A 142286-nucleotide genomic window follows, 5' to 3' on the forward strand; every position below is an offset into this window, starting at 1 on the left:
AAGTCACAAATTAGCTTGTGGGAAAATCTACTGGTCATGTACTTGGAATTTTTTTTCCCACCCAAGTACCTCTCATTAACATGGAGGTGGTGAGGTTGATGAGGTGTTTACTGCAACCAACCACCAGGGGGTGTTTAGTACAATGTACCCATCTTTAACACAGTCCAAATGCCAAGGGAGTCAAACTCATTTTAGTTCAGGGACCACATACAGAATAATATGATCTCAAATGGGTTGGACCAGTAAAATAATAACAGTGAAAGAAATAAAATTACATTATGAAGATGTTTACTCTGCAAACTATCCTTTGAAAAAATGTGAAGAACCTGGAATTTCTTAAGAAAAATAAGTGAAATTTTAGCAATATTATGCCTCAGTTTATTATTTACACATGTTCATTACAACTTGTAGATCACATTGGATCTATAAATGTACAGAATATTTAGTAACAGGCAGAATATTGGTAAAATTGCACTCATTTCATTTAAGACATTTCATGTTTATATTTGTTCAGATTATTCATATTTTTTTATGAAAGGATAGTTTGTAAATGTTTACATTTTCTTGTAATTGTATTTTTTTTTTTTTTTACACAAAAACAAAGAGAAAAATTTGGAATTGTCATCATTTATATGTTGCTATGATAGTATTTTACTGGTCTGACCCACTTGAGACTAAAATAGGGCTTTGTGTGGCCTCTGAACTAAAATGATTGATTGTACAAATTCATCCCAGGGACCAGATTTGACCCTTTTGCAGGCCGGTTTTGGCCCGCAGGTCGTATGGTTGACACCCCTGCTGTATGCTGATTTACTGGAAGAGTTTAAACCTGAATTAACTACAAACACATCAGTTCCCAAATGGTAGAAACATCTACTATGACCAGCCCTACTGAATCTTCTGAATGTCCTGTTTGTGCACAAATGTTGCAGTTTATGCATTACAGAAAAGTCATGAAGTTGTCAGATTAAGTTTGATGTTTTCTACCTACATGATGCCATCAGTGTCAGAACAGCCTTTGGCTTCACCATAAAGTACTGTCTCTATCATGGTGGTGATGTTTTCTCCTTCTGAACAGTTAGATGACTTTCTGCTCATGTGCTTTTTGTATTTGTGTAAATTTTAAATATACCACAAACAATTTTTGTTCTTAACCCATAAAGACCCAGTGTTACTTTTATGGCAGTTCCCAAATAATTTTTTTTCCCATGTTTAACCTTTCTTAAGTGATTTATCACTATTTATTATAATATTATCCTCTTTAGTTTGACCTTTTTTGTGTAAATCGTGTATTTTCCTATATTTAATTCACTAATTATGTAGATGTTCATAAAAGCTCAGAGTAAACTCAAAGGCTATTAAATCAGAAGAAAATGGGACTCTTTTAGTAAAATCTCTCATTAACTGAACATAAACCAAGTGTTTCCATCCAGTCATTGATTAAACTCCATGGGTTTTACTGGTGAATAAATATTGTTGATGATGGTGTTTCCATGGTAACTACGGAGCCTCTGAACGTCCAAATGGGTCATATCTGATGACCATGAAAAGATGACAAACTGCATTTTACACCAATTATTTACATGTCTTAATAGGATTAGTAGATCAACAGGTATTAAACAGTTTAGATCTGTAGATGGTTTCGTCAGTGGTGGACGTTTGGGTCTTTATGGGTTAAATTAGTGTGTTAACCTGTGGGGGTCCACGGGTTCTAGATGTGGTGGTTTTTATGCTGCGGTGTATTCATACATGCTGTACTGCATTTGTCCAGCAGTCACCGCCAAAGCATTCCGGCCATAGCAACGTGATTGTAAGGCTATTGTACTCCAAAATTACTAATATCTCCCAAAATATTGGTCCTATCAACTTACTGTTTTCTCTAGTGTCTTCCTTAACTAAAAATACATTAGTATGCCAAACTGCAGCAGTCAGCCCTGTCTGGATTATGTGTGAATCCCCAGACACACATATGTGCACAGAGGCCACTTGGCTTTTATAAGATAGCTGTTCTCAGCAGGGGGGCTGTGGCCCACTAGGGGGCCTCAGAGAGCTGCTGGGGGGCCTTCAGATGGCTATGATTGTCTCTAATCCAGAAAACCACTCTGCTTCACCATGTCTTCAATATTTTGAATTTTCTCTCAAGTGCTGAACACTTTTTGTGGCCTTTTCTAAGTATGCAATTAATTTACTGTCATGTAACTAATGTTTTTCCACTGAATGATTGTCTGTCATTATTTTAAAGCAATTTGGGGTTTGACCACCTCGTAAAACTCATAATGAGTCTTCACTCTGTTTGACTCATCTGGTGACACAGATGACATTCATTGTGATTATGCTTTCTGAAAGTACAAGAATTTGCCAAATCTATTTAAAATGGTAAAAGAAACCACAAATACATATCATTCGCCTCATGGTGTCATTACTTAAGTTCTACACTATATGGACAAAAGTATTGGGACATGTTGAATTCAGGTGTTTCTTTTCTAACAAGGGTCTGGGATACAAAACAATAACAAATATAGGTTTATATTGGGATAAATATTGCATTTGTTAGTTTGTTTTTTAAATTGTTATCTTTGCTGCAGGGTTTTTACCTAATTTCTCTCATCACTGATTTTGTTTTTGTTTTTTATCCATGACTATGATTTTAATTGTTCTAAATTTCTAAGATATTTTTCATGCTTTGACTGTAAATAATAATTTTCTACAACTAACCACCTACTTTCTTCACATTTCACTTAGGAAGAAAAATCTCCCTTTAAACTTTAAGGAAATATTGATGTTTATAAACTATATGGACAAAAATATTGAGACACATTATGGCTACAGCTGTAAGATGTCCTGTCCATGCTAATTTGACATATAAACATCAATATTAATAATCAATATGATATTTATCATGATATAAAACTATAGTATGACATTTGTTATTATTGTTTTGTATCCCAGACCCCTGTTAGAAAAGAAACACCTGAATTCAGTGTGTCCCAATACTTTTGTCCATGTAATGTGTGACTTTGGCAGTTATGCTAGGAGGCTAAAGAAATACAGAAATGCTCTTATATGAGGCTCACTGTTTGGACAGATGAATATGGTAACTTAGACATTTTCATAAATTTCCAGATGACGAACCAGGTTTTCCCATGATGCCAAACAGGAGGAGACAGAGTCTGAAATACAGCGACTCTCCAAATTACTCCAATGATTCGCTGAACTTTACAAGTTTCAACGGTCCTGACCCCAGTTTTCAAATGAAAAATGAAAAACTGACTGAGAAGAACAAGTGAACCTGCACATTTTTATGATAATATAACCTAGAAATTTAAAAAAAAATCACTATTATTCTGAAATATATTCATTTATTATTGATTCATGGTTTATTTGATAGGGACAGGTACATTGTATACAATTGATTTGAAAACTGAACAGAAGTCTGGCGTATTTTACATCATCAGTGTAAAGTGGAAGATTTCACAGTACCTATATAGTAGTTCAGGTTAGGGCTCATTTTTTAAATGTGTGCAGGAAAACTCTATTGGTCTCTCTGTTATTTGATCAGCACATAGTTTTCTCAGGTGGACCTTAGATGTCAGAACAGTGGACACAGCTGCTAGAATATCCATGATACAAATGCAGTACTTTGAAGTCCAAGTCTGAAACCCATTTAGTTAAAGAGTGTTTGTTTAGGAACACTGCCTAACTGTGTTGTTACGCCATGTGGTTCCTATTTACAGAACTGAACAAAAAGGTCTCAACTAGTTGTACTTGACCTTTGAAAAGAGCAAATACAGAAAGTTATGCACATTTTATTGAGATTTCAGCATCTTATTATGATTTTGAACCCATAAAAACCTAGTGCTACTTTTGTGGCTGTTCCTAAAGGAATTTTTCCTCTATGTTTAATCTGCCTTCAATTATTTATCACTTTTTTTTTTCTTTTTTTTTTTTTTTTACAATGTTCTGTATTTTGTGTTTTGCAGCAAAAATCAGGTATTTTCTGAAATGTAATTAACTGATCATGCAAATGTTCGTAAAAGCTCAGATTAAACTTGAGGGTTATATAAAAAAAAAAGAGAGAAAACTGAATAAATAGTGACTTTTCTCAACAAAATATATCATTAACTGAAGAGAAATCAAGCATCTCCATCCACTGTCATTGATCCAACTCCATTGGTTTTACTGGTGAATCAATGTTGTAGAAGATGATAGTGTTTCCACAATAACTACGGAGCCTCTGAACGTCCAAATGGGTCATATTTGATGACCATGAAAAGATGACAAACTGTATTTTACACCAATTATTTACATGTATTAATAGGATTAGTGGATCAACAGGTATTAAACATTTCATATCAGTAGATGAAAATAGTTTCCAGTGGCTGTTTGGGTCTTTATGGGTTAAAGGGGTGGTGAAAATATAGACATGGGAAGGTCTAGATCAGCTGTGTATTTCTCACAAGAAGAATTTAAAATATTTAATTTTGAACAAATACAAGGAATTTAATAATATAATTTAATATACTATAATTTAATCATATCTGATGACCATGAAAAGTTTAGTTTCCAGTGGCTGTCTGGGTCTTTATGGGTTAAAAAGCAGATGTTGCCGTAATGAGGCATGAATAAAGCATGCATCCTGTGTTCTGCTGTTCAGCTTCTAACCAAGTGTTACAAGATAGGAAGGCAAATTATCTTTAAATTTTAATACAATATTTTAATATAATGTTTAAATGTAATTTTCTGTAAGAACAGTAATATGAGAAAGAAGATGAGGGCACAGTGCAGCTTTCCATTTCAGCAGCCGGTGCAGGCGACAGATTCACAGATCTCACAGGCATCAGAACGCACAGCCACAAATGCTGAAAAAGAAACACATCACACACAATGTCAGCTGAAACTGTTAGTGGTAGTGGGACATTTTCTCCACTCTGTATGATGTAAATGTGACTATAACGTCCATGTTACTACTATGTTTACCCACTTTTTTGTGTACCAACCTACAGAAGGAACCTGTGTCCAATCAATGGTTTATACTGAGTTTATCAAAGTAACCAAATAGAGAGGATGAACTAAAATGAATACATACAAAACAGAAAGTAACGCTTCACTACAGTACATCAAACAATGACATGCATACAGGCTATAAGGCATGAGTTTTGAACCAAGGTTAAAATCGTTAACGAAAACTAATGAAATGACGAAAACTGGAATTGTAGAAACATTTTCGTTAACTGAAATAAATAAAAACTATAGTTAAAAAAAAAAAAAAAACGATAACTAACTGAAACTGTATTGTGTGTTTACAAAACAAACTAAAACGTATAAAAATTCTGAATAAAATTCCCTTCGTTTTCGTCTTTGTCAATGTCGAACTGATATAAAATCGATTTATTTCCCTCAAGCAATTTTATCTGCTGGCACCATATGATATTTAACGGTCCATCACTTCTTGTCACTTGTCGTTTAGAGTCGTCTTCTGGTCCCCATTCTACCTGGAAACATGGAGACTAAAGTTGGGAGAAAGCAGCAGAGTCCTGTCTGGGATTTATTTGAATATGACAACGAAGAAGAGAAAAGATATAAAGAAACTAAAACTAAACTCAAACTAAGCATTTAGAAAAAAACGAAAACTAATAAAAACTAGCAAACCTGCCCTAAAAACTAATTACAACTAACTGAATTAGAGAAAAAAAAAGTCAAAACTAAATAAAACTAAACTATAATGAAAAATCCAAAACTATTATAACCTTGTTTTGAACATGATTGTTTGGAGAGCTACAGTATATACTCAATATGTGTAAAGGGGTGTTGTTTGTCATGTTACTTGTTTGTGGGTCACTTTTATGATGCATAATTCTCTGCCCATCTGCATTTTTTCAGTCAACAAAACAGGCGTATAAATGCACTACACTGTAAAAGTACTGAATTTTCTAAAACAAATAATTTATTACATGAAGTGTGCAACTATCTGTACTCACTGCAAAAATCAAAATCTTACCAAGTGTATTTTTCTCATTTCTATTCAAAAAATCTCATCACACTTAAAATAAGACATAATTACATAAAGAGTAACTTTTCAGTCAGATATAAGAACTTATTTTTAGACAATAGATCTTGAAAATCTTGTTTCAAGGAATCTTACCAAGATAATTTTCACTTGTTCCATTGGCAGATTTTTTTTTTTTTTTTTTTTTTTTGCTTAATTCAAGATTTTTTTGCTTAATTCAAGCAAAAAAAATCTGCCAACGAAACAAGCAAAAATTATCTTGGTAAGATTCCTTGAAATAAGATTTTCAAGATCTATTGTCTAAAAATAAGTTCTTATATCTCACTGAAAAGTTACTCTTTAGGTGATTATGTCTTATTTTAAGTGTGATGAGATATTTTGACTAGAAATGAGAAAAATGACAAAATGAACACCCAGCTCTTCAGAGAGCAACTACTGTCCTAGCACTTTCAAACATTCCATTTTAAATGTATTATCATGTCTATTCTGTTGTTTTTACTTGGTATTTTTCTTTCACTGTTTTTAAGTGTACAGCTGCTTTTATGTCTTTTTAATCTATTCTTGCATTTTAGTCTGTTATTTTGCTGTTTATTCTTCTGTACAACACTGTTTTTAATTGTACGGCTGTTTTATGTTTTTAATCTATTCTTGTATTTTTCTTTCATTTTTGGTTTTTCCCATGTAAATCGCTTTGGAAAAAAGCGTCTGCCAAATGCAAAAATATAAATGTAAAAATACATTTGGTAAGATTTAGATTTTTGCAGTGTGCTACTTTTGTGGCAGTTCCCACATTAATTTTTCTCTCTATTTAACCTTTCTTAAGTGATTTATCACCATTTATCATAATATTATCCTCTGTATTTTGCTTTTTTTCAGTGAAAATCAGGTATTTTCCAATATTTAATTACTGATCATGTACTTTAATCATCATGCTGAGATTACATTTGAGGGTTATTATACCAAAAACTGGGAAAACATAAAAAAAAAAGTGACTTTTTCAGTAAAACATATCATTAACTGAACATAAACCAAGTGTCTCCATCAACTTTCATTGATTAAACTCCATGGGTTTTACTGGTGAATCAATGTTGTAGAAGATGATGGTGTTTCCATGGTAACTACAGAGCCTCTGAATGTCCAAATGGGTCATATCTGATGACCATGAAAAGATAACAAACTGTATTTTGCACTAATTATTTGTATGTATTGATAGGATTAGTGGATCAACAGGAACTAAACCTTTTAGATCAGTAGGTGGTTTTGGTCACTGGTGGATGTTTGGGTCTTTATGGGTTAAGAGAGAAGACACTGAAAAGCTCATTGTGAGTGATGATGGACGAAATGGATGGAAATCAACTTGTAATCCTCCAGAATGATCTTCAACACAGCACCTTTGATTCTGTGTCTATCTGTGTTGTTCCTTACCAAGCCGAGCCAGGGCCGTCCCAGCATCTCTCCTCTGACACAGGGGTTTGAAGACCTGGGGCAGAGCTGGATGGAAACACACTGCTGCCACTTTGGCCTCTAGCCGCTGGAGCTCGTGTACTGCTGATGCATCATCTTCAGAAATCAGAGTCCCCAGTTCTTTCACTGCCTCCAGAGAGAAATTATAATCTCCCTCCTACGAAATATGTAATGAGTTACACATTAATTGATTTTCTCCTTTTTCTCCTTGGCTTTTGAAACCATGTGAGAGGTTTGAAGGTATTATTTTATTCTATCATATTTATTTAGTAGTGGTTTATTACCTCCGCCAAGGAGGTTATGTTTTTGCCAGGGTTTGTTTGTCTGTCTGTCTGTCTGTTTGTTTGTCTGTCCGTTAGTGTCAACATAACTCAAAAACTTATGGACAGATTTTGATGAAATTTTCAGGGTTTGTTGGAAATGGGATAAGGAAGAAATTATTAAATTTTGGTGGTGATTGGGGGTGGGGGGCCCACGGGGGAGGCCACTGATCAGCCTTGGCGGAGGTCTGCGCTCTCCGAGGGCTTCTAGTTGTTCTTCTTTTTGTTGTTTTTAACTCTTTCATGCATAGTGGTCACTACAGTGGACAGTTGTTCAAAGCTGTTCTCTTGTATATTCATGGATTTTGTTGTTTTAGTTCTTTATCAGCCAACACAGTGGACACTAATGAAAAATCCCAAACACTGCAAACCATACCATTACTGTAACTGTGCTGTTCTTGATAAACCTGATCTACAGTCACATGTTTTAGTGTAAATCAACTGCTGATTGTTACTAGACTGTAATTAACAGGTTTTTTTTGTTTTTTTTTTATGAGCTCAGCTGGCTGACAGGCAGCTGTCTGTACCGATAAGGCAGCAGCCGACACCAACTGTACTCTCAGTCATCATTGCCCATTTTTCTGACACCATTGCTTGTGTATCCTCTTTTATTTGGACGTTTTACCAGGGAGTATCTCACACAACTTGTTTTTTTTTTTTTTTTTTTTTTTTTTCTACTTGTCTTGTCTAGCGTCCTAATAGCAAAATGGTAGTCTGGTTCCTTTTGGTGCTGAACAAATTTGCTTTGCCAAGGGTAACTTCATAAAGTATATGAAGCGCCCTTTGATATTCTACTGTTTATTATGAGTTTTGTTGAACCACATTTCGATGCCGGACCTGACATGGGGGGTGGGGGGGTTGGGGGTAGAATTTATTTATTTTTTTTTTTTTTTAACAAAAAGGTATTAGAATATGTTAAAATGCGACAAAACATCAGATTAGCAGCGTTAAAAATGTTTTTATTCCATTGTTTTCATATAACTTCCTGATACTAGGTTTTAAATGCATGTTTCTTTGCTTCAAAAATTAAATCCATGGTGTAGCTGAGTGGACATTTTTGTAACTTAATGAAAAAAAAAAATTGATCACATTTTTTTTCCTGCCTAAGGAGGAAAAAAACACTCGAGAAAAAATCTTGACCAAGGTTCTCATAATTCAGGCATGAAAGGGTTAATTGTATGTTTTTTTTGTTTTTTTTAAAATGTTTTTTAATCTATTCTTGTATTTTATTCTTTTAGTTTGGTTTTAATTATTCTTCTGTACAGCACTTTGGTCCACTGCAGTTGTTTTAAAGTGCTTTACAAATAAAATTGGATTGGATTGGATTCAAAACTAACTGTTGTAGACCAGTACAGCCACGAGTGGAAACACAGGAACCTTTACTTTATTACAAACTGTTAGCCTCATAGTATAATTGTCATATTTTTTGCCAAATTATGATATCTGCATAAAATGAAACAGCAGTGTTAGAAGAGTAAAACTATGCAGATTTCAAAATTTAGCCAAAAATATGACTTCAGGATCAGGATAAACTTCATTGTCTCACACAGGAAATTGCTACACATTGCTAACTTTGCATTTGGACACATATAATAAACAAAACATACTCAGTCTCAAGGTTTTGGAATCAGCTTAATCACAGTTATGTGATACACCTGAACTACATACTGCACCTTCATCTCCAAAGTAAAATAAATACAATAAAATGAGTTAATTTAAATAGATGAGAGTAATTGCATTCTGTAAAGAACTATTCTTCCACTTTCAGTGTCAAGGACAAAAAGTTACATAAGATCAATTTGCAGTGTAATCAATCCATGATAGAAGCAATAGGAATAAAAGTAAGATCGAATTAAGCATTAATGATAAGAAAATGAGTAGTACAACATGAGTAGTGGTACTTTATTATGCTATGAGGCTAAAGATATGTTGCTTTTTTATGTTTCTGGTTGACTTCAGCACCACAAAAGCATTAACATGGTCCCACAACATGGACCCAGTCAGTAAAAATGCCCCTGGGGATATCTGGGGTAAATCTGAAGCCTTGAAACAGCAGTTCACAAACAACCACCATGAATGAGGGACGTCTAGAGGCTGGGTCCTCATACACAAGTGCTGCTTTTGTTGGTGTTACTGGAGATGGAAACTAACAACAGCTAAAATCTCCTTACATGAATCATCAGTTACTACAGCTTGTTTGTTACAGGTACAAGTTATACTGTGCAGGTCTGTATAACAGTGAAGGGGTTTCGTTTTCAATACCAACTGGCTTGGTGTACGTCACAGGTGTCAAACATACAGGCCACAGGCCAAAACTGACCCGCCAAAGGGTCCAATCTGGCCTGTAGGGTGAATTTGTGAAATGCAAAAATTACACTTAGATATTAACAATCAAGGATGTTAAAATTAGAGCTGCAACCAATTAATCGATTCAAAGTGATTAAAAAAAAATAAAAATCATTCAACCACAATTCTCCTGATTCAGAGCTTTGTTTCCTTCCTTTCTCTGCTGTTAAACATTGGTTCCACTGTTGTGTTTCACATGGATACTTATTGTGATGCACAAAGAAGCTTTAATTCAGAAAAACTGCAATAGAATATTTCCCTTCAATCAATTCGAGTTGATTAATCCAATTGTGACTTTTTGCATTCACTTCAAGCACCAAATCGATTAATCGGTTGAAGCTCTAGTTAAAATCATTTTAGTTCACATACAGACCAGTTCAATCTAAAGTGGGTCAGACCAATATAACGTAACATAACATAACATAACATAACATAACATAACATAACATAACATAACATAACATAACATAACATAATAACCGATAAATAATGACAACAGCAAATTTTTCTTTGTTTAGTGAAAGAGTAAAATTACATGAAAATATTTACATTTCCAAACTATTCTTTCACAAAAATTGTGAATAACCTGAACAAATATGAACAACCTGAAATATCTAAAGAGAAAGACATGCAATTTTACCAATATTCTGCCTGTTACTTAATGATTTATGTATTTGTAGATCCACTGTGATCTATGAGTTGTAATGTACACGGGTAAATAATAAACCGAGGCATAATAATGTAAAAATTACAGTTATTTTTCTTAAGACATTTCAAGTTGTTCATGTTATTCAGATCTTTCAGGATGTAAACATTTTCATAATGATTTTTTCCTTTTTTGACTGTTATTATGTTACTGGTCCGGTCCACTTCAGTTCATATTGGGTTGGATGTGACCCCTGAACTAAAATGGGTTTGACTCCCCTGGTCTACATTATCCCACTTCAGCTGTTTGGTAAAGAAATCTAATTTTTTTATTTTTTATTTTTAAGTTCAGGTAAATGCTGGTTTTCAGATTTCAGATGCTCTTACCGTGACAATCACAGAGCTGGACAGCTGCAACAAAGCAACAAGGAAAATACAGACTGCAGTCTTCATGGTGCTGCTTCTGGGGTCTGTTAGTTTTAGTGTGTTTTGCTGGTCCTTTTCAGTTGTGATTTGCACAACATGACTCTTCAGTCTATTTAAAGAGCTTGTACACAACATGGGTGGGTCTTGAAGGTTAGTTAATGATAAACAGTGGGCTATGTTTATGATCCCATAAATGCTATCTGACATGGAGGGAAAATGGGAAGAAAAATGACAGATACTGAGTTTAGTTCTATTTTGTGTTACTGATTAGAATGTGTACAGTTCTCAGCACATGATAAATTTGCTTCAAATCACTGAGCGCTAATACTTCCTCATCCCTCTGCTGTTTATATCATAACTACTCTTCGGGCAGCTGTCAGCCTTTTTGTTATTTATGTCAACTTTAGGGCAGACAAACATTGAACCGACACATTTTTCTAGGAGACATTTATAGGTTCAACTGACATAAACATGGACACAATAAATAATATTACTGAGGTTTGTTTTCTTTGTACCTGGTTTAATATATGGCACTGCAATAAAATGTGATATTCAGTTGGATTCATTAGAAAATTAGATTGTATTTCACTGTTTTACACTTTGTCTTCTAGTTAGGTGATGGCATTAGGTGGTTGGGTCATTTCTGCTGTTAACTTGTTCACCAGCAGGAATCACTGAAGACAACACATGATTAATGAAATAACTGTGGGTCATAACATCATAACATACTCATAATGTTAATCACATTACATTAACCCTTAGAGCTCCAAGGGTATTTTTACATACTTTCTTAAATTCACCTTTTAAGGTACTTGCACATTTTTAGCCTCATAGCATAACTGCCTCACTCATACACAAATGGACAAAAGTATTGGGACATGTTGAATTCAGGTGTTTCTTTTCTAACAGGGGTCTGGGATATAAAACAATAAAGATAAATGTCATAATATAGTTTTATATTGTGATAAATATCATTGCATTGGTTAGTTTGCTTTAAATTGTTGTCTTTGCCTCCAAAATGCCTCAGAAATAGTTTTTTACCGAATTTCTCTCAACATTGCTTTTTTTATCCATGACTATAATTTTGAATGTTCTACCTCGAAATTTCTAAAATATTTTTCTCTGACTAAATAATTTTTTTGTTTTTATATATTCATATATATATATATATATATATATATATATATATATATATATATATATATATATATATACATATATATATATATACAGTTGTCCTCAAAATTATTCATACCCCTGCCATTTTTTTGTAACTTTTTGTTTTTGTGATGAAATGAATGAGTTTTGTCAAGTTTGTTTGTGACTTATATGTGATACACAAGTGAGGAAATAAGAACAAATGATACTTGGAGAAATACTTTATTTCAGGAGTATTTTATTTATTTATTTATACTCAAAAAGTTATGGACAGATTTTGATGAAATTTTCAGGGTTTGTTGGAAATGGGATAAGGAAGAAATTTTGGTGGTGATCGGGGGTGGGGGGGCCCATTTCCAACAAACCCTGAAAATTTCATCAAAATCTGTCCATAATTTTTTGAGTTATGTTGCACACTAACGGACAGACAAACAGACAGACAAACAAACAAACAAACCCTGGCAAAAACATAACCTCCTTGGCGTGGGGGGGGGGCCACGGGGGGGGCCACTGATCAGCCTTGGCGGAGGTCTGTGCTCTCCGAGTGCTTCTAGTTTGTTTGTTTGTCTGTCTGTCTGTCTGTTTATTTGTTTGTCTGTCCATTAGTGTGCAACATAACTCAAAAAGTTATGGACAGATTTTGATGAAATTATCAGGGTTTGTTGGAAATGGGATAAGGAAGAAATGATTAAATTTTGGTGGTGATCGGGGGTGGGGGGGGCCCACGGGAGGGCCCATTTCCAACAAACCCTGAAAATTTCATCAAAATCTGTCCATAACTTTTTGAGTTATGTTGCACAGTAATGGACAGACAGACAGACAAACAAACAAACAAACCCTGGCAAAAACATAACCTCCTTGGCGTGGGGGGCCCACGGGGGGGGGGCACTGATCAGCCTTGACGGAGGTCTGCGCTCTCTGAGTGCTTTTCGAGTTCATGTTTAGAATCTAGGTGGATGTTGTTACATCTGCCAGGGGGGTTGGGTGAGGGTCTCTTGTCATGGTTGTGTTTCTTTAGTTACAGTTCAACTGTTGGCTAACAGTTAGCTAGCTAACGTTATCATCTGTGACTCTGTCCTGTGTTGTAGTACATAGCTAATAAGGGGTTTATGGCCAGTTATCCTGGTGCAGAAAATATTCCATTTTACCTGAGTGTTTTACTTTGTATTGGATGTCAGGGTTCAGTCAGTGTCTGCACAGTGCCATGGACTTTAGGTTTAAGATATTAAAACTGTCTGATCCTTTCAACTTAAGAATTTAAGTCTCAGAGGCATGAGGGAAAATCTTTAATCATTGCCAGTTGACATTTGAAATGTGAGTGTAACTAAAATTTATATCATCATATTCAAATGTTTTCTGCCTGTACAGCAGTTCACATGAGACTGAAACTGAGAAACCTGTGTTTGAACAGTACCTTAAACCACTGTTCTAAGACTAAGCCATTGACAGACTAAACAAGTGTTATGGCTCAACTCTCTGTTGGCACAATAGTGTTCTACTGATTTTTATTCTTTATTATCCTCGAACAACAGCCAGATATGTGCACAAACAGCAGAATGGTTTTTCAGCCTACAGACAGAACAGACAGGTGATGAGGAAGATATTTTGTAAATTTCACCAAAAGTGTACCAGATTAGAATGCTTAGTCCACTTTTAACACTCTATGGTACACAATATGGTGCCAATTAGGAAAACAAATGTTTGTTGTGTTTTTAAGTTTTAAAAGAGAGTAAATAAACATAATCTATTTGCCACAAGAAAATTTACATAATAGAAAATGTTTTTATTCTATGTGTCCTCCTTCTTTCTCAATAACTGCCTTCACACGCTTCCTGAAACTTGCGCAAGTGTTCCTCAAATATTCGGGTGACAACTTCTCCCATTCTTCTTTAATAGTATCTTCCAGACTTTCTCATAATAGTTTTGCTCATAGTCATTCTCTTCTTTCCATTATAAACAGTCTTTATGGACACTCCAACTATTTTTGAAATCTCCTTTGGTGTGACGAGTGCATTCAGCAAATCACACACTCTTTGACGTTTGCTTTCCTGATTACTCATATGGGCAAAAGTTTCTGAAAAGGTATGGATAATAGTGTTAGGTATGATTATGACATCAATATATGTTTGGTTTCAAAACAATTGACGTAGTGCCTGCTGAGAAAAAACAACTAAATGTTCATTGTAAATTTTGCTTCCCCACCCTGTAAGTTTATGGGGTTCTTTACCTGTAGGAAACATTGTACCATAAGGGTGCATAAGTGAAAAAAATCTTCTTCTTTTTTTCAGTTTGAACATCATTTATTTCATAAACATGTATAAAATATTCAATAGCTTCAACAGGTTATAATACATGTCATTTTAAATGTGAAAGCATTATAAAAGGAACTCTTTCTGAAGACAACATTGTACCATTATGGAACAACCCAACAAAAATGAAGTCTTAAAGGGTTTCATTGAAATGGTTTGAACTTTACTTTATCTTATACTGTACTAGAAATACCTCTCTCTGTACTTTCACTGCCCTCATCCTCATCTTCATCCTGATTCTCACGCTCATCCGCATCATCAGTCTCACTTTTTTCAAGTATTCTTGCAGCTCGCCATCCTCATTACTACTTAATTCTATCCATCTTCACTATACATGACAAAGTTTGCTAAAAAGGGTTTCATTGTGGCTTCCTGAAAGTCATGTGACAAATTAAAGTTTCGCTATTGGTTCCATATGGTCTTCCCTTTTAACATATGGCATCATTCAAAAGGATGCATTGTGGAGATGTGACAAGCCAAAAAAGGTTTTTGCATGAGGGTAACACAGTACCATAAAGGGTTAATACATATTAAACCTTTATATCTAATATGGTCTGTATTTACTATAGTTACATTGTAACTGTATAACGACTACAGCGTCACTGGTGGATACAGATCTGGGAAATCTGACATTTCAGTCACTAGTTTTTCTCTTTCACACTATAGGCACTTTGAACATCGCAAAAAACAAACACTTCCACACTGTCCTTTGTCCTTTAAACACAGAAACATTTATATTGTTCAGTAGTAACAGTATTTTCATGAGATTCTTTTGACGTTTTGACTCTGTAATAAAATGGTTTTTGAAGCAGAATATCAAATGGATTATGATAAACACATTTAGTACTGTACTTCAAGTACTAGAATGCATTTTTACATAATGACTGACAGCACATAAAACACAACCCTGTATTTTGAACATCATGATTCCCAGTGCATTTGTCCTTGACACAGGACCCCAGTGCCAATGGCAAACAGGTGAAACTGCTTTATGAAGTAAAGTAAGGCCTGCTGGGTATTCTCACTACCTTATAAGTGTTCAGTCCTGGAGAATCAAATCCTGGTGACACCCCTTTCTTGTTGAAAACATAAAAGTTAAAGAGTTGTCTGTCCTGTGTCTCCAGGGAGACTGAGGCACTGTTGACCTTCATCTTGCAGGGGTACGGACTTTCAAACACAACCCTGAACACTCTGTCCTGGAGGTAATCCAGACGAATTGTTCGGTACTTAGACGGCACAGATGCGTTCACCTGTGGTCCAAACTGTTGCATGACCAGAACTCCAGCTGAATCCGCCTTAATCTCATAAAACGTCATATTCCTGTAGGTGAAAAAGCCCATATATGGGAATGGGTCAGGAGGCGGTCTCAGAATTTGTTGAGCTTCCCTGAAAGCACTCTCCACGGCAGGAATGAGGTATTTGTAGGCCTCTCTCACAAGGTCCAGGTCTGCTGGCCTCACTCCCGCCATGAGGATCACCAGTCCCAGCTTGAGCCTTGGCACGAGCGACAGAGTGGCAGCGTAGCCATCTAAGTCCCCATCCTTTCTCACAACATCGTAGCCAAATTGCTCATTAATCTCCCATGGCGTACCGGTGGAGTTGGCAAAATAGCTACTGTGGCAGCGGAACACCGGGGTCAGCATCGTGTTCAAGGTGTCCTGACGGAGAATTGACCCACCATACGCACCCAGAAGAGCCATCATGAGCTTGGCCATGTCAGCTGTGGTGGAATACATCTGACCCGCAGGTCGATACCAGCCGAGGTTGTAGAGCGGAGCTGGCTGACCGTTACTGTACACACCCACGGCCATCTGTCTTTTAATGGTTGGTGTTATGTTGAACCCAGTGTCTACCATGTGGAGCCGCTCCAGTATGTTCTCCGACACCCAGCTCTCAAAGTCTGTGCCTGTCACCTTCTGGGCCAAGATATTGGCCAGTAAGGAAAAGGCAACATTGCTGTAGTGACACCTGAGGAGAGAAAAACAGAGGTTAAAGTGACGGTGATGTGAGTCTCAGGACACAGGTTCTTTATAATGTACAGGGTGTCCCATAAGTCTCCATACATAGGAGACATAATACATTCCATACATACATGGTTCTAACATGTATTTCTTTATATTTCTTCTTTATAGTTCTTCAGCAGTGGAGGACACGCATTGAAATGTGTTCCCGACAAAATGGCAGTCATATAGAGCATATTATATAAATAAAAATGATTTATGTCAAGAAACGTTTATTTTTCCTATGTATGGAGACTTATGGGACACCCTGTACAAGTAAATCTAAAAGGTATGTTAATCCTGATTTTAAAGCTGACCATAAATCTTCTGTTCTTGGATTTGTCTGTATCTCCTCACAACTGCTAGTTTGTAAGACACCTGTGTCCTTCGAAACACGAACGTTTACGCTCAGTCAGCTTCTCGATTCTGCATATTGTAAGCTACTTTATCTCTAAAGATAGCACAAGGTACAGTTTGAACTTTTAGCCCATAGCAGAGCATGAGCTCTCAGTTCTGGAATTCAACAACAAAGAGTAACTCTTCAAACTTCCCAGAATGACTCCTAGGTCTTACATTCTGTCCTGTGTCCATCTGATATTCTTTCTTCTGCTTAGCGACAGGATCGTACGTCATATTTTATATTAACCAATCCCATCTAAGCTTAGCGCAGGCCTCTATAAGTTAGACTGATTTTCTGTATTAGGTAGAACTGACTCTTGAGAGAGGGCGAAGCTTCGTCTGTCAGTTTTCTCATTTGTGCACAAATAAACGGATCGCCTGATTGAAGCAAATCCATTCTCCATGAAGTCTTTGTCGTTTTCCAACCATCACAGCTAAAATCAATCAGGCAAATTTTATTTATATAGCATCAAATTATAAAGGTTATCTCATGACACTTTACATTCAGAGCTGGTCTAAGCCAGACCTTTAATCAGCAAATTCACGGACACTAGCAAAATCGTCCAAACACTTGGTGACAGTGGTGAAGAAAAACATCCTTTTAACAGCAGAAACCAGACACATGGAAGATGGAGGAGGGTCATCTGCCTTGACCAGTAGGGGATAAAAAGTGAGAGAATATGGATAAAAACCTTTGGACCCACTCCATCTTTCATATTTGTATCATCTGTATGTTTCAGGAACATTATGAAACTAGAAGCACTCGGAGAGCGCAGACCTCCGCCAAGGCTGATCAGTGGCCCCCCCCGTGGGCCCCCCCACGCCAAGGAGGTTATGTTTTTGCCAGGGTTTGTTTGTCTGTCTGTTTGTCTGTCCGTTAGTGTGCAACATAACTCAAAAAGTTATGGACAGATTTTGATGAAATTTTCAGGGTTTGTTGGAAATGGGCCCCTCCGTGGGCCCCCCCACCCCCGATCACCACCAAAATTTAATCATTTCTTCCTTATCCCATTTCCAACAAACCCTGAAAATTTCATCAAAATCTGTCCATAACTTTTTGAGTTATGTTGCACACTAACGGACAGACAAACAGACAAACAAACAAACAAACAAACAAACAAACAAACAAACAAACCCTGGCAAAAACATAACCTCCTTGGTGGAGGTAATGAAATCATGTTTTGGAGGTGAAAAAATATTATACATTAACCCATGAAGACCCAGTGCTACTTTAGTGTCAGTTCCCAAATGGATTTTTCTCTCTGTTTAACCTTTCTTAAGTGACTTATCACCATTTATCATAAAATTACCCTCAGTATTTTGCATTTTGCTGTATAAATCATGTATTTTCTTCTTCCTCTTTTAATTTCCCATATTTAATTTAGATGTTCATGGAAACTTAGTAAATTCAGGTTATTATATCAAAACAGAAACCTGAAGAAAAAGTTACTTTTTTCAGCAAATATACAATAGCTAAACATAAACCAAGCGTCTCCATCAACTTTCATTGATTAAACTCCATGGGTTTTACTGGTGAATCAATGTTGTAGAAGATGACGGTGTTTCCATGGTAACTACAGAGCCTCTGAACGTCCAAATGGGTCATATCTGATGACCATGAAAAGAAGAAAAACTGTATTTTACATCAATTATTTACATGTATTGATAGGATTAGTGGCTCAACATGGATTAGACAGTTTAGATCAGTAGATACTTGTGGTCACTGGTGGATGTTTGGGTCTTTATGAGTTAATATTTTCAGGTCTTCAGGCGTTCTAATAATTTTGTATATATAAAATTTTTACTTATACACAAACCTGTTCTTTCCATTTTGAATAATGACCGCCACACATTAGGCCACATTTTTTATTTACTGAAGATGCACAGTGTAATGTTAGGACTGTACAGGTGTGTGCAGGTGGCCTAATTTTATACAGTCGCTGAAAAAAATTATTAGACCACCCTTATTTTCTTCAATTTCTTGGTCATTTTAATGGCTGGTACAACTAAAGGTACATTTGTTTGGACAAATATAATGATAACAACAAAAATTGTTCATAAGAGTTCATTTCAGAGCTGATATCTATCCATTTTCCATGTTTTCTTGATGATATCCAAAATCACTTCAGTTCTTACATCAATATCTATGGCATTGTACTGACAAAAACAGTGCTTTAAGGCATTCCATGTTTTCTTTTCTGTCTGTTTTAGTCACATGATACACACAGGAGTTAGTACTTGATTGCATAACCATTGTTTTTGATGACTTTTGATGGTCTAATAACTTTTTCCACGTCTGTATGTATTTGTTAGATCTAACCTTTCAGAGCACAGATTTTGCTGAATATTGTTGATACTATTCAATGATCAAAAACACTGAATAGTTTGAAATGAGTAAACGAAGGTGATATGAATGTGTGAATCCATAGTTGCTCATGGATGTTCCTCTTAACTCCTCTTTTTCATGTTTCAACTGTTGAAAACGACCGTTATTTAAATATCCTGGCTCCATCTGTGTAAATACATGTGTGCATTAGTCTGTGCTTTTCTGAAAGCTTCATTTCTCAGGTGAATGGAGGGCTGTTTAGACCCGCTGCAGCAAATAGGTTTAGCACACATTAGCAGTGAGGTGGTTTCCCCTGGTGGGAGGTAAAAATACAGCACAGGAAGTGAACAGAGTCTTACTTGGTGCCTGGATCTGCCACAAGAACATCATCCTGGAGTAAATTAAGAGCCTCCTGTGTGTCTCCACTCCAAAGGAGATTAGTTGACCTTAATCTTCGGGGTAAACCTGTAATAATTACAACAGAAAAACCTTGTTGAGTAACACTGGGGAATACATCCATTTAGTTGTCTGTTTATGATGTCCTCAGGAACATTCATGTAACCACTACTCGTTAATGCGTGGACATTAGACATCATAAGCATTAATTAGTGAATGATATTTGAGTTGATTTCCTCATTTCAAGTTAAATAGATTTCATCAATTTCATCACTTGCAATTCATGTGGTGAAAAGATTAAATTAACAAGATAATTAACAGGTGAAACATCAAACCATCAATAAATTGTTAAAAACTGATTAATAAAACAATTATAAATAGATAAATTTAAATTGTGGTATTTATAAGTGGTGGATTTTGAACCTTAGTTTGAGAATTATAGTCACAGTCCTTCATAGTTTCTTTCTGTCTATAAACAAACCCCCATAATTACTTTTCATCATATGATATTCGAGTAGTCTAATTGGAGTCAATCGACCCCCTTTTTGAGCTTTAGAAAATCTACCCATGACAGGAGGTTTTGGCTGTTCATAGATGTTTTCATACATGTAGGGGTTAAGTATGTGCTTGGCAACTATAGTTATTGATTGCTTTAATGCGCAACAATGTATTATCATCTATTATTATATTTAGTCTTATATTTTGGACTGAGAATAGAGAGCTGCAGAGGGAATGTGTGTATTTTCAAATTGAAGCATTTTTTCCCCCTTATTTTGGCTCGGCAGCATAAACATTATGTTTTGGTAAAATTAAATTAGTAAATAAATAAAGTAACTGTATAAGGAGACAGAGGTTCCTACTGAAATATACGATTTAAAATATGTATGTGAATGAATCTAGTTTATTAATTCAGTTGTTTCTCTTTTAAATGTGACTTTTCCAGTCGATTATGATCTTTCACATAAGAGCTGTAAGTATGAGAATGTTTTAACCACTGAAGTGTTTTCCTCCATCCCCTCCTGTATTGGGTTTGTGTCGTGGTTTGAGTGTATGTCCTTAAACAGAGTGCAGGGTTACCATTCATGTCATTCTAACAGCGACAAGCTGATTAGCTCTATCTCTAGTCACATCTTAGTGCATCTTAATCTTATGTGCAGGTAGCTCATAGGTCATTAGCCACTGACCCCCGACCACTGACCCCTGACCACTGACCACTGCATGTGCAAGCATGTGATTGTAGAGTCAGTTATGTCACAAAAATTAACAATAGAATCATCATTTTCACAAAGTACCCTTTCAATGTCTTTACTCTAGTAAAAGTGGAAAAGTCCAGGTTCTGAGATCCTCAAAGTATTAAAGTCGGCCTTTGAAAAATACACCGCATTGTTGTATTTGCACACACATATATATATATATATATATATATATATATATATATATATACACAGGGTGGGGAAGCAAAATTTACAATGAACATTTAGTTGTTTTTTCTCAGCAGGCACTACGTCAATTGTTTTGAAACCAAACATATATTGATGTCATAATCATACCTAACACTATTATCCATACCTTTTCAGAAACTTTTGCCCATATGAGTAATCAGGAAAGCAAACGTCAAAGAGTGTGTGATTTGCTGAATGCACTCGTCACACCAAAGGAGATTTCAAAAATAGTTGGAGTGTCCATAAAGACTGTTTATAATGGAAAGAAGAGAATGACTATGAGCAAAACTATTACGAGAAAGTCTGGAAGATACTATTAAAGAAGAATGGGAGAAGTTGTCACCCCAATATTTGAGGAACACTTGCGCAAGTTTCAGGACGCGTGTTAACTGCATTAACTGTGACAATTAAGTTTATCATACTACTGCTGTTCTAATGTTTTATATAACTGTTCCTTTTGTTATTTGTGAAGCACATTAGAGAATTTAAGTTCATATATTTTAATCTCAGTTAAACAGACACTAGTGTTTTTTCTTTTTCTGTTCTTTTCTGTTCTGTTCATCTGCCTCTGTCCTTAGATTCAAATGAACGTTGATCATCATCCTACCTGACAGCTGACTGGCCATCCGACGTAAGGTGAGTGCAGGTAAGCGGCTTCTGAAACTCCCGTTTGTGAGTGGCATTCCACTCTTTCCCAGAGGGTTCTTGATGGTGAAGTTTTCCACATACTTGTCCAGAGGGTCATCCAGGGAGTCTAATAGGTTGTCCTCGGAAAGTTTGTACAGCATCAGTGTTGGGAAGATCTTAGAGAGGCTTGCAATTCTGCAAACACATTGATTAAAATGAGAAATACGCATATAATATACATGTAATACACAGTTGGTCAGGTGATCATGTCACTTTCACAGGGATGAATTTCACAGTTAAAGTTCAAAATTGAATATTAATGCATTAAAGGCTGAATATTGTAGATTCACATGGGAATGTGTGATAGACAGCCATAATTTACTATTCCTGTTTAGATTCCATCAGATGTGACTCTGTTCTACTCTGTGGCTGACAGAAGCTTGGAAAAGTGGCTGCACTTTTTGACAGAGGCATGAAATGGCCTCCAAATGAGTGTCAGAATGCTTTGTAAAAACATAAATAAATAAATTGGTGAGGTATTTTAGAGAGAGGTTGAGTGTAAGTCTATAGGAGCCAGGCTGCATCTATTGGCCATCAGCAGTATTACACATTAACATACGTTTGTATTGGCTTCACTTTAAAGCTATAAGTTTGATGAGATCCTGAACTGACTGCATTTCCAAGCTCACAGTAGTTTCATCTGCAGGTCTACAGAGGCAGGAGAGAAACATTAAGGAATTCAGGAGCAAGTACAAGGAAGTGTGCAGAGAAAATGACAATGAACTGTTTTATGACTGCTATCATAGATTATTGGCAACTATTATTGTTAGTTTAGTGATGAGTCTGGTAATCTGAAGAAACAAAACACCATGCATTATAAAGCTAAGCACATCGGAATTTTCTACATTGAAACTCTGAGTGGATCAACTTTTAATTCCAACAACATACTTCTGTCAGTCATATTAATTTTTCAGTGTAAATATAACTTAACCAACATTTCATATACTGCTATAGCCCAATGCATTCCTGTTTCCTCCAATTTCTTGTTATTTTTGTTGTTGTTGATAGTTTAATTTTTTGAAGGTCTCTCAGTGCTACTAGTGTAGGGATGTTACTACTACAACTAAAAAAAAAATTACTTATACATGTACAATACATCCGTTTGCCTCATAGCATAATACACCACATGGACAAAAGTATTGGGACACATTGAATTCAGGTGTTTCTTTTCTGACAGGGATCTGGGATACAAACAATAATGACAAATGTCATAATATAGTTTTACATTGTGATAAATATCATATTGATAATTAATACTGATGTTTATATGTCAAATCATCATGAACAGGACATCTTACAGCTGTAGCCATGATGTGTCCCAATATTTTTGTCCATGTACTTTATAAACATCAGTATTTCTTTAAAGTTTAATGGGAAATTTTTCTTCCTCAATGAGATGTGAAGAAAGCAGAAGGTTAGTTGTGGTAGTAGTAGTAGTAGTCAGAGCATGAAAATATCTTAGAAATTTAGAGTTAGAGCAATTAAAATTATAGTCATGGATTAAAAAACAAAACAAAATCAATGTTGAGAGAAATTAACTAAAAACCATCTCCAAGGCATTTTAGAAACAAAGATGAAACCAAACTAACCAATGTAGTGATATTTATCCCAAAATAAAACTATATGATGACATTTGTTATTATTGTTTTGTATCCCAGACCCCTGTTAGAAAAACAAACACCTGAATTCAACGTGTCCCAATACTTTTGTCCATGTAGTGTATGACTGAGACAATGATGCTATGAGGATAACAATAAGTAGAATGAGTCATTTTAGGACTGATAACATTAATAATGTAAATGTAAATCTTTCAGCCCTGTTCCAGTGTAATCTGTGCTCCACAGATGGATATAAACTGGACATACCTGTACACTGTGTACTCATTGGGTGCAGAGGAGGAGGGGTCGCTTATGTTCCTCTTCCCAAAATTTCCATTCCACAGCACAGAGTCATTTAGAACTGCAATAGCTGATATGGCTGGTAGTTTAACACGGTGAACACTGGACCTTAAGAGCACATCAACCTGTTAAAAAAGAAACAAGCAAATGTTGAATATACACAGAACTTCTGCTAAATATGGGGAATTTAAAAAAAGATTCTACAGGAAAATAATCCTAGACGTTCACCTTTTCTAGTGCCATCCTCAGTGATGGGATGGGATGTTTCAGGGGCCCAGGCTCAGGGAAGTGGGGACACATCTCTTCCATTTCCTGGCCTTTTACAAGCAGTTCTGCAGAGAAGAACATGAGAAAGACGATGGTGGGGGGAAACAAAGTACAAACACTGTGGTTGTTTTCATGATGTTTTCAGGTATCTGTACTTGACTTCATTTACACAACTTTTACCGTCAACTTCCATTATTTTAACACAAATACCAGTACTTTCTACTCCTCACATTCAGAACAGGCTTGCTATAGAATAGAATAGAATAGAATAGAATAGAATAGAATAGAATAGAATAGAATAGAATAGAATCAGGAAAATTTATCCAAACCCTATTTGGGATTTTTGTTGAAACACCTTTTTTCCATCTCCCAAAGTAACTTTCTTGCTTTTATGACCATTCTTGTGAAAAGGTTAATTATCTTGAAATGGAAGTCCCCACAGTCTCCTTCCTTTACACACTGGCTTAGAGATGTCCTGCATTTCCTCTAACTGGAAAAAATTAAAATGACACTTCATGCCTCTGCTCATAAATCCACACAAATTTGTAATCCTTTGTTCAAACAAATTAACTTCCCCTTTGTTCCAGATGAACCTTGATGTTCATTTTTCCACCAGGTCCTCTTTTCTTTTTGGCAATTTACCCTGTGTAATGCATAATGCATCTTTATTTTAAATGTAAACCTTTTAAGCCCTTTGTGTGTTCATGGAGAAGGTTGGTTTCGCTGTTCTGTTTGTTTGCTTCTTTTGTATACATGTAAAAAAAAAAAAAGAAAAAAAAAGAAAAAAGAAAGAAATTGCGCAACAACTCATTTTCAATTGTTACATATGACACAATGTTTGTATTGCTCAATTTCTGCAAAACTCCAAATAAAGTTTGAAAAAATGAATAGAATAGAATAGAATAGAATAGAATAGAATAGAATAGAATAGAATAGAATAGAATAGAACAGACAATTGCATGTAATCCATATAATGAACTGTTCCATACACATCAAACACACATTCACACACTGTGCAGTGAAAAACAGAATGATTATTTTTTTGAGGGCTCTTGGCTGCTGCGTTTATGCGCCATCATCTTGTTTTAATATACAGTATATCAAAAGACTTATCTGTTATTTTTATTTTGCATCATTGCATGTCTTTATTACATCATTTAAACCTGAATAGAAATAAACACATGAAAGACAATCCCTTGGTATATCACACAAATGTAAATGCAAATCACATAAAAGATCAAATAAGATGTTAAAGAGCAAAATGAAACAAAAATCAAGTAGACGGCGAAAAATATGAAAAGGACACTGTGACGATTGGCCAAGTGGAGGAGGAAACACACCAGGAGGCTGGAATGATCTTCACTATAGTATAATTTCTTTACAGTGTTTTTCCAAGTAACAGAGCCATTAGAGCTGTGTTAGTGAAAAACAAACAAACAAACAAAAAAAAACCAAACAAGAAAAGAAAAGGACTCGGAGAGCGCAGACCTCCGCCAAGACAGATCTGCCTCCCGTGCATGTTTGTTTGTTTGTTAGCAAGATAACGCAAAAAGTTCTGGACGGATTTTCATGAAATTTTCAGGAAATGTTGATGCTGGCACAAGGAAGAAATGATTCAATTTTGGTGGTGATTGGGCCTAGGGGGGTGGGGGGGCAGGCCACCAAAATTTAATCATTTCTTCCTTGTGCCAGCATCAACATTTCCTGAAAATTTCATGAAAATCCGTCCAGAACTTTTTGAGTTATCTTGCTAACAAACAAACAAACAAACAAACACGCACGCACACATGCAAACACACAAAGCAAAGTGATCACAATATCTCCTGGCCGAGGTAAAAACAAAAAAAAAAGACACAATCAAAGACTGTGCACATTCACGTTCATTCATTCACAGCAGTTTGCAAAATGCATGTTTGAGAGTTCAACTGGACAGTTTTTTTCTTTTTGAGACTGATGAGGTGAGTAAGGAAATGTTTTCAACAACAAAACCAGTCCAGTTGAACTCTGAAAACCACCTAAGGATGTTTGTTATAGTAGTCATCTGGTTATACATGTTCGACCAAATAAAGTCTTTTTTTATTGTCATTTAATCGAAGTGCTTTTTGTAGGGATTTATTTTTTCCCACAGATTAAATTCCAGCATCATAATATTAGTCCTATAAATATTCTGTCGTCCATCAATCAGTTCTATAAATATGTCAGCCTATGTTCATTTTCCCACAAGTCCCTTTGAAGGAACTTGAGTCCTCTGTGTGTGACACAAGCAGACAGCAGGACTAATAATCTGCTTTAGCGGTCTGGCTAATCCCACTGCTACTATTTCCATCTTTGTTTAATCCTGTTGAAGCTCCTGTAAATGAGCATTTACAGCAAAGAGACTAAGAAGGATCCTCCGTTACTGCACTTCAGAAGAGTTTTCAGGTGTCGGTGCTTTACTTGTATTTATTTTTGTGATGACTTTTCCATTTTGGTCTCTATATTTTAAAACAAATATCTGCTCCTTATGTTTTCAAAACTTACCTGTTACTTTCTTTTTAATGCATTGGTGGGGAATTATTACATAAAAAAGATGAACCAAGGTGTAACAACATTCACATGTGTAATACTTTGAGTTCTGTTGATAGAACTGGAAAATGTTTTGCTCAGTGGACTGAAGTTCATATTGAGTTAGATTGGTTTAAATAATGAACACCTGCAGTTTTTTTCCCACATTTTTTACATTTGAATCACTACTTCTACTTCTACCACCGTCTTTCTTTACACAAGCATCTGTTAGACTTTCATCACCTCTTAGTTGTTCTAGGTTTTACCGTTCACTCTAGCTCATTCTGCACGTCTTCAGAGGTTTTTTTTTAGTTACCTGTCTCCATTTTCGGCATCCTGTACTGCCAAATGAAACAAATAGTCATGACCACCGAGAGCAGGAAGAAGACAACCAAGCCCACCACGGTCCAGCTCACCTTCATCTTGCTGAGTGATTATAAATGGTCACCTAGAACATTTAAGAAACAGTGTTAGTAAAAATGTTGAATGGACCTCAACATAAAGCATATCATTAGCCTTATGGCATATTTTTGGCTAAATTGCGATATCTGCATAAAAAGAAAGGTAAGTTACATAGATATCACAATTTGGCCAAAAAATTATGACAATCATGCTATGAGGCTAACGATATGTTCACATGATACCATTTCTATGGTCTGTTTCTATTGACATGCAAAATAGTAGTTTTGCTAGAAAAACAAATGAAAATTCCAATGCTTCTCTTACCAAAACAAACCTGGGATTCTCTTCACCTTTGCGTCATCCTTGATTTTCTGAACCACCAAATCCACAAGACAGGTGTAATGTCCTGAAGGTCCCCAGACAGATGCCAGCAGGACTACATGTGTTCAGGTCTGCTGCCCCTGACCACAGACCACTACCTACATGCACTTAATCATGGCTGTGATCCCTTGGTCCAGATGAAGGGCTGATTCCATTCCCACTCCGCAGTGACATCATAATCTGCAGGGAGATTCAGCCACGGGTCCAAAAGCAAAGAAGGCTGTCCAATGGAAACCTGCTAAACACTCATCCTCAGCAATCAAATCATCTCACAACCATCAGGGGTTAATTCCATGCATGCACTTCTGCTGGATGCTCATCACCACTGTATCATCTGACTGATAGTATGATTAATAACTGTGTTCTGGGGATCATCATTTTATTGATAGCAGCCACAAGCTCTTTAACTGATTTTTTGCCCAGTTTCAACAGTTTCAACAATAAATATCAAACAGACTATTTAAACATGTATGTGGAACTCAGAACATAATACAATCTTCCTCATAAAATGTATGTTCGTCAATTGAAATTTTTAAAAAATTATTTATATATTTTAATTTTATTTTTTGTTTTTATTTTTAATTTTTTTTAACTTTTTTTTTTTTCAAAAATATTTTAATTTTCTTAAATTGTTTGAAATTTTTTTAAAGATTTTTTTTTTATTCTGTAAAATGTTATTTATTTATTTACTTTTTTTTTTGCCAATTGAAAATTAACCCTTTCATGCATAATGTTCACTACAGTGGACAGTTATTCTACAGCTGTTCTCTTGTATATTCATGGGTTTTGTTATTTTAGTTCCACATCAGCCAACACAGTGGACGCTTATGCATCATCCCCTACACTGTAATTCATACAATTACTGTAACTTTGCTGTTCTTGACAAACCTGATCTGCAGTAACATTGTTTCAGAGTAAATCAATTATTTGTTAGAAAAAAAAAGTTTTTTTTTTTTGCATATTATCTCCATGAAAAGAGTAATTACATTACATTACATCACATTACAATATGTTAAAATGTGAGAAAACATCAGATTTTATTTCATTATTTTAATATAAATTTCTGATATTGGGTTTTAAACACGTTTCTTTACTTCAAAAATTAAATGCATGGACATTTTTGTAACTCCATGAAAAAAAACCCAACTTGATCACATTGTTTTTTTCATGCCTATGGAGGAATAAAAACACTCAAGAAAAAAATCTTATCTAAGGTTCTCATAATTAATGCATGAAAGGGTTAAATTGCATAGCTTGACATTCTAAAACCACTCTGTAAATGAGAATTGAGCAAATTCATATGGCAGCATTTTTCTCTGATGTCACGTTCAGAGTGCAAAGCAAATTAAAACGAAATAATGCTTGTTTTCAGGTTTTCTAAACTCAAGGTATTGACAAACTCAAAAAAAAAAAATTTTCTCAAGTTTTCTCTGATTCTGGTTTGATAACCCCCAAATGTAATTTCAGCATGATGATTAAAGTACATGATCACTAAACTAAATATCTGATTTTCACTGAAAAAACACAAAATAGAGAGAACAATATTATGATAAATGGTGATAAATCACTTAAAAAAGTTAAATAGAGAGAAAAATTTATTTAAGACCTACCTCAAAAGTAGCACTGGGTCTTTATGGGCTAAACGCTACATCTTTAATCAGTGACTAAAAGTTTATTTTTCAAACTAAAAGAACAGCTGCTGACTGTTTCTAACCATTAGACAACTATTTTTTTAAATAATTTCATTGCTGTTATTATATTTTGATAGTGTTGCATTAAATATGACCTATTGTCCACCTTGTGTATTTTTTTTTTTACTTCCATTGTCTTTTCAGTTCATTCTGTATTTAGGCCTATACTACTACTACTACTAATACACTTCACTGTATTAAATGAATTGTTGCATCATGTAAAAGCCACCCATGGTGATCACATGTATCTAGGCCAAACTGATCAAAATAAGCAGATTTTGTTAATTTTGTCAGCCATCTGTGAGGCTGATGCTCAGTTGGACCTTGATGGTAGTGAAATCTCCCACTCAGAATTATAAGTGATGAGGGTTCAACAGGAGTGGGACGTCATGCCCACTCATTTTTCTAAGTAAGAAATAAGGCCTCACATGAAGTTGCTTATTCTTTTTTTTTTTTAGAAAATATTAACACTGCAAGAAACATTGATATCATTATCTCATGGCTTCTACTCAGCACATCATCTGCACAGAACCTTTTTTTTGTTTGGTTGTCCAATTATTTTAATTTGTATTTTGGTGCACAGTATTGTCAGCAGCAGTTTTCATCATCATGCCAGTCTGTTATATTTAAAGGAGAAGTCAGAGCAGTTGGTATATAATCTGAGTCATCAATGTTTTTTTTTTTTTTTTTTTTTTTTTTTTTTTATTGAAGACAATTGCTACAAAATGCAGTTGTGTTTTCTTTTCTCTTGACTTATTGTTTCTAGTATTTTTGTTTATTTTATTTTTATTTTTTACAAAATAAACCAGTAACAGTATTACAAATGTTTAAACCACACATCATTCACAGGTATACCATTAAATATACATTTATACAGAAAAACTACAAATAAAAAACAAAACCCTACTGAGATCACAGTGCTAAGGGCAGAGTAGACAAGTGTGTTCAGGCTCAGGATGTTTGGATGTGGGGAATTCTCTACAAACACATACCTGTGTTCCATGTGCTTTGGACCAAAAAAGGTCCAGGTAGTATACAAGTAAATGTCTCTGGGGCCATCCTGGGGTCAGGTATGAAGGAAAACTGTGCAGTAAAGGGAAAAGATACAGTGTAAAGCTGAAGTACTGGGTTCTGGGAGGTCAGTGTTTGTTCTGTGGCGTATAGGAGACAGGAAACAAGGGCACAAACTGATTAATAACACTAGAAACTGCAGCAGGGATATTTTTCTGTTCTAGGTGGTTGCCTTCACACCACTCTAAGTCTTTACTCTGTATTTTTCCTGGGCTTTTATTGCTATTTCTCATCAATTTTTACATTTTTTGAATGCCTTGAATTCCAAATTTTGATTTGCTGGTGCCCTGCAATGAACTGGCGACTTGTCCAGGGTGTACTCCGCCTTTGCCCCTATGTAGCTGGGGTAGGCTCCAAGCAACCCCCGTGACCCTAGTGAGGATAAAGCGGGTTCAGAAAATGAATGAATGAATGAATGATTTGCTGGTTTTGCTCTGTTCTCAGTTTTATAAGTGATGAATATCATTTTATCATTCATTCATTTTACATGTGCGTTAGGTACAGTTGTGGAAAAAACTATTAGACCACCCTTGTTTTCTTGAATTTCTTGTTCATTTTAATGCCTGGTACAACTAAAGGTACATTTGTTTGGACAAATATAATAATAAAAAAAAATAGCTCATAAGAGTTTAATTTCAGAGCTGATATCTATCCATTTTCCATGTTTTCTTGGTAATAACCAAAATCACTTCAGTTCTTACATCAATAGCTATGGCATTGCACTGACAAAAACAGTGCTTTTAGGCATTCCATGTTTTCTTTTCTGTCTGTTTTAGTCACATGATACACACAGGAGTTAGTATTTGATTACATATCCATTGTTTTTGATGACTTTTGATGGTCTAACAATTTTTTGCGCCACTGTACATTAAGTCAATAGGGCCATGTCCAATGCAATGCCTCTAAACAAAAGGACAAATTATTTGTATTTTGTTACTCTTACAACAAAGGTATTGTCTTTAGCATGTCCTGTTGTCCCATTCATGCAGACTGAAAATGATCTTGGTTATGAAGACACATAAGAAACGACAAACTTTTGGCTGAAATATTGATTGTGCCTGCTGTTTGCTGTAGATTTGCTGTTATACCTTGGGCTGACTAAAATCTTTTGACTATGAGGGAGAGGAGAATTAACTTAACTCTCTTCAACCACGAAGTATGTGTTTGAGTAAATAAGACATCATATGCTAATCAGGTTTACGGGTGCTGGTGCGACATGGTTGGGAAGATAAGGGATTAAGATTTCCAGTTGGCCTAAAGCAGGGGTGTCAAACACGCAGCCCATGGTCCAAAACCAACAAGCCAAAGGTTTCAATCTGGCCCACGGGATGAACATGCAAAATGCAAAATATTACACTGAAGATATTAACAGTCAAGGGTGTTTTAGTTCAGGGGTCATATACAGACCAATGTGATTTCAAGATAAATAATAGCATAATAACCTATAAATAACCTATAATAACCCACACAATAACGACGACTACACATTTTCTTTGTGGTTTAATGGAAAAAAAAATAACATTACACTATGAAAATATTTTAATTTACAAACTATCCTTTAGCAATAAAATGTGAATAACCTGAACAAATATGAACAACCTGAAATATCTAAAGAAAATGAAGTGTGTTTTTATATTATGAGTCATATTATGTGTAATCCACATGTACAAATGATAAATTGAGGCATAATCTTGTTAAAATGTACATATTTTTCTTCAGGTTATTCTCATGTTTTTGTGAAAGGATACTTATCTCTGCTATGTTTTTGTCGGCATTGGTTTGTCTGTCTGTCTGTCTGTGTGCAAGATAACTCAAAAAATTATGGATGGATTTGGATGAAAATTTCAGGAAATGTTGATCCTGGCACAAGGAACAAATGATTAAAATTTGGTAGTGATCGGGGGTGGGGGGGCCACTGATCTGCCTTGGCGGAGGTCTGCACTCTTCGAGTGCTTCTAGTTTGTAAATGTAAATATTTTCAGAATTTAATATTTTTTATTGCATTAAAACAAAAAGAAAAACTTGGAGTTGTCATTATTTATAGGCTATTATGTTATTATTTTACTGGTTTGGCCCACTAGAGATCAAATTAGGCTGGATGCGGCCCCTAAAAGAAAATGAGTTTGACACCCCCGGTCTAGAGTTAGTATCAGAGAGAACGCCGCTGCCAGAACCCAGAACAGTTCAGGTGTATGTGTGTATCTGAGAAACTGCTAACAGCGGAGATCAGCATATGAACACATGCAAACAACTGCATAAAAAATATTAAAAAAGTGTTTGTTAAGATGTACATATTCAAGTGAGGTCACACTGGGAGCATCATGTCTCTGGTCCCCTTTACACCTGGGAACCTCTAATGTGATCTGTATCTGGATACGTTTTCCAGATCAGTTAAACCATAGTATAAACATTCTATCATATATTAACATTATAAACACAGTAATCGGTTCATCATTGGATCTGCTTGACTATATTTGAGGGGTATGGTATTCAGACTTATGGGAGGTGTACCACATATCCTCTCTAACCTCTGGCCCATGAATATCTCTGAGCACTTATAGGAACATTCACCTCCCTGGAGACTCACAAATGTCCGATGCTTAACAGCTTAATGTGGAGACAGCGTTGTCCAAACCAAACTGGACAGCAGCTACAGAAACACATGCATTTACAAAAACACTTCAAAACAAATGTTGGAGCAGATTGTCAGCAGACTTGTCTGCAACACCCAGATGAAGCAGAGCAAGGGTGTCAAACCCATTTTAGATCAGGGGCCACATTCAGCCCAATATGTTCTGAAGTGGACTGGACCAGTAAAAAAAGAACAGTGTTTACGGAATAAACAAGTGGTGCCAGGCACAACAAACCCCGCCCCTCGCACGTATTGTAGCTTATTTTGGCATCGATCCAGCTGATGTCATCATGTCTATGCATGTGCTGATGTCAGCATATCAACTGCCTCTATATATGTGCCAAGTTTGAAGTAAATTGAAACAAAATTGATGTTTTTGTAGACATTTGAAATTTCATCCATTGTAAGTTAATGGGAAAAAAAAAGATTTTGAAAATTTATGAAAAATTTGAACTTTGACCTACTTTTTCCAAAAATGTAACCACATCTGCTCTGCAATCTATAAACCCAGTTTGGTATGAATTCAACCAATAGTTTTACTGCTACAGACATTTTCAATTTCATCCATTAGAAGTAAATGGGGAAAAAAAAAAGATTTTAAAATTCATAAAAAATTTGAACTTTGACGTACTTTTCCCAAAATGTAATCAGTTCTGTTCTAAGTCACTAGCAATCTATAAACTCAATTTGTTATGAATTCAACCAATATTTTTTCTGCTAGAGTGTTAACAAACAAAGAAACAAAGAAACAAACTGAACCAAAAACAGCTCCCCTTGCCTCCCCTCCAGGGGGGGAGTAAAAATTACATGATGAAAATGTTTACATTACAAAGTTTCCTCAAAAATCTGAATAACAGGATCAACCTGAAATGTCTTAAGAAAAATAAGTGCAATTTTAACACTATTATGCTTCAGTTTATCATCTACACATGTACATTACAACTTACAGATCACAGTGGATCTACAAATACACAAAACATTTAATAACAGACAGAATATTGTTAAAATTGCACTTATTTTTCTTAAGACATTTCAGGTTCATATTTGTTCAGGTTTTTCACATTTTTGGTAAAAGAATAGTTTGTAAATATAAATATTTTCATATAATTTTACCATTTCACACTATAACAAAGAGAAAAATTTGCACTTGTCATTATTTATAGATTGTTATTATTTTACTGGTTTTACCCACTTTAGATCATATTCATCTGCATGTGGCTCCTGAACTAAAGTGCTTTTGACATCCTTGACTGTTAATATCTACAGTGTAATTTTTGCATTTGACAAATTCATCCCACGAGCCGGACTGGACCCTCTGATGAGCCAGTTTTGGCACCTGTGAAGTAGAACATCTAAAGGTGCCTTATCATGAAGTAAAACGTTTAGAAGTGACTCATCCTGACATAAATCATCTATCATTGACTCCTAAAGTAAACCATCATCATCATAAAGTCAAACATCTAATGCTGGCTCATCATAAAGTAAAATGCTCAAGGGTGACTTATCATAATGCTAAAAGTAATAGAGATCAAGAGTACCTTGTCCCTGTTTTGAGGCGTTGGATCAGATACTATCTGACTGCGCAACATTAAACACTGGACTGGAACCAGACACCGACAGAAATGAATGAAGGTGAATAATCCTATTAATGCTAATGCTAAAATGACATTTTATTACAATATGTAACATCATGTAATTATTTACCTCAGCTTTAAATGACGCATTCATGTTTTGCTCTAGAGGAAAGTGATGGAATCAGTGACAAAGGCAAGACTGGATTGTTTATAACCTGGATAACGTGTCAGGATACAGGTCATATTTTCAGTACCTGGTGTAAATAGCGTCTCTGTGTCAGACACACACTCGAGACAGGCAGTGATCATTTAAGAAACTGCATTCAGCGTTAATTTGCACGGTCATTTCAGAAGACAGATACAAACACTAAGTGGAAGTGTGTCATTTCAAAGCATTGCACAGGATTTGTTTTTTAATATTCATGAAGTGAAATATATTGTGATGTTAACTTAAAGATTTATGATAGACATTCACCCAAAATAAAATTAAATAAAAAAGAATTACATATGACAACTGTCAATGAGAACTTCATTAAGAATCTGACTTAAGTTTAATTTTTTTCAGGATTTTCTTTCTCCCCCATTTTCATTTCTCTGACAAAATAAGGAACGTAGTGTGCAAATTTGTCTATTTTGTGTCTCATTTATAGAAAAGATTATTTTACAGGACAACTTTCAAAAATAACATTGATTCAACTCCTGTACAACAGTGTCAAATAATTAAAAATGAATTTAATAACTGAAAAATATGGGAACATAAGAATGTATTTACAGTATACAGAGGTTTCCAATTTTCTATTGCGTGTATGCATCTGCTTTTATTCCATCCAGCCTTCATTTATTATCTAATTTTCCCTCAGTTTCACTTTGCAAAGCATTACATTAATATTAAACCTGAAAACTGAAAATGGATGCTTTGGACACAAACTATGTTGAGAAAAAAAAAAAAAAAAGTTGAAGTTTGATCAACTGACCAACAAGGTATCAGGACAGGTCCCACTGTGTGCAGTAACAATAACTGGATTTGGATAATAACAGACAGTACAACCACACTGTATTTAAATCTGAAGCAATGATGTGAAAAGATTGTTTTGCCCTGAAAAAGCCATCAGAAATGTTACAGAAAAGCACACAAAAATCGCACAGACTGAGCTGAGCCGTAAGCACTGACTAAACCCAGCAGGTTAACACAAACTATACAATATATACAGTATGTGTCTTTGTGCATCGGTTAAACGTAGGATCATTGTCACACATAGTATGACAGCACAGTGTAAACTGGTATTGAAAACTGTGAGAAGGAAGATGTGAAAAAAGCTTTAAACTCAGACCCATGGAAGCACCTTCTGCAAAATAGTTGGAGAAACGTTTGAAAAGCATCGAGATGAAGCAGCTTCAGGAAGACACACACTAACAGTTAACAATGTGTTAAGTGTTCTGTGTGTTATTCTTACAATGAGATCATGTGAAATTCACCAACCATATAAAATATGTAGCACAAACATGTACCAAGAAATATTGTACAAGTAAAGCTCAGTGCATATCATTAACCCCCCACTAATGACCCGTGGGCCTGTTCAGACCCCCATGGGCAGACCAGTTCCAGGGGTTTAACCTTCTGAATGTGTGAGATGAACTAAATGCATACTCAAACGTCCCCCTGCATTTACAGCAACAGTTTGTTCTTGTTATTGTGTCTCAAATCAGTGATTTGAGTGAAGAAGGGAAGGACCCAGGCCATGACCACACCAATATGTTTTTGTTTACATATTCATTTTGGCTACATGAAATGGAAATTGGAAACTGCAGACCCTTTTTTGTTTTTGTGTTGTGAAGCCATTAGACAAAAAAGTGACACACCTACACCCTCACTTCCTGATTGGCTCTTCTCCTTAATTACACATCCTTCGCTGATTCATTGACCCATTCCACAAGAACAGAACAGCATCATTGACTGTTAACTGTGCATTAAATTTGTACTTTCTATTCTTGTTACTAATAGCAGCTGTTGGGCCTTGTATCATGATACAACTGCCTACATTCACAGCAGGAAAGCAGTTACCTGTTTAGAAATATTACAACAATGCCCTTATCCAATGGCATCATCAGCTTCCTGTGATATGCATTTCATGTGTATTATTTTTTAAACTTTGCTGAAACACTTGTGGACAGATTTTATTTTTAGTTTTTTTTTTTTTTTTAAATCCATTTTAAAATAAAAACACATTAGTGTGGACGTAGCTCAAGTGCCCTCTGATTCTGAAAGAACAATCGCTTCCATCAAACAAACACTTATCTGGAAGGTGCAGGAATGTGATGAAATCAGAGGTGGTACGCCTCAAAGGAAGTAAGGAACTTCTGACCATTTACAAACAAGCGTGATGGCTGCCAGGGTTAGTGCAGACTCTTGTCATGTACAAGTACTAACAGTGCTTTGTGTTAGTACAATAGAAGGAAGAGGTAAAATATCATAAATGTCCTGAAACCCAAAATTAGACTTAAGATAACTCACTACACATCATCAAAGGTGAAAATTCACTTTTCCATACTGGTAAGTATAAATTATTGTCATAACCGCATAGCATTATAAAAACACAGTTTTATCAAAATTCACATTTTTTTTTTTATAAACAAAAAGTCAGCAAAGTGTACCGTTTCTCAAAAAGTCATGTTCCCTTTAAAATCACTAGGTGTGGTTGTTGAGATGGCCTTAATAGTGCAACACCCAGCGTCTCACCTCAGCAGGTCCTAAAGGGAATGTGCAAAAGGACGTAATTTTGACATGGACAGATTATGACATAAGGGGCCCAGTGGTAGGACATGGACACTTTTGGTTTGGTTTAAGCTGTTCCCACAGGTTTCCACATACTTTCAAATCCCTCTGTAATTATGCATTTGTCCATCAGCCAATTCACAGACACCTCAGACCTTTGGCCTGTATTCTTCTGCTTGGTACACCTGTTCATGCATGAATTCATCAAAAACACTCCATGAATAGTTCCCTTATTAAACTTTGTGACATGTTCAAAGAAACTAAATTCAGTTTTGGGCAAACATGAAGAAGGTCTATTATAAAACCGGCCTTCTTCTAATCTTAGAACCCTGACTGCAATTATTAACCCATAAAGACCCAGTGCTATTTTTATGGCAGAAAATGATTTTTCTCTACATTTAACCTATACTTAAGTGGTTTATCATCATTTATTATAATATCATTCTCTATATTTTGCATTTTTCCTGTGAAAATCAGGTATTTTCCTATATTTAATTTACAGATCATGTGGATGTTCATAAAAAGGTCAGATTAAAGTTGATGGTTATTATATTAGAAACAGTGAAAACTGAAGAAAAAGTAACTTTTTCGGCAAATATATCATTAACTGAAAGTAAAAACAAGTGTCTCCAACCACTGTCATTTATTAAACTCCATGGGTTTTACTGGTGAATAAATGTTGTAGAAGATGACGGTGTTTCCATGGTAACTACAGAACCTCTGAACGTCCAAATGGGTCATATCTGATGACCATGAAAAGACGACAAACTATATTCTACACCAATTATTTACATGTATTGATAGGATTAGTGGAGCAACAGATATTAAACATTTTACATCACTAGATGAATATAATTTCCAGTGGCAGTTTGGGTCTTTATGGGTTAAATTTACTGTCAGGGGGAGAGCTGTTAACTTTCTTTCAAAATGTAATGGGAGCACCATCACACCCATAGTCTCCAATCACTGCTGACCATTCTATTAATTTTAGATGTTTACTCTACCAGACTGTATTTCTCTAATTAAATAACATGTTTTGTGTTTGTAAGTTTGAGAAGCTTTAAGGTAAGAGCTTTGTTGGATTAACAGTGACAGCATTGTTAAGCTGTGGTGAATTTTTTTGTAACTTTCTGACACAGCAAACAACACATTTTACAGTAGGATGTTTGGATGTATGAATATAAACAGGTTGTTTTTTTTGTTTTTTTTTTTACTTTTTCATGTGTAGGCTGTAAACACCTTTGAGAAGACTTGCCTGAAATTATGTGCTGCTTATGCCCAATTTACTCAATATATGCTATTAAAGCTACAAAAACAAAAAGATGCAAGAAAAAGATGTGTGGGGGAGGGGCCAGCAGCTAACAGGGGTCCGTGCACATGGTGACGCTACATGTCGTGGCCTAGTTTATCTGAATCATACCAAGGACATCTAAACATGTGAAGCGCTCTTGTAGGGGTACTTAGCCAAAACCTATCAAACAAACATGTTCACTGACAAACAATTTGGTTTGTAATACAAAATATGATACAAAATATGGGAGATATGAAAGATATGAGATCGCTCATACATGATACATCAGAGACAAATACAGCAAACAAATATAAAAAAGACAAAAAAAAACAAACATATCCTTTGGCAGTCTTTCCACAGTGTTTGTGCTGATCACAAATTATTCTAAGTAATAAAATCAGATGGCATACAATGTTAATGTGATTTCTGCTTATATTTAATTCACAGTGTGTTATCTGGATTATCCTGTTACTATCCAACTGTATTTGTTCTATGCATGTGTCAAAATACTACCTCCTATCAATTCATTTAGGGCAGGGGATTAAAAGACAATGGATGCAAATGGATTATGTTTGATTTTAGTGTTTATAATAAAAAACATTCATTTGATTCCGTCATTTTTCTTTTTTTTTTTTTTTTTTTTTTTTTAAATCTTAGATATTTGGATTGTTTCCCCAAAAAATCAAAAGTCATATCAGCTAACACAGGGGTTCCCAAAGTGGAGGTTGCGAGATGATTTTCAGAATCATCTTGATGTGATCCCTAAGGTGGTTACGAATGATTTAAGGGCAGTATCGTTGCACCTTTACTTTGAGGAAAAGATACTGATGTTGTGAGTTTCAAGGTGCATAGGAAGTACTTTTAATTTAAAGGGCAATAGTGTCATTAATACAGCACAAAAAACAGATTAACAGCGACACAGATAAGACGGTGTTGGACCTACAGGTTTGACTAATGGTGTCACATTAATAAAAAATAAAAAAATAAACATAAAAAGGCCAATAAACGTTGTAAAACAGACACATTAACCTAAACTCCCCCTTAAACCCCTGCACATAAAACCGAGCACAATGAGTAAAATGTCAACTACCCACAATGCAATGCGGCAAATATGCCACAGTATCATTGCGTGACTGCTGTGCGCATGTTTTTTTAATGTTTCAGTCACTTTGGGGATAGTGGGGGTCGCCAGTCTCTGGCACTGTTATTTTGGGGGTTGTGAGTTTAAAAGTTTGGGAACCCCTAAGCCAACACAACAGGGTCAAACCTTAGGTAGCAGGCTAAGCACAGTTCAGACATTATTAGACTTTTTAATGTTCTTCTTATTCTAGTACATGTATTCCTTTGCTGGTTACTTATACACTTGTTCAAGAGGCCACATAACAGTGCTCTAGGATACATGTTTTTACATTTTTGTTTAAATGTCTTGATAATTCTCCTCAATTCAAGTGGATTGTTTTAGCTCTTTTAAAAAGAGCTTTCCTCCTGACATTAATAAAATATTCTGATTCTGATATTATAAAGTATATGGACCATGATCTACATGCTCTCTGCTCTTGTAAATAATATGAAAGAATTTGGAACACTTTTTTTCCTTTAATACTAGTGGCTACTACTGGTGAAGTAATATATGAACACATGCAAAGAACAAAATGCCTATTTATTTGATAGTTATGTTTTGTATTTCCAAACCAAACTGATCCAAACACTTTTTACTGATCATGTAAAAACATATTTTGTTTGTTTGTTAAGATTTGGCAGGACATTAGCTCTATGCACTCATTACCAACTAGTTCAAAATTTAATTTCTTTGTGCCGCTATAAAATATAGACACAATATGCCTTATTTTTAAGCAAATGCTGGTTTAAGTGTTGATTACTTTGCTTAATTTTACAAATAAAGCAGAACCAAACCTTATGTCTGGAGCAGTAGTCGCCACAAAAATGTTCTTATTAAGTGTCATTTACAGAATATAAATTCATTACCTGATCTTTGCTTTCCATGAATAGTATAAAAATGTAGTGCTGGCTCATTCAGCAAATGCTCGTTTAATGACTGAGACCAAGAACCATTTCCAGGTTCAATGGTTTCATGAGTTTCATGAGTGTAGATACTATCGTTACCTGAAAGAGCTACAACATGTGCCCTGTTGGTTTATAGTCCAAATACCAGAAACAGAACTAGCAGCTAAAGAACTTGTAATTTACCCTGATCTATCCCATAACAATGACGCCTGTAAGTGAGTGGGATATATTAGTCAGAGAACATCTGACTATTAAAGTTGTAGTGACGATAGCAGCAAAATGGGCCAGGCTGAGGACTAGAGCGATGTTGACAGAGGCCAAAATGTAATGGGTCAGTGCATCTCCATATCCTCCTGAGACCTAGTAATGCATTTTGTCCTATGTAGGGGACAAGAACTTTACAGCTTTACTTTAAAAAAGGCCATTAGTTAATGTAAAAAAAGCCAAAACCTTTACTTTCCTTGGTCTCAGTAGGTTATTGTTAGCCTCATAGCATAACTGTCTAAGTCATACACTATGTGGACAGAAGTACTGGGACACGTTGAATTCAGGTGTTTCTTTTCTAACAGGGGTCTGGGATACAAAACAATAATGACAAATATAATAGTATAGTTTTATATTGTGATAAATATTATATTGATTATTAATATTGCTGTTTATATGTCAAATCAGCATGAACAGGAGATCTTACAGCTGTAGATATGATGTGTCACAATATTTTTGTCCATATAATTAATAAACATCAATATGTCCTTAAAGTGTAATGGTAGATTTTTCTTTCTAAGTGAGTTGTGAAGAAAGTAGATGGTTTGTTTATTATTTACAATAAGAGTATGAAAAGTATTTTAGACATTTAAAGTTACAACATTTAAAATCATAGTCATGTTGAGAGAAATTGCTGTACTTTCCAGACTATTGGTCGCACCTGACTATAAGCCGCACCCACCCCGTCTCCAACATCACACCATCAATTCATTGATGCCAAGCTTGTGTACAGCAGCTCTATTTCCTTCTTCGAAAGCTGGATTGATCATTATCTCGGAAAACATAAATTAGCCGCATTATTTTTGAGCTGCAGGTTCACAGGGTGTGGAAAAAAGTAGCAGCTTATACACCGGAAGTTATGTTAAGTAAAAACCATCTCTGAAGCATTTTGGAGGCAAAGATAACAATTGAAACTAAACTAACCAATGAAATGCAATGTCCACATACTTTTGTCCATATAGTGTATGAGTTTATACTATAAGGCTGCTGACAGACAACTGTTAATAGGCTGACTAAGGCGGGATCTCAGCCCATTTAAGTATCTGTAGGATGTATGGGACAAATGAGTCCGATCCATGGACGTCCCACCTACAGAACTCTGAGGATCTGCTGTGAACATCTCAGTGCAGATACCACAATACAAGTTCTCAGGTCAGAGCTGGATTGCTGCCTAATACATCCCACCCACTGACAGGTACATGATTGCCACTTGTCAGGTATCAGAATGTTATGGCACATAAATCGATTCATTCATTTGACCTGCTCCTAACGCTGGTAATACTTATCATAGACTTGGACTGTATTCAGGTCTGTGGTGTCAGTCTGCTGCTGGTATGTTAAGTTCAGTTCAGTATTAAAATACCGGGTGTCCATAAAGTCTCTACAAATTAACACCTTTATCACAAAAGCAAATGAAGAGAAAAATCTGTGGAAATAATTACAAAAGAAAAAGTGGATATTGAAGTTTCTTTTGCCTTGATGATTTGTTTCCATGTTGGCTGTATCGCAGCCTCATGAATGGTGTCAATGACATCAGTGATCTTTTACTTCAGGTCATTGATGTCCTGTATCTTTGATCGATACACGATATCTTTTACATAACCCCACAGAGAGAAATCCAGGGCAGTGATATCTGGAACGAGGTGTCCAGGGAATTGAACCATCCCTTCCAATCCACAGGTCAACATGCAGTCCCCAATGTGGTGGTGCACCATCTACCTGGACAATGATGGTTGGTTGAAGGTCATCCAGTTGTGGTGACACATATTCAATCGAAAGGTCAAAGTTCAACATTTACAATAACTGATCTGTCGTTGATGAAAAATGGATCAATGATTCGATTGCACATGATCCACAATTTGATTAAAAATAGGACCAATGGCCCTGTAGCTTACCGGCCAAATTAAAAGCTTTGGGAAATGTATCCAGATGCCATTTATTATCGCCCAGTTGTGTGTATTTATTCTATTACAGAAATAGCCCATGTTTTGGTCATATTCCAATCATATCTGTAAAAAATTCAAATTCCAACTTGATATCATTGATACTTACTGATTCAATCCACTTCCTATTTCTTATAATGGGAACATTTTTCAAAGTCGCACTGAATCCAGAATCAGATCTGGATCAAAATAATTTCAGTACCTTGTGTTGACATCATCATACAGAAGCTGTATACCAAGTTTGAAGTCAATCAGAACTGTAGTTTCAGAGAAGAAGACAATTGAATTTTTTTCCCCATAAGAGCCCATATTAAATTTTCGGTAAGTTCCCAGATCCAGAAGAAGATCCTGATCAGCATGTGGCCATTATGTTTTGGTCATCTCCTCATCAGGGCTGGACTGTAGAAATTTACACTGGATATCATTTATATTTATTGAGTTATTGCATTGATCCACTTCCTATCTCTTATAATGGGGACATTTTTCAAAGTCACACCAAATCCAGAATCAGATCCGGATCCAAATAATTTCACTAACTTTTGTTGACATCATCATAAAGAAGCTGTATACCAAGTTTGAAGTCAATCGGAATTGTAGTTTCGGAGAAGAAGACGATTGAAATTTTGTAATGGATGACGGACGACAGATGACAACGACAGACGAGTACATAGAACAAACCTGATGATCAATTGCTTTTGTAATATATTTTTTAAATTGTAAAGAGACTTTACGGACACCCTGTAAGTGGATTCAACAGTGTTTATGAGGTTATAATGCATGATTATATCTTTAATTATTTGTGTGGAGTTTGTTGTAGGCTCAGTTATACCAGTGATCTTAGTCAGCAGTAAGAATCTCCACCAGTTAAAGTGACTGGTTTTGTCAGTGATAATTATGTCTGTGTGAAATGTGTTATCACATGTACGGAACGCTGCATCGAGCAATAAGCACCTGCTGTCTGTTAGCACCCGAGGCAGACTTTAGGTTGTGTCTAACAACAGTGGGTATTATGGGATTTGAGCCAGTGGTCTTTGTGTTGTCAATTCCAGAAAGTACAGGATTCAGTAAAATGACTTCAAATACCAAAATATTCTTTTTTAAGAAAAATGGGCGGGGCAGATTGAGCACTGAGGCAGGATTGTGGTTATGTCCAACTGCAACACCAAACCTCATCATCACCTGGACACATAGCAGTTACTACAAATACGACCAAAGAGCCACAGTCTCACACAACCTTTTAGAAGGAGTTCAGAGGAGGGGGGGTGGAAGGTGAAGCTGAGGTCGGATCGGAGTCGGTCATTGTTCAGGTACTCAGTCCTCCACGTAGGATCCAGGAGAGTGCTGGAGTGATGGCTGCTGGGCTTTATTCAGTATGCAGAGCCAGTGTTCAGCTCCTGGTTCCTGAACTCACACCTCCACTGATGTGATCTGGTTCATCTGGGCCCTCATGGACTGAATACTGTTGAGGATCTTCTTCTGGTGACCAGCCAGTGTCACTCCAACTCTGAGTATGTCCCTAAGGAAAAAAGATTTGTCAGTCCCACTTTCTTTACAAGACTTTATATTATATTATTATTAAACAAAATTACACCTAAAATGCATGTTACTCCAGTAGTTTTATTTTTGTTTGTTTTTTAATGAGCTTTTAAACAGATTTTAGACATTTGAAACAGATTTTTAACTTTATACACACATCACTTTTTTATATTTATATTTGAGATTTTATATTTGACAACTGTATTTATATTCTATTGTCTTGTTGATCGTCATGCAACAAAATTTCATTCTAGTCCACTGGGTCTTTTGCAAGTGTCCTGGAATGACAATAAAGTTATCTATCTATCAGTAAATGTGAAAAAGTACAAACTCCGAAATATCAATTTTCTCAATTCCTCTTTTACTGAGTCTCCCTTTACCATCTGTTTTATCATCTTTACTTCCTTAAATCACGTTTTTATTTTTTACACATTTACATTTACACTTCTTAACATGTCTTTTACACAAAAGTCTTTTACTAATCATTTAAAACCTCAAACCACTTCTCTTAAACTTCTACATAGGACAAAATATTAACCTTTAAATTGTTAGTCAATAAAAGAAATAGTGATGTATCATTTATTGTGATATTTATAGATATCAACTGATAGAGGAATTTTCATTACGATAATATTTTTGACTACATCATCCTGCTTTACATTTTACTCCAACAATTTAAATAGAAATAGCATTTAATTTTTGTTGTTGTTTTTTTATTTTAGTGGGCCAGAACATGACAGTGAAAAAGTAAAATTACATTATGAAACTGTTTTAAATCTACAAATACTAATATGAACAACCTGAACGACCTGGAATGTCTTAAGAAATGTAGGTGCAATATAAACAATATTATGCCTCAGTTTATCATTTACAACTTATAGATCACAGTGGATCTACAAATACACAAAACATTTATTAACAGGCAGAATATTGGTAAAATTACACCCACTTTTCTTAAGACATTCTCAGGTTGTTCATAGTTATTCAAGTTATTCACATTTTTTGTGAAAGGATAGTAACTAAATGCAAACATGTTCATGTAATTTAACTTTTTTATACTGAAAGAGAAAAATTTGGAGTTGTCATTTTTATAGATTATTACGCCCCCTCCTGAAGGGGAGGCAAGAGATATGGTTTTTGGTTCGGTTTGTTTGTTTGTTAACACTCTAGCAGCAAAACTATTGGTTGAATTCATACCAAATTGGGTTTATACATTGCCAGTGATCCAGAATAGATGCGATTACAATTTGGGAACAGTAGGTCAAAGTAAATTTTTTTTATGAATTTTTTAAATCTTTTTTCCCCCATTTACTTATAATGGTTGAAATGCGTCTATGCTGTCTATGTCTATGCTGACATCAGCACACACATAGACATGATGACATCAGCTGGATCGATGCCAAAATAAGCTACAATACATGCGAGGGACAAGGTTTGGTGTGCCTGGCACCACTTGTTATGTTAGTATTTTACTGGTCTAATGCACTTGATTTCATTTTGATCTGTATGTGGAACCTGAACTAAAATGTTTTTGACACCTTTGACTGTGGATATCTTCAGTGTACTTTTTGCATTTCACAGATTCATCCCACGGGCTGGATTAGACCCTTTGGCAGGCTAGTTTTAGAGTGTGGGCTGTATGTTTGACACCTGTGCTATATATTGTCTTCATTATGGATGAATTAAAAACATGTGACATACTCCATGGTCATTTGAGACACCACATCAAAGGTGTTGAAGCCTTCACTGGCGAAGTTCTCCTTGTACTGGCCCATCTTAATGGCATCCAGCCACTCATCCACTGTACTGAAAGAGGAGAAGTCTGGAGTGCTGCGGTCAAGTAGAGGTAGGTGAACACTGGAGGACAAAGCAGATAACAGAAAAACACATGTCAGAAATGGAATATATCAAGGTTAAGGTCAAGTTTATTTATATAACACATTTAAAACAACGCAAAGTGCCCAAAGGATATAAGTAAAAATACAATGATGAATGATGAATAATATGATATACATGATTATCCTCCACACTGAGTCGATTACATGACCATAAAAGTCCGATAACTGGGAGTAATCAGATTATTGTAATAATCAGATCAGATGCATTTACATGCACTTAAGAAATATGACAATAAAGAAACCCTGGTTTAGACGCTCCAGTCCATCATCGGATTTCTTACGGAGGTCAAAAGATAAGATGATAGACTCAAACTTCCTGTTGTCTACCACGTAACTTCTGTTCTCTATGATTTTAATTGTGTTAGGCATGCACAGACGTAAAAGAACTAAATAAATCAGATTAACCTGTATACATGCAGGAAGACATAGCAGTATTGGGGAGAAACCCAGGTGTGTTAATCTGATTTCTCATAATCAGATTACTGCTGTTATCTGATAAAACATATCAGATTATACTGTTTACATGGTCACTTGAATAATCTGAAAATTGGATAATGCTTCGTAGGCCTATTGGTGTGTAAATGAACAGGCTCAGTGTTGCTCAAGCTGAATCTCACCTCGATGACAGTGGTGTCATGGCCTTGAGGCTGTTGGGGTTACGGATCATCTTGTCCAAGGTGCTCACAATCTGGGTAAATTTGGGCCTGTTGTTGCGATCTTTCTGCCAGCAGTCGAGCATCAGTTGGTGCAGTGCACTGGGACAGTCCATAGGAGGTGGCAACCTGTAGTCCTGTTCTATGGCATTAATGACCTACGAGAGTGAAAATGAAACACACTTTTGGATTATATTGTTTCATCTAGGGCTGCTCGATTATAGAAAAAAAAAAAAATCACGATTATTTTAGCAATAATTGAAATCACGATTATTAAAAACGATTATTTGTTAACCTTAAAGTTATTTTTTTCTTGCAAAACAATGTAAAATATACTCTTTAAACATAAATAAAGCTTTTAACCACTAAAACAAAGTATTTTCACTTTTGTACGAAACAAAAAAATCTTTGAAATCAAATAAGTATACTGTAAATTCAAGTATGTTTCCTTTTGTAAACAAATACTGCACTGTAATTAAACTGCTATAGACTTGCCATAGAACTGTAGCAAAAAAAAAACAAAAAAAAAACACGTAAAATGCAAATTATAAATTCAAGTATGTTCAATGTAGTATGAAACATAGTAAATTCAGTGGCGTGCTGTGAGGTTTCAGTTCAGGCCTTCTGTATACATCAGCCATCTACAGGGTGTCCCATAACTCTACATACACAGGAGACATAATACATATGGTTCTAACATGTATTTCTTTATATTTCTTCTTTATAGTTCTTCAGCAGTGGAGGGCACGCATTGAAATGTGTTCCCGACAAAATGGCAGTCATATAGAGCATATTATATAACTAAAAATGGTTTATGTCAAGAAACGTTTATTTTTCCTATGTATGGAGACTTATGGGACACCCTGTAGAATACGCACGTTAGGGTTATACGGGTTAGGGTTAGGTTAATACGGGAGTTGCAGCATAAAGAGATTCGGAGACTGAAGACTGCATTGCGGACGAAGTTGTTTTTATGCGTTTTAGTTTTTCATAAGAAAAGAATATGATAAAGGTGGCGGTGGTTAAACTTTAGACGGTTAAAAAGGTTTTTTGTGTTACCGGTCGGTGCTGACACAACTACGAAACACTTTTTGCACGTGATGTGTTTTTGCTCTTCGTCTTCTTCATCAAACCCAAAGTGATTCCATACAATTGAACTGGACTTGCCTTTTTTGTTTACCAAGCACTTCTGCTGTGATTCTCCTGCCATTTTTCCAGACCGCTAGGTACAACTTTCCTCTTGGGGTGGACCTGCCGGCTAGCTGGCAGCTGTAGCTTAGAGGGGGCGGGGCAGAGCAGCTCATGGGAGCTTGCGTGCGCGTGAATTAAAACAACTCAAAATTAATAATCGTTTTTTCTCGATTATATAATTTTTGTAATCGTTGCGTGTAATAATCGAAATCGTAATTGAATTTCGATTAATTGCACAGCCCTAGTTTCATCCCTATATTAGTTTGTCCAGTAGAGGGCTGGATGTGGATGTGGATGTCTAGTCTGTGTATAAATTGAGGGAAATGTTCATTCTTTCATTCATTCATTTATTCATTTATTCATTCATTCATTCATTCATCTTCTGAACCCACCAGCCAACCTCAGCCACATTTCGGGTGAAGACGTGGTAAGGCCTGGACATGTTGCCAGCCCATCGCAGGACCGTCATTTAACTTAGTTCCATGGAGCTAATTTCTTATAAACACCCAAAATGTATTTTACAAATACCCTGCAATTCACAAATGAAACTGCCATAAATAGTGCGCTTACTGGAGACCTTTGAAAGAGAACTTTAACCAATATTTTCACGCTTTATTATCTGATACTAGTCGTTTTTCTCTATCTGCAAAATTGAGGGTGTTACGGTCAGAAATGGGGAATTTTGAAAATCGTGACCTTGAGTTTGACCTTTCAAGGTCATCGAAGGTCAACAACATTGGTACCAAATGAAAGACCATATCCGACTTCCTATAAGTTGATAATAAAAAGTTAGTCGATATCTGTGTTAGTTTTCAAGATAGAAGCCGTTTTCTGAATATGCAAATTAGGCGCTGGTCACTTTAGATGCCAATAACCCAAAATCTATATATACGTGCATAACAAATGAGGTAGCAAATGGATAGAGAATTGAATTTCCAATAATTTAGCATTAGTTTGAAATCACTACGACGAACAAAACAGAAGTTATTAAAGATTGACAAATTTTACATATGTTACCATAGCAACCGGAAGTCACGCAACCTAGAGTTGCAAAATTTGGCATTTGAGAAGGGACTTGCACAGAGATGTTGCATGTTAAATTTTGGTACGGTTGGATGAATATTAGCAATATTACAGCCATTTGAAATTTCAGAAGACTGAGTTTACTGACCCCCTGATATTTACCCCGGGGCGCTAACGAGGGTGTGACCCTTATGACGTCATGATGCATACCACTGGATGCAGAATGGAAACATTTCATAAAGACTTTTTTCTAAAGTGACCCCAAAATGAAATAACTGTTGTCCCCAATAAATTGGAGAATCTAATTTATTTACAGATGTTAAACTCTGAATGAGGTCAAATCAAACCTTTAAATAATAGGACGTTTCAACAGTTGAAAAGGTAAGTGTTTGGTGGATGATCTGTGATGTTACATTTAAAAACATTCATGGTTGTTATGTTTTCATGTCTTCAGTTAAACAGAACATGATAGTGCACAACAGCAGATACTGTTTCACCATAAATAACGTTGTAAAACCTTAAACAGGTACACTCACACTATACTCCGACAGACTAACTAAGGATCAAACATCTCAGTATTAAGGACAGAGAGGTTGTTTATACATACTAAACACATTATGTGGTTGAAATTTTGGCATTTCTTGGTCCATGTCTATACTGTGAAGGTGTGAAAAATGAAAAATCTAATACATCAAATAAATGCCCAATGTATCTCTCATAAACATTTCCTACAGAGACAAAAAAAAAGTCACATGATTTTGGTATGATCTGTCCACAGTGTTAGTGCCAACAGTTTTCTCATTAAAAATTCACCTGCCCTCCACAACAGCAGATAGGGTGAAGTCAGTTTAAAAATGGTGTTTTGGTGATTTCTATTAATATCACCTCTATATAAACAATAAAGTCCTTGTGAAACTTACTCTCAGGCATTATAAGGTCCAAACTATGCTAATCACACATTCTGACAAAACATAAAGGTCCACTATGCAACAGATAGAGGATAAGGAAGGATATATTAAAAAAAAAAAAAAGGAATATACCAGTCATATTTATGTTTTCATTATTATGCAATTGTCTGAAAATGACTGAATTGTTTTCTTGACCTTAGAATTATCAGTTTATACCTACAGAAGGAGCAAATCATGTGCATATTGCCCACCATGTTACAGCACCGTCTTTCTAAAAACACAGAACTGACTTCTCCTTTTCTAGTGGATGTGTTCTACTGCCACCTACAGTCTAAGCATGGATCACAGTTATCAGCCTTTACTAAAACACCAACGCCAAAAGACTCAATAAGCTGATCCACAAAGGCCAGTAACAATGCAGGGATGGAGCCGGACACTCTAATGGTGGTGTCAGAGAGGACAACGTTGTCCAAGATCAGGACAATACAGGACAATTCTGTTCTACTGTTTAATTCCTCATTATAACCACAATATTTTTAATAGCACAACAACATTTTTGCACTTATTACTTATTTATGTATATTTGTTTCATTATCATATTGATAATATATTGTGTAATATATACATATATAGATATATTCAGAGCTATATATGTATGTATATTTAGAGCTTTTATATATATATATATATGTGTGTGTGTGTGTATATATATATATATATATATATATATATTTATTTTTTTTTTTTTTTTTTTTTTTTTGGTCCTTTTTGTTATATTGATCATTTCTTTCCTGCTACTTTTTATTATACTTAAATGGAGCAACTTTAACACCCAATAATGTCCTCCTTGGTTGAATAAAGTATTCTGATTCTATCAAAAGAACAAAGCGGTAAATGTACGTTTGCTTTATTGATATGCTTTGTATATATAATTGAACTGTATTAGTGTAGTGATGATGTTTTGGAACGGTAAACTGCACTGTGTTTGTTGGTGAATCACCAGGCATTTGTATAACATGTTTTGTTTGTTAATCACTGTGGATACATGTAAGTACATGGGTTACAGTAAATTGTAAGATTCTTTGTAATATCAGGTAGACAAGCCTTTTAGAATTTACTATTGTCCATTCTTGTACTTATACTATAGTATATTACTGGAATGTCAGCCTAAAACAAAAGTAATACATAAATAAATTAGTAATTCTGTAAATTATGAACTAAAATAACTACACTGTACCAAATTCCACTTTCTCCATCATTACATTTAACACTTATTATTGACAGTTGAAGTCTTATTTAATGTTGCTGGTACTAAACCTCCTACATAAGGAGACAGCCTGGAGATAACATTAAACAGATAATCACTACAGCATCACAGTCAGTGTGGGATGTGCCTGTTCTACCAGCGGTTACTCACATCCTGATTGCTCATGTCCCAGTAGGGTCTCTCTCCATAGGACATCACCTCCCACATGACTATGCCGTAGCTCCAGCAGTCACTAGAGGACGTGAACTTCCTGTACTGAATGGCTTCAGGTGCTGTCCATCGAATAGGAATCTTTCCTCCCTGGAAAAAAATGTGATGTTCAGCACTGGACAGATACCTAAGATGTACAAAACCTCAAACCAGGTTTTAGATAAGATAAGATAAGATAAGATAGAACTTCACTGATCCCTTGTGCAAGAAATTGAGGATTTTCAAGACAGTGGAAATTTACAGATGCTACAGACATGTTTCACTTTAATTTGAAACTTAAACCTGAGCGGTTTATGTTTCTTATTGAGTAGGAGACAGTCCACTATGATTCTAAATTAGGGGTCAGAACTCTTTAAAGAAGCCTCCATCTTGGGTGGAACCACATAAACTACTGAGTATTAACTTTACTCCAATGTATGAGGCACTAATAAGAATTGTCATATCTTTTTCTATGTGTTTTGTTATGTTGCAAAAGCCAATGTATACTGTAACATTAAATTAAACAAAACAAAAATAAAATTAAAATGTGCTCTAACTCACAAAAGCAGAGACTAAGGGTGTGTTATCAGCAAATTATGTTTTCATCTTATTACATCCTTCAAAGTGTTTTCATCTTGTTATTTCTTTTACATGGTTTTTGTCTTGTCAATCTTGTTAAATCTTTTTTAAATGTAAATGGTAGAAAACACAAATCAAAAAAGAAAAGTTGAGAAGTTGCACGCAGGAATAAAAGGAGAAAACACCAAATGAAGTGGCAGGATTATTCCAACACACTACATCCTATTACCCAGACTAAACAAAACTTTGGGTGTATTCCAAGACTCACCAAAGCACTGGTGTATGTGGGGTCTGAGGTATCGTCCTCTAAGAAACGTGACAGGCCGAAGTCAGACACTTTGCACACCAGGTTGCTGTTGACCAGGATGTTCCGGGCCGCCAGGTCTCGATGGACGTAGTTCATGTCACACAGATACTTCATACCCGCTGCAATGCCACGCAACATCCCCACCAGCTGGATGACTGTGAACTGCCCATCATTTTGCTTTAAGGAAAAAAACACCATATTAGTGTCTTACTGGATTACACAAATATACTATGAACAGTAGCCTTTCTCTAATTTGCTTGTGTTTTCATGTATTTTTGAATTTACAATTATGTAGGACTAATTTCCTACCAACACTTTACAAAATACAAGACATGACCAATAAACAAATATTGAAAATATCCATATATCCTGTAAGATATCATGGTTCAAAAACCTCTACACCACATGTTCCAGTCATTCCACTGTGTCTGTGGTGGCAGTTGTCTAAGAGAACCTGTGTAATTCACCCTCCAAACTGCAGGTGGTGCTTTCAATAACTTTCAGCACACTAGATCTGCATCTTGTGAACATTTGGTTAAGTTAAAGAAATAAAGCACATGAAACCAGAGGTGGCTGTGTTTATTCAGCTCAAAGGGCTAAAATACTGCTGTTAATACTGAAAATTATACTGACTATTTTACAGAAACAGTGGAAAGATCATAGTGATCAAATATGAATCCAAACCTTTTATATACAGAGGTTATTTAATTATTATCTTCTTTTAATCAGTCCACTTAGTGTTCATGTAGTTGATTTGTTTATTTGTTTAATAGGATCCCCATTAGCTCCCACTGTGGTGGTTGCTAGTCTTCCTGAGGTCCAGAATGAAAAGACTAAAATTCAAAAACACTACAATGCAAAAAACATACAATTACAGATTTAATTTGATACAGAAGCTTTACACAAGGAATATAAAAAGGGTCATACAATTCATTTGACTGTACATCTACAAAGCATTAAGTTAAAATGGGATTTTTTTGCTTTTTTAAAAGTGCATAAAGTTGCTAAGTCCTTCAGCTTTTTAGGCAATTTATTGTGGATTTAAAAAAGACAGACATATGAAAAAAAAATTTGTATTGGGACAATTGATAACTAAATTGGAGTTACAGGCAAGTTGAGTATTGTATGAGTGAATTTGTTGAGAGTACTTGAGCTTTTCATAAAATGAGCTTGGTTGACCCGTTAAAATAATCTTCTTTATAAATATTATTAAGTTATACTGCATTTTAACATCAATTAAAGGCCATAATAAAGTGCGGTGCATATCAATGACACTGGTAGTATAGGGACATCTCAGAACAAGGCGAGCAGTGATAGTGATTAGTTCAAAACAATGCTCTCACACTTTTCTTCTTAAGAAAACTGTAACCCTAACCTTAAGAAAGAAACTGATAAGAATAACTTAATAAAATACTGTATATATATGAGTGGTAGTATTGCCAAAATCTGAATGATACCCATCCCTATGCACATGATGGGTATATTGTTTGAATTTTCACTACAACCAGCTGCAGATACAGACTCACGCTTAAAGGTACATAACACCATTATGATTAATAAAACTGAGATTTGCTGAGGCTTGACAGATGAAAAATTTGGCTGTAAGAATCATCATCATGCATCAAAATCTCATTTTGATGTAAATCTGAATGACAAATAAAGTCTGAGTTAGTTTGACCCAGACAGTTTCCACTGTACATCAGTGTTAGGTATAGAGCTGAACATTTGACAAATAAACTTATCAAGCTATGAAACTATAAAGTTAACACAGTTCACACACGTTCACAGCAATTTTGTCAAATCTATAATCTGTTTTTATTTATCTTATTTAACCAGAGATGAACAGACTATCTGTGTGTGGAGTGGTGAACTATTGACATCTGTTTGAATGAATTTAAAAAACCCACCAAAAAAACACAGTGAAAATGTAGAGGCTCATTCTGACTTCCTACCTGTAATGTATGAATGTGATGTTACATTTTAAGGTACTTTCACGATGAGCCTGTTTACATTCACACCAATACTCTGATCATTATTCCATTTCTGGAGTGATCAGATTATTCAAGTGACCACGTAAACAGGATAATCTGATATGTTTCACCAGATAACAGCAGTAATCTGATTATGAGAAATCAGATTAATACACCTGGATTTCTGTCTCCCCAGCACTCCGATGTCTTCACGCATGTATAGAGGTTAATCTGATTTATTTCACTTTTTTACATAGGCGAATGTGTAAAAAAAATCTATATAAATGGAAGTTACGCAGCAACAACATGAGCCTAAGGAAAAAGGCAAACAAACAGTGAAAGGAAATGAAGGATAGCAGCAACATGTGACCTATTTTGTAGTCTTATTAGCTCCCACATTAGGACAGCTAACACTGAACCGCAGGAGTTGCTATGGTCAACAAGACAAGACCGGATGTTTTGAAAATGACAGAAAGTGTACGCCTTACGTCATAACGTACGCACGTACTCCAAAAGAAATCAAATAATGAACTGAAACATGTAAACCAGGGTTTTTCGATTATCGCATTTCTGAAGTGCAAGTAAATGCGTCACATCTGATTATGGCAATTATTGGATTACTCCCACTTATCGGATTTTTATGGTCATGTAAACAGGCTCATTGTCTTCACATTAGAGCCAAAGTCCTTCCCTTTTGCAATGGACAGATTGCAAATTGCATGCTCTGTATGATACCGTGTTCTTAATATGTCATGATGTGTCAGTATCATGTGTTTACCCTGAGAAATGAGTCGAGGGATCCGTTCTCCATGAACTCAGTGATTATCATCACAGGGGTGCTCTTGGTCACCACTCCCTCCAGATGGATGATGTTGGGGTGGTCAAACTGGCCCATGATGGATGCCTCACTCAGGAAGTCCCGCCTCTGGCGCTCAGTGTAACCTGCCTTCAGCGTCTTTATAGCCACTAGGATCTCTCTCTTCCCAGGCTGCCGAAGGTTTCCACTGCACACCTCCCCAAACTCTCCTAACACAACAGGATGGGTCATTAACATAAAACACACTAACAATAACATTCCTTAATAATTTATTTGGATCTGTTGTCATTACTTTACTCAGTAACTTCTTTTCAGTTTCTGTGTATGATTTTTTTTCTCAAATGCTTTTATGGTGAGGTCTTTATCTTCTAATTAGGAACAACTGGCACATGAAGTCAGTTTATGAAGATATGGATTCATCTTTTTTGAAGTGTACCTGTTTTGGTCATGCTTACGACATTAATTGTGCGTTGTGTTTGCATGAGAGGCGCAAATTCAATAAAAAAATTACTATAAATGCATCACACTGGACCTTTTCATTATGGGAATTACGGGCGGGGCCACAACCAACCTATGGGAGCAGCCATTACCGGCCGGAAGTAGCACACCATCATTGATTCTGGGTGATGGAGTGTGAGTAAACAAGCAGCAGTCAGTGAGTGAGATTGCGTGGAGAGTACATGTTTGCGCTTGTTGTTTGTGCAGTTGCAAACTTAGCACTCCACCATTGTCCTAGAGACATGACCCAGCACTGGTCGATAATGGGTCATCTTAGACTGGTGTCTGCTGAACAGGGTCAGTGACCAGTCCATTGACGGAGCAGTGACTCACATGTACTTGACAATGGGTAAGATCCCAGACAGAACCACTAGTATTACAGGTGATCGTTAGAGATAGTTAGCAATGAAAGTTCATTATGTGCACCCTTTAAGGGAGCAGGTGTGAACAATTCATTCTGATGAAAACCTTTCAAAAGACCTTTCATCAAAAAAAAAAAAAAAAAGAAAAAAAGAAAGAAAAAAAATTAATTAATCCATTGCTATTCATGATGGAGTCTTTAAAAATCAGGTGACATTTGCATTTGTTATTGACTTCATTTCCTCTTTGGAGTGTCCCATACCTGCACCAATCACTTGTTCAATCTTTACACAGGCAATGTCTATCTCCTTGGCAAACTCTCGGACTGCTTCGTTAGGATCTTCATACGTGAAAGGGTCAATGTAGATCTTCATTCCTGGTGACACTTCAACAAAGAGATAGAAATGACAGCACAAACAGCTGAACACACACAAAAACCTAAATCCAGTAATTTCAAAGGGATTTGCTAACTTCAGGTAGAAACAGGAAAAGCATTTAGTCTTTTTACAAAATGCTACTACTTTGTGGGATGTAAAATGTCTTACTTACTATGACCACTGGTGTAGTGTTGGAGTTTGTCTGTGTACTCCGATTCTGGTCTATCTGAAGACCTCCTGCTGAAGATAAGTATGTGAGTCAAGCAATGGAGGCTCTGAGGGACTGTTTAGAAAGCAATGACTGGACTGTATTAGGCAGAGTGGACATTGACAGAATAGCTGATTATATATTACTGATAACATCAAATTCTGCAGCAGTACTATGATATTGAGTGGCGTACCATGGGGTTTCATTTAGGGTTATTGAAGTAAGCGATAGTAAACCACATACACAAATCTTTCATGTCCCTGGTACAGCCAAAGCAGCCATATACAAATAATTATAGTTTTAGATGTGAACTACAATGTGCACGACACAATGTTCCTTAATTAAAATGTAAACACGTGCTCCACAGAGGCTGAAGACACTGGAAGAGTTAGGATCAGACACTATATAAAGTTCTGTCATGCATCTGCAAGGCTTCAGAACCAGGACATCACTTATACTTTTATAGTGAAAGTTTGTCAAGTTTAACTCAGCTTTGAGTCTGCTCAGGTCAGACTGAATTTTTCAAATTGCTCAGGGTCCAGCAATCCAATAAACCTCAGTCTTTTGTGATCTTGAAACTTGTTCCTAATTTGTATGAGAATGTAGTTGATCACAGCTGTGTCAAGTTCTCAGTAGTTTGTGTTATGTTATAGCCTAGCAAAGTGTTGGTGTCAATTTGGAACCACTTTTCCAAGCCAAGCACCACGTCTCTGATGGTCTCATCTTCTCTGAGAATAAGAAATAGGCAAGGCAGATTTATTTGTATAGCACAATTCATACACAGGGCAATTCACAGTGCTTTACAAAAATGGAAAAGAGAGAGATTAAAAACACACAATTATAATTAAAACAATCAATAAAACATAAATAATAATCAATTAAAACAAAGTAAAAGGTCAGAGTGCAGACAGAACCCTTTCAGTCGTTCTATGCACAGATGAACAGCTGTTTTCAGCCTGGACTTTAACATTGTCACAGTAGAGGCCTGCCTCACGTCATCAGGAAGACTGTTCCAGAGTTTAGCTGCATAGAACTGAAACGCAGCTTCACCGTGTTTAGTCCTGACTCTGGGCACCAGCAGAAGACCAGTCCCTGAGGTTCTCAGGGTCCAAGATGGTTCATATGGGACCCATATGCCACAGATGTACTTTGGTGCTAGACCATGGAGAGACTTATAAATGAGCAGAGCTGTTTTAAAGTCTATTCTCTGAGCCACAGGAAGCCAGTGCACAGATCTGAGCACAGGACTGATATGGTCGTACTTCTTGGTTCTAGTCAGGACTCGAGCAGCAGCATTCTGGATGGACTGCAGCTGTCTTACAGCTCGTTTAGAGAGTCCAGTGAGAAGGCCGTTACAGTAGTCTAACCTGCTAGAGACAAATGCAGGGATAAGACTCTCTAAGTCTGGTTTAGACCGTAAACCTTTGATTCTGGCAATGTTTTTGAGATGGTAAAAGACTGATGATGTTATTGATTTAATGTGGCTGTTAAAGCTTGGGTCTGAGTCCATTATTACCCCTAGATTTCTAACTTGGTTTTTAGCTTTTAGAGTAACAGATTCCAGATGGCTGATGACACTTTCTCTGGGTTTTTGTGGGCCAAAGACAATGACTTCAGTCTTGTCTGAATTTAGCTGGAGAAAGTTGTTTTGCATCCACACAGTGATCTTTTGGAGGCAGTCACAGAGTGACTTAAATGGCTCTTAAATGGGCCAGCAACAGTTTTGGTGGAAAAAGAGTAAAGGCTCCTTCAATGTGTGATATTTCAGTGGCTTTAAAATTTTATTCCCAGCCACTGTGCACCATGGAGCTTATAAACTTTGGCAGGTTAGCACGTGTATATAGGCTGTACCATGACAGATAATTACTGAACCTCAAAGACCAATGCGAGTCCAAATTCAAGAATTAATGCTATAATGTAGTGCATAACTATGTCTGACACAGGTTTGCTCTCTGTCCCCAGAGTCAGAACCAAGCAGGGAGAAGACACTTTTAGTTTTTGTGCTCCACACATCTGGAACAAACTACCAGAAAACTTCAGATCTGCTGAAACTCTCAGTTCCTTTAAACCAAGGTTAAAGCCTCATTTGTTTACAGCTGCCTTTGATTAGAGTAGTTTTTTCAGTTCTAATACTTGCACTGACACTCACAATTTTAACTGGATTGATTTAACATTAAATTCTTAATTTTAATCAAGACTGCTTTTAGCTGTTGTTTTAACTGTCTCTCAATCCTGTTTTAATTTCCTTCTTTATTTTTATCTTTTCTGCACTCTCCTCTTGTTTTATTCTCCATGATTTTAATGTAATTTTATGCCTTTGTAAAGCACTTTGAATTGCCTTGTGTATGAATGGTGCTATATAAATAAATTTGCATTGCCTATCTGTTCTGCTGTAACTGTTAATAATGAAACTAAGGTAAATAACCACATTTAAACAAGTTTTTTCTATGTGTATCAGGGTGCTTGCTCTTTATCCAAATAGAAAATCCAGACTTTTTCCAGACTTTTTCAAAACTGCTATTTTTTTCCCCAAGACCTTGACTTTATATACAGTACTTTTATACTTGCATGCCTACTTTTTTGGTTGAGATTGTGCCTGTTGCGTGTAGTGGAAAAGTTCATTTGAATAAATGTATGAATGAATGAATGAATGAATGTATAATTTGCTGTAAATTATGTTTTAGTGATAGAAACCTTTTCAAAACATATGAAAATCACAAAAGTGCATGGATATCACACAAACAAATTTCACTAGAATCATTCCAGTATCGACCGGTTAGTGAAATCATATCAACTTTTTTATGTTTTCCTCATGTTACAGGATCATGTACCTTTGAACATACTCTAAAATTCAACTATGAGAGAAACTTTTTTAAGACTTTAACACAAAATTCCAGACTTTTCAAGGTCCAGAAAACGTTTCAAAATTTCATACTTTTTAAGACTTTTAAGACTTGCACAAGCAGATAGTGTATGGAAAAATATCCAAAGTCAGGGGATAGGAGGGAATTGTGAGTTAAGTCATGAGTGGGGGACAAAAGTACAACTTTTGCAAAGACAGTTTGAGGTCAGTATTTTTAGCTGCATAAATATACATGTCACACTGATCAATGTGTCATTTTATGCAGACCTTTTGGTTGTTAAGTAAATATTGTACCAGCAGTCACACTGTCAGATGGACAATATCAAAATTTTGTCAGAAGTCGTCTTTGGTCACAAGACTACGACAACTGCTGTCTTTGAACTTCCCTCACTGTGTGACGTTGTATCAGTGTTTTTATGACCAAATATGGCCTATATTTTCACATCTTCTCCAAAATAACAATGTATATAGTGCATACCAAGCATAAGGGAGATCTTTGGGAATTCAGTTCCTAATTTTAAGTTCTGTTTAATGGCAAGGCAATAAAATGAAAATATTGAAAAGTATACACGTAAACTGAGGTAAGTGAGACAAGTTTTCACAGTTTCAGTAGTTTGACACCAGTGCCAATACTTTGAGATAAAATGCTGCCCCCCTTTTAATGAGACTTTACACTGATGAACCTATAAAAACTATAAAGGACATGTTGTAAGATCTTTTGAGCTTCCTACACTTTCATGACTCATTGTTTCAGTTCATGGCTTATTATTGTGCTGTATGGATGTCTGAATGATATTTAGTCATCAGTTGTTTTTTTTTTACTTTACAGGAGAAACATGTGATCCGTCTATCCCTCTGGATATAACACAACTCACCTGCGACAAACAATGATGAAGACAGTAATGGCAATGATGAAGACTACTCCAGCTGCAGCTGAGCCGATGATGAGGGGGAGATTCTCCTGGATATTAGAGTTGTATTCCTCTACATGGAAAAACACAGAGCGATGGATTATTTTCGCAAAGTACATTTGTAGAGGGGTTACTATTTGAAAGGTAACTTCCACACATTAATTAGGCAGTGAAACATGATCATACCTTCAGTCATAGTTTGAAAATACATTTTGCCACTAAAGCGTCCAAATCCAGCAACAGTACGAGCGCGGACCTGAAAGACGTAGATGGTCCCAGGCTTCAGGCCTCGTATGACTGCAGTGTTGGTCTGACTCCTTATTAGAGATGAATTCCACTCTGCCTGGTTCTGGAAATAAGCCATCAGTAAATTAGGGGAAAGACTGTCTGTCTGACACTCGTTAGTGTAACACTTAACCCTTTAACCCCTGACGTGTCTGTGGTGAGTGTTCTGAATGTATGATTTATTTTTAATATTCATAAAAATTCAACTGTTTCCTCAATAAGAAAAATGTCATAACGTGGTGATAGAATAGACCTTGTGCTTTGAATAGACATCTGAGCATGCTCAGTGCACCCCCCACTGCCTTTGTAATGGGAGAAAAACACAGAGCAGTGAGTGAAACCGACTTGCTATGAAAAACAGACAGTTTGGGTTTTTTGTTTTTTTTTTTAAACACAGTTTTCCTTGTGTTCTTTTGTTTTCACTGTTGTTTGCAGCGCTGTGGTGATTATCTTTTTTTTTTTTTTTACTGTGTTTTTACCGAGTTTTGACTGTGTAACTGCTTTTTGGAGTTCAACCAGGTGCCAAGAAGCTGCTTGACTGATTTAGAAAAAACATAGCCCCAAAACATAAACTACTAGACCAAACTTCAAATCCTTGTTGTTCAGTGTTCAGTGTGTTCCAGTTCACAGTTCATGTTCAAAATCTCTAAGTGATGCACATACTGAGTGCCTTATTTAGTAAAAACGTGCAAAACTTCAATTCCTCTTTTTGTCTTTTTCTATTATTCCAACCCTGTTTTCAGCCTAAAACACACAGTAAAACAAAACCACTGAAGAAAAGAAACACAAACACATACTCACAGCAGCTTTTTTGACACTGTAACAGAGGCAAACTCACAGCAGAACGTTTACCAGAAATAATGTCTCAGGGGTTAAAGGGTTAACTTACTTTTGGTGTAGCATGTATTCATTTCATTTTAATTTTTTTTTTAATTTTTTTTTTTTTTTACAGATCAGTAGTTTGGATTCTAGACATGTTCTTAATGATTACAGCTGGTAAAGCATACACTGATGTACCTTCTCATAATACTGAAGTTCATAGTCCAGGATAACTCCGTTGGGCTGGTCAGGCTGGGACCAGGACAATGTGATGCTGGTCGGAGTTCTGCTGACCTGATGGATGATGGACACAGCTGACGGTGCTATAAAGACACAATAGAAGGTACACGTTGGGATAAGAATACCAAGAGACAAAAAACAGAAATTAACACTTTGAAAGGTAAACAAAATCGTATCTACTTATTTACTCTTTGTTAGTACAGGTTTGAGCAAGCATGAGGATATCTGTGGAAAGTCCACCATGAGTCCTCTATGTAGAATTCAGTAAATTGTAGCTGAAGCTAATGTCAATGAGTGGCTCCCAGCACCTTTCAGACACTGACTTCATGTAACACAAGTTCACACAAATCTTCTATAACGTACCTTCTCCACTGCTTTGTTACCATGTTGTCTGTTTTGTCTAATTGTCTTTGAATATATTTCTACACAGTAGGTAAGAGGCTAATGGCTACAAATATAAAATAATATAAAATAATTAAAGAATTGTCCTATTTCTCCTATATAAATCTCTTGTTACTTGTCAACACAGTAACTTTGTATTCAGTATTTATAAGGACTGTTGCACAAATCATATAGTTTGATAAACAATCTAATTTCATGCTGTAAATAATAATTAATATTACTTGTAATATTAACATCAAGCCATTATCCTGTGTACCTGTGGAACTGTGTTTACAATTTACATAACATTTGTGTACAGTTGAAGTTCATTTGCGGTCGTTTGGATAAAAACATCAGGTTATGAGTTTGTCACTTTAAAGAAGCCACAAGGCACTACTAAATGACACATACAGTTATGCTGAAGAAATCTGAACCAGAAAAGCTGAACCAGACAGCTAAAGGGACTTTAATGGACTAACAAACCTCGATGTTGAGGAGCTACAGCACGATGTCTTGTGATGGTGTGTTTAATAGTAGAAGAATAACTGTGACTAACATCTAAGACACACATCACAGACGCAACTAGAAGCACTTGGAGAGCGCCACTGATCTGCCTTGGCGGAGGTCTGTGCTCTCTTTTCTAGAAAAGCACTCGTAGAGCACAGACCTCCGCCAAGGCAGATCAGTGCCCCCCCGATCACCACCAAAATTTAATCATTTGTTCCTTGTGCCAGTATCAACGTTTCCTGAAATTTTCATCCAAATCTGTCCATAACTTTTTGAGTTATCTTGCACACGGACAGACCGACAGACAGACAGACAGACCAACGCTGACAAAAACATAACCTCCTTGGCGGAGGTAATAAATGCCTCTTTTAAGGAAACAACCTATGTCTGTCTTGTGAAAAAATTAGGGCTGTCAAAATTAACGCATTAATACTGATTAATCCATCATCATGATTAATCTGATTAAAAATTGTGATGTAATTAACGTATCTGCAGAGCAGAATGAGTGTGAACATCTCTGGCAACGCATTTGGGGCAGTTTGTCCAAGTCATGCCTGTGCAAACGGGCAGTTGATCCGATAAAGACAGGCAGCAGAACCAACCAATAATGGAAAACGCTAAACAGCACGTTGGTCCTCTGGATGGAAATAAGAGGACAACCCCCCCCCCAAGACGGAACAGATGTTTCAAGTTGTTTTGCTGAAACTGTTGAAGGTGTTTAATAAACATGTTAAGTGCATATGTATTCCCCTCTCTCTTGAGTCTGGCTGCTCACACAAAATGAAATGCAATTAATATAGATTAAAAATGAATGATATTTAATTGTAATTAATCGAAATTAATCCACAGGAACCCTGTGATTAATTTGATTACAAATTTTAATCATTTGACAGCACTAAAAAAATTATATTCCACCTGATGCTTTCATAGTATTACATTATGTTACATCATGCAGCAGACTGTTAGTCTGAGTCTCTGACTGTTCACTCTATTGAAATCAAAGTATGAGTATAAATTATAAATGTCATCAAAATTGAATGTAATCTATTATAGAGAATGTGTTACTGGTATGAAACGACCATTACAATTCACTTCTTCTCATCCAACTTATCCCACCTGTTCCACTTCCTAAAGACTGTAACATTACGGTTGTAACTTCTGCCTGTAGGGCTGAGGCTGTGTTCAAACCTGGCATTAACACACATCCAGAGTGGATACCCCAGACAAGGAGTGAATGTAGTCAAGATGGACTGAGATCTGATCACCATATTCTGTTAGCAGTGTGCACAGGTATGTGTCACGGGACTTCCTGTCACATCCTCTGATTTAGGGAAACCCAGTACAGCAACAGCATCATATTAACCCATAAAGACCCAAACAGCCACTATCGAGCCTCTGCACATGTCTACTAACCAGCCTGGTTCGTAGTGATGTTGACAGATGTGTACTGCGGTGAGTAGGGACTCTGGTCGGACACTCCGTTGACAGCTTGTATTTCAAAGGTGTACTGGGTATGAGCAAGGAGGTCACTGATGTGGACGTGGGTGTCAGTCAGTCCCAGCTGATGTGGGACAAACTGCACATTGTCTCCACAGCGAGTACAGCCGCCACGGCCGCTTCCACAGCTCTTACAAATGATGTTGTAGACGATATCTTCACGCCCGCCGCCCTCCTGTGGTGAGCTCCACTCCAGCTTCAGAGAAGTCTCGTTCACTATAGAGATAACGTTCTGTGGCGCTGACGGAACAGCTGCAAAAACAAAACAAGAAAAATGTGGTTTAAAGTCTGTTATTGACACAAATGTGAGACAAGAGTGTCACCCCTTTTATGTCAGATTTTCTGTTGATTGGAAGTTTGTCTCCAAGAGTATTATTTTTGACAACAACTTTTAATTTTGTTTTAGTCATAGTCTTTGGACAAAAATATTATTTAGTTTTAGTCATAATTTAGTCATCTAAACAATTTTAGTTTTACTCTAGTTTTAGTCAACTAAATATCATTAAAATTTAGCATGTGCACAGGTATGTGACATGGGACTGTCACATCCTCTGTCTAAGTGAAACTCAGCGCAGCAACAGCATAACATTAACCCATAAAGACCCAAACAGCCACTATCGACCAAAACCATCTACCGATGTAAACTGTTTTATATCTGTTGATCCACTATTTCTATCAATACATGTAAATAATTGGTGTAAAATACAGTTTGTCATCTTTTCATGGTCATCAGATATGACCCATTTGGACGTTCAGAGGCTCTGTAGTAACCGTGGAAACAGCGTCATCTTCTACAACATTGATTCACCAGTAAAACCCATGGAGTCTGATTCATGACAGTGGATGGAGACACTTGGTTTATGTTCGGTTAATGATATTTTTGCTGAAAAAGTCAGTTTTTCTTCAGTTTTCTCTGTCTGTGATATAATAACCCTCAACTTTAATCTGAACTTTTACGAACATCTACATGATCAGTCAATTAAACATAGGAAAATACCTGATTTTCACTGGAAAAAATGCAAAATAATAAGATAATATCAAATCAAATCAAATTTTATTCATATAGCGCCAAATCATAACAAAAGTTATCTCATGACGCTTTATATATCGAGTTGGTCGAAACCAGACTTTAAGCCAATTTATGACAATAGGTGGTGATAAATCAATTAAGAAAGCTTAAATATAGAGAAAAAATCATTTGGAAACTGACTTAAAAGTAGCACTGGGTCTGGGCGCTGGGTCTGGGCACTGGGGGAGCCATGGCTCAGGAGGTAGAGTGAGTTGTCAAATAACCGAAGGGTTGGCAGTTTGAATCCCACGTAAAGTTTGTCCACGATACAGTGTAACTCACACTGGTGTATGAATATGTGTGAATGTTTGGTGGTAGTCGGAGGGGCTGTTTGACATGAATTGGCAGCCGCGGTTCCATCAGCCTGCCCCAGGGCACCTGTGGCTACAAATGTAGTTCACAACCACCAGAGTGTGAATGTGGGAGTGAATGAATAATGGATGGGTGCCTTGAAAAGTGCTACAGAAATCTAATCCATTATTATTTATGGGTTAATGACACTAGACTCTGCCAGGTTTTTGCTATCAATAATTACCTACACCTACAAGAACCCAATTCTGTAAAATGTATAAAAGTGGCTCATCATAGAGTAAAACATCTACAAGTGTCTTACCAAAAAGTAAAATATCAAAAGCTGACTCATCATGACACTAAATAAATAAATAAGACTAGAAGCACTCGGAGAGCGCAGACCTCCGCCAAGGCAGATCAGTGGGCCCCCGTGGCCCCCCCACCCCCCACCACCCCGATCACCACCAAAATTTAATCATTTGTTCCTTGTGCCAGTATCAACATTTCCTGAAATTTTCATCCAAATCCGTCCATAACTTTTTGAGTTATCTTGCACACAAACAGACAGACAAACAAACCAATGCCGACAAGAACACAACCTTCTTGGCGGAGGTAATAAGACAAGCAGGAGATGAATAGATTATGTTCTGAGTGACATAATGTCAGTATTTTCCACCACTTATGACTAATATTATACAGGTTTTCTCTAGAGGAGAGCAGTCTGATCTGAATGAAAGAAATGAGGACACATTAAAACACCAGGTATGTTTTTAAAGGTAAAACTGGATTATATTTTTGATATCAGGTATTCACCTGTACTTCTTTGCCCCATATTTGCTTTGTTGATATCCTTTCATTCAGCCAACACCATTTGGGTAGAACGTGCACATGCCAATCTTCCACATTGACCCAGTAAGCATGTGACAGACTGTCTATTAGAAAAGCCTGGTGTTTTGTAATGTTTTGTTGTGGAATGTACTGGTTTGATGTGCTGATCTGAAACATGGGATATACATACTGGTACAAGGCATTTGTGGGGGGTCCGAGTCAGTGCGGTAGTAGCCACTACGACAAACGCAGTTCGTTGCTCCTTCACTAATAGTTCTGCTGTTGATTGGGCACTGCTGGCACTTGTGGTCTCCCTGTGCAGCTTTGGAGAACCCTGACACACAGGCTGGAAACAATGAGGAAACAAAAAAGGAAAGAAAGAGAAATAAAGACAGTAAGTTTAGGGAGGAAATAACATGGTATACACTGTAGTGCATGAGAACGACTAGAACTAAATCAAACAATCTAATGGTTAGCTCCCCCAAGTTTGTCCAAGATACTGTGAATCTGACATGTTCACTGTTTGATGTTTCAGCTGAAAAAAAAAATACACAGTTCATTCTGAATTCTTGTGGTTTTTTAGCTGAAACACTCTGTTTCAGTGTCTATTGGTCTAAATGTAAATAATCTGCTCCTCATGCCCCCTTCCTGTCTCCACCATAGACTCCATCCTGTAGATCAGGGGTGTCAAACTCATTTTAGTTCAGGGGCCACATTCATCTAAATTCTATCTGAAGTGGGCCGAACCAGTAAAATAATAACATAATAATATATAAATAATGTCAACTCCAAACTTTTCTCTATGTTTTAGAGCGAAAAAAAAGTAAATTTACATTATGAAAAGGTTTAGATCTACAAACTATCCTTTCAAAAGATGTGAATAACATAAACAAACTGGAAAAAAAATAAGTGTAACTTTAACAATATTATGCTTCAGTTTATCATTTATACATGTATATTATAACTTACAGATCACAGTGGATCTACAAACACACAAAACATTTAATATCAGGCAGAATATTGTTAAAATTGTACTTACTTCTCTTAAGACATTTCAGGTTATTCATATTTGTTCAGGTTATTCGCCTTTTTTTTTTTGCAAAATTATACTTTGTTTTAGTGTAAATACATGAAAATATTTATATTTACAAAGAGAAAAATTTGGAGTTGTCATTATTTATATGTTATTATGATAGTATTTTACTGGTCCTGCCCACTTGAGATTGAATTGGTCTGAATGTGGAACCTGAACTAGAAGGATTATTAATATCTTAGTGTAATTTTTGCATTTCACAAATTCATCCCAAGGGCCGGACTGGACCCTTTGGCGGGCCGGATTTGGCCCCCGGGCCGCATGTTTGACACCTGTGCTGTAGATGGTCCAGTGGACTGATGTAACAAAGGCACAATTATTAAACATCTGTTGATATTGACTCAGATTCTAAAATAATGGATCTGAGCTTTATTTGTTCATCCCATGTTGTGTATGTCTACATTTTCGAGGCAGAAAATATGTTTTATGAAATAGCCTGAATCTCTGCCTCAAATAGGTCAGCTCATTGGAGTGACATATTCTGGGATTCCTTCAGTTGCTGTCAGGTTTACTGACCACAGGGACATAAAACATGTCAGAATATGGTGCAGAGAAGACTCACAGGGATTATGCAAGAAAGGAATGAAAGAGTAAAAGCAAGTAAGTACTGCAATGCCGTCCGTTGGTCTCCTTTCTTTTGAAGATTTTTTTTTCTGTTTGAATGCACAATGGAAGGTGACAATACATGTGACCTTACATGTGAGAATAAGTACAGCCCATAAATAATGATTGCTAATCTAGACTTATAGGCAAGTGTAAAGGAGTCTAAGCATCTCAGTGCAGTTCAGAGCCAGAAAGTCTCTACCTCAAGCAGGGGCAGATCTAGAAAACTGAGGTTACATGGGGTGGCAAAGTAAAACAAAGCATGTTAACCGGACCACATGGGAGGATGGTGTGTGTGAATCCCCATACATACTGTACGGACAACAAAAGGTCCATCAAAATACTTCACCACATCAGCCACATTTTCCTATGGTCATGAAGTTGTAACACATTTTTATAGAGTTCAAACCAAACAATTCTTTCCATCCCTGCACATTATTCTTTTTAAACGTAGCATAATTTTGAAATAACATAATTTTGTGAACACTATAGCAACATCCGTGGATAAGTAATAAAAATAAAGGAAAATGTTTTCATATTTTTCTTGGGAATTCTTCTTGGAGAGAAGAGCTACCAAGAAGAATGATGACCTGGGCAAATGAGAACCTACACAGACATGTTTTCACATTTAGAAAAGCTGGTTCAACTGTAAAGAATGTATCAGTTTTGATGGTTTTATGCTCTTTTGGAGAACAGATCAGATGTTAGTCCCTTTTTATCATCATAAATAATAGTAAATTCATATAAATACTTGAGAGATAATTTACATTTTGACCTCTTGCCTAAAAATAGCTACGCAATCTTTATTTGTAGTGCGATCTACTGCACATATCCTGCATATATTTCACACACATCTGCTAAAATGAAATCAGCTAGCTTGCTTTTTGTCTTCTCCCTTTGTTGTTGTTGCTTTTGTATTTTTTCATCGCAGACCCATTCAGAGGTAGCCCATGACCCACTTTCTTGCAGTGACCCAACAGATGACAAATTATATAATGTATGTCAACTGTCACTTATCAATGTCAAAGTCGTTGGAAGTCAGTCACAAAACAATTATTGGCTAAAGTAAAATCCATTGTATCCTCTATTTCAGTTTGCCCAATAAAGTTAACCATCAATCTTGTACTGGACACTCTGTAAATGTCTCCAGGCCCTACTATATTTGGAACAGGACGAAGATACTTCAATAAACACAGATCAATACATGACAATAAGCCGTCAGGGATGAATGGTGGTCACTGAGATCAGCAGTGACAGGCAGTCTATTAATAGAACTTTGCAATAAATAAAATATTGTAAAACATCTTTAGTGACAATGCTAACTGATATGAAGGTCCAGTTCAATCATCAGTGACAAATGTCAAAAAAGGCTTCACTCTGACAGCTGATATGATGGTCACACAACCAGAGGTGGGTAATCCCAGCTCCTTAGAGTAAAAGTCCTGCCATGTATTTGTTCCAACCACTCATTGAACTGGCCCATTTTCAGGAGCACAACTCCTCATCCAGGTAGATGGGAATCACCTGTGCGAAGTGAACAGGTAGAACCAATACATGGCAGGACCTTTACTCTGTGGAGCTGGGACTACCCACCTCTGCACACAACAGCCAAAGGGAACATGGGTCATGTCATCAGTCAGGTCAGAGTAAATATAGAAACAGAAATAGATCCTAAATGTGTTTCAAACAAGTCACCAGGATACAGAACATTTCACAAGAAACGTTCATATTAATGATTAAATAGATCAAAACAGTAGAATGAGACTGGAACATTGAATCTGAAAGAAATGTATGTAACCTCAGATACCATCCATCCATCCATCCATCCATCCATCATCTAACTCTTTAACTTCATACTAACCCTTTGAAGTGTTATTTCTCCCATCATCATAAAGGTAGTCATGGATTAAAGTCTGACTGAGTGTTTACAGCACATACCTGTCAACCCTCAGTGAACAAACAAATGCATATATGAAACTGAACCAGTAAGGCACTGGGTGGTTTTCAGTTCCAGTTGCTGATCTAAGTGGGTCATCATATGGAAACATCGGTCATTCTCAGAAACAGGGAGCTGAGTGTAGTGCGCTGTACCAGTACAGTGAAACTACTGACCTATTAAAAATGACAAGAAACATGATGTTCACACTAACTCTAGACAGGTTGGCTTACATAAAAACCAAGGAAGCAATAAAATAAAAACACCCCCTTACTGTATTTCAGTTGAATTTTAAGGTATCTGTGCTTCATTTGATCATTTTACACATTTTAACACAGGGTTCTGTACTTTCTTCTAACATTTTCAAATCTAACTTGTTCCATTAATTGTAGTTAATATGGTGCTCCCATGTAAATTGATGTTCTTTTATTTATACTGTATATAAATATTTTTCATTATCATGTTTATAATTCTCTTAAGTATTTAAGGTCAAACCAGCTTTAAAATTGCAAGTTCCACTTCTAACAGTATAAAGCAACCCAAAATTCTGACTGCTTAGTAACTGTAATAATAATTAAAAAAAAGGGTGATACATACTGACACTGTTCTATTTTTGGACATGGTTATCATACTGTGAAAGTCTTGCTATCCCAAATACAACATTCTCTGTAAAAGACAATAATCAAACTGATACTCCAGCCATTAAGGCTGGAGGTTAGTTGAAAAGGCAGTAGTTTTGACTTTGGTGCTATCTATTTTATGGTAACATCTGTGCATTTGTCCATCTTTTTGTAAAATTGCACTGTTTTAATCTGCACAAAGAGGATGTTGTACAAACACTCAAACATCCCTTTCCAAAGTATGTTGCAGTGGTGTGGTTTATTGAATACCGGTGGGCATGGTGGGCTTACAGACAGGGTATGAGTCTGGTAATGTGAACTGATTTAAGGCACAAGTGGTACTCATACAACTAACCAGAGGGTGGGGGAAACACACAATATTCATATCAGTCATAAACATATTAAATAGTACATTAGAAGGTTATAAGAGTGGGTGAGGGGAGGTGGGACCCAAAGGCCTAAACCAAACTTGAACAAAATGCAGGATTCATCCAAGACCTGGATCAGGTACAAGTGACTAAACCCAAAGATCTGTATCAGAGGAAGTGAGGAGGGGGTCTGTGTCAAAGATCTGTATCAGGAGGACTGTTTTTATCAAAGAGTCCTGTGGATCCTTTATCATTTTCTCTCAAGGATCAGTCACAGAAAAAATCTTTCAACCATGATACAGTGGAGGATGTCGTCAGGATTAATTACATAGATCCTTCACTAATAATGGATGATATTTTCCAGAGAACAGACACATGTTAATCAAGTGTTGTCAGTGCCTGATTTTTGAACATGATCACCACATCTGTTCATTTATTTCAGGTTACTCAAGCAGCAAGAAAAAAAAGTGGAGTGAAAAGTGAAAAGCTGGCAATTTGACCAGAATAACTGAGAGTGGTTGCCATGGTTGCTCAAATGATTCACCATCTCATTTCACTCCATCAGTATGAAATGACAGGTTTACAAAATATTTGCAAGTAGCAACAAAATTTTCAGCCTGTTCCATGATTTTTTTTTTATCTGATTTGTGCTTTATATGAAAAAAAAAAACCCTGCAACCCCACCCCCCCACAAAAAAACAAAAACACAACCTTTGACCTTATTGTCCACAATAGTATCTTACTGCTGATTTTTCGCATATACATAGTGATAGGGCTGCATGTAGTTGCCTGCAGGTTAAAAAAACTGATGAACTTCCAAAAACACTTCATATTAGAGAACATACGCAGTTACACAACCACATAACAGAGCTGTCACAGGACAGTAGCAACTTCCTTACCTCTGCACACGGTACCATTGTCCACCGGTTCATACCCAGCTTTGCACATGCAACGGCCGATGGGTACCATCCACTCCCCATCTCCATTACAGTACAACTTAATGGGCACATCCACCTCCTCCCCATTGGGAACACACACCCCTCTAGCTGCCACCAGAGAGGTGCTCTCTGCCCCAGACAGAGTCTCGGGAAAGACAGCACCATTCAGGACAACTCTGGGACATTTCCTGTAGAAGACACGCACAGCAATGAGTGACATGCAGGCGCCATAATCCTGAAAAGCGAGATAGAAGCCATTGCGTGAAACAGGTCCAAAACTCCGGACTTCACTGTTGATCTTCATGATACGGCCGCCCAGGTCGACCTGAGAGAAGCTCTCATCAGCTGCTATTGTGTCCACTTTTACCCAGGGGTTTTCCATCCAAAGCGGGGACACCTTAGTTGCCATGTCAGAGTCAGACTCATAGTAGTAGAGGTTAAACGTCTCTTTGCAGGAACCTGGAACATTTGGTATTGAGCTGCAGTCACGCACTGAGAACTTCATCTGGACGTGGATCCGCTGTGCACCCCGGCGACGGATGTACTTGGTGCGTACCCAGTTGTTTTGGCTGCTGTCAAAGACATTGCAAACCTGATATGTGCGGATGGTGTTCATGTTTTCATCATAGCCGCTAACTTCCTCCCACTAAAGGAAAAAGAAGAAACAACTGTTACCACAGAATAGCAGTGCTTTGAATCAATGGCATAGGTTTCCATGGACAGTAATGACCAAAGCCTGTTTAAGGACTGCATATATATAGTCACAGAACTGGAGTTATTGTCCAATAGTAACACAGTTCTCCATGATGTGCTGCACAGCACACACAGTATAAGCTCATTCATGTCAACATGTCACCAAAAAAGAATGGAGCTATTTTTTTTTATCACTTAGAACTGAATTTGGAGTTTTTTGGACAAGTTTATGGCTCCACTAAGTCAGATTTGATGTTTAATGATACTTTATTACACTTTATTAAAATACCTTATCTCTTTCAGTATGTTAGCAGACTTTGCAAGTCTGATTACCCATCTATTTGATCAAATAGGGTAATTTCTCCCGAAAAAATCACAGATGGTAACAGCCAAAATGCCAAACTTAAGGCAGAATGATGGTAGTGTATATATGAGGTGGGTTTCCATCCAAATATATAGCAAGTTTTAAGTGTCTTTTCTGATCAGAGAAAATGCTTAGGCTAATGTATACATATTTCCTTCCACTAGTGTCATGCAGATATTAAGACTCAGTACATTGTCATCATCATCATCATAGTTTAAAAGGTTTGCCTGCAGATGTAGTAGGCCTATTTTATACAATACACAGTAAATAAGCTCCTGATTGAAATGGAAATTCACCAGTGACATAACATGCTGCTTCATATTGATACTTACACAGACTAATGACCCCCATTTCAGTCTCGGTGCCCCCCTCTCAGCTTTCTCCTTCCAAACACCCCCCCACAGTGTCCCAACGCCCCCTGGGAGGGTAGTACCCCAATGACAAGCGCTGCCTTTACTAAAATATTACCACTGGTCGTTTATTCCAAATTTTTCCAAACACCCATTATCACTTTTCCAGACTGTCTGAAGATTGATGCTTTGGATTAAAAACAGGTCTGTGGTCGTGACCCTGAGTGGCCTAAAAAGAACACTTTTTCCTCATTGTGTATTAACATATCACATGTAATTTTAAAATATATGTGGCATATATTCATCTTTGTTTCCCAGTCAAACAGTATCCATGATCCCTCCACCAGAGGGGAAATGTGAGAGCGAATGAATAATGGATCAATAATGTAAAGTGCTATGGAAATCGAATCCATTATTACTATCATTATTAAAAAGGATTATAATGAGCAATATCATTTTTGATAATGAACTTTTCATATAGCTACAGGCCTATATTTTCACAATAACAATGGAAAACATAAACTGTAAAACAGAAATAAAGCAGATTTTTTTCTACTTACCCCCTGTGATGGGTGGATGGTCCAGCCCAGTTCTGCTGTTGCTGTTGTTGAATCCATTAGGACTTCTACACAAGTAAAAAAAGGAAAAGGTCATGAATTATTATCCAATATAATATATCAAGTTGAGTCACATTGTCTTTTTTTTTGGTGTTTTGTGCTCCAGTGCTCCAGTGTTATGGGAACGTACCATGGTCAAAATGAATATTAGACTATTATATACTACAAGGCGATCTTACACTGTCACCTATTACAGCTGACAGCGTCATCATCGTGAATACACACATGAAATATCTGTTTCAGAATTACCAATAACCTGGCTCTCAACATCCAGAAGACAAAAGAAGACAAAAGAACTGACTTCAGGAAGAAGCAGGATGACCACAGACCTCTCTACATTAACCCATTAAGACCCAGCGCTACTTCTGTGTCAGTTCAGAAATGAAATTTCCTCTCTATTTAACCTTTCTGAAGCGATTTATCACTATTATTATAATATTATCCTATGCATTTTGCATTAAGTAAAAAATCATGCATTTTGCTATATTTAATTCATTGATCGTGTCAATGTTCATAAAAACCCAGATTAAAGTTGAGGGATGTTATAACAGAAACAGGGAAAACTGGAGAAAATTTATCATTAACTGAACATAATCTAAGCATCTCCATCCATTGTCACTGATCCAACTCCGTGGGTTTTACTGGTGAATCAGTGTTGTAGAAGATAACAGTGTTTCCACGTTCACTACAGAGCCTCTGAACGTCCAAATGGGTCATATCTGATGACAATTTAAAAAAGACAAACTTTAGTTAACACCAATTATTTACATGGATTGATAGGATACGCGGATCTACAGGTATTGAACAGTTTAGATCTATAGATGCTTTTGGTCACCAGTGGATGTTTGGGTCTTTATGGTTTATGGAGGAGAAGCAGAGATGGTCAGCAGCTTTAAGTACTTGGGCACCCACATAGCTCATGATCTCACATGGTCAGTAAACACAAACTCACAGGTTAAAAATGTACAACAAAGGCTGTGCTTTCTGAGAACACTTAGGAAGACCAGGTCATCACAACGACTGCTGGTGTCTTTTTACTGCTGTTCCATCGAGAGCATACTGACTCATGGGATATTGTTGTGGTACGGCAATAGCTCTGCAGCTGAAAAATCTGCACTACAGAGAGTTGTTAAAGCTGCAGAGAAGATCACCAGCACAAGCCTGCCAGCCCTTGAGGACATCTACACCACTCGGTGTTTAAAGAAAGCATCCGGCATCATTAAGGACTTGCATCACCAAGCTCATCATCTGTTCCAACTCCTCCCCTCAGGAAGACGCTACAGGTCAATCGAATCCTGCACCACAAGACTACTGAACAGTTTCTTTCCAAAAGCCACACTGAACTCTGCACTTAAACAAAGACAGTGAAATTATGATGTGCAATAATGTTTATTTGTTTACTTTTTAACTTATTAACTGAAATATCTAACTTTTTAACTGACCAACTGCAAAGCATTATTGTGCTTTGTGTGTTTTATATGCATGTGTGAATGTTTTTTAGAGTATCTTTTATGGAGGTGCACTCAAATTTCATTGTATGAAAATACAATGGGCCGGATCTACTAAGGTGTACAAATTTGTGTGCGCAATCTAGAGTTTTGCGTGTGGGGCTGAACCGCGGTTTGTGGGTGATTTACAAAGATTGGCTGCGCAAATGTCAACAGATGCAAAGTCTTGCAGACCGCCCTATTTAAATGAGGATTTTGTGTGCGCTACTGGAGACAATACACTGTAAAAACTGCTCTGGGTTACGCCAGCACTGATGGAAACAGTGTGCTGAATGATCCAGACGCATGGGAATGTAATGTTGGAGGAGTTTTATCATAGAAGGTATTGCATGACTCATTCATTCACTTATTTTTCATTTTAGAGGTAGGGGGTCCGTGGGGGTTGTTAGGTTGAATGACTGTCAGGGGCTCATAATTTTATCACATTGTAGCCTAATGTCAGTGTGTATTTTTAGTCGCAATCATCAGATCAAGTGGAAAAGAGTCCCGTAAAGTGTGTGTGTGTGTGTGTGTGTGTGTGTGTGTGTGAGGAAGGGGCATACGTCTCAATTATTTTTTCTTCTGTCATTCCAAAAATGTTCACACGAGGGTGAAAAATGCGTTCTCTGTGTCTCGTTTCATTGTTTCATGTGCGCGCAATTACACATCCAAACCATTTGCACCTCCCTTTGAGACATGTTAAATTATAGATGTAGTTTCTATGAGCAAAATTGCTTTCAGGTTTGATGAATCACTTTGCATATGTTAAATTAATATATTTACATTTTCTCCTCCTAGCACACACACGATTGCATGTTAACGCTCCATACTGCATATTCAGTGTGGCAAATGTACTAAGTGGATGCAGGCTATTTTGCACCTTTGAGAGACGCAACCTTTACTGCGCACTGCTAGTAAATAAGTTCATGCATTTTTTTGCATGTGCAATGAGTTTGCACACATTTTAATACATGCACACCTTTAGCAGATCTGGCCCAATGACAATAAAGTCTCCTATCTTATCTTATATCTTATCTTATATTAAATCGTAACAGAGTTTCATGAGACAAAAGAAAATAATTTGTTCATGTCTTTTGTAGTGTGATTATGACAAAAGCTCCATATTAAAACTTTTCAACACTCATCTGGCACTGGGAGCAGGACTGGGAAGGAAAAAAGAAATTAAAAAAAAAAGCCTGAACACTAAAGCTAGATGTGCATCTAACATTTGTATCCTGGATTGTGGTTTTGTTCTAACACATAAGGCTCGGCTGTAAATGCCCATAAATGAGTCACATGGTCAGGTTTAACTAATATAAATGTCTTTAAAAACTAACTAAATAAATAAATATAATAGAAGATAACATGAAATTGGTTAGTTCTGCTAATTCTCCCTCATATTGTCTTCAAAAGTACAGCATGCATCCATCATAATGATTTAAATTCATGAAGTCTATAATGATGATTTATTGATATTCAACTGGTACTATAAATTTAACATTAGTGAATATTTGTAAAATGCTATAAAGTTTATCAGTTTGAACATTAAGTATCTGTCATTCTAGTGTATTCAATTGAATGTAGGTCAAAAAGGATTTGAAAATCATTGTATTCTGTTTTTATTTACATTTTACACAACATCCCAACTTCATTGGAATTGAGGTTTTACGTTTAGATTAAGTGGATTCCATTAACTTTTTAAAATCCATTTTAATTATTTTTTTCCCAACTGAAAATCTACTCATTATTATTATTATTATTATTATTATTATTATTATTATTATTATTATTGTTGTTGTTGTCATTTTGTTGCCATACATTATATATGTATTTTTATTTTTACTGCACAAGCCTCTGTTTGCAGATCTGCTCTCTATGTCTCTACACCCATAAGCTTCCAAGCGTGCCCTTTAATCCATGTGCCATCCCCCACCACAGAAGGAAAGAGTCCAGTGAAACCACACTACTGGATCTATGTATCCAACACATGCTCAATAATTCACGTCATCCTGACAGCTTACTCCTCAGTAAAGCTTTTTGAGGTTTTGAGGGCAGAGACTAAACTGGACTAAATTTCCCCACAGTCCACATATTTTCATTGTCTCTCTCAGGTTCTAAGATTGAGGCAAACCTCTTCAGAATGCCAGTTTTACCTCATTAGTCTTGTAATGCTTTTCTTGTTTAGGAACAGTATGTGAGCCACTTGTTAAACACAAATTCCCACAAGTCAAACAGCCAGTGGGAGCAGAGTAACCTCCCTGAAAAAGACCAGGTAGTCATCAGCCTATCAGATATCCAAACAAAAGTGTCCAACCTGAAGAGCTGAACAGCACTAGTGCGTAACACGATTCACGGCTGCTGGCTTAAGAAGATGACTGCACACCATTAATGCCTAGCAGCACAGATGAACCAGCTGCTAATGTCAGGAAAGCCCCCAGGGTGGGCTCATCATGACAGTCCTCATCATGAAGGACCCCAGAAGGGAACAACACCATCCAACTACCAGCCTATAACCTGCCTCAGCATGACATGGAAGCTCCTATCAGGCATCATAGTAGAAAGGAATTGGTAATAACAACAGAGAAGCCAAGTACCAACTACTGGTTGACAAGGCAATTGCCTGAGACTATATGACCAGGAACACCAACCTGTGCACTGCCTGGACTGACCACAAGAAAGCATATGACTCGATGCCACACACAGATACTGGAATGCCTAAAGCTGTATAACATCAACAGGACACAAGAGAGTTAATCCAGAACTCGATGAGGCTATGAAAGACAACTCTGGAGGCCAACTCAAAGCCAGGAGGCCTAAACCCCCTTAGCCAGATCTTCACCAAGAATGGCTTCAGGTACCAGTTCTGAAGTGAAACAACCATCAGCCACCTCCTCTACATGGATGAAAAACTGTATGCCAAGAATGAGTGTGATATCAACTCACCTCGCCTCATCTCAATCGAATCTACACCAAAGACTTTGGGATGATGTCATTCAGACTAGATAAATGTGGAAATGTGGATGGATGGTATCTAGAAGAGGAAAAGTGATCACAACTGAAGGGTTTGAACTATCTGAAGGGAACATTGCAGATGTGCAGGACAGTTACAAATGTCCGGGAATCCCACAGGCAAAGGGCAATGAGGAGGCAGCTCGGAGGTCAGACAGTCAAATACCTACAGAGGGTGAGGCAGGTCCTGAAAAGTCAGCTGAATGGCAAGAATAAGACCATTAACACCTATGCCCTGCCAGTAATCAGATACCCTGCTTGTATAATATCCTGGTCACTGGAAGAGCAAGCTATCAGGACAAGGAGGCTCCTTACAATGCAGGGAGTCCAGCTTCCAGAGGCTGTTCACGAAGCAAAAGAAGGGAGGCCAAACACTAATGATTGTCAGAGCCACTATCCAGGAGGAAATGCCAGGCCTCCAGGAATATAACAAGAAGACAGCCCCTAGTGATGAACTGCTAGGTAAATGCTTTGGCAAACAGAAGCCCAGTGAGGAGGAGGAGCCTGAGGGGCTATCATGGAAGGAAAAGCCCCTGCATGGCATGTACCATTTGTGCACACAAATTGAAGAGGTAGCTGACTTCAAGAAAACATAAAAGTGGCAGGAAAAAGCTGAACTGAAAGACAGCACAGAGGCACTACTCATGGCTGCACAAGACCAGGCCCTGAACGCAAGATCAATAGAGGCCGGGGTCTACCACACCAGACAAGACTTCAGGGGCAGGCGGTGCAGAAAAGCCCCTGAGACCGTCCACCACATCACAGCACGGTGTAAGATGCTGACAGGCAAGGCATACATGGACGTATGCATGTACAGGAATATCTGTACTGAGTATGGACGGGAGGTCCCAGGGTCAAGATGGGAGACACCCCCAAAAGTGACTGAGAACAAACAAGCAAAGATCCTGTGGGACTTCCAGATCCAGAGTGACAAGATGATGACATCCAATCAGCCTGACGTAATGGTGGTCGATAAACATCAAAAGACAGTGGTAATAATGGATGTAGCAATGCCTAATGATAGCAACATTAGGAGGAAGGAACACAATAAGCTCGAGAGAATGTGGGCTGTGAAGGCAACAGTGTTGCCAATAGTGACTGAGGTACTGGGGGCAGTAATGCCCAAGCTGGGTGGATAGTTCCACCAAATACTAGGAACAACATCTGAGATCTCCATCCGGAAGAGTGCCATTCTAGGAACAGCTAAGATCATGTGCAGAACCCTCAGGCTCCCAGACCTTTGGTAGAGAACTGCCCAGATAGACCAGAACTCAGTTTTCTGTTTCTTTACTGTTCACTACAAGATCATTTTGTGTCCTGTTCATAAAGTAGTGGAATTTACTTTTTTGCTACTTGCAGCTGCCCACACATACTGGCAACAGAAACACCGCAAAAACAAATGAAATTTTATGAACAAGATGCATGTAAAAAATGTCCTGTTCTGGTTGGACGGCAGAATAGGAAAATATATAAAGATGATGTTCAGTTTTATAGAATACCATCAAGTTAAACATGGGCATTTAACTTGTAACCAGACAGACTGGGCTGGATTCATACTGGAGGACTACACTGGACAAAGTAACTAAGATGAAAGCAACACACTAAAGCATCTGTATTCATCTGTCTTCGTCTTAACCCATCTTTATCTAGCCCATATACACCCATGTTATTTGTAGAATGGATAATGTTTGGTGTTAATACTAGGGGTGTAACGGTACAGAAAAATGTTGGTTCAGCACAGGGGTCTTCAGTTTGATACACTTTCGATACATTTTTGGTACAGTGAAGGAGACCGGTAAAGGGGGGGCGCTCCGTAACTACCAAAAACCTAAAGTGAAACTTAACACACTTATAAAAGTGAGCCTGTGCCTCTCTTAAATTCTCTGTTGTTATTTTTACCCCCCCTTTATTGGCACCCCAGCCTCAGAATAAAGTGCTTTTTGGGGTTTTTTGCAGCGGCAATGAGAATTCAGCAGCAGCAAATGTATATAGTGGAAACCCTGCACATGGGTTCTACTTGCGGCCACCCTGCTTCCCGAGTATTTGCATTCTTCACATAGACTACATGTATTCGTTCGGTACAACCTCCGAATTATATTGAAGGAAACGAGTGCACCGTTACACCCCTAGTTAATACAGCCAGAGTTGTGTTGCTGTTCTAAATGAGGCTGCCACTGTTGCATCCAAATGGCCCATTTTTCCAGCTGCTCGCTTCCTGTTAGTATCAGCAGCAATTAATGAGGAGCTGGGAGGGAGCAGCGAGCCAGGTGTCAGATCTGCCGCGAAACAGGAATAAAGAGGCCATGAGCACTGACCTGAAATTATTTCCCACAGACTCAGCCAAGAAGTAGACAGAGGACCTGAGCATGTTTCTGTGGTACTGTAATGACCATGATCAGTGATGCCTCACAATTTTAGCAATATTTTCAAGGGAATCCTTTTATGTTAATCACAATATTACAGGCAACAAGAAGTTCCTCTCTTTCAGTTTGTTGTATTCAAGTCTTTTGTCTGACTCTTAGACCCTTCATTATAAGAACATCAACAGAACGTCATGATGAGGATCAGCTCAGATAAGATACAACAACAGAAGAGCATCAGTGTGACCATTACAAATAATAACAAGAGTTTAAGGCATAAATGGAGGAAAAGGTAAAAGGAGAAATGTTTAAGCGAGACCCTGGACTATATATGAAATGGACAAAACCTCTGTAACGTCACCCATTGGTTTTAATGGACTGCTCTTCTGAAGCCTAGAGTTTGGCATTTTGGTTGTCCTCATCTTGGATTTTTGGATTAGTGATTTTTTTTTGTGTGTTCATTGTTCATATATGGATAAGAGGAGGGAGTAGGGTGAGTGTGAGGGGTGAACCTTTAAAATGGACATAAAAACAGACACTGTGTCCCCTTACTATCTGGCTGACATATAGTTCTTAAATCCCACCTGCTTCATTTTATCCTATTCAGTTCAGCTAAACCAAAACCTGAAAAAAAAAACCACATTCATTGCATTTTTCCAAAAGATTATTCTGTATTTTTGTCCAAACAGTCAGCTCTCTTTCATACACTGTAGCTCTAAGCAGCTAAAACACACAGACATCCCAGTGACAGAAAAGTAAATGGGAGGGTGGTCACTTCACTCAAGGACATGGATCGTTTACATATTCAAGCACAATCAGGAGTGATCTATCGAAAACCTAGTGATGATCAACAAGTGGAAAGGGAAAAATGCACAGTGTGATGTTTAGATCATAGTTAGTCTGTCTATGCTAGCAGCCTGGAACCCACAGACAAACACCATTCAAGTACTGGATCAATAAGCATATCAATAAAAATACTAGTATCAATTACTTTACGATACCCATCCATTCCTACTCTACTGTGGAGACTGGCTCCTCATTCTGTCACAGAAGCAATATGGCAGCTCCAGTTATTGCAGATTTTGTCTTAATTTTTTTTTTCCATTTTTACCTCCGCCAAGGAGGTTATGTTTTTGCCAGGGTTTGTTTGTTTGTTTGTCTGTTTGTCTGTCCGTTAGTGTGCAACATAACTCAAAAAGTTATGGACAGATTTGATGAAATTTTCAGGGTTTGTTGGAAATGGGATAAGGAAGAAATGATTAAATTTTGGTGGTGATCGGGGGTGGGGGGGCCCACGGGGGGGCCCATTTCCAACAAACCCTGAAAATTTCATCACAATCTGTCCATAACTTTATGAGTTATGTTGCACACTAACAGACAGACAAACAGACAGACAAACAAACAAACAAACCCTGGCAAAAACATAACCTCCTTGGTGTGGGGGGGGCCCACAGGGGGGGCCACTGATCAGCCTTGGTGGAGGTCTGCGCTCTCCGAGTGCTTCTAGTTCATGTTATGAGTTAATCTGAGTTAAGGGCTACCACACATTTTCATATACATCAAGCTGTCCATTCATCTTGCGGATCAGTCGTTCGTACGATGCGGTCTCTGATAAAGCTCTATACCATTCAGTATGAGTGGTCTGCCCCTTCCAGTGCCTTAGTATGACCCTCTTAGCTGTAGTGAGCACAATTTTAAGCCTATGTGCTCTTTTTTGTTTCTAATCTAACATTATGATTAGGGATGGAATCGAGAACCGGTTCTTTTTGAGAACCAGTTCCCAGTAGCTAGATTCCTTGGAATCGTTTGCCTGCCTGCTTAACGATTCTGCTTATCAATTCCACCTTCGTTGCGCATGCACAACGACGTCACATGCACGCTGCATTGTTTTGGTCAGAACGTAGCCAACAGAGTGTTGAGGCAGAAACGGTCTAAAAAGATGACACCAGGTCCAAACAGACGACACCAGGTCCACTGGAACACTTGCAAAGCTTCCATGTCTTCAAAAGGGTAGAATCCCTGCAACATACTCAAACATTTGTCCACAGCATGTGGTTCATTTACAGGAATGTCACATATTTTCTACACTACTTAGCGACATTTGTGAATGTAGCAGCAGAGTGAATGCCGGGCCCAGTTCTGGTTCCAGTGTGGGCAACAAACATCGTAGCCCCTCAAATACATGTTTCTGAAGGTATGGGAAAGGAAATGAGGTGCACAACAACGAGAGACAAGCCAAGTCAAACCGGTTCCACATAATAGAAATGTGGCAATAGAGGAATTAGTGAAGCATCTGTAGTTTCACTTTCACTGCACCCCACCCCCCCACCCCTGTGAACCAGGCCCAGCATATGTTATAATTATTTGTTCATACTGTATATGTTATATTTTCTGTGCAGAGATGGAACCATAGAAGACAGTTAATGCAAACACACCCATTTGTACTCTTTTATTCCCTCACCCAATGAGAATCGATAAGAGAATCGGATCGATAAGCAAAATTGATAATTGGAATCGGAATTGTTAAATTCTTAACAATTCCCATCCCTAATTATGATACAGACACAACGCAGGTGTCAGGATCAAATTCAAATTTAAAGTATTATTTATCCTTCGCGTTACACTATGCCAATAAGAGGTCAGACTCAGGCAGGTGAGAAACTAGAGATGTAACAACATGAAAATTTCAGATCACAGTTATTGTTGTTATTGATCACAGTTATTATTAATTTCACGATATTGTTGAAATGTGCTCAAGATGTTCAAAGAGTACTTAAACACACACTGAAATAATTTAACCAAGTTATATTTTGAAAAAAAAAAATTATAATAATAACAACACAATGAACTTTCTGTTGACAGAGCCATTCAAATATTAACACACAATTGTGCAAGGAAAGATGGCACCTAATGGCCATAAGAGGTAACTGCACTAGGAATGGGAATTGATAGGATTTGATCAATATCAATGCCATTGTTGATTCTGCTTATCCATCCAATTCCTTATCAATTCTCCTATCAATTCCTGAGTGTTTTTTTGAGTGGGAAAAAAAGTAGTTGGACAGGTCATAGTGGAGCTTGTTTGACCATTTTCCATATCACATCATTCACAATCTCAAAAGGAGAGAGAGAGAGAGAGAGAGAGAGAGAGAGAGAGAGAGATGTGTGGGACAGAGGTGTCAGTGCACTCGGACCGGGTTTGTGCGCTTGGATAGGACGTACCAGGTCATACCCGGTCCGTGCGGCTGCCATAAGTCATGTTTTCAGGGGCCAAACACTGCAAACTGCACATGTGCACCTGGAGTACCACTGCTTCTCCAGGAAATGAGTAGTATCACCATGAGTTTTCAAAGTGCAGTAATCGAACATGGCTTTCATGATGATTGGAATTTATACAGTAATGCTAACTGTCGGGAATTTTACTGCGGTTTGTTGTTATACCAATATTTGTTACATCCTTACGAGAACCATATAAACCATGTCTCCAGGACTTTGTTTGCATCGCCAGCAGATGTTAGAGTTGCACATTCCTGCTCTATACAGTTTTACAAGTGTCCAGAACAGTCTACTGAAATTTTTAATTGAATTAGTTTGGACCGTGCATCCCTTATTGGCTTTAACATTTGTTTGACTAATGCATCCCACTCATCCTCCCAAATGGTTTTCTAAATCTGTTTCCCACACCTTTTGGTGGTTATAAATATGACTAACCAAACATGGTAATTCCCTCAATTTTTTGAAGATAGAATACACTGGAGATTCAATGGGTAGATTTTCTTCAGATCTATTTAATATTGAGAGACAATCTCTCAATTGTAAAAATCTCCAAAAATCTGTAATATTAAGGTTATATGTCATCTGTAAATCTTGAAATGTCAATTGAATATTGTCCTGAAAAAAGTAGTTTATATTCTTAATACCTTTGGAATGCCAGCCTTACCAAAAGAATATTTTACCCCCAATTTTCATTTTTGGGTTGTTCCACACCGAAAATGTATGCAATAGAAAGGAGCAGATGTTTTCTTTTTTATGTAGACGATGCCATGCATTTCTAGTGTGAATCATAATTGGATTAGTTTTAACTGAATCATTAGGGTGTTGGGACAGATAGTCAGCAGCTTTAAATGGGGCATTTATTTTGCTCTCCAAGTCCACCCAGATCAGCCTGTTGTCTTTGTTTGATATAAGTGTTGTTATTTGTGCGCCTGTGAAAGCCTCTTGGTAAAAGCTGTTTATTCGGTATGTAACGTCGCCCTTCATAATCCGTTTTAGTCTGGAGTTTTTTCAGAGTCATTCTGGGCCTTTTTCCAGCCCAAATGAAGTTGGTTATCATTTTGTCAGTGGTCTTAAACACTGTCTTAATTTTTAAGCAGTGGGCAGAAATTGTATTATATCATCCATTTTCTAAAAGGGAAAATAGAATTCATTTTCCAAACCAGTTAACTCTCTGCAGGGTCACAGGGAAACTGGAAGCTATCCCCGTTGTCAACAAGTGACCGAGGGTGTGTGTCCTCATAATAGGCTGTTTATGGCATCTTCCCAGATATTTTGAGAAAATAAAATAAAATAATAATAATAATAATAATAATAATAATAATAATAATAATAATAATAATAATAATAGCAGGTCAGGAACTTTAATGTTCTATATCCATATGTCTGTACTGTATGCACACTACTCACAAAAACTTTTGGGTGAAATTCATGGAATATGTAAAAAGTTCATTCTACAGTGATATTATATCATCCAAGGAAAGCATTTAAATAGAAGCATGCAATGGGAATTTCTTCATCTTATGCAAGTTACTGAAACAAAAGCTAACAAATGAAAAAGTAAGCAGAGCTTACTAACACCCCTGCCCGGGCGCACAACACTTCACCCCTCCTGCTCACTGATCCCCTGCCTACCCGGGGATTCATTTTGAGTCTTGACTTTCAATCTTTTCAAAAACTTTTTAAAAATGCATTTTTTAAAAAATCCAAAATTGAGAGAAAGGCACATGTAATAAACATGTGTGTCAAATTCAATGTCCAAAAATTTAATTCGACCATTAAACTAAACACTGCACCTCTACTAGTGGTAAAGAATATGTGTCAGTTTGGATCTATTCTAGTGAATAATGTCTGAGAAATCAGTTGCACAAATTTTCCAAGTTGAAATTTTTAAAAATTTGTAAGAAATCCAAAAAAATTTAATTCAAAATTGAGCATTGTCCAAGAAATGAGTTAGACAAAAGGACAGAATTCCTGGTATATCTATATACCCCCGCCCTCTGGAGTGGGCAGGGGTATAACAACAGTGGTGGGTATACATTACAAAAAATGTCAGTATCTCATGAGCCCCCCCCCCCATCCCTGAAAAAAATTTGTGGCCGATGTTATTCAGGTTTTATCAGCTTGTACCACTGACAGGGTGTAGGGCAGTTCTATATTGACTAGATACATCTGCCCATTTCTGCTCAAAGTGAATGGACGTTCATTAGTAAACACCACTGAGGCCCACTGGTTCCTTGTCCCATGCAAAGACCCAGGCATGATGCCTGTACTTGGTGGTGTGTTCAGGTACCTTTACAGGTTGCCTGGTATGCAGACCATGCTGATGGAAGTGGTTTTGACTGGTCAGGCATGACACTTGGGTACCTCTCACTTCCCTTAAAGGTGACTGGAGTTGAGTGGCACTCATCATCTGGTTCTGCAAGGTACTGTTTACAATGAAGTGGTCATCAGCATGGCATGTGGCCAAAGGACAACCACCTGTCTCTGTGTCTCTATTGCAACCTGCTGATGACACTCTGTGACACTCTAAGCCAGGGGTGCCCAACCCTGGTCCTCGAGGGCTACTATCCTGCATGTTTTAGATGTATCCCTCTCCCAGCACACCTGACGGTCATTATCAGGCTTCTGCAAAGCCTGATGATAGGCCTATCATTTGAATCAGGTGGGTTGGAAGAGGGATACATCTAAAACATGCAGGATAGTAGCCCTCGAGGACCAGGGTTGGGCACCCCTGATCTAAAACATGCAGGAAATGGATTTGGGCACCCCTGCACCAGAGTTTCAAACCAAACCAGATCGGTAACACTGGAAGATGACTCTACTGTGCCGTCCAACACAATGTGGGACACCCGGTCACCCTATATAAACAAATATTTTTATAAAAGTAAAAATTAAAAACACTGTTTTGCAGATTTTGCACAAAAGCATAGCTCCTGCCTCACGTGGCATCCAATATTCAGTAGGGAGAGATGCATAGTACAAACTGAATTATGATTACACTCTTCCCATGTGTCAGATGATTTGGACCAAACAAACAGCAGGTGATCCAACTCCTACCTTGAGTGCTGATACGAAACAAGACACAAGTCACGATATTTGTTAATAATGAAGAAGATTGCAGCAAACCATTTAAAATGCATGTGGGCTGCCTCTGATGTGAGCTGGAGCAGGGAAACGGGGACACAGTGGGCTGATGAATGCAGGGGTACGTAGGATATGTCGGCCCCATCTTGGATTTGGCCCATTTCGTGGGCTGAATTATTTCAACGATTAACTATGTAACCTATGAAAGGTAAGCAGCATTTTTGTTACAGCTTCAGTATTTCATTAGACGGGAATAAATGTCAATAATCAAATAGTAAACATTTGTTAGCTCAGCTGCATTTTCTTTGACAATTATTTTTCCATTTTTGACTATTTTCTAATGAGTTCATTTGTGACTCCATTATGTGTTTGGCCTCTAAAATGTCAGAAAACACAGAAATATCAATGTTTACATAAAGACCAAAATCATGTCCTCAAATGTCTCAAATAACAGAAAAGATGCATTCATCAGTGGATGACGATTTTGACTTTTTATTAATGTGATTACTTAATTTAATAGATGGTGCTTTAATAGTTTAACTTGATAGTTGACAACTAATTTATTAATCATCACATCTCTACACTTTATTGTACTGATGGGGTTTACTCTGTGGAAATGTACGTCACAGTAAATGAATCACATGTAATTATGGATAATAGATCATTTACTTTGTTAAGATGGTTTAAAATATATTTTTACTCTTCAAGACACTTGTATTGAATCAAGTGCATTTTAATACCTATATTTTATACAAGTATTATTTAATTTCGCTGCAGTCTATGATTTGTACTGATACTTTCGGACATATTTGTGTCCATCTCTGTTTCTTTTTCACAAGTAGGGATGTAACGATTACAGGTATAATGATAAACCGCGGTAAAATTGCAGATGGTTAGTATTACCGTTTAAATTCTAATGATTTATTCTATTGATTTGTTCTGTTATTTGTTCTGTTGATTGTTTCTAATGATCACTTTTCCAGAGAAAACACCTAAAGATATGCTTTTATGTCAAATATTTGAGTATAGTTTTAATTTACTACAATTTTGATTTCATATACCTAATATTTGGAACCAATATTCACTTTTAAAGTCTTTGAAAAGGTTCGTTAAGCATCTTTGTGTCATTTATGCAATAAATTATATACATTTTTCAAATCGGATTTTACATATTTTTTTGTGTTTTTTTGTCCTTTTATGTTGATATAGTAGGTTAAAGTGAAAAAAAATAATAGGCAGTTGATATAAATGAAGTTGTGCTGGAAAAAAAAAGATACCAAACATGAGTATAGTAAACATTTCTTTATATAGTATATAAAGGCAAAAATCAAAAGGAGTGAAAAATGGCCAAAATAGGCTCAGCCCACTAAGGGTTAATATTTGAATGTTTCTGCCAACAGAATGTACATTGTGTCAATTATTTATTTATTTTTTGTTGTTGTTATTTTTTTCAAAATACAAATTGATTAAATTATTTCAGTGTGTATTAGTACTTTTTGAACATTTTGAGCACAATTTCAATAATACCGCGATAATAATGATAACCGTGATAATTTTGGTCACAATAAACGTGATATGAAATTTTCATATCATTACATCCCTATTCACAAGTAACGGTTTTATACAGTTTTATGAAATGAAGATGTGCCTCTCAGTCTCATTTCTGAAAAGCTACATATGGCAGCGCTCCCGCTCTGTCTGTTTCTGTCCAGTAATGGTATCCTCCTCATCCAACTGGCTCCATCTGTCCCTGCATTCCTGCACTACATATAGTGTATAGTGAAAGCTCTTGTTATGCCTTTCTCTGCGTGTTTCAGTGAAAAGTAGGACAAAGAGGAGGAGAGAGTGGGCCAACTAAGTCCAGCACACATAATCCTTGTAGGCTGTGCCACACTCTGTATGCCACGCTGGATTAAACCCACAGGGATACATCAGCAATATTCACTTTGTTTTATGTCAGTGAACTGTGTGCCATGCTGCTCAAAGCACCGACTTTTACACTCCAACATAGAGACGGGAGATTAAGCCAAAAAATATTTTCATTATAGTCAATACTAATAAATCATGGTTTCTTTCTCAGTCTAAAGGCTGATTTGTGCGCTGAAGAAATTATGCAATTATCTTTGGCTTTAACTTATTCCTACAGGACATTAAAAGGTGAACACTCGTGACAAATACACTTGTAGCCTCTGATTTTATAATTATTGTTTTTGCTCTGCTTATTTTCTTTATTTTGATTTCAAATGAAGATCTGACATTGCTATTCAATAAAATGAAAACAGTACACAAGTTATTTGTGGTTAGTTTAGAGCATGACAACCACTTAAGGACAAAGAGCAGAATATTTCACAAATCTAGAGCAAAAACATTCAAAATATAATGATGAAAAAATTTAAATTAAGAGAAAAATCCATCCACCTACATGTAACACACGTCCAGATAAAACCACCTTCCCTCAGTTCTTGTTGTCTCATTCAGGTTGACTAAGTAATACATTTTCACCGCTCACATAGATCAATTATTTGAACTCCTCATATAAACTCACTGAACACGTGCCTCCACTAACCAAAACAACTTTCAGGAAGAAGTCCCAGCAGTGTCATCAACTGTGATGTCATCATGAGTCACGTGGCGTGCCGCAGTGCAAGGCTGTTTGGCCAGAGGGGGGAGGGCACTACACTGTCCCAGACCAGGATGGCACCAGGTTGCCAGTTCTATACGGTTATCCCCCTCATTGGCCCCTACCTTGCCCTAGTATAACCAGTATCAGTGACTCTGAATTGTTGTTCAATTGTTGTTGAATTCATTCCCTCTAAGCTTTAATCTTACACCCAACACCAGGTTGTTGCCTCCACTATTTCTGCTCCTTCTTTTTATTCTTATTCCACCAGCATTCTTGGCAGTAGGATGCCACCCTGTTTTTGCCATTCCTCCCTTTTGCCTCATCTTCCACTTCCATTCCAGTGTGCACCGGTGTGCCACTCTCTTTTCGGAGTTTACAGAGTTCCTCCTCTCTCACCAATCATCTTCAACAGTCCAAGAAATCACCAGTCACCACTCTAACGTAGTCAAAAAAATCAATCAATTAATCAAATTCTATTTATATAGTACCAAATCATAACAAAAGTGACCTCATTACACATTTCATTTAGAGCTGGTCTAGACCAAACTCTTAACCCAATTCACAGACACCCAACAGAATCCTCCAGGAGCAAACTCTTGGTGACAGTGGGGAAGAAAAACTTCCTTTTAACAGGCAGAAACCTGGAGCAGACCCTGACTCCTGGAGAACGGTCATCCATCCACATCTACTCAGACAACTTCCTCCCAAACTAATCCCCCTACTCTGCCTCAACGCCCCCTCATCTGCTGCTACTTATTAAAGGCCTTCAGTGCCCAATGCTCTCTTAAATGTTTAGACATCTCCCATTAACGCCCCCCCGACCCCCAGAAGTATGCTATAGCGGAATGTACAACAGTTTAAAGCCATATACAACTTTACTTCTCTGTATAAGAGTTCAAAACATGTAAAGTACAGATCGAGGTCACAGTAAATATTTACCACTTTGGTCTCTAGAAACTTCTTTTTCTGCAATCAGCATGTGTTAATGTTACATTTTCATATTTTCTTCTATATTCCACTTTTTTCTTGATGGAGACATGGAGAAATGTGTGGCCATTATAAACCCTGATAAAACAAAAAACCCAATGGTGGCGTCAGAAATTTGCACCATACTGAAGCTATGACATTTTACATTGTTATCTCCATTTAATAGATTTCATTGATATGAAGCAGTTTTTCCTCTGATATGGGTTGGGACAGTTTGTATTAAATATTTGTGTTAAAAAATAAATAAATAAAGACTGCTCAGCTCGCTGCCACTCCTTAGTTGCTTAATACAGGTCCACTCAGACCTGACAGCTAAAGTTATGTCACCAGAAAGTCAGGGCTTACACACAGACTTTGGGCTCTCTACCTTCGTTGCATCATTCACACACACACACACACACACACACACACACACACACACACTGCCTATTTTTACCTGACAGTCTCACAGATCCAGACCTGCCTCAACACTTTGTTAGTGCTGTGCCAGCCCTGGAGACCATCCAATATCCCTCTGGAATATGGGTGAAAGTTTTCTGGGTTGTTTCACAAATAGAACCTTGGCTTCACTGATGGTCTTTTTTTTTTTGTTCAGGACTTATTCAGTTGTCATCCATTTTATTTCAGATATCTAAAGAAAGTGTTCTGCTCCATCTTTACATTTTTTTTCCATTAAAAAGACCTCAGTTCAACTACTTATTGGAGCGAAAAAAGCTCTGACAAGGAAGTGGCTACAACCAGATGAACCACAACATGAAGATTGGTTAAAAGCAATCTATGAAATCTATGTAATGGAGAAATTGTCCTTTCCACTAAAAGTAAAACAGGATAATTTTATAGGAATGTGGTCAAAATGGACTGTATATATCATCCCATTGAGGCCAGATTTGACTTGACTTGAGTTGACAAGTTATAACTGAACTAGTTTATTGTACTGGAACTGAAACTTGTGTGGTTTTCGGAATAAGAATAATGAAAATAAGGGAAAAATGTGACATCTTTTTTTCTAAGGTATGTTTAACAAAATATAACAAATAAAAAGGGGGAGGGACTTACTTTAAGAACAGTTGTCTTTGTTTTGTTTTTTTAAACAGAGGACTTGCATGTAACGTGTATGCAAAATTTCATGCTTTACCATTGTTGATTTTTCAGACACGGTATACAAATGTTCTTAGTTGTCTGTTGTAAAGTATCTTTCCATGTGAAAAAATAAAATTACTGAAAACAAAGACCTCCGTTCAGATAGATGGTTTGACATCTACTGTTTCAGGCTTTGATTGATAGGTGTGTGGGACAGCTCACTCACCTGCCAAGGCAGACTGCCAGAGTTTGTTGTTGATTTAGTAAAATGCTTTTTTTTCCCCCTGATGGACAGCTCTACTGCTGTTATGTATTTAAGACATTTCACAAAAAAACCCCACTATAAAACAACTTTGTCACATAGTGCTTGATGAAGTTAATGGTTTTATTGGGTCAGTAAACGAGAGTTTTGGCATTAGCTCTCCCATGATCGCTCACAGACAACTCTGACCCCTCACGCTCATAAAGCTCCGCCCATTTTGTCCCAACATAGCCACGTCTAGCAACAACAAGCCAACATGTTGACAGCCAAATGAGAAACTACTGGAGCCTCAGGTCACTACACAACCACAACCCATTTAGAGTAACACAGGTAATTCCACATCCAGGGCAAATAATATGTTCTAATTTCATTGAAAAAGGAAGAAAGAAAGAAAGAAAGAAAGAAAGAAAGAAAGAAAGAAAGAAAGAAAGAAAGAAAGAAAGAAAGAAAGAAAGAAAGAAAGAAAGAAAGAAAGAAAGAAAGAAAGAATGAATGGTTTATTTTTGGTTTGTACAGTAATCACCACACACAGTACAACAACCACAAAAAACACAAAACAAAAAAAAAAAGAAATAGAGCAGAAGCACACAATGATAATAAAGGCTATTCTATTCTATTCTATTCTATTCTATTCTATTCTATTCTATTCTATTCTATTCTATTCTATTCTATTCTATTCTATCAAGTTTAGTTGAGAAGCTTGATATTTAATTGCCAGCTTCTGCCAATACAGATCTACAGAGCTTATAAAATCTCCTTCTGGTGCAGATGAATCACTTTAATATTTGCTTTCTACTATATTTACTTGAAAGTCTAGTTTTGTGGGTTTCCTACAAAATTCCCCTTCCTCCTTCTCAACAGTGTTCAACAGTCTATGAAAGAACAGCACTGCATATGTTTTCTAAATTCTGAAACCAGGCCTAAAAGAAATCCATTAGGAAAAGACCATGAATAACTTCTTGCTTCCATTCTAGATTCTGATCCACAGTTCTGCTGAACTATGACTGTAGTGCCTCTTGTCATGGAATTTGACTGTCTTCCACTGGTCTCCTGGGGATAAGGGAACATGCTTCATTAGATTTATGATCATCTAAAAATTTAAAGTAGCTGTAGTTATTTTTGATAAAGGCATTGAAGTTTTGTGGAAAAAAGGACATTTCAGACTAACATTATAACAACATTAGGAACTGCAGTTTTTCTGTTTTGCAAACATAAATAATTAATTTTAAATATTTGAACATTTTTCAGGTTCCATTTCAATATTGCATCAAGTAAACTGGAGTAGATATGAGTAAAACATTTAATTAGATGCACAATTTGATATATTTACATTCTTGATTTTCCAAATTAAATGTTACTAGTCATTTTATTGATTATCTTGACTGAGGCCAATAGTGTAACCCTGTTGCCTCTGGTGTACTAACACAGATTCTAGTATCGAGTCTAAATTCCTAAGTTTAGTGAAACAACTATAGGCCAGTGAAGAACTGGGTCACAGGCTGGGTTTTGATGCACAATGTTTTCTGTCACTGTTCCCAGAGGCGAGAGAGCACTATGCTGAGATAACACTGAATATTGATTGGCTTAGATAACTCACGACCACGGAGAAATGTCAGCAAAGGCCAGAGAGGCCAGACTTTTCTTTTCCAGGAAAAAACTTTTGTTTCATCCAAGAAATGAGGACACATGATGATGAGTATGTCCATATTACCAGTCTAAAATAGATTAGTTCTACTAGCTATAGTTTCCATTAACAATATCACTGAAGATCATCAACTAGTCTTACCAACAAATGACTGTGCCATAATATGATCAGAGGAAATGGTTCATTGAGTAACATCTTCTAAGAAATGGAGAACGAACGGCTGAATGGTCAAGGAGACGGGACACGAACGGTTTGGGGAGAAGTGATGAGAACAGCCAAGGGGCGACAAGATGATGGGGGATGGGGATATTTCTGAAGCTTCAGGTTGCTTGCCCTAAAAGTCTGACAAAGTGAGATTGGAATGGGGGGTCATCAAGGCCAGTGAAGACTAGGGGTGTAAGAAAATATTGAATCTGAGATATATCACGATATTTCATTTCATGACATTGTATCAATGTTAAAAAGTACTGTATAGATATTTTTAGGTATTTATTCAAATTTATTTATGAGTGAGAAGAATTATTTATTTATGAGTGAGAAGAATGTAATATGAATGTTATTGTGTTTTTTTTATGTGGGGGGCATGTGCAATTTCGTTGTATTTATTATGCAATGACAAATAAAGCTTCTATTCTATTCTAAATGCAGACATGGTGAGGGTTCAGTTTTGCTTTTCCTTTTTGTTTATATTTTTGGGGAATCCTTTTATTTCTATATTTACATGGGTATTTTGCTCTTTTGTTTGTATACTAGAAAATTACTATTATGATACGTCAGGTCACACATGTAGTTTTTTGACATTGATAACACTGTTTTGTTAAATAATGGTTATTTCAAGCATCCTAAAAGCACCTTTTAGTGTCTGGAAAAAGGTGGATGCTAGTTGCTTTGTTGGGATTGTACAAAAAATAATGTTCTGATATTGGATGATTGAGGGACTGTCCACTATGCACTCTTTTCACGACTAATAGAATATGAACATTTGAGCAGGATCTTACACTATAATGAGGAAAGTTTTGTGATATAACATTAGATCCTGTTCTGATCAAACACAAATTTGTTTAGTAATTGTGCATATTTCTAGTGGAATTTTAATTTTACACATAAAAATATCTTAAAAAAAGAAACAAAACAAACAACAACAGTATCGTGATATCTCATGTCATGATCCTAGTATTGCAATTTGTATCGTATCACCAGATTTTTGCCAATACACACCCCTAATGAAGACCATCTACTAAGAAACTTAATTTCAGATGGGCTTGAAACAGCTCACATAAAATTGTAGGCTGGAGAGATATGTACGATGCCAAAATGTGTCTTGTTTTTTTTTTTTTTTTTTATGATTAAACATTAGGGTGTCTGGAGTGTGACAGGGAATGTCAGAAAAGCTGATGTAGTAAGAGGGTTGAAGGATGCGGAAGGTGTAAATTCTAAAACATCACAGGTATCCAAACAAAGCTTGCATGTTGAATCAGTGAAAGGGGACAAGTATTCTGCATAAAGGCTGGGATCCAGTGGGTGAAGAGGTCTGCTGGAAGTGTTCTGGTGCTGGTTGTGGTTCTGTTTTGCACAGCCTTTTGAGTATTTTCATATGAACAAATTATGCTGCTTCATTTTAACTTGGATTGTTGATGTTGTGATTGTTAAGATGGAGTGGGTATACATAACGAAATGAATGAAATTACTTCTTTGAAGGTATTCCACCCTGTACAGTATGACAACAGGGATGTGGAGACAGGTTTAAGATGGCTTCTTGGGGCATGTATGTTATAGCCTATATGACTGCTGGTGACTCATTCATAGAAGGAGAGATTTAAAATAGGCCCTGGGCTTTGCTATCAGAACAATAATGAATAAAAAGTAGAATTGCTAACAATTACAATAGGACTCAAACAGAGCTGGGTTCACTTTGGGTCTGCTCCAGTGCAGGAGGTTTGATGTATGTGAAGAAGTTGAACCTAGATTTGTCATTTTGACAGAGTGTCAAATTAAAGCGTCCTATCAGTAATCTGTGCTGAAAGAGTTAAAGCAATTAATCTAATTGAAAAAAAAAGTTCCATTGTTATACAGTACTATATCATTTGTTATCATAGAACCATAAGTGGCTGGTCCTATTAGATACAGACATGGTGACAAATGAAATGTATTAATGTTAAGAGAAGTATGACAGTTTGCAGAAGCTTCTCTGATCGTTTCAACAGTTTACTTTTCTCCAACACACCTGTCACATATCAAGGTGTGTATTCATTTTCATTAAATCAGTTTTAATGTTGTGAAGTTGCACAGTTATGAAAAATAATAGGCTACAAATAATTAATAATTGCCCTCTAATACATTAAAATTAATGTGGTAAGCATGTCAAGTAAATTCAAGTTGAGGGTTACTTCACCCCTCTGTGTACACTGTGGATCAGGCTGGTTTACTCACATTTCCCAGACTGAAGGTGTCTAGTACATAAGCACTATATACTTCTTAAGAACTGTCCTGAGGCGGAGAACATTCATTATTTAAGGAACCAGAACTGAATACTGGCATCAGTACTTGTCAAATTACTGTGATGTATGTCTGTGTTCTTTAAATTTGAAGCCTTTTTAACCAATGGATCATTCATTAAATGTCATATATCAGTTACTGTCTCTGTAGTATTTTGTCCAACCACACATTCAACACAATTTTGCAAGTTATAAATTCTACATTGCTTCATTTGAACATTTAAATTAGGAACTCCAAGCAGGAGAAACATGAGTGTAAACCTTATTATTAATAATAATAATAATAATAATAATAATAATAATAATAATAATAATCCCTATCTCTCAGAGAATAGACTTTAAAATTCCCTTGCGAGCATATAAAGCGCTGAATGATTTGGGCCCAAAATATATCAGAGACCTTCTAGTCCAGTATGAACCATCCAGACCACTCAGGTGGTCTGGTGCAGGTCTGCTCTGTGTTCCAAACGTCAGAACTAAACATGGAGAATCCGCATTCAGTTTCTATGCTCCGTATATCTGGAACAAAATACCAGAAAATATCAGGTCTGCCGAGAATCTGAGTTCTTTTAAGTCAAGGTTTAAGACTCACCTGTTCACTGCTGCCTTTGACTAAAAGGCTTTTGACTTTTTAAATTTTATATTCTCTTTCGAAACTCTGTACTCCAACTCTTACTTTATTATGTGTGTGTGTTTATATTTTTGGATTTTATATGTTGTTTTCTTACTTGTTGTTTTTAATCACCTTTTACATGTTTCTTTTCTGTCGTTGTATTTCAATGTCCTGTGTGCAGCACCTTGAATTGCCTTATTGCTGAAATGTGCTATACAAATAAACTTGCCTTGCCTTAATAATAATAATAATAATAATAATAATAATAATAATAATAATAATAATAATAATAATTCTGTGTCAGTTTGGTTCATGTTTAACATTATATGTGTTTATCAACCAAACACTTGTTGTTAAACAAAATGACAGTGTCTCAAGTCTTAAATTTAATGGAATCTATGTACGACATGATTTTTCCTTCCATTACACAGAAACTTCGCTGATTTTATTATTAAGCTTTGTATTGTGGATATACCAACACAGGCTACGCGTATTTGCGCACGCTATACGCAACCACATAACGTTGCACAGACGCATCCACACATTTACAGACTTATTATAACCTATTTATAACCGACAAAGAGCAGAAAACAATCATTCTGATGATAAGAATTCAGACCAAACGACTAAACGCGAGTGTATTGGTGATTATGATGCAGTCAGTAATGATGTCAAATGGAGAATAAACATTCTTTTTTTTCAGAGAAACCCACTAAATGTGGTCTTCCACAGTTCACTGCTCTTCTATGGGATCACACCGACGCACTATTTCCCTGTTTTTAATAAAAATCATTGTTAAATCTATTTCTAGTCCGTTCCTTCTATTAGTGACAGGGCTCCGTTGTCCCCGTTGAACCGACTGAACCGAACACACAGGCTTTCATCTTCATCAGTGCACTCAGGCTTCCTTACCCTCCACGGCCCACACCGTCGGCAGTATCCACAGGAAACACAGCACATCCATAATAGTTGTACTTCCAGACATTTGACTGTAAAAAGCCTGGATGTTCATCGTGCAGCCGTCCAGCAGCGGGCCATTGGCAGCGGCTTCATTCGGAGACGCAGAGCATCATCATCCTCCTCATCCTCCTCATCCTCCTCATCCTCATCAGCAGCGGCAGCAGTGGGATAAAGGTCTGAAGCTCCTGCTCAGGCCAGTGTGGGCGAAACCAAAAAGGCAGGGGGCGGGAAAGTCCGACAGGAAAAAACCACAGCACACATCATGTGTGCATTCAACTGAGAATCTGAAAAATCACTCAGTGCATGTGTAATATCTGAACATACTGCTGAGGACGGTCACATGTTTGGCTCCTTTTTAACCCATGTCCCACATTTTAAAAGTCGTGATCCTTCGTGATCCTTCGTGAGCACTTCGGATTCAGTGTTTTCTCTTCCCTGTAATGAAGAGTTATCATGTGAACTTGTCACGGAATGTTTCTGCTTTACATGTAGTACGACAAATATGCCTGTCATTTACCGATATAAGAGTCCAAATATATTTGTTGTTGTTGTTTTCGGCTTCCGTGAGAGTGACCACTTTCTGTGTGATTTAGTTTGTCTGTGACTGAACATATTTTATTAAAAAACTGAACATAAAATAAAAAGTTCATGTGTCAATACACATCTAGAAAATTTTGTTAGTGTCATATATCTATGTATATAATATGTATCATACTATATATAATATGTGTCATAATATGCATATAATATGCATGTAATATACACTGTAAAAAAAAAAAAATCCTGTTGTCTTTACGGAAAAAAACTGGCAGCTGTGGTTTCCAGAACAATACTGTAAAAAACACATCCAACTGTAAACATATTTATGGAGTAACATGTAGATTTAACGTTTAAACATGTAGGTTATAACACTGGATTTAAATGGTAAATGGACTGTACTTATTCAGTGCATTTTATACATCTTCATGGTGTGCAAAGCACTTTCCAAAGCCACCAGGTCAATTCAGGGTTCAGTGTCTTCCATGGACTCTTGGACATATGGACAGTCGGAGCCAGGATTCAAACCACCAACCTTTTGGTTATTGGATGAGCTGCTCTGCCAACTCTACCAACCCATGAATTTACAAGTTTAAAATGTTGAATTGTTAAATGTTTACTTTTTTATATTAAAAAAAAAAAAAAAAAGCAAATATGCCGTTATTTCAACATTATGGTCTTGCAGTTTAAACAGCACCACATTGTTTTTCAATTTACAGTTTTATTTTCTAAAAACAACAGAAATTCATAATTTCTACACACAAATCTGTTTTTGTTCACATACTCTTCCTGTAAGAACTACAGCTATATTTGATTCAGTCGTTAACACAAAAAATCTTTTCAAATAAACAACTTTGCTTTGTATTGTCACTTACAGTTTTTTTATGTTGCAATTTTACCATTTTTTGGTGTAAATTCTAGTCATTTTTACAGTGTAGCAATGTTTTTCAGCCTTGGGGTCTGGACCCCATGTGGGATATCCTGAAATTTCTAGTAATTGATCATAAAAAAAAGAAAAAGAAAAAAAAAAAAGAAAAAAAAATTACTAATAAAAATATATGGTGAGTTGAGAGAGACAATCACATACATAAAAGACTTGACAAACTCTGAAGCTGAAACTGAAGCACTGCGGTATCTTTCAAATGTTCATTGTGGCTGGTTTAATAATGGCATATAGCAAATTATTGCATGACCCAAAAAAAATTAATTAATTTTAGCAAAAAGAATGTCTCCATTTTGAATGTCTGGGGTTGACAGAAGTTTGTGATGTTAAAATGGGGTCTCAAGCCAAAAAAGGTTAGGAACCACTGAAATATAGTATCATATAATTTGGAATTTGAAGTCATGATAACATATGACAGCCTATATAATATATATTATAACCATTAACATAGTTAAAACTGAATATATTCATAAAATTAAAGACTTCATATGTGACAAGTTCACATGATAACTCTTCAATAAAGGGAAGAGAAAACACTGGCTCTGAGATGCTCACAAATGATCATAACTTTTATTTTGTGCTTTTTCCCATGTTCCACGTACTGAAACAATGAAGGAAACACGTCTTCAGATAGATAAAGGTCTAATTTTCATCCAGATGCATCAGAAATTTTAATTGCATTTTCAGAAAAACAAAAGAAAATGTTATTGTATGAATGTTTCCATCCACTACTTTTGTGTGAATATTAATATTGCGAATGCTTGTTTCACACTGGAGCAGATAATAGATTACTAATTACTCTGTTAACCATGGAACAAGTAATAGCCTTTTAATTAGATAGATATAAATAGATAGACTTTATTTTGAACATAAGGGAGCAAAAAAAATTCCAAAGTTAATAGCGTGCCTATTAACTTTGGAATTTTTTTTGCTAATTAATCAACAACAAAAAAAAGAAAACAAATATCACATAAATGTATACCAATATTATTGTGGTTCTTTAACAATATGTCTGAAAAGGAGTAGGAAGAAGCTGAGCTTATTGTCCTACCCCAGTTTTACATGACTTCAGCTAATATATACAGTCCATAACAAAGAATAGATCAGTCATTAAATGACAAAAAAAGAGACGATTTCATACATCAATAACTATTACTGTTGTACTCGTCTTCATTGTTACTATATCTGTGGAAAATTAGATAATAATAACAATAATAATAATAATAATAATAATAATAATAATAATAATAATAATAATAATAATAATAATAATAATAATAATGTGATCAACACAATGGAACTCCAAACCACCAAAACAGTCTTATAACCATAATCTTAGACAGGACTATAAAAATCAGCATAACCAAACTGACACTATCAGAGTAGATAGTGACTCAGTGCCGTATTAATGTAAATCTAGATGCGGCACTGGGAACCTCTTCATCATCTCCATGTAAATGAAAACTCAGCTTCAGGAGTGTTCCTGAGTATGAGTCAGAGTTAGCTGCTTGGCTCTGTCCAATATAGATAAATGTCTTCTTCTGGAGCAAGAAGTGAGTTGGGAGGAAATGTGGAGGGGGACGGCACCATGTCACATTATTCTTGCACTGTTCAGTTTGACTAGTTTTACTTCAATAAGCCGTACACATCAAAAACACAGGGGAAGCAGTTACTTAATGTGTGAACCTCAAATATAGCACACAGCATCATTTACACTGAGCAGGAATATCAGCAGGTATAATACACAATAGATTTATGTGATTAGTCCTGAGAATTCTGCACAGTGACATTAACACAAAACACATGCTCACCTCCTGTAAGAAAACCTGCACTAACGACACACTTAACTCATAAAGACCCAAACAGTCACTGTCGACACAAATCATCTACAGATATAAACTGTTTGATACCTATTGATCCACTAATCCTATCAATACATGTAAATAATTGGCGCAAAATACAGTTTGTTGTCTTTTCATGGTCATCAGATATGACCCATTTGGATGTTCAGAGGCTCCACAGTTACCATGGAAACATCATCATCTTCTACAACGCTGATTCACCAGTAAAACCCATGGAGTTCGATCACTGACAGTGGATGAACACACTTGTTTTTACATCCAGTTATTGATATCTTTGCTGAAAAAGTCACTTTTTCTTAATTTTTCTTGGTTTTGATATAATTCACTTTGAGTTTCCATGAACATCTACATGATATGTGAATTAAATATAGGAAATGCATGATTTACACCAAACAATGCAAACTATAGTGGATAATGTTATGAAAAAAAAATGGTGATAAATCAGTTAAGAAAGGTAGAAATAGAGAAAAAAAAATCATTCCTGGAACTGCCACTAAAGTAGCACTGGGTCTTTATGGGTTAAAGACTTGCTGGAAAAGAAGTTTGCCATGTGTTATTTCTCTGACTCAGTGGGTCACCGCTACAACCATTAAAGTTTCACCAGGTCTAAGTATTTTCCCCTTGGTTTATTTCATCCTCACACTAGCCCTGCTGCATTTATTACCAAAATCTGTTTACCGTGAGGCTAGATGTCCTGAATGGCTGCTCTGGTTTATTTTTAGTTGTAATCACTTAGTTGGATGAAACTATCACTTAGAAACTCCTTGTTAAAATTCTATGAATTTTACGAGTCATGAAATATGTATGTATGAAAGAAGAAACATGCCACTACCATTATGCTAAATATGGAGTATAGTGGTAATAGAAGTCTGAAAGTTGAAGTCTGAAAATTACAGACAAAAACATAACATAATTTTGTAAATACCAGTTTAGATAATGAGATATTGTCGCGTTGGGATATGCCTTTTTTTTTTTTTTTTAATGAATAAATAAATAAAATAAAATACTGACGTACAAACCTGATCATTCAGTATATCAGGGAGTCAGCTGACCTACATTTAACAGCTGATTATATTTGGGTGCTTCTGTGAAACTGGTCCCTAAAAACAGGACATGGGGACTAAAAATTCAAACAAGATGTAGACTAATGTTATGAAGAAATAAAATCTGCAAGGACGCAAAAATTACGTGGCACTATTTTTTCTAATATCTTTTTATTCTCTCACAGGTACATTTTGGGAATCGAACTAATTATGCAAGGCAGAGTGTTTCACAAAAATGACCGCTGTTGCAAAATCACTGTTTATTTGTGTTTAAATGGGCAGGTTCTGCATGTAACACCAGCGGACACGATGGGTTATGTGCAAAACCTGGAATGAGACTGCCAATTCATGAAAAACCTGCATGTCTGGATTAGAAAAACCACTAGGATCATCAAATTTAACAGTGTCTTTATTTATAGCGGTACATAAGACCATTTACAGCCATGTTTCCCAGATCAAATGCACTGATACCAAGGTAGTTTTTGATATCCCAATTTTGGTCCTATTTTTGGCCCCAATATTTTATTTTTTTTTTAAAAAATCATTAATTTTGGGATGGCTCAGAGTAAGAATATAATTTTTTGTTTTGTTTTTGTTTTTTGCAGTTATCTGAGGTCATCATTGGGTACATCCTGGGGGGAAATATGCCTAAAATTCTCTTTTATTATTAAGTTTTAAAAAACTGGCAAAGTCCTAGATACCAAAATAAACCCAGTTTCATAGAAGCATCCATTTCTGAACTCAGACCTGAAAAATTGAGGCAACCCCAGATCACAACACCTCCACAGGCTTGTACAGAATACACAAGGTATTATGAGTGAATCATTTGCTCTTAAGCAAATCAAAAACATTTTTGCATATTAGCCTCAGTGATAAGTGGTTTTTCTAAGGCTACACAGCTGCTAAGTCCCAGTCCCCTTGAGGTAAGGTTAGGGTATACGCTTACTTTTATTCTTAAACATAGCTATGAGTTCTTATGTTGATATTTTATTTATTTGTTTTTCAATTTCACCAAAGGTTTAACCCTTTAACCCCTGAGACATTATTTCAGGTGAACGTGCTGCTGTGAGTTTACGTCTGTTTCAGGTTCATAAAAGCTGCTGTGAGTATGTGCTTGTGTTCCTTTTCTTCAGTGGTTTTGTTTTACTGTGTGTTTTAGGGTCAAAATAGGATGGAATAACAGAAAAAGACAAAGAGATGAATGGAAGTTTGACAGGTTTTTACTAAATAGGGCCCTCAGAATGTACATCTTTTTTTTTTTTTTTTTTTTAATGTTTTTATGTTATACACCTGTTGTGAAGCACCTTGAGTCTGCATTGTGCATGAAATGTGCTCTATAAATAAAGTTGAATTGAAAAGTTGAATTGAATCAATAAGAGATTTAGGATGTTGAACATGAACTGTGAACTAGAACAGACTGAACAACAAGGATTTGAATTTTGTCCCAATAGTTTATGTATTGAGGCTCTTTTTTTTCTATATCAGTCCAGCTGATTTTTGGCACCTGTTTAAACTCCAAAAAGCAGTCAGATGGTCAAAACTCAGTAAAAATACAATTAAAAAAAAAAAAAAAGGAAAAATCATGAAAACACTGCAAGCAATCGTAAAAACAAAAAATGACAAGGAAAACGGTGTGAACAAAAAAAAGAAGCCTAAACCATCTATTTTTATAGTGAGTTGGGCTCACTCACTGCTCTGTGTTTCGCCCCCCATTACACACACAGCAGGAGGTGAACTGAGCATGCTCAGATGTCTATGGAAAGGTCTGTTGTCTCTGCACATTTTGAAAATTTTTCTGTTGAGCAAACAGTTGAATTTTTATGAATATTTAAAATAAATAAGAATGCTCACCACAGACATGTCAGGGGTTAAAGGGTGAAGTGACCTCCAGTTACAATCGTTTCAGTTTTTTTCTCGGACCGTATTTCCTCGTCAAAGATGATCATTCACTCTTATCCTTCCAGGTTTTGATAATACACTGGGTTGTATTTTATTTCATCTGTTACATGACCACAGCTATGTCTTTCTGATACGGTTGATTAAGAAATGAGAAGCCGCTGTATCATTTAATTACTTGTTTCCAGGTGAAAGATATGAATCACTGCATAAATTATCCAGTGGAAGGCTCTGACCTACTTGTTTAGTCAAATCCAGGGGATGACCTTTTGGCTAGGCAGTGTAATGTTGGTTAAAATGGAAGATATGTTGAATTTCATTAGAATATCATTAATTCAGGCATCTTAACATTCATATTATTAAGTAAACAGTGGGTCAGAGTTTCCAGTGCACATGTGAATGTCTTGTATCCTTCATTTCAGCATCAGTTTGTTTGGCATTTTCCTGTTTTAGTTCAATGAAGAAAAGGCCTCAGGGGAAGTGACTGACCCCCAGACTCCTACCGCTTAACACCAGTGGGTTGACTATACAACAGTTCCCCCCACCCCCCACCCCCACACCATGAGCATGTGCAACCACAATGTAAATATGTCAATGCAGATAAATGTAAAGTATAAATAATATTGAAATTTATTCTAATCTATATTTATATAAATATTAATATAAATACCAAATTTCTTATTTTTCTCTTTATATTTAATTTTTCACTCGTTTGTGGTTTTTCTGCATGTCTTTTTCTGTGCACTTGCTTGTTGCGTGTTGTTGCTGTTAAGTGTGAAATTTCCCCACGGTGGGATCAGTAAAGTCATATCTTATCTTATCTTATCTTATCTTGTCTTGTCTTGTCTTGTCTTGTCTTGTCTTGCCTTGTCTTTTCTTTTCTTTTCTTTTCTTTTCTTTTCTTTTCTTTTCTTTTCTTTTCTTTTCTTTTCTTTTCTTTTCTTTAATGTAATGCCTGCATCAGTGGCTGTAATTCAGAAAACATTTCATGTAAACTATAACCTGTGGGTGCTCCTGAAAATATATTAGGGCTACTTCATTGCAGACATACTTTTAGGAGACATAAAAGTTTTAATTAAAATGTGAAGAAGAAAAAAAAATGTGATTACTATTTATGAGTTTAAGGACTGGTAGGATGTAACAAAGTAGAGCTGCTGCTATCTGAGTAGAGTTTTCCAGCTTCTCTACTTTATTTATTTCCAAATTTTTCCTTTATTCCATATGTTTTAACACAAATATCTATAATTTCTATGCATTCAGTTTTAAAAACAGACATGACATTTACATTTGAGGAGATAATTAGTGCTTCTATCTTATTTTATCAGTACTATTTATTTTATTATACATCGCAAAATCTGAGCTGATTTTGACTTAAATGTGTGAGATAATAATATGTAAAGAAGGTGGTCTCATGGTTTATCCACTGGTACATATCAAATAAAAGAAATGAATCTAAGTGAAACAAGATTAAAATGACTTAAGAGATACATATGTAACAAAATAACGTATAAGACAAAACTGACATTAAACACAACCATGAGATAAAACAAGATAAAAACAATATAAAAGACACCATAATTTTTTTTTTATTTAAATTTTTTTTTTAATTTAATTTAATTTTTTTTTTTATCAGGAGCGTTAAATAAAAATAAAGAAAATGAGTCCACAGTTCTTATCCAGTAAGATGGAAATGATGTTTAAAATAAAACAACACAGACATTAAAAGAATATGTTTCGTGCTCCCTTGCTGAAATTGGAAACTGAAGTGCATGCTGAAGTGAAATTAAAGGTGCACTATGGAAATTTGGATGAGCTAACAGTAGTTTTAGTTATAGCAATATCCATCATTACAGCCTGTACAAATGTGTATGTAGCCACTAATATCCTTATGCGTGCTCTCCAGTTCTTCAGTGTGTCTTTTCTGCTCCTCTAAAACTGCATTAGCTTTGTGTAACACGAGATATTTTTAGCTTGGTTAACTGTTGGAAAGATTTAATGTTTGCGTTATATTTATATGAGGTAAAGTTTAGTTTGCCTTGTACACAAATGACCAGTAGAAATGACTTTAATAATAATAATAATAATAATAATAATAATAATAATAATAATAATAATAATAATAACAACAACAACAATAATAATAATAATAATAACAATAATAATAATAATAATAATAATAATAATAATAATAATAATAATAATAATAATAATAATAATAATAATAATAATAATAAGCAATACAACAAAAGCTAAATTGACAATGACAACAAACAAACATTGCATAGCGGATAAAATAAACAATAAAATTAGACTGTTATACATCACTACTTTAACCATAGTCTAGAGTAAAGCCTGTCTATACTTTTGTCATCTGTGTGTATATGATCCTAGTTATATATTCCTCTATAGAACATCACCACTTTTTTCTGGATGGTAAATAAATTCTTCTCTATTTTAACAGTACAAGCAAAATTGAGAGATTTTTTGTTTATTTATTTATTTATTTGCTTTGGCTGTACTACTGTCGTGTCCACAGAGATTTTACTGATGACTTGCCGAGCTATTTCATAAGACAACAGTGGACTGGAGAGAGAGAGAGAGAGAGAGAGAGAGAGAGGGAGGAGAGAGAGAGGAGAGAGAGAGAGGGAGGAGAGGAGACTCTGAGGACACTAGTGCAAAGCTAAAGAATGTGTGTATGTGACAGAGTGAGCCAGTGAGAGAGAGACACAGAGAGAAAGAGAGAGAGCGATGTGAGGAAATAGAGCAGAAGAATATGGGCCTGACAAAAAGGAATCCAGCCTGCCTCCAGATGAGTGAGGGCTGCAAAACAACAGATTAGAGGAGCCCAGGGCTTGTTCCCATGGAAACCTTCGCCCAGGGAGATGGTGATGAGAATGCAGCAGATTGTAGGTCAGACGCGCCATCAGCGATCCAATCAGACGTAATCTGTCTTGACTTGTGGGTCATAGATTGAGCAGTAAAGCTGGTGCCTTTCTATGGCTGCTTTCACTGTAGCACTTGTACTTTCAGCTAACTGGAGAATGGGAGCTATGGAAAGATACAAGGCATGTTACAATGAAGAACTGCAGAAAAACCTCCACTCTGCTCCTTTCCCCTGCTGAAAAATATATTTGTTGCAATGTTTCTAATGTAGCACTGTAAAAAAAGCAGCTTAGACCAACAAAGCTCATTGAACTGGTACTGATGGTACTGGTACTGTGCTGGTTTATTTTTGAACTAGTTATCTGATTCAGCTATATAAATCAATACCAGGCAGGCAACAGTTAAGCTTTATCAGCACAAGACATAATTAAAATAATCAGATTTCATCAAAAGATCATCAAAATATAGTTAAGACACATTTCTTTGTCATTTAAATGTGAAATCTCTATTTTTGTAAAAGGTATTTCATTAAACTTTAAGTGTTTTGTAAGTTTAAACAAAATAAATATTTTGTATATAAAAAAACACCTCATTAAACTCTTAAAGGGAAACCTACATAGAATCTTCTACTGTATATTGTATGTAATGTGCTCATTCATTGTGTGCAGAAGTGTGTTCACCTAAGTGTCCACTTGATGGCAGTATTAGAGCACAAATGACCACCTGTGGATGAGAGACTGTGGAAGAGCTGTTACTATCTCTGTTAAATATAATGTATTTCTAAAACGTGTATATACTTTTTTTTTTTTTTTTTTTTTTTAATCTAGCTATTCCTTCTCTGTGTGTGTGTGTGTGTGTGTGTGAGTACTAAAAAAGATGGAATTTTCATTCTGTTTTTTTGCACATGTATAATGTTTGTCTGTTTGCGATGCTGGAACATACCTCTTCATTTCTTAAACTAGGCAGTTCATTCAAAAATGAAAACGCATGCAGTCATTACCATGTGTTTGCATGTAACGCAAGGCACAAAGTACTGTTGTTCATCATATTTATTATTATTCTAACTGACCGACTGACTTATTATTCCAAAACTTTGGGAAAAATGTGGCCCACTGTGTTGGAAATAGACCCAAACATATTATTGCAAAAATGTACAGCTTGGTCTCGAAAGACATGCTATTAGTTGTGTTAATGTTCTGATGCATGGATTTTGTTAAAATTGAAAAAAAAAAAAAAAAAAAAGGCTGAATTTGGCCATCCAAAATGAATTGTGCCAGTTTCAAATGGCTACCATTCCCACATGATTGATACTAAAATTATTTCCTCAGTATGACAAAGAATATATATGTGACACGTGGTTTCATGGTTTCGTGTTTTCATATATTTTGGATCGATACGTTCATCATACGTCTCACCTGCAAAAATTTTAGAGATAGGATGTACAGTTAATGATTGACATCAGATTGTTTGAGAGGTGGTTTCTTAGTGAATTTAACATGGACGCCCATGTCTCTCGTTTGTTTCTCCTCTGCTTCTTTGGCCAATAGGCCATGAGCTATTGTGAAGGCAATTGTTGTTCCTATTGCTGTCATCGTCTCCATCGTTGTTGTTGTCATCTTCGTTGTAACATCATCATCTTTGTCGTCTTCGTTAGCAATTTCTTCAAACATCTTCTCCAACGAAACTACTGGTCAGATTCATTTCAAATTTTATATGTAGCTAGCTGTTCACAGTTTTGAGAAATTGAGAAAATGAAATGTTGCTACAGTAACCTGTGCTACATTTACATATACTTGCTACTGTCTATATGACTTTGAAAGGCTAAATGCAGGAGAATGAGAACAGTATCACCATCTACTATGATGAGATGTGGAGCTACATGTTACACTCAGTCTGTTGTCTGCTCCTGAGAACTGTTCAGTTCTTCAGATACTGGATCTTCATAACACTGGACACTGACTATTCAATATGACAAACAGGGTTTGATTTCTTCCACTGAAGTGAATCAGTTTCATTCTACAGGGTGGGGAAGCAAAATTTACAATGAACATTTAGTTGTTTTTTCTCAGCAGGCACTACGTCAATTGTTTTGAAACCAAACATATATTGATGTCATAATCATACCTAACACTATTATCCATACCTTTTCAGAAACTTTTGCCCATATGAGTAATCAGGAAAGCAAACGTCAAAGAGTGTGTGATTTGCTGAATGCACTCGTCACACCAAAGGAGATTTCAAAAATAGTTGGAGTGTCCATAAAGACTGTTTATAATGTAAAGAAGAGAATGACTATGAGCAAAACTATTACGAGAAAGTCTGGAAGATACTATTAAAGAAGAATGGGAGAAGTTGTCACCTGAATATTTGAGGAACACTTGCGCAAGTTTCAGGAAGCGTGTGAAGGCAGTTATGAGAAAGAAGGAGGACACATAGAATAAAAACATTTTCTATTATGTACATTTTCTTGTGGCAATTAAATTCTCATGACTTTCAATAAACTAATTGGTCATACACTGTCTTTCAATCCCTGCCTCAAAATATTGTAAATTTTGCTTCCCCACCCTGTAGAGGTTTCATGAGATAGAAAACCATCTCCACTGTTGGATTTTGTGGCCTGCTGTTATGTTACTCTACACCTGTCATTCATACTTTTCGTGTGTGTATATGTGTGTCTGTAGAGTGTGAAGCTCAGTGTTTACACGTAACTGTTTTATGCTGTCATCAAATTTTCTCCTTCAACCAAAAACTCAGACAGCAGCTTAAAATAATACCACGTCTCATGATCTTCATCAGCTGTTTGAGCCTGTATTTTATATTATTGCTCTGTTGGCTTAGCTCTGTTTTAGACAAAATGCAACCAGAAGAAAACCAGAAGAAAAAACAAAAATCAGCTTCATGTTCCATATGGGTTGTTTTATCAGCAGCTGCACTAAAGATAAGTTTTGAATTATCCAAAGTCAGAACTGCCACAGTTTAATGGTGAATTAACAAACAGCGAACTTAACATAACAGCATAACATGAGTCTATACCTTCATAAAGTTCATAATTAAACTCATCAGTGTAGACAGTAAGGGGTGCATGGACAGGTGTGTGTGTGTGCGTGTGTGTATGTGTGGTGTGTGTGTGTGTGGGGGGGGTAGGACAGCAGGAAGTGAATGGTTATGTGTCTGACAGTCTTACAATGAGCTCTGAACCCATTAGAGGATTAAGATGTTATGCAAAATTAATTCACATGCTTTTCAGTTTTGGGATGGTGAATGTAATGCACACATTATGGGCCTGTAAATCACAATGTCCCCAAATCACCACATTCTGCCAAGAATGCAGGCAGAGCAATGCCAGCAGCAGCGTGACTCACACTCTGCATGCCAGTCACCTTTTATGTTTGTCGCTTCATTGGAGCTCCTCACACACACCTGACATGAGGCCCTGCCATGTGCACACTGTTGCATCAGCACAGAGAAAAAGTCTTAGAAAACAAAAGTCTCCATCTCATCTCCATCACATCATCTCCATCCACAACAAAACAGATTATAACTGGGAAGTACGTAGAAATATTAATGGTTATGATATACTGGTGAAACCTTATAGAATAGAATAGAATAGAATAGAATAGAATAGAATAGAATAGAATAGAATAGAATAGAATAGAATAGAATAGAATAAGCTTTACTATCATTGCAAAATACCCTTGTACAGTGCAATGAAATTTGGTTTTATGTTCTGTAAGGTGCTCAAGTCTACACACATCAATTACGCAGGAAAAAAAAATTAAAATATAAGTATAAAACAGTCAAGTAAAAAGACAATGTAAGTGTAAAAAACAAAAACAAAAAACAAAACAAAACAAAACAGCACACACACACACACACACACACACACACCACAAAGTGAGTCCAGTGTCAAGTATGTAGGTGACAGTAATGACTATAGAGTTAACAAAGTTTTGCAACTTTTTGCCATTTGACTTTGTTTTATGTCAGTTTCTATTGTTTCAGGTGTTTCTCTGCATTTTAACACATAGGTTATACCCTAAATCACACAGACCAATGTCTTTATTCCGAGTGGCTGCATCATTGTCATCCCCATGTCCCACATAATGACAGCGTCCCACATATGGTTTTTGAAAGGAATACATGAATTCAAGTCCATATTTACATCCAAATATATCATTAATTTGAGCTGAATGTTAATCCACTTTTGTTGTGGGAAGATAGATGTCAGTATTCTGACAGTTTCTCTTGAAAAGTAAGAAATTATAAATAGAAGAGAATGTAAGTGATGTTACTACACTGTTGCATATAAAGTTGGAAGTATTTTGTTTTCAGATACTCTTGTTTTTTTTATTCATACATATCAGTAATCACTGTTTACCAGGTGCAAATATTACAGTTACACTTCATCTATCAAGAATAAATCACATTGTCACGATAATTTCATGGCAGCCCCCCCCCCCCCCCCCCCCCCCGCCCCCCGAAAAACAAACAAATAACTATAATGGTCTACCTTTTATTGTTATAACTTATGCCAATAACAACAACAATAACAATAATAATCGTAAAACCTCGGAAAAGAATCTTCAGTTGTTAAATATAACATCACTTCACAGCATGTACAACAGCCAAAACACACCCAACCACGAACACAAGTATCTGAAAGTGTCAAATCTACCCCAGTAGACCAAATCTCATCAAATTAAACAAACAGTTTTTCCAGACCAATAAATTTTACTACTGTTGTTGAAACCAATCATAATTCAGTAAAACTATATAAATAACAAAAGGAAAAGCCAAAATAGAATTTGCACCCTTCAACACAAGTAGTAAAATTCTAAACAACTTCAACTTACTGTGCAAATGTAGCATAGAACATCCAAAACAAGTTGCATTTAAATAAACCAAAGGTATAAATAAATATATATCTATATCTATATCTATCTATCTATCTATCTATCTATCTATCTATCTATCTATCTATCTATCTATCTATCTATCTATCTATCTATCTATCTATCTATCTATCTATCTATCTATCTATCTATCTATCTATCTATCTATCTATCTATCTATCTATCTATATTCAGTATATTGCCAAAAGTATTGGCTCACCCATCCACATAATCAGAATCAGGTGTTCCAATCACTTCCATGGCCACAGGTGTATAAAATCAAGCACCTAGGCATGCAGACTGCTTTTACAAACATTTGTGACAGAATGGGTCGCTCTCAGGAGCTCAGTGAATTCCAGCGTGGAACTGTGATAGGATGCCACCTGTGCAACAAATCCAGTCGTTAAATTTCCTCGCTCCTAAATATTCCACAGTCAACTGTCAGCTGTATTATAAGAAAGTGGAAGTGTTTGGGAACGACAGCAACTCAGCCACAAAGTGGTAGGCCACGTAAACTGACGGAGCGGGGTCAGCGGATGCTGAGGCGCATAGTGCGAAGAGGTCACCAACTTTCTGCAGAGTCAATGGCTACAGACCTCCAAACTTCATGTGTCCTTCAGATTAGCTCCAGAACAGTGCGCAGAGAGCTTCATGGAATGGGTTTCCATGGCCGAGCAGCTGCATCCAAGCCATACATCACCAAGTGCAACGCAAAGCATTGGATGCAGTGGTGTAACGCACGCCGCCACTGGACTCTAGAGCAGTGGAGGCGCCTTCTCTGGAGTGATGAATCACGCTTCTCCATCTGGCAATCTGATGGACGGGTCTGGGTTTGGTAGTCGCCAGGAGAACAATACTTGTGGGACCGCATTGTGCCAAGTGTGGAGGGGGGGTTATGGTGTGGGGTTGTTTTTCAGGAGCTGGGCTTGGCCCCTTAGTTCCAGTGAAAGGAACTGTGAATGCTTCAGCATACCAAGACATTTTGGACAATTCCATGCTCCCAACTTTGTGGGAACAGTTTGGAGCTGGCCCCTTCCTCTTCCAACATGACTGTGCACCAGTGCACAAAGCAAGGTCCATAAAGACATGGATGACAGAGTCTGGTGTGGATGAACTGGACTGGCCTGCACAGAGTCCTGACCTCAACCCCATAGAACACCTTTGGGATCAATTAGAGCACAGACTGAGAGCCAGGCCTTCTGTCCAACATCAGTGTGTGACCTCACAAATGTGCTTCTGGAAGAATGGTCAAAAATTCCCATGAACACACTCCTAAACCTTGTGGACAGCCTTCCCAGAAGAGTTGAAGCTGTTATAGCTGCAAAGGGTGGACCCACGTCATATTGAACCCCATAGACTAGGAATGGGATGGCACTGAAATTCATATACGAGTCAAGACAGGTGAGCAAATACTTTTGGCAATATAGTGTGTGTCTGTGTATGTATATACATATATATATATATATATATATATATATATATTATATATATATATATATATATATATATATATATATACATACATATATACATATATACATATATATATATATATATATATATATATATATATATATATATATATACACAGGGTGGGGAAGCAAAATTTACAATGAACATTTAGTTGTTTTTTCTCAGCAGGCACTACGTCAATTGTTTTGAAACCAAACATATATTGATGTCATAATCATACCTAACACTATTATCCATACCTTTCAGAAACTTTTGCCCATTTGAGTAATCAGGAAAGCAAACGTCAAAGAGTGTGTGATTTGCTGAATGCACTCGTCACACCAAAGGAGATCTCAAAAATAGTTGGAGTGTCCATAAAGACTGTTTATAATGTAAAGAAGAGAATGACTATGAGCAAAACTATTACGAGAAAGTCTGGAAGATACTATTAAAGAAGAATGGGAGAAGTTGTCACCCCAATATTTGAGGAACACTTGCGCAAGTTTCAGGAAGCGCGTGAAGGCAGTTATTGAGAAAGAAGGAGGACACATAGAATAAAAACATTTTCTATTATGTCAATTTTCTTGTGGTAAATAAATTCTCATGACTTTCAAGAAACTAATTGGTCATACACTGTCTTTCAATCCCTGCCTCAAAATATTGTAAATTTTGCTTCCCCACCCTGTATACATACACATATATATATATATATATATATATATATATATATATATATATATATATATATATATATATATATATATATATAATTTTAAAACTATATTACCACTTTTGCTGAAAATAAGGAACCCTAAATAAAAACAAGAAAAGCACAGACCTCCACCAAGACAGATCTGCCCCCCCTGGTGACCACCCACAATTTAATCATTTCTTCCTTGTGCCAGTATCAACATTTCCTGAAAATTTCATGAAAGTCCGTCCATAACTTTTTGAGTTATCTTGCTAACAAACAAACATGCATGCAAACTTGCAAACACACAAAGCAAAGTGAACACAATACCTCCTGGCGGCGGTAACAAATAAGAAAAGTAGATGTACACATTTTGTAAACTTTCTTAAATAAGTAAGGCACAAAGTCACACAAATTTACTCTAAATGGAGACACACCAAGTGGTTTAGAAATACAAACGTCTCACAACTTCAACTTACCGTGCAAATGTAGCATAGAACATTCAAAACATGTCTTATTTAAATAAACCAAAGATATTTTTTAAAAGCTATATAACCACTGTTGGTGAAAAAATAAGAAAAGCAGATGTTTACATTTTGTACACTTTCTTCAATAAGTAAGGCCCAAAGTCACACAAATTTACTCAATCTTAAATAGACACACGTCTGCATTTCTTACCTGCAAAATCCCTGATCAGGTCATTATAGACCATCTTCTGAGCCACTTCAGCAGTGATGCTGATGACAGCAGGGGCTGCATTAAGCCCAATATGATCTGAAGTGGGTTGGACCAGTAAAAAAATAACACCGAAAAAAGGAAAATTACATCATGAAAATATTTTCATCTACAAAGTTTCCTTAAAAATGTGAATAATATGAACAACCTGACATTTCTCAAGAAAAATAAGTGCAATTTTAACAATATTCTGCCTCAATTTATAATTGACACATATACATTACAACTTACAGATCACACAAAACATTTAGTAACAGGCAGAATATTGGTAAAATTACACTGACTTCTCTTAAGACATTTCAGGTTGTTCATATTTGTTAAAGTTATTCACATTTTATATGAAAGGATAGTTAGTAAATGTCAAGATTTCTTTTATATAAAATTTTACTTTTTACACTAAAACAAAGAAAAAAATTTGGACTTGTCATTATTTATAGGTTATAAACATGTATTTTATTGGTCTGTAACTTTTGCATTTCAAAAATTCATCCCAGGGGCTGGATTGGACCCTTTGGCGAGCCGGTTTTGGCCCACAGGCCATATGTTTGACACCTGTGTGACGGTGTTTCCACATTCACTGCAGAGCATCCAAAGGGATCATATCTGATGACCATGAAAAGCTCAGGAAGGAGCTGCATTTTACCTGAATAATTTCAGTGTGTTGATAGAATTAGTGGTTCTAAAGTTATTAACAATTTTAGATCAGTAGATGCTGTTGGTCTGTGGCAGATGTTTGGGTTTTTATGGGTTAAAGCTGAAAGTCCACGCTTCAATCACATCTTGATTTGTTTCTTTTCAAATCCACTGTGGTGGTGTACAGAGGCCAAATTACAACATTTTTGTCATTCTTCAAATATATATGGATGTGAGAGTACTCTTTGTCGCTCATTTGGTTTGTTGGGAATCTCGTCACTCTATTAATTTTGGTAAAAAATAACTAAATTCATGAGCCATTTTTACATTAAATCAATTTAATCAGTAAATCCTCCAGCAAAAAAAGAAAGTAAACCTGAGGAAAATTTGTTAAACCTAGGTTTCTATAGACAAGCACAAAAGTATGTAAAGAGTCAGATTTTCCCTTAAAAACTGTATTTTTACTGCATGTGAAGTGTATTTAGGAGAAAATCTGTGATTATTAATGGTGCTTAATGAGGCCCATTGTGTTTGGACTGACTTCAGACTAGGTCAGCTGGATGTACATGATCCTGGGATGTCATGTTTTGTCTTAGCATGACCTAGTTTTCTTACACGGTTGAGATCAGCAGGAGCACTCTGCACAGTTGTATTATTTGTCACCAACTGTTTGATTTTGTAGGACTCTGGGGATTTTTGTATAAGACTGACCTGATGTCACTGACAAGATTAGAGTATTTTGGATCCTACACTAATAACACTTACATACATGTTACAATGCAAATTACAAGAGGAAATATTTCTTTAATTATCATATTGATAGTATATTGTCTCGTACATATTCTGCAAACTGCTGTTCTAATTCTGTATTATGTATCTCATATATATATATATATATATGTGTGTGTGTGTGTGTGTGTGTGTGTGTGTGTGTGTGTGTGTGTGTGTGTGTATATCGGACCAGTTTGTAATCAGATCAATCACAGGCTTGCTATGGATTAATTTAGATTAATCAAGATTAAATGTCATTCATTTTCAGTCTATAGTATATTAACGGCGTTTCATTTTGCATGAGTAAACAGACTCAAGAAGGAAGGGAATACATATGCACTTAATGTGTTTATTAAACACCCTCAACAGTTTCAACAATACAACTTGAGACAAAACAATGCAAAACTGTTCCATCTTGTTTTTTTTGTCCTCATATTTCCATCCAGGGGGCCAACATGCTGTTCAGTGTCTTCCATCTTTATGGGTTGGTTCTGCTGCCTGTCAGACCAGATCAACTGCCCATTTGCACATGCATGATGGTTACTCTACTTAAACAAACTGCCCCAAATGCATTGGCAGAGACGTTCAGAGTCATTCTGCACTGCAGATGGGTTAATTGCATTAAAATTTTTAATCAGATAAACCATAATGATGCATTAATCTGCATTCATACATTAACAAAAATACAAATGTGAAAGAAAGGCAAAGAGAAAACAAATTTAAACAGAACATTCCAGAGTATCGAAGGCAACAACAAAGGTAAGGCAAGGCAAAGAACACAGTGTTGAACTACCTCATTGTGCCTCCTCAACAACGCTTTATGGAGTAGGAAGAAGCAGAGCTTTTATTGTCTGATCCCAAATGTACATATCTAACACAAACAGCCCATAAAAAAAAGAACAGGTCAGCCCTAAGTTACTGGAAAAGAGCTCAAGTAATAACATACCACAGAAAATATAGGGTCTCCCATAAGTCTCCATACATAGGAGACATAATACATATGGTTCTAACATGTATTTCTTTATATTTCTTCTTCATAGTTCTTCAGCAGTGGAGGACATGCATTGAAATGTGTTCCCGACAAAATGGCAGTCATATAGAGCATATTATAAATAAAATGGTTTATGTCAAGAAACGTTTATTTTTCCTATGTATGGAGACTTTTTGGACACCCTGTATAAGAGCACAAAACAATACAGCTGGATTTCCTTCTTTAAACACTTTCATTACTGTTCTGGTTTAAACTGCTGTTTCTCATCCTTATATTTCTTTAAAAAATGTATTTTATGTTTTGCCTTCAATGGATTTCTGCTTCTACTTTGCTTAATTGCATCTGCTAGACTGCTCTATAATTTAACCCGATATATTGAAACACACATCCTTTTTACAGTTATTCTGACCCAGTGCATTTTTACATTCAGTTTCCCTCTTAGATTATATCACCCTTCTCTCTCTGAAAACAAATTTTGTATTTTATTTGGAGGCAATTTATGTCTTGCTTTAATTTTAGTTGTGCTGTTTTAAACTGAATCAAATCTGGAAATTTTATACTTTGTAATCTTAGAAAAAGCTCATTTGTGTGGTCTAATTGCATTGTATCTATTGTTTGTATATTGGTTTCATGTTTTCCCACACATCAACACAGTTACTCAAATACGGTGAAACTAATGTACAGTAAAACATCAATTATAACATTTATGATTGAGGATATGTCTTGTATTTCCCAGGATGGCAATGCTCCATGACAACTCCCCCTAACATATTTAATGTGTGGTTTCCAGCAGATTTTGTGGTCCAAGATCACACCAAGGAATTTAATTGTATTTACCCTTTCTATGTTTATTTTATCTATGCTTACCTTTACTTCTGTATTTCTCTTCTGACTTCCAAATAACATAAATTTAGTTTTGTTGAAATTTAAAGATTATTTAATTATATCAAACCACTTTTTAACTTTATTTAATTCCTTTGTGACCACTTCCAAAAGCTGCTGTAATTCCACAACAGAACAAAATATATTTGTGTCATCTGCAAATAATACAAATTTTAACACACTGGATATTGTGCAAATATCATTTACATAAATAATAAACAATTTAGGGCCGAGAACTGACCCTTGAGGGGCCCCACATGTTATTTTCATCAATAAAGATGTATTCTGATTCATTTGTACACATTGTTGTCTGTTAAATATATAACACTTTAACCAGCCCTACACAATACCTCAGAAACCATACTTCTCCATTTTTTAAACAGTAAGTTGTGATGAAATGTGTCAAATGCTTTCCTTAGATCTAGAAATAGTCTGAGTGCATACTTTTTAGTATTGTGACATTCCATTATTTGTTCTACTAAGTCCATCAGTGCCAGGGCTGTCGATCTGTTACTCCTAAATCCTAAATCTAAAGTTACTTCTAATTCCTTAAATTGAAGATGAGGAGGAGTATTTTAAAATCTGTCCAAGATTTTACAGGGAGCCAGTGCAGAGAAGCCAACAGTGATCTGGGCTCATCAGACCACATGACCATCGTCCTTGGCTCCAGAGTCCAATCGTTTCGCTCCCTAGCAAATTAAAGCCTTTTTTTTTGTCAATTAGCCTCACTGATAAATGGTTTCTCAGCTGTTTGCTTGAGTTCACTTCATATTGTATGTGTGGAAATGCTCTTACTTTCACTATTAACCATAGCCGAGAGTTCTAATTGTATTTTTATGAATTGATTTCACCAAAGGTCAAAGTGATTGCTGACCACGATCATTCAAGATTTTTTCTGACCCCATTTCCCACTATCCTCCCAGTCTGTAGTAATGCATTGGACAGTTCTTAACGCAGTTTTAGTAGTTTTAGTCATCTCTTTATCATCTTTTCTTTGCTTGATATATGCCAATGATTTCACCCTTCTGAAACAGATCTGAAACCTCTCTTCAACAACCACAGGATGTGTGTCTTCCGACATGGTTGATGAAGAAATGAGAAGCTGCTCATTCCATCAGTTAGGGTTAAATAAGTTGTTGCCAGCTGAAACACAATCATCTATGCTGTGATTTTCCAATGGGAGCATCATTTACCTCTTTGCTTAGTTAAATCCAGGTGGTGACTGTTATTTGGACAGGTAGTGTAAGTGTCCACCTCTGACCTTTGTCTCTTGTTGTAATTTTTTTCTTTTTTAATTTCAAATATAGCTATGGAGATGCAAGGAAAAATTCTAATTCAACAATAAATGACATAGCAAAATTAAAACAATTACATTGTAATAATCACCTCTTCCTTTTCTGATGAAACGACATACAGGGAATACAAGAGGCAGTCAGGGAGGACTGAATGATTCCAGAGGTCTGTGTGAGAGGTTGCTGTTGGCTGTGCATTTGTTGACGTCATGTGAGTCACAGACAGTGATGGCATCCTTTTGTGCTTCTCTTCAGGTCTGCGCGTCTAGAATTGGAACATTGATATTAAACCTTACTGATAGAATGACACAAAAAGGGGATTCTTGGTCCCCTCTCTGTGAGGACGACAGCAGCTCGTACACCTCAGAGTCTGTCTAACGAGGTCTGTGGAGTGACAGGGACAGCCCCCTACCAGTCTACAAACACACACACACAAACACATGTCTCGTGGCTTAACCCACAAACCCCGCCCCGTTTGCCTCTGGTTCGTTAGCTTCTATTTACCTCTTTGTTAATCCTCTCCCCTCTCTCATCCCCCTCCTCGCTCTCTTGGATGCTCTGCCTTTTGCTCCTCCCTCTCTTCCCTCAAAGCCAGCAGGCTGCTATTTGATCCACACGGCTTGTTACATGATCTCCTGGAAAACAACACTTTTAACATCGCACGATGGCTTTTCGGTGTATCCTTGCTTTGCAGTGCTGAGAACATGAAAGGATGCCAGCGGCAGGAAAGTGAAACATCATTATCTGACTGCCCTTCCCCTTCCCCTGCTGTGATTTCAACCTATGTATCTGTTCCTCCCCCCGACCCCCTTTTCTTTGTAGCCCTTGTCAGAACCCTGTCACCCCCATCTCCTGATTAACATTGTCCACCCCTTGACAATGTTACCATGGATTAACCTGCTGCAGCCATTCCTTGCCTTGATCTCCTCCACCTTGCTTACTCAGGGCCAAAACTGCCCATCCAGCTGTTTGTGTCCAGACCACCACACTGTGGACTGCACTGGAAAAGGTCTGACCCACGTGCCGGACTCAATCCCTTTGGACGTTCGCCGTCTTCTGCTCTCCAACAACTGGATCCCCTGGATCCCCTCTGACTTCTTGGTTCTCTACAGTGACCTGGTCTACCTGGATCTGAGGAATAACTCCCTGTCACTGCTGGAACCAGGGACCCTTAGCACCTCCTCCAGATTGGTGTTTTTGGACCTGGGGAGCAACAATCTGACAGAAATCCCCTCTGGGACATTTGGGGAGTCTAGAAGTCTAATTAAATTGCGACTGGGGAACAACCCACACTTAACCATGATGGGTAAGGATGCTTTCATAGGACTGACATCTCTGAGGGAGTTAGAGCTGGAGCGGAATGGTTTCACAGAGCTGGACGTCAGTGTCTTGGAACCACTGCCCTCTCTTCGGAAACTACGCTTGGAGGGCAACCCCTGGCTTTGCAACTGCCACTTTGCTAAACTGTTTGTATGGCTGACTGAGAACCGTCACAAGCTCCCAACGGGTAAGTTGTAAGCAGCTTAGAGTGCATTCTCACAGGCCTCATGCCAAGGCAAAGGAAATTATACACCACAGATTTAACTGACCTACCATTACATTACTGATATTTTTTTTTCTCATACTGAATTATCTTTGCATCAGAGAGAAAGACGCTGATATAAAAATAAATCTTATCTTGCTTAGAGGAATTTTCAGGGGGTGTCCACGCATTTATTTAGTTCCACAAAAAGATTATTGGTTCATAAGCTGGACTGGATTAAAATACATTTAGTTTGGTATACCAGCATGTCTATATTCATACAGATATAAATGCAGAGTGAATCAGTATTTGTTTGTAAAGTCCAAATGAAAGGAACAATGTGTAATTTTTTAAATAAAATATATATATTTTTAAATATCTACGATTACCATCATAGTGTTAATGTGCACTTTCAACAGTATGCTTCTGTCACTGTATTACATCACAGACGTTCGCATTTAACAGGCAGCCTGACCTGGGGTGGCACTCCTGTAATACTACACTGTACACTACTTCATACAACTACAGTGAGCCAGTCATACAAATATACACAATACTATATGTGTATAACTGTAACTGAGGTTTTGTTTGTTTGTTTTTTGTACATTTTAATGCAAATGGCTGTACACTTTTTAAAACAGATTCATTACTTTACTTTGAATATATGTGAGTGGAATCATCTATTATTTTGTATCAGTTTGCAATTTAGGTATGAAATATCATTCGAATGTGTACTTCAGAGTTTTATGCCTTGAGTACATTTCAAAGCCAGTACTTTTTCCACTTGTACAGCACCAAGGACATTGGGTAGGCTAAGCACTTCTTCCTTAACCACAGTCTATTTTCAAACTAGTATTTATCTTTTTTCCCCTTTTGTGTGCTGTTGTAAAGATATCCACGTAATTGTAAAAGTAACATGATAGACCTGTATGTGGAGAACATGGTGGGTTATGAAGCTCTGTAGATAAACCTCCCCTCACCTTATCATTGACTACCTGCTGCCCCCCGAAAACACATTTGTGACTGTGTGTGTGTGTAGGGGAGCATGTATGTGAGCAGGGGGGTATATGCCAAGTGATTTAGAATGTTGTGATGTACTACAATAGTCGCTAATGCTTGCAGCCCTTGGAAGAGTGCCCCCCCCCCCCCCCCCCCCCCCCCCCCCTCGGTTGAGAACAACTGTTTTAGTGGAAGCAGACTTTAGATTTGTCCACAAACCTTTTGTCATAATCTGTTCATGCAGTTCTGTCAAATTCTTTGACATACTTTGTCCGATTTGAAGGAAATCCCTTAAGGTATTCAAATTAATATGGTACTCACACAGTCCACAGGCATAAGATCAATGTGACCTTGTTCTCTAGACATCAATATCTATCAGACTTATGTCAATCAATCAATCAGTCAAATTTTATTTATATAGCACCACATCATAGTAAAAGTTATCTCATGACACTTTACATTTAGAGCTGGTCTAAACCAGACTCATGTAGAGCCTAAATAACGATATATTTTCATCAAGATTTTACTTACTTTTTTCCTCTGCTGGGAGGTATTGTGATCACTTTGCTTTGTGTGTTTGTGTGTGTGTTTGTTTGTTTGTTAGCAAGATAACTCAAAAAGTTATGGATGGATTTTCAGGAAATTTTCAGGAAATGTTGGTACTGGCACAAGGAAGAAATGATTAAATTTTGGTGGTGATGGGGGGTGGGGGCAGATCTGTCTTGGCGAAGGTCTGCCCTCTCTGAGTGCTTTTCTTGTTTAACATTACTTTTCCAGGACTTTTGGCTGGTAAAATAGTCATATTTTGGGAGATAATTTTATCTGAATGTCAGAAGCAGGATCACGATTCAAACCCTTTCTGCCATATGCCTACAAACACTTACCTGCCCATCACCCCCAAGCAGAGGCCCTGCCAAATGCAACCAGTTGGATCTCCAAACCAAGTGCCATACATCAGTCTAATCAGTTTTATCTGTTCCTCAGCATTCCTCTCTCCATTCAAATGTACAGCTCCAGCCTTCCCTTAATTACAATCTTAGAGTTTCGAAATGGGGATGGTCTGCTACATATAACATGTATCCAGATAAATTACTTCCCCTCAGTTTCCGTCCTCTCTCACTCACTATGTTAAATTCTCACATTTGGCACTGGAATGCCACTTTAGCTTCTCATGTGTTTATGCTACCATTCCATTCCTGGCACCAGGATGCAACCTCTTCTTTCCACCGCTCCCTCTTCTGATTCTTAGCATGGGGATGCCACCTGCTTTTCTGAAATCCCACGTCTCCATCACTGGCACTAGGATGTCAGACTTGGTCCATTCCATTTTCAACCGCTGTTTCCACAGGATCCAGCCCTGGGTTGCCAGGTGCACAATCTGTTGGCAGAATGGACACATCTGCTCCAGCTTTCCCAACCTTCTTTTCAGTCGAACTAGGTCTGGTTTTCCATGGTAACAGCCCTGCCTCCTACCTTTACACTGGTCCCAAACCATCTCCAGTCTCCTCCAAAACTTTCCTTGAGAACCCTCCTGCTCCCAATGGCAGATACTCTCACATCTCAGTCACCACAATTCCACCATATGCATCATTCCAAAAGGTTGTGCCTTCATCTTTCATCTGCTCTTCTTTGTATCATCAACAACCCTCACTTCTCAGCACCATCACCCTCAACAACTCATGCAAAGTGGAAATGCAGTTCAGAATGGTATGACCTTCTTATACAATCACCAACTGACCCACACAGACAACAGTCAAGTCTTTACCATCACTGCCCGTTTAGTGACTTTGAAGGTTTCTGTGATAGCAGGTGGTTTTCTGCTACTGCGCCCATCAAGTTTCCTACATTCCAAAACTCTCTTCAAACATCTCCAACTTTCCACAAAGTCTATCTGGTCGTTATTGTTGCTCTCTTGTGGAGCCACAACTGGTCAAGAAGAACCATCTTCATTTACTTCGCCGTGGTGGACAGCCAGAGCCGTCGGGATGACGTAGGCAAGGTAGGCAGCTGCCTAGGGCCCCCTCGCTGAAGAGGGCCCCCGATGGCCGCATGGTCATTTATCTGTACAACTTATTAAAAACCATCCATTGTAAACAAACCACCACAGTGAGGCAGCGCTAACCCTCTCCTGTACTGTTTTGTGACTGGGGCCCCCCAAACTAGAGGGATTCCCCCTATGCAATGACAAATCCTATGAGGGTCATGTAGAAGTGACATCTGCCCTCACGCACCCCCCATCCCATCCCCCACTCTCTGTCAGTGGAACAAACGGTCTGTCCACACTGAGCACGGCGGCGGCCATTTTAAAAGAACAGCAATGGTGAAGCGCTCATGAAAAGCCAAAGCTAAGCCTACTGAAGTGTTTTCACTTACTTTGGACGGTTGTCTTCCTCCTGCTGCGGTCACTGACACAACTTTATTCCAAACTAAATCGTCTGGTCCTATGAATCCCATCCAGTTTGGCCAAATAATCCATCCAGTTCAATGGACATTTTCGGTTAGCTAGCAATTTCCGTTGGTGATCTGTCCATCCCATTAGGAGAAAAATGTCCCTTTTCCATTGCGTTTGTCCGGCTCATCCATACATCTGTTCCTTGTGTGTCAGCTGGTTTAGGCACAGAAGAGGACTAGAGTAGGACTGCAGCAAAAGTTTGTATTTTCAAGCCCACATTTGTTCGAGTCCCTCACATCAGCTCTGTGCCCTCACTGCGGAACTGAGATCTGTTCACGTTCAAGGAGGCACACGTAAACTATACATGAGGCGTTCAGGAACAATTAGAATAATTAGGAAATTACAACACTTTTCAAAATCGTCAAATATTCAGAATATTCAAATACAACATCAAAAAAAAAAAAAAAAGAAAGAAAATGAATGGCAGTGTCTGTGAACCATATAATCACAATCCTACATTTTAAACTTTGTAATTATCTATATTTCCCACACTTGCCCATCAACACATCACAACACTTTGCACCATGTGCTCAGGTAGTTTTGCCGATGAGGTCTGACATTACATTTTGGTGCATTATGGGAAGTGAAGTTCTTCTCCTGCAAAGTTACTATCAAATCCTCTGCACTTTAATCATGTACTTCTAGAAAAAGGACAAAAGTAAGCCTACTCACCAAATGCCTTTTTTTTTTTGCTTTTTTAGGTGCTTTGCTTAAATTTCTGTCAGCGCCAATTGATAGTGACAATGCCACCTCCTCACAAGCTGAAGCTATTTATCAGGCTACATGGAATTAGTTACATCACAGTCTAGGAAAAAAAATCTTATCATTATTAAATCTATCGCAATCAGTACTAATTGCATATTATTATATAATAAATAGGCCTAATAATAATAATAATAATAATAATAACAATTATAATAATAATAATAATTTAAATAATTTAATTTGTTTATCCTTTTATCATCAGTAATATTAGTACTAAATGTACTAGAAAACAGGAAATTGCATCTGGATTTTATTTTTCTTCTTCGGTGATTCCACCACCACATCTTTGCGTATTAGGGGCCTCACTTTACTTTCTTGCCTAGGGCCCCCAGATATCTTGAAACAGCCCTGTGGACAGCATTAATAAAGGTGGACGTCACTCTCCTTCAAACATGCGCTGTTTGCAATGTGTCATCTTACTTGACTGTCCATCACTAAGCAATTCACTCTCCAGGCAGAGCACCTTCCTGGTCATTCTAGTGCCAGCACTGACACTCACTCCTGATTCCTGGCTCCTCATGCAGAAGCTGTTCCAAAGCTGGTTCCTCTATTTCCAGTAACCATACAGGTCATCTAAAGTCCTTCATCACCAAGCTTATCAAGATTTTTCCACACAAACAGCCTTGTCCTACCGCTCTCTCTACCTACTGGACAGCTTGTCCTTATTTTCACTTCTTCCATACAGGATTTCATCTAAATCTTCCATCTTTCTACATAGCTACCCCATCCATCTTTGTTTTCCTACCTCAGTGGCATCAACTTCTTTGTCTAATTAATCACAGGATCCCGTCATGCACTCTCAACTGTCATTATTCATTAGAGACCTCCAGCCTCAAATGCCTCCTTCAGTACTGTGCGATGTTTCCCATTAACCTCAAATATTCTATCCTGCTGCATTACTACATTCCATTCTAAATCCATGAATGACCATCCAGCCTGCAGTCTTGCATTAATGTTCCTATTGGCTTCCTTCAGTTTTCTCTGGTGCTCAGAATTTACCTTGTCCTCATAACAATTTGATGTTACCAACCTTGCTTTTCCGATGTCTTTGTCATTCCTGAGGATTGCCTAGCAAAACCTACCAACTAGCAGTCCAATCCCCAAATTCTACTTCAATTAAATTCTTACTTGAGCCATTAACTAAATACTTTTACTACAGGAATTCACAACACAGAACCCCCCTCAACCCTCTGTTCATCACTGCATCTGGCCACATCCACACCAGATTCCGGTTCATGTGATGATTTAGCCAGGATCATTCATTCATTCATTCATTCATTGTTTATTTCGAGCATTTATAGAATGCAAACAAATTCACACACACACAAAAAAAAGAAAAAATCATTCATTTATACTCGAAAAGGAGTGGGAAGAAGAAAAACTTATTTAATCCCACCCCCATTCTCATTATGTCTGGAATTTGCGCTGTCTTCTTCTCCACAGGGATCCAAGACTATCTAATTAAGGCTATGGGATGCTGGTCATCACAATCATATCAGTTTTACATCCATCATAACCTCCAAGATCTGTAAAACACTCCACCTTTTGCTTTCCTGTAGGGGAGTCTTTCAGGGGGACAGACCTTCCCCAAACTGCAGCCTCTCAATCATCGTCCACTTTTCCATAGTCGTCATCCTGATCATTATCAAAAACATCCATTGCTAACAGTTATAAATAAACATTTAACTCCATCCATTTGTAGCTGTGGTCCTTGCTCATGAAATTCATTCATGAACAAATTTTTGGATAATTAGTTATCACTTGAGTGGGAGGGAGAAGGGACTTTATGACTTTTTTTGTGAAACGGAAATTATGTTCAAAGTCCATCTATACAATGGCAGCTGCAGTGTTTTAATTGCAGAAATATTGTTTTAGTTCATCACAAAGCAGAGCTCCATAAGAGTGAATACGTTAGGCTAAAAGATTTAAATGTCACTTCATCTGTGTTTTTTTTTTTTTTTTTGTCATTTAAATGAACCCAAAATTCTCTTGAAAAAGTATAGTAATAGTACAATGTTTGCACTGTTACTTCCCACCTCTTTAAACATCTTAAATTTGACAGTGGGTGGGAGACAATTACAAAGGAACAAAGGTGAATGCAGACAAAACACAAGGCTAATTGAAAACCCACATAACCCTTGTGCCTTCCTTGGGTATTTTTGTATATTTTTCTCAACTTTTTTTTTTTGTTTTAATTTGGTGATCATTTTGGCAGTATTACAGCTTTTGACATGGAATTTGGCAATAACTTTTCTTTTTAGTTCTGTTTTTGAGATCCAGTGTCTTTTACTCTTACATGTTTTTAATATTAACCTCTGCCAAGGAACAGTGGAGGTTATGTTTTCATCAGGGTTTGTCTGTCTGTTTGTTTGTTTGTTTGTTTGTCTGTTAGCAAGATAACTCAAAAAGTTCTGGATGGATTTTTATGAAATTTTCAGGAAATTTTGATACTGGTACAAGGAACAAATGATTAAATTTTGGCGATGATCGGGGGGGGGCACTGATCTGCCTTGGCGGATGTCTGCACTCTCCAAGTGCTTTTCTAGTCTATTGATGCATTTTGCACCCTCTAGACACCTTCGTGGCAAAAATGTGCACAAAAAAAACTCACTATAAAATCATCATACATCAGAATTTTTTTTTTTTTTTAACTTTTTTCATGGATCTAAACAACTTCAGGCCCTGCTCATTCATAAAAAGAAATAATAATAATAACTTCATTTAATGGTTTTTAATGGTTTAAAATACAAAAAAAAAAAAGACAGAATGTTTGGTAGTTTTGAGCAGTGCTGAAGTTGTTTAAGAGATTTATGGGAGAAAAAAAGCCAAAAACAAAAATATTTATGTATGATGATTTTATAGCATTTTTTTTGTATGTGTACATAGTTGCCACAAATGTGTCTAAAGGGTAGTAAGTTTGAGGAGGGCACAAGGGTTAAAAATGAAGCTGACAATTCTTTACCCCTTAACGTTCAGTTAGTCATAACTCCATTTTACTTTTAGATAATTAAAAACAGGAAAAAAACAAGACATACAACTCTACTACACAAAAAAAATAAAGCGAACAAATACCCAGACTGTAACTGGGATGTAGTGCTACTTGAGTTGTAAATAAGCATGTGTGAGGAAATGACAAGGCAACCTAGATAGTGTAAACATGATCTCCTACTGTTTGTAGCAGTAGGGTTAGTGATGAACAAGCTACATGCCTTATTCAACACTGCAGTGTCTGATGCTGGGGTACTTTGGTGTCACTGATATCAAATAGCCATGTCTACACTACAACAACTTTGTACTACATGAGGAGGTAGACTGAGAAAAATTTAAGGAAAACAGCAACAGAATGCTGTACTTCTACTAAGTTTATCAGAGTAATATGAAACACAACAAAGTCACCCTCTGACAACAAAACATGACCCTGCCTGTTCATGCCAAACCAGTTTATGGAAACACATCATTTGTATTTTTATTTCCCCACAGTTAGAACAGATGAGTGTCCATCTGAGTTCAAGTAGTCCTTTTTGTCTGACCACTTATTTAATATTTTCCCTTTTTATTTTATTTTGAGGCCAAATCCTGAATAATGACCCTTATTTCTGGGGTGGGCATTTCAGGTATTTGTCCACTGACATTCTGCCCTTAAAGCACCTCGATTCCCCCCACAAGGCCCCCAGATTAATACATTCCCTGGTCAAGTCCAGAGGAGAACAATAAAAATCACCTTAGACAAAAAAGAAAGCAAAAATAAGGCATTAATAGTTTACTGACTTAAATCAAGGAGGTGGGAGTTAGGGCTCCCTCCTATGGACATATGAATAAGTGCACATAAAAATAAAATATTAAATAGGAACAAACCTTATGCTGGTCATCTACTGATGGTATCAACAGCTTGCCTCGATTACCAGATATTTCCAGTGTTACCTTTGTTAAGGTTGCAAGCCAGCTAAGCCAATACAGAACAGATTGGTTCAGGTTAATACAGAATCGTTGCTTCATTAATCGGTGTGTGTCATCATAACCATGGTAAAAATTCAGAACATATTTTCAGGTTGTATATTAATAAATTGACCACAAGTTTGAAGTCTGTATTGTTGCCTGGAAAAAAAATCTTAAAATATTCTTTTATTTTGTAAAGTTTAACTCATAATGCATTTATGCTGCATCACTGTGGTAAACAGCCACACTGAGGGAGTGTTGTGTTGGAAATGCAATGTGATGGTGCCAAAATCGAGCAAAATTATGTAGAGTTGAGATGAGATGAGCTGATACCATTGTGGAATTGTGGAGACCAGTGTTTTAAACCTACTGCCATGATAAGGTATGGTTTCTGGTCAGGATAAATGTAACCTTTACATGATATTTTTGTAGGTCATCAGTGGTATTTTATCTAGGTTTATGCAAATGTATCATTTTGGGAGTGAATTGTCATCAATGCATTCTGTAAGTATAAGAACTTGGAAAATGAGCTTGAAGCTTGTTCGTTACAGTAGAGATTTGAATTCATGAATATCCCTCCAACTTCACTGAGGCATACCCCTCATCCATGATTTAATCCACAAAAATTAGAAGAAAGAAATTATAGTGTGGGAAGAGATTGTGTTTCATAGGCAATAACACTTTTTTCTTATCTCTCTATGGCCTCTTGGTTCTCCTAATTTTCTGCATGTACGCACATCCATTAGTATTTTATGGGAATACAATCGTTGTAATACTGCATCTTAATGTCACTTAACACTGCCCATATTATTTAGAGAAACAAATGCAGCTGTTAAAGAATGAGGGACATTATGGGGTATGTTGCTCAAGTGGTGTGGAAGAAGAAACCAGATAAACAAATCCAACAAATCAAAAGTGAATTTACTGAAATTCAGTAAGCCAGTAACAGAGTATGTTGAGGTGTAAAAAATATTTTGAAAAACTGTGAGTAGGCCAATAGCCCCCAAAAGACCCTTAAAATCCACGAGGATGACCTTATTATTTCAACAGAATCACCTTCACAGTCACAGGTTATACTGTTCTGATGAGGTGTTTCTGGGGATGTCCTGGTCCTCATATGGTCCTGCCACCGCTATCTGATTATCATAGAGATAAACCGGACATTAACAACAGTGTGTGTGATTCTTCATGTGAGAGAGTGTGTGACTGTTTGTCTGCCTCATTCATGCCTGGCTGAGCATGAGTCTGGCTGCCTGTTGTAGCGCCATGTGACTGGAATATCACCAAGCGATGAGGTCACTGAGTCTCTTTTCATGTGGAAAAGCCCTTCTGGTTTTAGAGTGACACACACAGCACACGCACACACAAAAAATATATAAATAAATACAGAAATTTATACATAAATACATATTAAACTAAATTAAAAAATACATACACACACACACACACACACACACACATATATATATATATATATATATATATATATATATATATATATATATAAATATGCCTCTCTGAACACAACAAACTGTTTTTATTCAGTTTACTTTAATATTTTCTAACTGAGCCGAACAGGCCTTGCACATTCACAAGAATCACACAGCTGTCTCCTAAGACTCACATCACCATCAATTTAACCACAATCACACATGACTATGGTTACACAAGGGATTTGGCTTCTTCTGTGAAGGGACATGATTGTGTACAGTTCATACTGAAATAGACCTAGCTTGTTTTTTGTAACGAAAATGTCCTAAATCTCCTTATGACAGCTCTATTTTATGGTTTATTAAGCATAATACCTTGTTGATTTTATTTTAGTACCTTTTGATTCTTTGTTGGTGTTTTATAAGTGTATTATTGGTATAGTGTTTTATGTATGGTCTTAGTAGTATTTTTTTCATGTGTTTTATGTATGTTTTTAGTGTGGATGTATGGATGGCATCTCTACTGTCTGTAACTTCTGCTGCTGCTTTCTTGGCCAGGAAACTCTTGCAAAAGAGATTTTTAATCTCACTGAGTCTTTTTCCTGGTTAAATAAAAGTGAAATAAACTGGATGTGTATAAGCCTGATTGACCACATTAAACTGCTCACACTGACAGCATATATGATGTCTGAAACAGTCGCTGTTGTGGTTTTTGTATATTGTACAATAAATAGGCAGACGGCCATCCTCCAGGAGTCTGGGTCTGCTCGAGGTTTCTGCTGTTAAAGGGAAGTTTTTCCTCGCCACTGTCACCAGTCACAAGTGTTTGCTCCTGGAGGATTCTGTTGGGTTTCTGTAAATTGGCTTAGAGTCTGGTTTTGACCAACTCTACAGGGTGGGGAAGCAAAATTTACAATGAACATTTAGTTGTTTTTTCTCAGCAGGCACTACATCAATTGTTTTGAAACCAAACATATATTGATGTCATAATCATACCTAACACTATTATCCATACCTTTTCAGAAACTTTTGCCCATATGAGTAATCAGGAAAGCAAACGTCAAAGAGTGTGGGATTTGCTGAATGCACTCGTCACGCCAAAGGAGATTTCAAAAATAGTTGGAGTGTCCATAAGAGAATCCAGAAGAGAATGACTATGAGCAAAACTATTATGAGAAAGTCTGGAAGATAATATTAAAGAAGAATGGGAGAAGTTGTCACCCGAATATTTGAGGAACACTTGTGCAAGTTTCAGGAAGCGTGTGAAGGCAGTTATTGAGAAAGAAGGAGGACACATAGAATAAAAACATTTTCTATTATGTCAATTTTCTTGTGGCAAATAAATTCTCATGACTTTCAAGAAACTAATTGGTCATACACTGTCTTTCAATCCCTGCCTCAAAATATTGTAAATTTTGCTTCCCCACCCTGTATATGTAAAGTGTCATGAGATAACTTTTGTTATGATTTGGCACTATATAAATAAAATTTGATTTGATTTGAATTGATTTGATTCACTCTTGAACTGCATTTAGAGACTGTTGACGGAAGTGCCCACTTTGTGATTGATCAATCAATCAATCAGTCGGTCTGTCTGGCTGGCTGGCTGGCTGGCTGGCTTCTTTTGTGGATGAATTCCTCACCCTATCACTGAGGGAGAACTCAGCAACCCTGTGGAGGACACTCATTTCCACTGCTTGTACTCATGATCTTATTGTTTCAATCCCTACCCACAGCTCATGACCATAGGTGAGAGTGGGATGAAGAAATTAAGTCCAGTAAATCAAGAGCTTTGCCTTTTGGCTCAGCTTCTTTAGCACAACAGACCCAAAGAGCGGCTTCTAATAATTTTGCCCACTACTGTAATAACTTTATCCACACTTTATCTATCACCAATGAATCCCATTGTCGCAGTCATTTCATGAGAAGAAGTAAAAAATATAGTATTCCAACCTTCTATCTATCTATCTATCTATCTATCTATCTATCTATCTATCTATCTATCTATCTATCTATCTATCTATCTATCTATCTATCTATCTATCTATCTATCTATCTGTCTGTCTGTCTGTCTGTCTGTCTGTCTGTCTGTCTGTCTGTCTATCTATCTATTTATCTATCAGTAAATGTGAAAAAGTACAAACTCCGAAATATCAATTTTCTCAATTCCTCTTTTACTGAGTCTCCCTTTACCATCTGTTTTATCATCTATCTATCTATGATGCAGATTCATCAGACTAATCGAAGGCTTTCACTCTTTCCAGGTATGGAGGGGATTGAGTGCTCCCTGCCTCTGAACGGACGTCGCATCCCCCTCAGTTTACTCTCTGAGGACAGTTTCCGGGAGTGTCGTGGTACCCTCACCCTCACCGACTACCTCATTGTTATCTTCTCTGGCATCTCTGTCTCTGTGGCAGCCATCATGGCCAGTTTCTTCCTGGCATCCACGGTGCACTGTTTCCAACGCTTCAGCAAAGGCAGCAAAGGAGATGATGACGACGGGAGTGACTGATGGAAGTGGCGAACAATAAAAGGATTTTTTTTTATCAAATGACATTTTCTTATAAAAACTTACTCTAAGAGCCTAGTATCCCAAAGGTGGACAAAACAAAAAGGTGAGAAGAGGTACTTGGATGAATGAAAAGAAGAAAACTCTAATCACGTCAACACCTGAAGCTCTTTGAGAAATGACACACATCTTGTATCATGTTGAAATTATGTTTAATTTGTTAAATATAGCAGTTTATGTATCTGGAAACAATAATTACTGTTGAAATAAGCTAATGCCACAGACATTGATCAGTATGATCATTTTAAAGAAATTGAAAACTCTGCTTGATTTCAGTCACATTCTATCAGAAAACTTCAACTGGCAATAACGGTGGAATCACTCAGACATGACACTGACTCTAGAAAGTCCAAGAGTACATTTGAGAACAAACCCTTCATTTATGACCACCACAGAGGGATGGACTACATATGTGTTTTTTATTGGAAAAGTGTGAAAATGGTTTTACAACTCCAGGAAAGCTATTATGACATTATACGATTTTTTTTTTCTTCAACTGTGACAATCATGAGTTACATAGTGGAATTACGCTGTTCCATTTAAAATTACCAGGAATGTATGAATGCATATCTGAATGGCCAACAAGGTGTGTTGCTGGAAGATAAGATATTATGTTAGTTTTTTGCTTGACAAACTCTTTGTTTTCTTTTCCTTCATCTCCCTGTGTTGAATCCATGCTGTATTGCCTTACAAACCCCGTTCATATGAATAAGAGGTCTGCAAGTTTTCATTGCAGAGCTGGAGTCACCCTTAAAACAGCCTTAATCCTCCCATTTTGTTGACGAACAGACAACTCACCACCCCTGGTTGACGTACATAGTATCTTACTTTGGCTTTGGCCTGGGTACTGTGTAGATAAAACAGTCTGTGTAAATCAGTATTAAACCACTGTATATGATTAACTTCATCATGTTTACATACAAGCTCAAGACTGCTTTGTGTTCCATCCATCCAACGTCACATAGCATGTTTTAAATGTTCAGTCTTTAGAATGTGCATGTGTTTACTTTAAAGAGACAATACTAAAGAACCCGAGAGCAAGTGTTAGGATTTTAATGAAAAATCCAACCTGCAACCTCTACATTGAAACCAGTGTAATGTGGCTTTTATCATAGATGTAGACAATGGAGGCAAATAAGTAAGAAATTAAGTAGTGGAGTTAGCTAATGTCAATAAACCACCAACCATCAGTATGAAACAGACGCCAATGGAAACAGTCACCGGAAAAATTATGACAGATATGAGCAGAAAATTGTTTTTTTGTTTTGTTTTGGGTTTTTTTCAGCCTTTTCACACCAGTTCAGTCTGATTATCAAACAGTCTGAGATGTGTTTGCTAACCACATCGGTATTGTTTATTTGCATTGTATTGTTATTATTGTGGGGCTTAAGCACCATTATGCCTGACTCCAGTTCAGGCTAAAGGTAAGTATTCATATTAATATTTTTTATACATTTCCAATTGTTTTCTGAAAATCTTTGCTTAATGTAAATTTTTTTTTTTCTACTTAAGTCATCATTAGTCAATTCACTGTAATCGTTCAAGCAACAATAGAATCATAACAACAAAAATGGTAGCAGAGGATTTGAGGTCCCCGTCACTACCTGATTTGTGCCAGAAACCATATTTGTTTGAAGCATTGTGCAAAAATGTTAATTCTGTTCTTAACAAAACTGCATATGAATATTGTTTTTAATATGACACTAGTTACAATAGTGGTCTTAATATAAGTATTTTCCAGCTATTGAATCTCCTAATATGCTGGTGAACTAACAGCAGCTAACATTAGAAACAAGCTAACCACAGTTTATCAATTCAGTTAGACTGACTGCAAATTACACAGTTGGAGTTTCTAAAACCAGAAATATTCATGTCTTTTAAGAAATAATGCATTAGTGGAAAGCCCAATTCATTTAATTAATATGATTAGTTAAACAAATAAAGCAAAAAACCTATTTCATAAGTATTGTATATTTTCACACTAAATATAATAAGAAATAATTGGAATGTTCTACTTCATTACAAGTAAAAACAAATACAAAACATTTTATTCAGGTTTATTAAATTTCAGATGTTTTATTTTGAAAGATTTAATGTTTTGTGTAGAATAAATTGAGTTCCTGGTATGGTTCAGGTAGTGATGCTCAGTCCTTGAAGAGCCTTACCTAAGACAAGACAACCACTGATGAACAATTTTATCATGATCTTTTAACCTACAGCAGATTTTATATGTAGCAAGGATCACAAGAGGGCTGATTAAAGTCTTTATTTCATTATTAAGAGCTGCTTTTGTTGTGTTTTGTGGATTATATACTCTCAGGTGGTTCAACACAGCATGGTTTTATCAAGACCCAAAGTGCTCAAAACTAAAGAGGAATTCATGAAATAGCAACTTCATGTGAAAAAATATTAACAAAATGTATTTTAGCGTAAGTATTTTTGTAGAAAATATGCAATGCAGAAAAAAATTGGGAATCTAGGAACATGGAAATAAAAAGATGATATTAAAACATACTTTGACTTTTATTTCATTGTAGCGAGTATGAAGAATACATATTTTGTGTTTTGGCTCATCTACTTAAAGTGTACCAGTACTGGTTTTGCTTACAATATTAAGACCCGAGTCCCAATTCCCATTTTCTCCTCTACCTCTTCCCCTACCCCTTGGCCCTTGCACTTGGCACTACACCTTGAAATGGAGTTGTGAGGGGTAGGGGTTGAAACATTCCCCTGTGAAATAGGACAAACCTTTGAGACCTGTTTCGTCATCAGCGGTTGTCAATGCCGCTATAAACAGATGCGATAACTTTGTTTGTGAAAGAATTTATCATGCTGTCAGCAGCTGTAACCATCTCTGGTGCATGGGCTTTGGGCATCTTTTTCAACTGCAAACCGCAGAAATGCTGTCGTTAATGAAATGGCATCAAACAGTCGATCAAATGATTAAGTTATTTACGAAGAAAATACTTAAATTTGTGTGTTTCTTTCGTGGCACTGCTGCACTTTTTTGCTGAGTTTGCCTCCATCTTGCCAATAATTAGAACAGAATTATGGGTAATTTTTCCTATGGCTCATTTGTAGTGTGGTCCTGAAAAATCGCCATTTCGAGGGCCAAGCAGCCCTTAGCCCTTCCCCTCCGACTCACTGAGAATCAAAACACCCCTACCCCTTCACGTGAATGTGCAAAATAGATGGATAGGGCTCAGTGGCGGCTGCTCGTCGTTCAGACAAGGGAAACTCATTGTCGGCTTATATTAAAAAAAAAAAAAAAAAAAAGAATTAAGAAAATGCTCAGTGACCTTATTGTACCAAATAGGCATCTTTTCCAGGGACTGGACCAGTGCGCTCTCAATGTCCAGCAGAGCTGGGCTGCTTAGATTGCCTTGGCCCAGTGTGTTGCAGGTGTAAGACTTCAGCCTTTTTAAACCAGAGATGCTCCTTTCACTCTGACCTAGCCGACAGTTTGATTGATTTAACTATCTACAAAACAATATTAAACTTGAACAAGAAATGATTAAATTATGTAACTGAAACAAGAAAATGCTGAAATTATGTTAAATTGAAACAAGGAAGTCCAATGAGTGTGTTTTACTTACAGTGCAAGAAATGAACGAGTAATTTCGTAGTAGTTCCTCTCTTGGTTTCACAGCAGAATGCGCGATGTTATTAAACTGAACTGTGTCAGTGAAGGAGGGGATCTGAAACTAGCTGTCAATCAAACAGGATTCAGCCTTCCGACTGATCCTCCAATCAGCATGTGGAAGCCTAGCGTCCAGCCCGGCCGAGCTCTGCCCACAGCTCCCTTCACCCTCAGAGACGCTCGGCGTCCGGGGGCGGGACAACATTGTGGCATTTATCCAATTACCGTCCAGTTTTGACGCAATGAAAAAAACTGTTCCATTCAGTCCCATTGAAGCCCAGAGACGCCCGCAGTCTACGGACAAATGCACTGAGCAGAGATCGAATGAGAAAACAGCGCAACGGGAATGGAGGAGAAGTGAACAACATCGAGTCTGTTGGTTTGTGATAAAGCTGATTCTGAACGAACTCATCTTTGAGATGAACGTGTTCTAACACATTTGTAGTCAATAAAATGTCAACACCAACATACATATTTAACCATTTAATTTTCATAATTTTAGGGGAAGCTGAGCTTCCCTTGCAGTCTATGAGAAATCGCCACTGGTAGGGCTAAGGGGGAAGGCCAAGGGGTAAAATGAGATTGGGCCTAATGGTGTAAAACATCGCTATAAATGCACCACACTGGACTTTTTTTATTATGGAAATTACGTGTGATGCAGAACCTATGGGAGCAACCATTACCGGATGGAAATGATGTACCAGTTGATCGAACATGAGTAAACAAGCAGCAGTCAGTGAGCAAGATTGAATGGAAAGCACATGTTTGTTGTTTGTGCAGCCGTAAGAATTGGACTTCACCATTGTCTTAGAGACGCGACCCAGCGCTGGTCAATAATGTGTCATCTTAGACTGGTGTCTGCTGCACGAGATCAGTGACCAGTCCATCACAGCCCAGGTAATTGGACAATTTAAGATTACTGTATCACTACCAGTGCTGGAACAGCCCATAAAGGAGGCAACATATCGCTGACCATGTCTGACTGACGGAGCAGTGACTTAGTACTCACACATACTTCACAACGGCCTATAATGAAAGTTACCAGACAGAACCATCAGTATTATATGTGATCTTTTGAGATAGCTAGCAATGAAAATTCACTAAAGGTACCCTTTAATTTTCTGATATTCAAGACCTGCTACAAATTCATGAAAAAGCTGGGACATGCCACTTTGTAGTGTTGTATTCTCAACACTAAACACACACTGAGAGACTGAACACACAAAGTGATGAACCACTTCAGGTGTAAATTTCTTCCACTATTCCTGCAGGAAGCACAGGGTGTTTGTGTTAGAACCTTCTGTTTCTTGATGCTCCAAACAGTCTCTATTGGGGACAACTGGGGACTGCATTACATCAGTCCAACAACTACATCCACTTGTTCTTTACTGTATAAATGTGTTTTTTTTAAGTGTGTAGAATAAGGGTTTGTATTATCTAGTAAAAATGTTCACAGATATCACAGGAAAAGCAGCGGTCTTGAAAATAGCATGTGTTGACACAAAATCTCAATGTACTTTTCAGCATTAAAACTGCATCACATAACTAATGCCAAGGACAAGATCAAGGACCCAAACCATGACAAACAGCTTCCAGATTTGCTGCTGGTAATGAACTTTGGTCCATAATGCAAAAGACTATGGATGTCAAACTCATCATAGTTCAGGAGCCACATCCAGTCCAAGCAGATCTCAAGCAGGCCGGACCAGTGAAACAATAGCATAATAACCTATAAATAATGAAAACTCCAAATGTTTCTCCTTGTTTTGGTGCAAAAAAGTAAAATTACAATATTAAGATGTATACATTTACAAACAATCCCTTCACAAAACATGCGTTTATGCTGAGCATCCACAAACAACCTGAAATTTCTGAAGAAAATTAACCGCAGTGTTAACAATTGTGCCTCAGTTTATCAGTTACACGTGTGTATTATTACAACTGTTGTTCAAATGTTCAAAACTGAGGTCAGGAATAGCCGTCAAATATGCCATGGAACTGATGCAACAATGTACGTAGGTCTATGATATAACAAAAAAACAATTAAAATTTTTATATCAATCAATCACATGACATTTTATTATTATATAACAAAAGTTAAAATAATGACACTTTACATTTGGGTGCTTCTATGAAACTGGCCCCTAAAAACAGGATATGAGGCTGAAAATTTAAACCAGATGTAGACTAATGTTATGAAGCAAGTTTGGAAGCACTTTGGGTCTATTTTAAAAATAAATATTTACTGAGATTAAAGATAGACTATTTTTCAGATAAAACACATTTTTATTTGATGTGTATAAAAAAATCTGTATGTAACACAGTAAAGAGGACACGAAAATTATATGCTACTATTTTTTCAAACATCTTTTTATTCTCTCACAGGTACATTTTGGGAATTGAAGTAAATATGCAAGGCAGAGTGTTTCACAAAAATGACCACTGTTGCAAAACCACTCGCAATTTACATGTGTTTAAATAGGCAGGTTCCACATGTAACACCAGTGGACATGATGGGTTACACACAAAACCTGGAATGAGACTAAGATTCATGAAAAACCTGCATGTCTGAATTAGAAAAATCACTAGGATCATCAAATTTAACACTGTGTCTTTATTTATAGCGGTATATAAGACCATTTACAGCCATGTTTTCAAGATCAAATGCACTGAACCCTATTTTGGTCCTATTTTTGGCCCCAATATTTATTTTTAAAAAATTCATTAATTTTGGATTGGCTCAGAGCAAGAGTAAAATTTTTTTGCATTTATCTGAGGTCATCATTAGGTACATCCTGGGGGGGGGGGGGGGGGGTATGTCTAAATGTCTCTTTTATTATTGGGTCTAAAAAGCTGGAAAAGTGCCAAATACCCAGATCAAGTAGATCATTTAAGAGGAATTTGTACAAAGTAACATTAAAACAAATGCACGACCTGAAGTTCCGGTAAACACAGTTAAAATGTTAGTGTGACCAGTATGAGAGCAGAGTGTGGACACTCAACAAGCATAAACCTTTGACATCATATGATGTGATTTACAATAAAACAGACTGTGGCTGGTTCTGGGGGGAGATAAATGGGGGATGTGAGTCATGTCCAGATGTAGATGCCTAATAGTGGATCTATGAGCTGGAACAGATGGCCTCTGTTCCACTATGGGCCCGCCTTGGATTATGTAGGGAGGTGACATAAGAACCAGCCAATGAGGATGGGGTTTATTTGTGTCAGCTGTAATGTAGTGAGGGATTTACATCTACCAAAATACTTGTTAATGTAACACCTCCTGAAAATGGAAATTCAAACTGAAATTTATTTCAGACATGTAAAGAAGAGGGAGATAAAGACTTTCAGACAAGTTGAAGTATAAGAAAAACTACAGCAAACTACATCCTACAGAAAAAAAATTATCAATCACATGATGCCTTCATTCCCATATTTAAAGAATAAAGTGAGGAAATTCAGAAATTATTTATTCTGACCCCTTCTCCACAAGTTAATCATTACTATTTATCAAACATCCTTATTGACTTTAAGCTAGATTCTACTTTTTCCCTTAGATATTATGGTTTTTGTAGTTATTGTTGTTAGTAGTATTGTACTCACTGGTGTGAAATGTAATATAATTTACATATTAACACATACTTAAATCACAACAAAATCACAAAATAAGAATTTTAGGGTATGCAAGCTTATACAAAGGTAATGAGTCATCACTGTGAACGTACATTTGCACATTACACTTAATAGATTCTTTGAGCTCATTAATTGCGTTTGTTTTTAATCAAGCATGGGTTGAAAGATGAAGTTAAAACAGATTCGCCAAAACCTGTATGTCACACAGAATTTCACACGGAATATGACATTAAAATACCTATGTACAATGTAAACAAGTACGAAAAACAGTATTTTTTGATATTTTGATGTCATAATTGCTAAGAATCCTTAATCCCAGAACTATCTCTGAAGAATTGGGTTTAAAGCTTTGTGTGTAATTACTGGCCATGCTTTATCTCTGCAGTTTATCAGCTCTCTAACTGCTGTGAGAACATTAATCCACCCAGACCACACAGTGTAATCTCTCAATCACAGTCAGCTGGGAGGGACAGAAGCTCTGAGTCTGCCCCCCCCCCCCCCCCCCCCCCCCGCCTTCTAATAGTGGAAATGAAGTGATACCTGGTGAAAGGGAAGAGTTAGAAAAACAGGAGAGAATGGTACATGGGTTATATTTACACCTATTTAAGAGGTATACAAGTAAAGTTTAGCTCAATTTAGCTCCTCTACATCAAGGATAGTTCTTCCTTGACGGCACAAGAATATTCTAAGATGATACTGCCAGGATATATTAGAGTCAAACTGTGCAAGAATGGTTCAGGAAGGAAAGATATCATTTTCACACATGGATTAACTGCCCCCAGACCCTCTTCAGTTTGCTTGTTCTACATTTTGCCTTTGAGAATTTGTGACCAGATGGAAGCAACACTTGTTCTTATAACAAAAACACCTCAGAGTTTGTGTTAACAGCTGTACATGAGTATCAGAAAACAGTGAACTTAGTAAATATAACATAGTAACTTGTAACTTAGACAGGTTCCTTTATGTTGTATGGTCAAACATGAGCAAAATAATAATTCTAAGTGGAATGAATGAGGACGTGCCGGGTTGATGTATTTTTTTATTTAAATGCAAACTTAATACAAATATTTATGAGTTTTTGTTTGATCAAAACAGAGGAAAGGAAAAGGGGATGAGAAAATGAGAGAAGATGGAAACTCAGATGAATAGTTTAAAATTTTTAATATTTTAATTTCTAAATTTAAATCTATTTCTATGCATAGTTTGACAAAAAAAAAAATTGCCTTATTTCACCTCACCTCTTCCTGATTGTGTCCTCAGTATGATATGGAGAGGAAAGGAAAGTCACAAAAAAAAACCCCCAAAAACCTGTTTAAGAGGTCTCAGACCGAACCACGGTATTATAGAGAATGAAACAGAAACATTACTGGTTCACCTAATTATACAAAGCCTTGGTATTAAGAATGCATTTATAGAAAGAAAGAGAAGGTACATGACATAGAAAAGAGTCAGTCAAGACCACTTCTAACAATAAGACACATATGGATAGTAAGTGCAAATGTAACAGCAGTGAGAATGAAAATAGGAAGTTATAAAATATCACAGCCTTATTATTTTAATTATTTTAAGCCTGTTACATCAAAGAGACCTGTGTTGTTGCATTTTTATCACATATGTGGAACTACCTGACAACAACTGTATGAGACCTGGTTAAAAATGTTTTCTCTTTTTGTGAGTTATAAAAGATTATCTCCTAAAGTAAAAATAGGACCAATGGCCCTGTAGCTTACAGGCCAAATTAAAAGCTTTGGGAAATGTATCCAGATGCCATTTATTATCACCCAGTTATGTGTATTTATTCTATTACAGAAATAGCCCATGTTTTGGTCATATTCCAATCAGATCTGTAAAAAATTCAAATTCCAACTTGATATCATTGATACTGATTTATTGGATCAATCCACTTCCTATCTCTTATAATGGGAACATTTTTCAAAGTCGCACCAAATCCAGAATCAGATCCGGATTGAAATAATTGCAATACCTTGTGTTTACATCATCATACAGAAGCTGTATACCAAGTTTGAAGTCAATCAGAACTGTAGTTTCGGAGAAGAGGACGATTGAAATTTTTTCCCCATAAGAGCCCATGTTAAATTTTCCGTAAGTTCCCAGATCCAGAAGAAGATCCTGATCAGCATGTGGACATTATGTTTTGGTCATCTCCCCATCAGGGCTGGACTGTAGAAATTTACACGTGATATCATTTATATTTACTGAG

General features: G+C 36.7%; 4 protein-coding genes across 7 annotated transcripts; 1 reads left to right on the top strand and 3 right to left on the bottom strand.

The window, feature by feature from the left end:
• Window positions 1-4668: 4668 nt before the first annotated feature.
• Window positions 4669-11256, bottom strand: LOC115422923 (guanylate cyclase activator 2B-like). Its single transcript, XM_030139552.1, has 3 exons — window positions 11170-11256; window positions 7433-7628; window positions 4669-4859 (listed from the first exon to the last, which is right to left on the bottom strand). The coding sequence occupies exons 1-3, from the start codon at window positions 11233-11235 to the stop codon at window positions 4795-4797; spliced, it is 327 nt and encodes a 108-aa protein (XP_029995412.1). The 5' UTR covers window positions 11236-11256; the 3' UTR covers window positions 4669-4794.
• A 4127-nt stretch (window positions 11257-15383) lies between these two features.
• Window positions 15384-27588, bottom strand: LOC115422922 (putative beta-lactamase-like 1). Its single transcript, XM_030139551.1, has 7 exons — window positions 27361-27588; window positions 26951-27082; window positions 24052-24155; window positions 23791-23948; window positions 21846-22060; window positions 19760-19865; window positions 15384-16643 (listed from the first exon to the last, which is right to left on the bottom strand). Exons 2-7 carry the CDS (start codon window positions 27054-27056, stop codon window positions 15665-15667), a joined length of 1668 nt encoding a protein of 555 aa, XP_029995411.1. The 5' UTR covers window positions 27057-27082; window positions 27361-27588; the 3' UTR covers window positions 15384-15664.
• Window positions 27589-43724: 16136 nt separating this feature from the next.
• Window positions 43725-97804, bottom strand: ephb2a (eph receptor B2a). 4 transcript variants are annotated; one of them, XM_030138585.1, is made up of 16 exons: window positions 97569-97804; window positions 73679-73743; window positions 71673-72357; window positions 66344-66499; window positions 63882-64217; window positions 61539-61663; window positions 60423-60585; window positions 60201-60309; window positions 56427-56491; window positions 56140-56262; window positions 54981-55228; window positions 52194-52409; window positions 51308-51457; window positions 46733-46926; window positions 45919-46074; window positions 43725-44197 (listed from the first exon to the last, which is right to left on the bottom strand). In XM_030138585.1, exons 1-16 carry the CDS (start codon window positions 97666-97668, stop codon window positions 44089-44091), a joined length of 3000 nt encoding a protein of 999 aa, XP_029994445.1. In that variant the 5' UTR covers window positions 97669-97804; the 3' UTR covers window positions 43725-44088. The 4 variants fall into 4 exon arrangements, with proteins under 4 accessions (XP_029994445.1, XP_029994444.1, XP_029994443.1 ...); XM_030138584.1 differs by having other exon boundaries at window positions 56140-56265; XM_030138583.1 differs by having other exon boundaries at window positions 56427-56494.
• Window positions 97805-119657: 21853 nt separating this feature from the next.
• On the top strand, window positions 119658-135214 carry lrrc38a (leucine rich repeat containing 38a). Its single transcript, XM_030139739.1, has 2 exons — window positions 119658-120626; window positions 132488-135214. The coding sequence occupies exons 1-2, from the start codon at window positions 119999-120001 to the stop codon at window positions 132733-132735; spliced, it is 876 nt and encodes a 291-aa protein (XP_029995599.1). The 5' UTR covers window positions 119658-119998; the 3' UTR covers window positions 132736-135214.
• Window positions 135215-142286: the final 7072 nt, after the last annotated feature.

Source organism: Sphaeramia orbicularis, chromosome 7 (genome assembly GCF_902148855.1).
Source record: "Sphaeramia orbicularis chromosome 7, fSphaOr1.1, whole genome shotgun sequence".
Taxonomy (NCBI): Eukaryota; Metazoa; Chordata; class Actinopteri; order Kurtiformes; family Apogonidae; genus Sphaeramia; species Sphaeramia orbicularis.

What these genes read in the sequence shown, in the direction of transcription:
- LOC115422923 (XM_030139552.1), bottom strand. Translation starts at nt 11,235, where the DNA reads ATGAAGACTGCAGTCTGTATTTTCCTTGTTGCTTTGTTGCAGCTGTCC. An exon ending in CCAGCTCTGTGATTGTCACG is followed by an intron (nt 7,629 to 11,169) that starts GTAAGAGCATCT and finishes CATATTTCGTAG; the next exon opens with GAGGGAGATTATAATTTCTC. An exon ending in GACGGCCCTGGCTCGGCTTG is followed by an intron (nt 4,860 to 7,432) that starts GTAAGGAACAAC and finishes TTTCTTTTTCAG; the next exon opens with CATTTGTGGCTGTGCGTTCT.
- ephb2a (XM_030138582.1), bottom strand. Translation starts at nt 97,668, where the DNA reads ATGAACATCCAGGCTTTTTACAGTCAAATGTCTGGAAGTACAACTATT. An exon ending in CCATCCACCCATCACAGGGG is followed by an intron (nt 72,358 to 73,678) that starts GTAAGTAGAAAA and finishes TTTTTCCTTTAG; the next exon opens with TGGGAGGAAGTTAGCGGCTA. An exon ending in CCCTCGACTCATTTCTCAGG is followed by an intron (nt 52,410 to 54,980) that starts GTAAACACATGA and finishes TTTTCCTTAAAG; the next exon opens with CAAAATGATGGGCAGTTCAC.
- lrrc38a (XM_030139739.1), top strand. Translation starts at nt 119,999, where the DNA reads ATGTTACCATGGATTAACCTGCTGCAGCCATTCCTTGCCTTGATCTCC. An exon ending in CCGTCACAAGCTCCCAACGG is followed by an intron (nt 120,627 to 132,487) that starts GTAAGTTGTAAG and finishes CACTCTTTCCAG; the next exon opens with GTATGGAGGGGATTGAGTGC.
- LOC115422922 (XM_030139551.1), bottom strand. Translation starts at nt 27,056, where the DNA reads ATGAAGGTGAGCTGGACCGTGGTGGGCTTGGTTGTCTTCTTCCTGCTC. An exon ending in GATGGCCAGTCAGCTGTCAG is followed by an intron (nt 19,866 to 21,845) that starts GTAGGATGATGA and finishes TAATTATTACAG; the next exon opens with GTTTACCCCGAAGATTAAGG. An exon ending in GTGGCAGATCCAGGCACCAA is followed by an intron (nt 16,644 to 19,759) that starts GTAAGACTCTGT and finishes TTCTCTCCTCAG; the next exon opens with GTGTCACTACAGCAATGTTG.